This window comes from Channa argus, chromosome 20 (assembly GCF_033026475.1).
Source record: "Channa argus isolate prfri chromosome 20, Channa argus male v1.0, whole genome shotgun sequence".
In the NCBI taxonomy this organism is placed as follows: domain Eukaryota; kingdom Metazoa; phylum Chordata; class Actinopteri; order Anabantiformes; family Channidae; genus Channa; species Channa argus.
In genome coordinates, this window is record NC_090216.1 from 566 (window position 1) to 139,911 (window position 139,346).

Below are 139,346 nucleotides of genomic sequence, written 5' to 3' on the forward strand. Positions count from 1 at the left end.
GAGGCATCCGAACGTCTACCGGCTCAACACACGACTGTCTCAGGACCTCCTCTGTACTGTCTTTTAGGCCAGTCTCAAAACAAGAAAATGATCCAACTCAAACTCTATCGGATTCGAAAACAACACAGCTGTCTCAGGGCCTCCTGGGGGCTGTGTATAATGTTAATGCCAGCACAAGTTAATATAGTCAACTCCAAGTCTATTTGACTCCAAAACAGCATGGCTGTCTCAGGGCCTCCTGGGGGCTGTGCTTAATGTTAATTTCAACACAAGCTAATGTAGTTGACTAAAAAACAGCACAGCTGTCTCAGGGCCTCCTGGGGGCTGTCTTTAATGTTAATCTCAACCCCAAAAAAACTATTCAACTCAAAGTCTATCTGAATCCAAAACAACACAGCTGTCTCAGGGCCTCCTGGGGGCTGTCTTTAAACTTAGTTCCAACACAAAAAAATCCCACCAAAAATCGACTCAACTCAACTCAAAGGTAAGTGTCTCTCCATACAGCTGTCTCAGGGTCTCCTGGGGGCTGTCTTAAATCTGGAGAGTCTCATCAACGATTGGACAACTGCTCTTCAAACCCCCATTACTGACCAGCCTGCAAACATCGACTTAAGAACCAGTGAAACTTCATCAAAAACTGCATCGGAGACTTGACCCCTCCCACAAAAAACACATCAAAAAATCTACCAAAAATCAAGGACACAATGTCATCTTCTCATTAGGAAGACAGCACACAGTATCAGGGAACCAGAGTGACAAGCGTCGGCCCGTGCCATGCCTTTGACTCTCTACTCCAAACCGCCCAGTCGACGGACGAAGCGGGGAGAGTCATCGAGATAAATTCATTTCACCTAACCCTAACCCTAACCCACTCCGACCCACACTACGCCTCTTCCTCCAATGGTGACTCACACAGATGCAGGGCCCCCTCCCAAACCTCAAAGGCCTAAACGAGCCTCAACTCAACTAACAACTCCAAATCCTTGTGTGGTCACTGAAAACGACTCAATCTTAGATCTCACAATTGAGGAACTGGAGGAGCACATAGGCTCTGAGGCTGGCACACACACCTACCCGCCCGAGTTCCACAGTAGATACACCACGCTCACCCCACGCAGAATCACTAGGCTCCAGTCAGCAATACAATCGCAGCTAAAGTTGAGCGACATCCCAGCAACGACTTTGACAAACAGCCCACAAAGCCAAGCACCGAGCACATCCCAAACTCCCACACGCAGACCCACCAGACACCTTCAGACAACCAAAAAGCTGCAGGACTGGGGGCTCAGTGTGGGAAAGAAATGGCTCATTATGGGGGACTCTAATGTGAGCAGGTTCCCACCTTTTCAGGTGCCTGACCTGCAGATCGACAGTTACCCCGGGGCGACATTTAGGCACGCTGAGGTCATCTTGACCAAAGCGACTGTCTCCACCGCAGTGGAGAAGGTCATTTTGTCGTTCGGCCTCAATAACAGGGGTCAACATGTGAAGGGGACCACCATCAAACAGCTGCAATCAGCTGTCAGGGCAGCAACAAACAGATTTCCACACGCTGAAATCTGGATCCCTGAAATCAATTATGACAGAACTCTCCCTCACAGAGAGCAGAGCAATCTCCTTTCACTCAACGTACACATTGTCCAAAACTACAAATATATACCAGAACTTCCCATGGACACATTTGAAACAGAAGATGACAAAGTACACTGGACCAGAGGGACAGCTGCACGCATGCTGGGACACTGGTGCAAGTCGGTAAACTAGTCATCCCCGTAAGCCTGCGTGTACAGGAGGGGAACAAAAATGTCATCGTTTTGGCCAAAAATTTCAAACTCACAGAGCCTCAGCTTGCTCTGCTTAGCAAAGGGCTTTCATTTATCCCCACTATGGGTATTAATAAAAACCAATTGCAACAGATTAGATGGGACCTACAACAAAACCACAGAAGGTTAAAATTGGCTATACACTACAAAAACACACCAGACTCTCAACCTCTCCCTTTTACTCCAAAATCAGACTGGACTCCTCCTAACAATACACTGCCGACTGAATTAATCACACTGAAAGAACGGGACATCAAAAGCTTTCAGTCCACTTCCCGGTTCATCCAAGAGAGGCACAACCTCACCATAGACGAGGCTGCAGCCCTCCGAGAACTGAGTAGGAATAAACAGATTGTCATCAAATCGGCCGACAAAGGCAATGTAGTGGTTATCATGGACAGACAACAGTACTTGTGGGAGGGCTATAGACAACTCCATGACAAAAATTATTACTCAGTGCTAGAAAGTCCCATCTACCCCGACACCATTCCTATTGTGGAGAAAATAGTTCAGTCATTGCATGACAAAAGATTCATCAATGCCAAGCAGAAAACCTACCTCTTAGGTGACCAAGAGCCAAGGGCCAGACTCTTTTACATGCTGCCCAAAATCCATAAAGACCCTGCTAAATGGAGCAAACCATATGAGATTCCCCCCGGCAGACCCATAGTCTCCGACTGCAACAGTGAAACCTACTTCACAGCTGAATACCTGGACTACTTCCTGAACCCACTATCTGTCAGACACAACAGCTATATCAAAGACACCTATGATTTTGTGGAGAAAACAAAGCAGCTCCGCATCCCTCTGGATGCTATTTTGTTTACAATGGACATTGATAGTCTCTACACCAATATTGACATCCAAGAAGGCATACAGGCTGTCAAAAATGTCTTCCAAAAATATCCTGACAGGAGAAAACCAGATAGAGAGTTGCTTCAGCTCCTAGAAATTAATCTAAGGAGAAATGATTTTGAATTCAATGGCGAATACTTCCTACAAACCAAGGGCACTGCCATGGGCAAAAAGTTTGCCCCGGCCTATGCAAACATATTCATGGCAGAATGGGAAACGGCAGTTCTTGCCTCCTGCCCCAAGAAACCTCTACATTATTATAGATATTTGGATGACATATGGGGGGTCTGGACGCACTCTGGGTCAGACTTTTAATTGTTTTTGGCTACTCTGAATAACCACAATTCTTCTATACATTTAAAATCCACTACCAACAACAGATCAATCGACTTTCTGGACACAACCACATTTAAAGGGAAAAACTTCACACAAACCCACCAATTAGACATAAAAGTATTCTTCAAGGACACAGACACACATGCACTACTCTTCAAAACCCGTTTCCATCCAAAACACACTTTTGCCGGGCTGGTTAAATCCCAATTACTCAGATTCCACAGAATCTGCACGCAGAAAGAGGACTTTACTCAAGCCACAAAAACCTTATTCTCTGCCTTGAGGAAGAGAGGCTACGCACGATCCTTCCTCAGAAAATCATTTAAAACCTTCCTAGACCTCAAACCTAGATTAGACACCAAAATATTACCCTTGGTCACCAAATACTCTTCATTCTCAGTGAAATTCATCAGAGCAATCAAATACAATTATCAGAACCTGATTGAAGCAGCTAACCTACTACAAGGTCACAGGCTTATTGCGGCCTTCCGTAAAAATAGTAGCCTACAAGACCATTTGGTCAAGGCAAAACTACAAGCACTACACACCCCAAAGTCCAAAGGACACAAAGAATTTTTTCAGCACCAAACCTGGGTGCAAAACAAATACAACAACAGGGTTTTCTGGACCTACCAAAGAGGAAGTCCACGCACAAAAAATTGTGTTTACCTAATTACACGCAAAGAATACAGCCTACAATATGTTGGGGAAACAGGCAACACTGTGCTTATACGATTCGCACAACATAGACACAATATTTTGAAAAACAAAGCGAGTCACACTCCTTTGGTCCGACATTTTTTATTACATGGCTGGCATTCAGTTCAAGCCACAATTTTACAATGTAATCCAAGATGGACGCGCTCACAGCGACAGAAAGCAGAAAGAGCATGGATTAAGAAATTGGGAACGTTACAACCTGGTGGACTGAATGAGAGATGGTGCTGAGCTGGTTGGATGTGTTGATGGCCTGTGCATTAATTTTGCCGCTGGTTCCCAGTTGTTGATAACATTTTGCCCACCATACAAATCAGGAAGTTTCCAAACCAGAAGCCCTGGATAAACAGTCAGGTATGTCAAATGCTGCGTACTCGTTCACTTGCCTTTAGATCAGGCAATGAGACCGAGTACAAAGCTGCGAACTACAGACTGAGAAAAGCCATCACAGCAGCCAAGAGGCAGTACAGAGGGAAGCTGGACAGCTTCTACTCTACTGCTGACTGAGGGCGGATGTGGCAAGGCCTGCAGCACGTCACAAACTACAGGACTAACACCACCAACATCACCACCTAAACAGACAGCCTGCCAGACGACCTCAACACATTCTACACCCGCTTTGAGGGCCCCAGCTACACTGCAGAGAGGGGGCCCACACACACCTGGACCACTCAACCCCCCTCCCCTCCACCAACTGTCTCAATGACCCAGGTACACAAAGCTCTGAGGAAGATCAACCCCCACAAAGCAGCAGGTCCTGACAACATTCCTGGACGGGCCCTCAGAGCATGTGCCAACGAGCTGGCTGACGTTCTCACCTCCATCTTTAACCTCTCCCTCAGCCAGTGCACTGTTCTTTTGTGCTTCAAGACCACGACCATCATCCCCCTGCCTAAGAAGAGCCCACCCACCTGCCTGAATGACTACAGGCCAGTGGCACTCACTCCAATCATTATGAAGTGTTTCGAGAGAGTGGTGCTGGCCCACATTCAGAGCAGCATACCTGACACTATTGACCCCCTGCAGTATGCCTACCGGCCCAAAAGGTCCACCTCGGATGCCATTGCTGCTGCCATCCACTACTCCCTCTCTCACCTGGAAAATAAGGACTCATACCTGAGGATACTTTTCATAGATTACTGCTCCGCCTTCAACACGGTCATCCCCCCCAACTCACCCACAAACTGTCCACACTTGGTCTACACCCCACCCTCTGTGACTTGCTCCTAGACTTCCTGACTGGCAGGCCTCAGTCTGTCAGGATTGGTAACAGGACTTCAGCCAGACTCATCACAAACATTGGCACTCCACAGGGTTGTGTACTCAGCCCCATCCTCTACACCCTGTTCAGCTATGACTGTGTCGCCTCCCACAAGGACAACATCATCCTGAAGTTCGCGGACAACACCGCAGTGATAGGACGCATTGCTGGCGGTGATGAGGCAGCCTACAGGAGGGAGGTGGCCACTCTGGTGTCATGGTGTGGAGACAACAACCTCACCCTCAACACGGACAAGACGAAGGAAATGATACTGGACATGCGAAAGGAGAGGAGAACGCATCAGCCACTGTTCATCCGGGAGCTTGAAGTGGAGAGGGTGAGCAGCTTTAAATACCTGGGTGTCCACATCTCTGAGGACCTCACTTGGACACCTCACGTCACGCAGCTGGTCAAAAAGGCCCGACAGCAGCTGTATTTTTTGAGGAGGCTGAGGAAGTTTGGCATGTCGCCTAAGATCCTCAGCAAGTTCTACAGCTGCGTCATTGAGAGTGTACTGACCAACTGCATCACGGTGTGGTACGGCAGCAGTACTGCCATGGACCGTAAACTCCTGCAGAGAGTGGTGAAGACTGCGCAGAAGATCACCAGGACTCCACTGCCCTCTCTGCAGAGCATCTACCACCGCAGAGTCCACAGGAGAGCTGCGTCCATCCTCAAAGACCCCTCCCACCCCCAGCACGGACTGTTCACACTTCTACCCTCAGGATGGAGGTACAGAAGTGTGAAATGCAGGACCTCGAGACTGAAGAAGTCTTTCTTCCCCTCTGCCATCAGACTCCTAAACAGCTGACAGGAGTTTGCAACCATGAACATAACATAACATAACATAACTGTTACACGGACACAACTGTTTACATGGACACAACTGTTCACGAATCACATTTTGTATTTGCACACAAATTTATTTATTTTTTTTCAGAATTGCACTACCGCACTGAGAACGGCACTACCTCACTTTATTGCCTTACTCAGAACTGCACTACCTCACCTTTGGCCTTATTGCTCTTATTTGTTTGCTCTTATTTTTTTTTTTTTTTTTTTTTGTATTTTATTTCTATTTTTTTGTAAATTCTCATTTTACTTACTGTGTGACATTTAGAGTGGAGGACAAAGTAAGAATTTCATTGTACAGGGAAACATGCGTTCTATCTGTGCATATGACAATAAACACTTTGAATCTTGAATCTTTGAATCTTTGCTTTACAGTAATGATGAGTGATTCAGGACTATTTATGTTGACATTCAATCAAACATGGAGTTCAGTGCATCTAGAAAGTATTCACTTTAATGCTTTTTTCAAAATAGATTGTTGAATTTTGAGGAAAATATTGAATTAAACAATAACACATAATTGTCATTATGGGGAATGACATTGTAAAAGAAGTTTGTTTGAAATCTTTGCAAATTTCTTAAAAATGAAAAAACAAAATCACATGTACATAAGTATTCAAGTTCTTTGCTTAATACTTTGTTGAAGAACCTTTTGCACCAATTACAGTATGATGTTACAAGTTTGGCACATCTATTTTTGGGCAGTTTCTCCCATTCTTCTCTGCAGTACCTTTCAAGCTCCATCAGGTTGAATGGGGTGCGTCGGTGCACAGCCATTTTGAGATCTCTCTACAGATGTTCAATAGGGTTCAGGTCTGCGCTCTGGCTGGGCCTCTTAAGGACATTTACAGATTTGTCCCATAGGTTTATCATCAAGGATCTCTCTGTACATTGCTGCATTCATCTTTCCCTCAAGCCTGACTAGTCCCTCAGTTCCAGTCACTGAAAAGCATACCCACAGCATGATACATCCATCACCATGCTTTACTGTAGGAATGGTATTGGTCAGGTGGGGAGTGATGCCCGTTTTCCTCCTGACATGACGCTTGGCATCCAGGCCAAAGAGTTAAATCTTTATTTCATCAGACCAAAGAATTGTGTTTCTCATGGTGTGAGTCCTTCAGGTGTGCTCTGAGCTCTGAGTCAGGTTTAAATACACCTCAAATACAGTATAGAGATCATGTGTGTTCTCAGATTGGAAAATTGAGATAGAATTTGGTGCTGGGGCTTCCTAAAAATGCCACATACTAGACTTTAAATTGAGTATTGTTTATTGAATTAAAAACTATGCCAACATTCCCAGAACCATATCAGCATTTGCCAGGGAAACTTTGACGTGTCGTTGGGAAGAGCGGGGCGTGAGCCCCCGACCCTATGCTTGGTAGGCGGCCACGCTACAAGCTGCGGAACTGCACACTTTCTGTGTGTTATAATTTTGCAGGACCCGAAAAGGGTAAACTAAGAAAACAAACCAAGAACTTAAACAGCTGGAGAGAGGGGATTAACTAAACTATAACCACACAGGGAAGGCAAGGGAACTAAGAAACTAGAGGAAATAACACAGAAAACCCAAACAACAAAACTACGCTGAAATAAACGGATAACCAAACCTCAGACCAAAACTCAAGGAACAGGGCACGAGAGGGCAAAGTCCAAAGGGGTAATCCACAGGGGTACAGGGGAAGCAGGAGAAGACAAAGTCCAAAGAGGTAGTTCACAAGGAGAGATCTCTAGGGAAGCAGGGGAGACAATCTGGCAGTGAGCAATGGGGAAAGCTGGGTATAAATAAACTGGGGAACAGGTGAAAATAATTAGAACAAAACAAGGAAGGTAAAGATACTAAACAGACTCAAAGGAAGGGACACGGGAGGAGCAACAAAATAAAAGCCCAAAACAGGAAATCAATTTAAACAAAACTAGACCAAAACCAGGGACTGTGACAGCAGCGTCCTTTATTACAATCAGAGTAACATTGTGATAAGATAGACCTGACGAAATCAGAGTTTGATTTCATGACTCATTCTAGTTCATTTCTAAAAATGTTATTAATATTTTGCTACTTCAAGTAATTCTAGTTGAATTTTTCACCATTTCATTTATATTTTATATACCCCAGCTTCTTTTCCACATCTTTACATGTCTAACCAGGGACATCATTCATATTTGAGGGGATAATGACATTTAACTAGGTCTCATTGTGAGCTAAAAAATCTAATCTAATTAAGTTAATCTAATTCGTTTTAAATTTCATCCTTTTTTGATAAAACACTGCATATGTGAGGATTGCCTCACTGTTTGAAAATATTTCTGATCTTATTGCTTTCGTATAGCATAACCCAAATTTCCAAGGTGAGGAGTAGAACTGTGTTCTTGTTTTTCTGAAGCCTTTTCCATGATTTATTGTTGTAAGACAAACAAAACAGTTGCTTTTGGAACAACCCCTGCTCTTCCAATAACAACTGTATTCTGATTAGGTTCCATAAAGATGTCATTGTTCTATGCAAGTAAAGCACATGATACTGCACTGTAATCATATCTTTTATCTTTGGTGATGTGACTTGGAGCTGTAATGCCTAAAGTATTCTTCAGTCGAAGGGTGATTAGGATCTAGATCAAATTGTTATAATTTGTATTGTGATTTTAACATGTTGATCATAAATGTGGAATATAGATGTGTAAAATGTATCATTTTTCTGAAATGTGAATTATATTCTGCCAATGGGGATTGTAGATTGGGAATTTGAATCATGTTTTAAAAATTACGATCAAATCATTGGAATTTCAATTGCAATATTTACATGTGGATCATGACTTTACATCATAACACAAAACTTTTAAAAAAGTTTATTAGATGTGGATCACATTTTTAGAATTTGGGTGTAACCTCAAAATGTGAATCAAATACTTTTAATCTGTGTCATATTGTTTAAATCTAAATTGCGATCTTGAAGCTTTGATCATGACTTTGGAATTTAAATCGTTTACCTAAAATGTTTTTTATGAAATTGGATCGAAAATACCTTTGTTTCGAGACATTTGTATTGTAAGTTGGGAATATGAATTGTGTACTGGAAATCTGCACCATGTTGTTGAAATCTGGACTATGATCTTGGAATGTGGATGATGTTTTTGAAATGTGGATGATGTTCTTGCTTTGCTGAAATTTAGATTTAGAAATTTAGTGAACATAGATAATGACCTTTTTTTAAATGAAAAAAATAGTTTATGAAATGTACAATCAGAATCAAATTGCCGGATTTGATAGTGATTTTGGAATGTGGATCACATAATTGGATTTTGGATTGAGATCTTGAAATATGAATCACGTTTTTTCAATCTAAATCACATTGTTGGAATTTGGAGTGTGCTCTTGGAATGTGGATCAGGTTTTTGCAATCTGGATCATATTGTTCATACTTTTGTTTCCTCTCACCCCAGAACTGTCACCACTGTATGACAATAACTTTGTGTCTTCTGTCTTTTCTCTCCCATATTTGTCTTTCTCCTTCTCTGTCTCCTTCTCTCTGTCCCTTTCTGCAGGTGTCTGGCAGGTGATTTCTAGTGTGCAGCTACTGGTCTTACCAACCTGCCCAATGTTTTGTTGTTGGTTTTTGTTGCTCTTTTCTTTTCTCTCTCCACTTTCCCCTTACTCCAACCAATGGTCAATGCAGATGGCCGCCCACCATGAGCCTGGTTCTGCTGGAGGATTCTTATATTAAAGGGAGTTTTTCCTCTCCACTGTTCCCTAGTGCTTGTTCAAGGGGAAATTGGCACTATATAAATAAAGTTAAATTGAATTAAATAGAATTGTTGGAACCAGGATTGTGATCTTGGATGACACTCTATTCTAATGATACTTCTTCTTCTATACGTCTATATATTGCAAAAAGGTATCAGTTATAGACTAAACCTTCTGAAAAAGAGATGTGTGAAGTGGGTGTTCCAGTCAATAAAAAAATGGAAGGACATAATTTTCTTGGAATTCTTCCAAGTTGGGTGTTCTGGCCCATTGTAAATATTCCAAAAATGTGGTATAATCCTTGGTCTTAACCTGTCCTTCATCTCAGATCTGAACCCCTCACTCTCCTGGCTGATTTCCCCCAGCTACTGGTAATTCTCCTCTTCTCCCTGAAATCTATGTTTTCTGGCTTGAAAATGAATGGCTTACTTTCCCTAGGTCAATGGTGGTCTTGATCTATCTGATGATTTTGGATCAATACAGAGGTGTCATTACAAATGACAACGTCATTTTGTCTAATGTGGCAGTTCTGGGGTTTGATTCCATTTCTCCCTTTCCTTCACAAAATGATACACTCCCTCGGGCTGTGGCAGAAAGCGACTTGCCATACCAAGACCTTGCAAGTAAGGGAACATATGTTAGTGTTGCCCAACCAGAATTCCACATAATTACAATTAGTCTAAACTTCTCAGGTTGATTTTGACACCAAGCCAAAGTCTCACAACATCGCACTCCTATTAAGGACCCAGACTAAGAAACGTACGTATATCTGGTGAGAGAGTCATTAAGATATGAGTGTAGATAAATTCCCCTAACCAACAACTCTATAAATGGGAAGATTATTTTTGGTAAACTAATTTCATTGTACATTGATGACCTATACTCAAATAATGTTCATAGTTCATAAATTAAATTATGTTTGACACTAAATTGAAATCATTTTTAAAAATTATTTAAAGTAACCCCAGGACACACTATCTGCTACACTGCTTTGGGCCTTGTAACAACAAAGTGCCTGCTGTGATATCAAACATTCCTCCAAACACGACCCAGCTTATGATCTCTTGTCCTATTTGTGACCTCTTCAATAGCCCATCTTGGTTGACTGTTTGCTAATTATCTAACCATAGGATTAAATTTACTCTATTCCCTCACAGTAGGGTAAATTTTTTGTTGCTTTGTTTATGTAGCTGAATATTTGAGAAGCTGAAACATTACTTTCAATTGCAATGAAAAGTGTTTTAAATCATACATTATGATTTAAGAGCTGTGACAGTAAAAACATGTACATGCTGATAAAACAAATATTATACTCTTCGTGTTGCTGAAGCCGAAAAAGACCTTAAATCAACATAAGCCAAGATACGTCTCATTCTCACCTCTCTTGCTCTCTGGATATTGTCATTATTATACATATCTCACTATTATTGTCTCAATCGGTCACCTTTGTTGCTATGCTGATGGTCAGGTTTTTCATGTTACCATGGTAACCACAATAGAAAACTGTTGTGTTTCCATGGAGACAGTAAAGCAGAGGAAATGGGAGATTTTTTAAAAATTGCAGCTTGCTGACAGCTGCTACTTTTGATGATGAGGGGTTATGGGGAGTAATGGGTGTATTTTGCATCTTTATACTGACTTCAGCTTATTAAACAGCTTTCATCATCACAACATCACAACAGACACAGAGACAGATGAAGAGAGGGAAAGACAGAAAGATGAATGATAATAGAAGGTTAAAAAATACTTCACAATAATAGCCCAGCTTTTCTCGTCCTCTCTTTTTATTATTCTTTACTCTCACTCTACAGACTGAAACAGCTCAATTTCACCCCTCACTAACACTGACTGTGCGTGTTACTTTGTGCATGTGTGTGACCAGCAGTCATTTAGCACAATGACAAACAGCCAGCAGGAAGAAAGAAAGGAGAAAGTGATGAAAGATTCATACACACATTCATACAGAGTGTATGTGTATTTATAAGACATTCTCTTTGAAGATTTTATAAGAAACAAAGGTAGACCGTTGTTACACAACACAATCTGTACCAGCATATAAGGAAAATATCTTATGTGCCTATAGTACTATGAATCTGAAGGCTTTCTTCTGACCACTGACACTAAACCAAACTTTTACTGGATCAGTCTGTTTATGTCCCTGTACTTGTTTGTGAATGCTGTTCCATCTGCCTGCTCCCTGATCTGCTGTAAAACGTTATATACACACTTTTCTTGGGGTGGCTGTAGCTCAGGAGAATTAACGGTTTGTCCACCAACTACAGGATTGGGAGACCATCACGTGGGTAGGAGTTCTGCTGAGTGTTCTGTGGACAGGAGGGTCTTACAACCGCCTGAATCAACTCCAGCCTGTTTTACCAACCTGAGCCCAAAATTGAAAATTAGATGTCATCTTTTACCCATTTGAAATTAGAATGGTCTGAGAAGACTTCACACTTCCAGAACATGCGTTGTGGTTAAACATGAAACCTTAGGTCACACTATAGATTGATTAAAGCCTGCACTAAAGCACAGATAGAAATTAACATCCACCAACAGCGAATGAACGTAATTTTATGTGATGGTTAACTGAGTTAACCTAGAAGCATTTCTGTAACATAAAATGATGATACTCAAAGAAATTGTTATTTTGTAAGAGGGCCATTTTTTTCATTCCACGATGCAGATTTATTGGGGAGTGTACCTGTTTCATTTAGACAGTTTAACAAAGACACACAGGGATTACCAAGGCAATGCAATTAGCTTTATTAAAATTAACCTCTGGTTATTTTGCTTATGTCATCACTTCCCCAGGTAGACTTCTCATGGAGATTACTCTGTGTCATAAGTACAAAAGGTACAGTGGAGTGGAGAATTGGCAAAAGAAGTGAATTTTTAAAAAGACGGATTCTTCATCTTCTACCTGCCTTATTTTAAAGTTTGACTAAACAGTTACTAAGCCAAAGCGGCCTACGAGACACATTGCACTGAGACATGTGGTCCCTACACATTCACACACGACCAAAAACATTGAGGAAGCCGGATCTTATGTTGCCATATAGTTTAAATATGTGACCCATTCTTCCAAAATAAGTAAAAGGTAAAGTAAAAACAAACCACTGCATGTATTTCCAGATTTCCCCTAAATAGGTTCCTATTCATAAATGCAGTCAACGTGGCTTTAAATCAAATGGGCAAAGAGGCAAGTACTTACTTAAGAGGAAAGAAACCACAGAGGCAATGTTCATGTTTTTTTTTCTAATGTTAAGTGGAGAGAAGCAGAGAAATAGTATCATGATTGGATTTTTCTTTATTAACTAATTTGCAGTTAATTTTATAGAAAAGTGCACCAGAAGCACCACAATCTGATTAAAATTAGCTGGAGTGAAATTTAACTAAGATTTGGAATAAGGATGTGTTCTGGTTTTGTTTAATCTGCTCAGCATATCAAATGTAAATTCCATCAGCTCACAGTAAGGCGTGTGCATGGGAGAGAGATAATGTCACTGTTTCACTTAAGTTTGAACTTGTTATGATATTCTTCACATGGAGTTACAGAGTTAAAACAAAAGAATGGCTGCAGATTATAATAAAATTAAGTGGATGGTAGATTTTAAATGCTCCTGAGTGAACTGCAGTGAGCATTTTATAGTCTGGGCTGTAGGTTTGTATTGTCTGCCAGGACATGGTATGCAGACCTGCCAATGCATTATTTGTTATGCATTATTTCAACAAAGCATATGACAAGAGATCTTTGTCTCAGTCTTTGTTCTTGAAATATATTTTATACGATCAAAATTGGAATTAAAATTTGTACGATTAGATTAGTTAGGGGTTTTATGACAATCTGGTCAGGATTTAAGATTTGCTACTTTTTTTTAGGTTCTTTAGATATTTGGTTTTAGTCTCTGTGCTGGAGGATTTTTGGCTCAGTCTCACAACATATAAACATGTTTTTAACATTGTCCAGCAGTTTCTGCTGTTATTTTGTGTAATTGAATCAGTTTTAAAGCTCTCCTATGCTGTCAAACAGACAATATTTTTTTAATCTTCTCTGTCCTGGGATTAAAACTTCAGTTTAAAGATTTCACTGCATATTTGTGTTTGTTCAAGAGCTTTTATCGAAGACTTAAAGAAAAAACAATGTTTGGTTGAAACCAACATGTGTTGAACCAGATTTAAATGAATGTGAAAGGTTAACATTTGTCACAGAATATAAACATTTACATTTACATTTAGTCATTTAGCAGACGCTTTTATCCAAAGCGACTTACAAGTGAGGTACAAGGCAAGCAAAAATCTAAGTCAAGGAGAAAATATCAAAGCAAAGTCCTATCAGAAAAGTGTTCACAGTTCACGAGATACAAGTGCAAGAGAGCAAAAAAGGGTTTTTTTTATATTAAAGATTTAAGTGCATAGGAAGATGCGGAAGAGTTCAGTTTTCAGCAGTTTTTTGAATATTGGGAGAGAATCAGCTGAGCGTGCAGTGTTTGGTAGCTCGTTCCACCATCGTGGGATCATTGTGCTGAACAGTTTTGCTTGGTGTCTTCTATGCGGTGCTGGGACCACCAGACGTCGTTCGTTGGCAGATCGCAGCGGGCGAGAAGGATTGTAGACTTGAATGAGTGAGTTGAGGTAAGCGGGAGCTGTCAAGTTAACAACCCTGTAAGCAAGAGACAGAGCTTTGAACCTGATGCGAGCAGCAACAGGAAGCCAGTGTAGAGATCTAAAAAGTGGTGTGACATGGGTTTTTTTTGGCTGATTGAAAATTAGGCGAGCTATCGCATTTTGGATCATCTGCAAGGGTTTGATTGTGGATATTGGTAACCCCATCAACAAAGCGTTGCAGTAATCAAGACGAGATGTGACCAGCGCCTGTACAATGAGTTGGGTTGTATATTCTGTGATGTAGGGTCTGATCTTCCTGATGTTGTAAAGAGCAAATCTGCAAGCCCTAGAGACTGAGGAGATGTGGTCCTTAAAGCTCAGTTGGTCGTCGACATAAACAAGCTGTTGTTTGTGTTTTTATTAAACAAGCTATTGTTTGTGTTTTTATTAATACTTTAGCAATAATCAGTTGGGAGCACACTGACTGACATTTGATAAACTCAGATGAAACTTGTCTCCTGTTTGTCTGAAAGATCGAGAAGTTAACAGTTAATCTCCTGCTGTCAATATTAGCTCAGGGTGTTTACAGCCTGAAACAATTACTGAGAACAAACACACGATTTGTGTTTGTTGATGAACACACACACAATATATAATTATCCCCATAATAGAAGTGATCCAACACATACACAAACACACAATACCGACATAATCTCCTGTTGTGATACCACACTATTATTGCCAGTACTGCTCTATGAACGTGTAGTGATTTTGTTAATATATGGAGCCAAATAACATGACTGTAGAGGACAGTGTCTGATGATGTGACTTGCTGGACTTTCACGTGTTGGGCTCAGTCTCCTGCTGCAGTTTTAGTTTTCTGTAAAGACGCAAACTAAGGGTAGATGATGATCTGATTGTTCACTCCGTTTCATCTTGGGCCCCCCTTAAGGCACGTGGCTCCTCAATATAACTGGCAAAAATGTAAGAACTTCATGCATCAGCATACAATGGGAAAATGGTTGAATCTGATGAAATACAGTAAAAATTTCAGATATCACTACTTTTCTTCAAAATGAAATGCTGACATTACAAAAATGCATGGTTTTATACTGTAATGGTAGTGAGATTAATGATGGAAGGTTTTAATGGAAGTCAATTCGGTGTTTTTGGCTACAAAAGTGTCCAGAGGGGGTATCTGGCACTACATAAAAAGTACTAATGCAATCAACTCAATTTTGTTGCTAATCTTTGACATATCCAAGACTCTAATCACCACCAATTAATTATTGAAATACTTAAACTGGGATTAAAGTGTTAAAATCCTGAAAATGTTTTAAAGTTTGTTAGTTTTGAGCAAGTTTGGAGTTGTTGAAGTGATTTATGAAAAAGGCAGAATAAATGATGTGATGATTTAATAGTAGTTTTTTTGTACATGTACCTTTCTGCCATGGTGTCCAGAGGGTGCAAAATGCATCAATAGAGTTAACATGTAAGAGTAAAAGACAACATTTTAGACAAGTTATTACTTATTAGTTAGTTATAAGACAAGTTATAACTAAAAATTCATGCCACAAGCTGTAGCCAAAATGATCACCAAATCAAAAAAAGAAAAATGTTCAAAAATGCCGGAGGGTTAAATATTGCCTGTTTGTATTTTGAGTCTTTTCCGTACAATACAAATTTATGAAAATGTTTGGATGATGAGCCGGCTTTAACTGTATAATAGACGTTTATTGTAATAAACCTGAATCATGGTCAGGGTTTTCCTTAAAAAACTCACTTCTATACAAACTGTCATGCTAGCAGCACTTTAATGGCTGTTTATGTTTAGGAATTAGTCACAACATCCTCCTTACAGAAAATAGCAATCTCACTTCTGACACTTTGGCTTAACTTCAGGTTGAGTTAGTGGAATGACCCTCTGTTATGTTCAAGTCAAGTCAAGTCAAGTGGCTTTTATTGTCATTTCTACTATACACAGTGGTACACAGTACACAGTAGAAACGAGATAACGTTCCTCCAAGAACCAAGGTGCTACAAAACAATTTCAGTTTTGTGTGTTGAGGAGCCTGATAGCTTGCGGGAAAAAAACTGTTGCACAGTCTGGATGTAGCGGCCCGAATGCTTCGGAACCTCTTTCCTGATGGCAGGAGTGTGAAGAGTGTGTGTGATGGGTGTGTGGGGTCGTCCATAATGCTGTTGGCTTTGCGGATGCATCGTGTTGTGTAAATGCGCATAATAGAGGGGAGAGAGACTCCGATGATCTTCTCAGCTGTCCTCACTATCCTCTGTAGGGTCTTGCAATCCGCGATGGTGCAGTTCCCAAACCAGGCAGTGATGCAGCTGCTCAATGGTCCCTCTGTAGAACATGGTCAGGATGGGGGGAGGGAGATGGGCTTTCCTCAGCCTTCTCAGGAAGTAGAGATGCTGCTGGGCTTTCTTGGTGATGGAGCTGGTGTTGACTGACCAAGTGAGGTTGTCTGCCAGATGAACACCAAGGAATTTGGTGCTCTTGACGATCTCCACTAATGATCCATCGATAATCAGTGGAGAATGGTCGCTCTGTGCTCTCCTGAACTCCGCTACCATCTCTTTAGTTTTGTCAACGTTCAGAGATAGGTTATTTGCTCCACACCAGGCTGTTAACCGTTGCACCTCCCCTCTGTAAGCTGACTCGTCGTTCTTGCTGATTAGACCCACCACGGTCGTGTCATCGTCAAACTTGATTATGTGGTTCGGGCTGTGCATTGCTACACAGTCGTGCATCAGCAGAGTGAACAGCAGAGGCCTGAGCACACAGCCCTGAGGGGCCCCAGTGCTCAGTGTGGTGGTGCTGGAGATGTTGTTCCTGATCCGGACTGACTGAGGTCTCCCAGTCAGGAAGTCCAGAATCCAGTTACAGAGGGAGGTGTTCTGGCCCAGTATGCTCAACTTCTCGATCAGGTGGTGAGGAATTATTGTGTTGAATGCTGAGCTGAAGTCAATGAACAGCATTCGTACGTATGAGTCCTTATTGTCCAGGTGGGTGAGGGCCAAATGGAGGGTCGTGGAGATGGCATCGTCCGTGGAACGATTTGAACGATACGCAAACTGCATGGGGTCCAGGGAGGTTGGGAGTTGGGACCTAATGTGCCTCATGACGAGCCTCTCGAAGCACTTCATCACGATGGGTGTGAGCGCGACAGGACGATAGTCATTGAGGCAGGAGACGGGAACAGGAACAATGGGTATAGATGAAGATGTCTGTAAAGACATCCGCTAGCTGTTCTGTGCATTCCCTGAGCACTCTGCCAGGAATGTTATCTGGTCCAGCAGACTTCCGTGGGTTAACTCTGCATAGAGTTTTCCTCACTTCAGCTGTGGTTAGACAGAGCACCTGGTCACTGGGAGGAGTGGTGGACTTCCTCGCCTTCACATTGTTCTGTACCTTAAACCTGGCGTAGAAGTGATTCAGCGCATCTGGGAGGGAGGCGTCACGGTCACAAGCAGGTGATGTTGTCTTGTAGTTCGTGATCGCCTGGATGCCCTGCCACATGCGTCGGAGTTGATCAAATCCACAATCATTTGAACATGAAATGCACAGGTAAAACACAAAGATACCTAAATCTTGTGCTGTAAAGGGAGTTAAAATAGTAAGTAACAACGATTAGCTCCAATTTCTGACCTACAAAAATTAAGAATCTAAAATATTTTTAAAAATCCAAATTGCTATAAACTGAATACTCAGCACTAACTGACTGACTTTTTGCACGATAACATGATTATTATTATGATTCAACCAGAGTCGATTTGTTTACAGGAGTGTGGACATATGATAAATGATGGTGTGAATAAAAAGCCCAGGAAAAACATGTAGTTCGCTGCGTCATGTAGCTTTTTAATAATCTAATTTGCACTTTTATGGCAATTGTACTTTTTTTAAGCCAATTATTTATTGATTTATTATTTCGTCGGTTTAATCATGTCATCTCACTCTCTGAAACACACACACACTGTGGAGCGGCTTGATGATCTCAGACTCCATTTACCGAAGGTTTAATCGGTTTGTGTCAGACACAGGGAGACAGAGAGGTGGGAGGAGAGAGACTCCGTGACCGTAGGAGGCTCTACTGCTCGCGCACCCACAGACGTCGGATCTTTTCTCCGCCGCAAACGCGCGCGGCGTGTTCGCTGGTACCGGGACTGTGTCTTTTGCTCCGTCTGTCCGTCAGTATTTAACGTTTGCGTTATTTCTACTTGAACATTCACATGTGAGAGGATGATGTGCGGACCTTTGTGAAGACCTGAGACAGCAGCCGCTGGAGGACCAAGCCGACGTTTAGGACGTGACAGAACCGGAGGAGTCTTAGTGGTACACGAGCTGGAGAAACTCCGCAATTCGGTGGGTGACAGATATCGGGATTTAACCCTTTTTAATGAACCCATTATTAACCTATGACATCCCACCGAACTACAGACTGAAGCTACACGCTCAGATACACAGGCTTCAAGTCCAAGTGCTCCTGGTGTCACGTTAGATTCTGCAGGTTGTAGCCCATTGTCATTTATATAACACATGTGTTCACATAACACATACCATCTAAATTTACTGACTAAAGTATTTAACTAGATCTTTAATTTATAATACTGAAGATAATTATGTGTGATGTAAATATTGATTGATTAAAACACATTATATAAGTTTACCTGTTGTAGCATTTTATAATTATGAAACCCTTCTTTAAGAAGAACTCAGATAAAATAGGAGGCATTCGTGTGTGTGTGTGTGTGTGTGTGTGTGTGTGTGTGTGTTTCTATTTGTGACAAGTTTAGAGAAATAAAACGTTTTTCCCTCCTATAAGTTTTGGCCTTTTGTTGGTCCTAACAAATTGGAATGTATGTTTTAAGGTTAAGAGGTGTGGTGTGTGTGTGTGTGTGTGTGTGTGTGTGTGTGTGTGTGTGTGTGTGTGTGTGTGTATACAGAGGCAGTTTTACAAAGTTTTATCTGGGATGGCACAAGTTTAGCAAAGGGATATCTCATATGGGCCACAATTAATGTGTGCACATAACAGATTTCTTAAAATATATACATTAACGCTAAAATGTAAGTTATTGGCCACATTCACAGACATACTGTACTCTTGATAGTTGCTATTTTCCATAACCTATATTGCTGAGCAAAGTGGAACAGTAATCTTATTAATAGACAGAAGAATCCATTGTTACCGTGTCACTGCCCTTCACAGCCTAAAGCTGAAATAAGGTAAGCAATTCGCTAAGTACTTCCAGTTTTTGTAAAAAAGTTCTATTACATTCTTTATACTACACATTTCCTTTGTAATTTAGTTTAGTTTTTTAACATTTTGGTATTGTGTCTACAGACACCCAATTAATACCAATGAGGCTAGACTAAATTGCATATAGTGCATTCAGAGAGTATTGACACCGCTTAACTTTTTTCACATTTTGTTATGTTACAGCCTTATTCAAAAATGGTTAACATTCATTATTTTCCTCAAAATTCTACAAAGAACACCCCGTACTGATAACATGAAAGAATTCTTTTTGAAATATTTGCAAATGTATTAAAAATAAAAACTTTATAAAATCACAGGTAAGCATTAATTAATTAATTAATTAATGACATTTGCCATGACACTCAAAATTAAGCTCTGGTGCATCCTGTTTCTACTGATGATCCTTCAGATGTTTCTACAACTTCCTTAGAGTCCACCTGTGTGAAATTCAGACCCTGAGCACAAAGCCAAGATAACAAAGAAGTGGCTACAGGACAACTCTGTGAACGTCCTTGAGTGGCTCAGCTATTACCCAGACTTGAACCTGATTGAGTTTTGAAAATTGCTGTGCACTGATGTCCCCATCTAACCTCATGAAGTTTGAGAAGTACTGCAAAGAAGAATGGGAGAAACTACCCAAAAATAGGTGTGCTAGAAAAGGCTGTCAATGCATTTATTAGCTCCTGTTTGGATTGTTGTAATGCTTTATATAGTGGATTTACCAAATTACTAGCTCCCATGCAGCTTGTACAGAATGCTGCAGCATCTTTCCTAACAAATACTCCAATAAATGAACATATCACCCCAATTTTATCTTTTTTTCTATTGGTTACTGGTAAAATCCAGGATTTTAACTTTTGTTTTCAAGCTATGAAAGGCCTTGCTCCACCTTATTTATCAGACCTCCTTAAGCCATATAGGCAATCTAGATCTTTATGTTCACAGGGTCAGAGCCTACTGGCAGTCCCTCGCACTAAGTATAGGATATGGGGTGACCATGCCTTTTCCAGTTGTGGCACTTATTTTATAGAATGGTCTTCCACTATAACTGTGTCAAAATGCAGATACAATTTTAAATTATAACTCAAAAGACCTTTTAAGTGGGCATTTCTTTTAGTGGAGCATTAAGACACCCTATTGTGTACTTATATATTGATTGGCTTGTGTTTTCTTTTCTATCTATAGTATTTAAATTATATGTTCTGTATTTAGACTGGATAGTTTTGTTATTGTCTGTGTTTTAGTTCTTGATTATCTCACGAGTGTGTACGGGAACAGACCCAAGAGTAAACACAGCGAGACGGTGAACTTTATTCAGAAAGATCAAGGAAAAGGAATAATAACCAATTCATTCAACCTAACGAGGATAAAGCTGAATAGCTGTAGATTCAGAAAATTGAATAAAAGATGGGCACTAACTCATCAAGCTAGTAACAGCAAACCAAACAGAACACACAAAAAAGCTAACCAAGGAACATGACCACCAAACCTCAGACCAAAGGAAGGCAGGCAACAGCGTCCAAATAACACAAGTCAGGCAACCTGAAGACAGGGTTTTCCATCCAGAAAAGACAAGGATCTAGAAGGGAACTGTGGTGAGTGCTGGGTCTAAATAGGGAGGGGAACAGGTGCAAACAGAAATGATAGGGAATGAGTGGTGAAGCTAGAGCAATGAACTGGGAACAGGACATAGGTAAAAGGGCTACAAAATAAAAGTCCAGAACAGGAAGTGAAGCTGAAGGCCTGTCTGGGACAGCTGGTCAGAGGCAGGTCGGGCTAGAGGACTGGGAGGAGGCTGGGCTGGAGGCTGGTGATGACAACTGAAGCCCTCCGGGGGCCGGGTAGGAGGTCCGGCAGGAGGCCGGCATCTATGGCAGAAGCCCTCCGGGGGTCCGGCTTGGAGGCCAGCATCAGTGGCGGAAGCCCTCCGGGGGTCCAGCTTGGAGGCCGGCATCAGTGGCAGAAGCCCTCCGGGGGTCCGGCTGGGAGGCCAGCATCAGTGGCGGAAGCCCTCCGGGGGTCCAGCTTGGAGGCCGGCATCAGTGGCAGAAGCCCTCCGGGGGTCCGGCTGGGAGGCCAGTGTCTGTGGCGGAAGCCCTCCGGAGGCCAGGTAGAACAGCAGGAACCAACCAAAGGGTGATCAAAATGAGGATCAGAACCAGGACGGCTGTTGTCCGACCCAGAGGCAGGAACAGGATCAGGGGCTGGCGAAGCATTGGCGACCCTGAAGGCTGGGACAGGATCCGAGCCAGTGGTGACGTCGAATGGCTTGGAGACATCGGCCAACGCAGAAACAGGAACAAGAGAAGCATCGGCCAACCCAGAGACAGGAACGTGACCAGAATCAGGGGTGATGCCTGCAGGCCCAATGACTGGAACGAAAACTAGACGAACAGGAACTAGAAATGGACCCACCGTACGAACCGGGACAAAAACTAGATGAACAGGAACAGGACCTGGACGGACAGGAACTGGACAAGTGGCAGCTGACCTCTGCATTGGGACAGCACCGGGAGAGGCCTGAGCAGGATCCCTATAGGCTGCGTTGAATAGGACAAGCCCCCCTGGACCGTAGATTGCGTCGACCGACTCCAGAAGCTGAACCGAAGTGGCGGCGTTGACCCGCTCAGAGACAGGAACAGGGACAGGATCAAAACCGGGGGCGGCATCGACCCGCTCGGAGACAGAAATAGGAAGGAGATCTGCAAAAGAGGAACAGAGGAGGAGTCAGCCGACCCAGAAACAGGAACTGGGGAAGACAGACTGTTGCTTGACCCAGGGCCAAAGGCAGGCTCAGGGGTGCTGATAAACTCAGGGGCATGGGCAGGCAGGTTGTTAAGCAACTCAGGGTCAAAAACATGAACAGCTGAGAAGTCTTGGACTGGAGGAAGTTGTGCTCATCCAAACTAAGCCCGAGTAGTAAGTAGTAGTAAGATCTGATCTCAGTAGTAAGATCTGGACCTTATAATCTCCACCATTTGACGAGCTACCACACAGCAAACCCTGGGATCTCTGTAGGCCTACATTTTTTTAAAGACTTACCAGGATCTGATGGACTACAGGATATTACTCTTTTTGTTCTAAGCCCGACACTGTATTTGGTGTTGGAGTGAGGGGCATGGCTGGAAGTTTGAGGTCTGGAGGAACAGGTTTGGCGGGATCTCTGATGTCTTGTGGGTGATTTCCTAAGTATGGTGGTGTCGCCTTCTGTGGCTGAGGAAAAGGAACTGGCAGGTCAGGAGTACGTTGCATGGAGGCTGTGTTTTGGTGGAGGTTTCTCTTTCGTGGGGTTGAAACAGGAACTGGTGGACAGAGTAAAGGTTGGGAACTGGTGAGACTGTGGTTGGTTTAGGGCAGAGCAGGTAACAATTACACTGAACAAGAATGTGAAACAAAAACTGTAAAACTCAAACTGAACACTAGGAAAAAATGACTAGGGAAACCAAAAAGACACAGACCAAAAGTGAACACTAGGGACAAGGACTGAAGATAAAAATGTCATAAGGACCAAACACTGACTGAAAACAACAATACCATAAAGACATAAACCATAAACCAACAATACCATAAACACACACACACAATAAAAGAACAATTAGGGAACACGAATAAAAAAACACACCAAACTTCAGACCAAGATGCAGGTAACGGAAATCCACATGAAACCAGTCAAGAGTCCAAAAACCATGAGACAGGTAAAATGGGAGCCGGGCTATTGCATGAATAGTAAAGACAATGATCTGACAGAGAACCAAGGGGAGAGTTAATTTAAAGGCAGGGGAACAGGTGAAAACCATTGTGACCACAGAGTGGTAAAGGTGGAGAAACAAACAGGAAACAGGAATTGGAAAAAAAAGTGGTACAAAATAAAAGTCCAAGACAGGAAGTAAATGTGATCATGCGGGGCTTAGACAGAGCAGAGATTGAAGTGAAGGATGTTGAAAAAGGAAGAATGTGTAGCTTTCAAGGAGGAGATGAGAGAGGCTCTGGGTGGTCAGGAGGTGGTTCCAGATGGCTGGACAACTAAAGCCAATTTTATCAGGGTACTCTGTGTTTCATCGAGAAAGAGGAAAGAGGAAAAAGAGACTTGGTGGTGTCAAATCAAGCTTGACAAAGAGCATATGAGGACTCGTATGCTAGGTTGAACACTAAAGAGGGAGATGTGGATTTGTAGAGGTTGGTGAGGCAGAGAGATAGTGATGGGAAAGATGTGCAGCAGATTAGGGTGATTAGATAATGAGAGAAATGTACTGACAGGTGCCAGGAGTGTGATGGGAAGATGAAAGGAGAACTGAAGAGTTGACTGGTGACTGGTGTGGAGAAGGAAGTAGAAAAGATTAGTAAGAGTGAAGTCAGGAGTATGTTGAAGAGGAGGAAGAGTGAAAAGGAAGTTGGTCCTATGGAGGTATGGAAGTGTCTAGGAGAGGTGGCAGTAGAGTTTCTGACTAGTTTGTGTAACGAGATCTTGGAGAGTGAGAGGATGCCCCAGGCATGGAGGAGAAATGTACTTGTGCCGATTTTTAAGAACAAGGGAGATGTGCAGAGCTGCGGGAACTACAGAGGAATAAAGTTGATGAGCAATACAATGAAGCGGTGGGAAAGAGTAGTGTTAGCTAGGGTAAGGGCAGAGGTGAGCATTTGTAAGCAGCAGTTATTTCTAGGCATGGTTTCATGCCTAGAAAGAGTACAACAGATGTGTGCTGTCAGTGTGACAGAGGAGTTCAAGGTTGGTGTGTCTGCATCAATGTCGACTCTGAGCCCCCTTTTTTTTGCTCTGGTGATGTACAGCCTGACAGATGAGGTTAGACAGGAATCTCCATGGACTATGATGTTTGCAGATGATGTTGTGATCTGTAGTGAGAGCAGGGTGGAGGTAAATCTAGATAGATTGAGGTCTGATCTGGAATAAATGTTAGCCACAACAACATAGAATACATGTGTGTGAATGAGAGGGACCCAAGTGGAACGATGAGGTTAGTACTTAGTGTCAACGGTTCAGAGCAACAGAGAGTGTGGAAAAGAGGTGAAGAGGCGTGTGCAAGCAGATTGGAACAGGCGGAGAAAAATGTCAGATGTTTTGTGTGATAAAAGAGATCAGCAAGAATGAAAACAAAGGTGTTCAAGACAGTGGTGAAACCAGCAATGTTGTACGGCTTAGAGGAAGTGGCACTGAAGAAAAGACAGGAGGCAGAGCTGGAGGTAGCAGAGCTTAAGATGTTGTGGTTCTCTTTGGGAGTGACAAGGATGGACAGGATCAGGAATGAGAACATCAGAGGGACAGCTCATGTTAGATGTTTTGGAGATAAAGTCAGAGAGGCCAGATTAAGGAGGTTTGGACATGTTCAGAGGAAGGACTGTGAATATATCAGTGGAAGGATGCTGAGATTGGAGCTGCTAGGCAGGAGGTGAGGAAGACCAAAGATGAGATTTATGGATGTAGTGAAAGAGGACATGAAGTTAGTAAGTGTGAGAAAATAGTATCCAGAGGACTGGGTTAAATGGAGGCAGATGATTCCCTGAAAGGGAACAGCTGAAAGGAAAAGAAGAAAAAGAAGGGGATCTGGGGATTGAACCACTGACCCTGCAGTTGGTTAACAACTATTCTAACTCTAGATTAAGATCCCTGTGGGTAAGCAGCTGTGGCTCAAAAGACATAAGAGACAGTGAGTAGAGCAAAGGCACTAAATGCAACAGAGGCAGTAGAGACCGTAGACTATGGTAGATACAGTAAAGATAATAGAGTAAATAGATACAGGACAGACAGGTAATCATTATTAACATGAGACTGAAAGATCTGTCCTCCTTAAACTTTAGTGAAATATCATTTTCCTTTTGTCACTGAAATACTGATGAATGATTGATGTATTAAAGAGGAGTGTATATGATGCTGGCAGTGATGCAGTATTTATAATGTATTGATTTTGCTTTAACTAGTTATCGGTTCAGTATTCCCATGGCAAAGTTGTAGTATTTATTCAATATTGATGAGGCTGAATAAAACGTGATGAAGAACTTATGTAGTGTTGATACATATGATAGTCGTCTTTCTCCTTCTCTGTCTCCTTCTCTCTGTCCCTTTCTGCAGGTGTCCGGCAGGTGTTTTCTAGCGTGCAGCTACTGGTCCTACCAACCTTCCCGATATTTTGTTCTTGCTTTTTGTTGCTCTTTTCTTTTCTCTGTTCACTTTCCACTCACCCCAACTGGTCAAGGGAGATGGCCGCCCACCCTGAAAATGGTTCTGCTGGAGGATTCTTCCGTTAAAGGGAGTTTTTCCTCTCCACTGTTGCCTAGGGCTTGCTCCAGGGGGAATTGTTGGGTTCTGTATATACATATTTATAGATTTTAAAGTGTATAGTTTAAAGTGTCTTGAGATGACTTTGTTGTAAAATTGGCAGTATATAAATAAAGTTGAATTGAATTGATAGTATAGGATGATATAATAAACAAATAAACAATAAAATAAATAATTAAAAAAAACCCTGTTCAAGCTTTTTGGAGGTTTGGGGGTTGGGATTTGCTTTATCAAACTTTTGAATGGGAATGTCCTTGTGAAAAGTTTAATTTCATCCGATATTAGTAAATATAGTTTTTGACACTCTTTTACTGAATGATGATCAGTCTGTTGCTGTTGCTGTGTGTTTGATACAGACCCTGATTGGTCTTTGTGTCTGTCAGGTTGTGATTTCATTATGATGCTGCCAGTGTCCAGGTTCAAAGGTCAGCCAGTTGGTGTGGCAATGACCACTTCCCCTTGGCTTTCCATCACCTGTGACCCTTCTCCCCATTGGATGTGGTTGGCTAGCTGGATCCAGGCCACACCTCCTCTGGTCTTCTACCCCCCTACTGTGTGGGTACCCGAGTACAGACACCTGATACAGGTAACACACGTCATACGGTGAAGTTTTAGTTCTTAACGTTTGTAATTCATTGTTTTTCAGGGTGTTTTTTTTTTTTTTTTTTTTGTAGCTTAACATACCAGAATAGTTTTCACACAATCCTTAGCTGCCCACAAACTGTAGCTGCTAAACTTCCTCATTAACTAACAAAAATTGGGAATGCTGGCTTATATATAAATGTTTAATGGATAGTAATTAGGGTGTGCAGGTTAAGTGGGTTATTTCTCTTCATTTGTCTAATGTCCAGTGTAAGCTTCTTCTGTCGTCTGCAGACCGCATTAAATTTGGATACCTGAAGCCACTTATTAGCAACTTTATTTGTAATCTGTCTACTCTTGTATCAGTAAAAACGCAGTAAAGCAATGCAGATTCATCTAAAATGTTTTCTTTTTTTTCTTTTCTTTTCCTTTCGGCTGTTCCCTTTCAGGGGTCTGTAATGGGTTTAGCTAATAGGACCCAGAAGCACAGACACAAGATGAAGGTTTAAGAAAGCTTATTGATAATAAAAGTGGAAATAGATGATTCGTGATCCAAAGGCTGGGGAGTCTGATTACAGGATGCAGTTTACTGAGCGATAGAGGAGGGGAGACTGAGCATTGTAGCTGGAGACAGCAGGGGATTGAAAATATGGTGAAGTAGAGGAACAGGTGAGTGAGTGGGGAGAGCAGAAACAGGCAGAGCAGAGCTGGGCAAATTCCAGATCAGAGGTCCTGAGACAATGTGTAGACTGAGAGTTTGAGGTCCACAGAGCAGACTGGGTCAGGTGCAGGAAACAGGAACTGGACAGAAAACACTGAAGACAGGAGACAGGCTGGGGCAAAGCACAACAGGGTTAGAGCACTGAAAAGGTCCAGGTCTAAGAATCCAGTATCCAGATGATAGAGCACAAGGTCAGGTTCAGAAAACTCAGGTTGATATGCAGTAAGCCGACACCAAGCAATTAAACCAAGCAGAGTCCACAATCCAAGAAACAGAGTCAATAATGAATTCAGAGTTCTGAGCCAGGCCAGAGAGAAACACAATCCAGAATCCAAGTCAATGAAGCAGAGTTCAGATAATCAGAAAGAGTTATGTAGCCTGGGGGTCAGACAGGTACTCAGGTTCAGAATGCAGAATCCAGGTCAGCTCTCCAGTCGAAGTGGAAGATCTGCTGAAGAGAGCCATAGTTTTTGCCCCTTTAGATACCTGGCTGCAGGTGAATGGTGTTAGCTGCAAGCTTATATCGCTGGACAGTCTGTAAGAGGGCTTGACAAGCTCATCTCCAGGCAAGGTGACATTGGTGGGCAGATACTTGGTCTCTCTAGGCTTTTAAATAGAGGTGGTTGGTATCCATACAGTGTCTGGTATGGTGCTAGCCCCATATCAGATGATGGTAGAGAGTTTTGTGCATATTCAACCCGGACTACATTCTTGGACAAGGAGGAGGGATCCCGAGAACAGAGGAGACGAAGGCCATTCCCCAGATCCCGATTCAATCTCTTACACTGACCATAAGACTGGGGATGGAATCCAGAGGATAGGCTGACTGTGACCCTGAGCAACCTGTAGAACTCTCTCCAGAATCTGATGGAAAATTGGGGATCACGGTCAGAGACAATGTCATGGGGAAGGCCATGAATCCTGAAAATGTGCTGTAGGAGAAGCTGTGCTGTTTCCTTGGAAGTGGGTAACCTAGGAAGGGGAATGAAGTGAGCCATCTTGGAGAATCTGTTAACCACGGTGAGAATGGCGGTGAATCCAGAGGATGGGGGTAAATGAGTAACAAAATCCAGAGAAATGTGAGACCAAGGGCGCCAGGGAACGGGGAGTGGTTGACGAAGGCCGCTAGGGGGTTTGTTGCTGGACTTGGCTTGAGTGCATTTAGGGCAAGCAGAAACAAACTCGGCCATCAGAACCTCTGTTGAACCACAAACTTGGTGCAAGTTACTCCAGCGTGACAGAACAAGTGGGAAGAGTGACACCACTGTAAGACCCTGGACATGAGAAAATCTGGAGCAAAAAGACAATTGGAGGGACAAGAGGATGGGCCGGGTTGGTTCTGTTGAGCCTGAATGACCTCTCTCTCAATGTCTAACTCTCAATGACTGAATGAATCTGAACAGGGAGTTGGTTTCACAGGAGAGGAGCTTGATAAATAAAGGCTCTGCCTCCCATTCTACCTTTTGGAAATTTTGGGAACCACGAGTAGGCCTGCATTCTGAGATCGAAGTGGTTTACTGGGATGATATGGTGCTATGAGGTCTTCTATATATGATGGAGCCTGACCATTCAGAGCTTTATATGTAAGAAGCAGGTTTTAAAATTCTGTTCTACATTTAAAAGGAAACCAATAGAGAGAAGCTAGTGAAGGTGAAATATGATCTCTCATGCTAATTCCAGTCAGCACTCTGGCTGCAGCATTTTGGATAAATTGCAGGCTCTTTAGGCAGTTACTGGGGCATCCTGAAAGTACGGATTTACAGTAGTCCAACCTAGAAGTAACAAATGCATGGACTAGTTTTTCAACATCACTTTGAGACAGGATGCTCCTAATTTTGGCAATGTACCGTAGGTGGAAGAAAGCTGTTCTAGATATTTGTTTTGTACGTGAAGTAAAGGACAAATCCTGGTCAAAGATAACTCCAAGGTTCCTTGTAGTAGTACTGGAGGCCAGACTTATGCCATTTAGAGTAATGATATGGTCAGACATCATATTTCTGAGATTTTTAATCCCAAATACCATGACTTCCATTTTGTTTGAGGTTTGAAGTAAATAATTGTGGGACATCCATGCCTTAATGTTTTGTAGGCATGCCTGATAGGACCCGGAAGCACAGACACAAGGGAAAGGTTTAAGAAAGTTTATTGATAATTATGGAAATAGATGATTGGTGATCCAAAGGCTGGGGAGTCTGATTACACGATGCAGTTTACTGAGCGATAGAGGTGGGGAGACCGAGCATTGTAGCCGGAGACAATAAGGGGATTGAACATATGGTGCAATTGGAGGAACAGATGAGTAATTGGGGAGAGCAGAAACAAGCAGAGCAGAAATGGGCAAATTGCAGATCAGAGGTCGTCAAAAAGTGTAAAACATGCAGAGTCCACAACCATTTCACCACCAAGTCTCCTTGTTTATTGGGAAAAAGGGAAGCGGCTTTTTCCTGATAAACACCAAGTACCTTCCTACTTGTCTCCCTGATCACATTAGCTATAGTTGTCCAGTCATCTGGAAGCACTTCCTGACCACCTAAACCTGTCTCATCTTCTCCCTGAAAACTACTTAACATTCTTCCTTTTTCATCTTCCATCTCTGCCTTAGTCCTCTTCATCTTCCTCACCACCAATCATTTTACACATCGTCATCCTGTGGCTGTCTTTCCACCTGGTGTCCTTTGTGTGGACACACAGTATATACACATTATTTCTCTGCATCATGTTAGCTAACTCTCTAGCCTTCCCTTTTATAGTCCCAACATTCAAAGTCCCTACTGTCAGTCCTACACTCTTGGCTTTCCTCTTCTCTCTTTAAGCCTACGAACACGCCTTCCCCCTCTCCTTCTTCAACCAGCAATGGCCAAATTTCCACCGACTCCCTATTGGTCAACAGCACCGGTGCCGGTTGTTGTTAACCTGGGCCGTGACCTAGCCGGTATAGAAGCCTGATCAGGTGTGGAAGTCATGATTCACACATTTGAAAACCCTCTGCATTTATCCAGGCTGGGTTCTGGCACAAAAAGAAAGTTTTTGTTTCTATTTCTCAATACAAATATCTTATTTTAAGGATTACATAAAACTCAAAAAGTTGATCCTTAATTTATTTTTAAGATGTAAGTTTAGGACTCAGGTCGATTGGGGTAATTAGACAGGGTATTTGATTAGTATATTTCAATGGTTCTTTATGTTGCATGGATATTTTTGCATTCTACTGGTTGTTTTATTTTTCAGTGGGAACATCCTGCTGGTGACGTTCTCCCTCGCCTCCCTCCTCTTCTCCCTCGATTGGCTCATCAGCCTCTGCCTAAGGTGTGCCCAAACTAACACACACACACACACACACACAAATACACACACACACACACCATCATTCTATCATGCTAACATGCTAACACATTTGCAGCTAGAAGAAAGCTGGATCGCACCAGAGGAAATATCCTCACAGAGAGGAAAATTTCTCATGACCCATCGAATATGGCAGGCACCAGGTGGACATTCACGTAGGACCCGGCTCTTACTGAACCCATCTCAACTCTCAGGTGAGATGCCCCACTGATGAAGGTGGTTGAAGCAAGAGTCAGGGATTTATTTGACTATGACAGTGAAATCAACCAACCCTGGCTCTACGTGGCTAAATCAGCTGAGCTCATCAAGATTTGAAGCATAGCTGGAATCAAACCAGTTACTTTAAGAGGTTGGATCTCTTTTGGGGATGATGCCATGTTGTTGTGGGATGATTGGCCAGGTGTCATTCAATGTGAAGATAATTGGTCTATTTGAAGTCACAATCTTTTTCTTCAACAAATTAAAGAGTAACAACATGACAGGAGCAATGCTGATTTAAAAACTGAAAGCAAGAGACTAAAATTAGGTCTCTATAACTGGTCTTCTGAATTCTGAGTTGGAAATGTTTCACTCCTCGTTCAAGTAGCTTCTTCAGTCTAAGGAATATTGTCTATAGAACCCAACTATATCCTCTGGCCTGGTCTTGTGTCACTCACCTGGCTTGAATAATCCTTTCAGTTGAACAATAAAAGAGGTCAGAGTAAGGCATAGAGATATTGGGATTTAAAGATGACAACTCCTAACATCTTTCATCTGACTAGGGATCATTATGTGTGAAGTGGTCTCAATATTCCAGGGGATGGGTGAATCTCTGTTGAGAGAGGATTCTCAACCTGAACATACAGTGCATTCAGAAAGATTTCAGACCTTCCACCCCATTCAATTTTCTTATGCTGCACCCTAATACTACATTTGCTTACATTATTTTTTTCCCCATTAATACAGTTTTTTGTGAGAAAGTGAAAACTAAATTTTAAAAATGTCTGAAAATGTATAAAAACGGGAGTTAATATCATACAGTGGTGACAATTGTGGGGTTAGAGGAGAGGTCAGAGGGACAAGAGAAGAAAAGGAGCTCAGTGCATTGGCGGGTGGGTCCCCCAGTAGTTTAAGGGTATAGCAGCATGACTATAACTAACTAAGCTTTCCACAGGAAAGGAGCTTAATAGCCAAAGGCTCTGCCTTGGGTAAGACCATGGTGGGGCCTTCCGGAGGTGGGCGAGGAGGCGGGCAAGGACGGCTGAAGCCCTCTAGGGCTGGGCCGGGGGTCTGGCAGGAGGACCAGTTTTTGTTTCCAAAGGAACAATTGCTGACCCAGGAAAAGGGACAGTTGCTGCGCTGGTCAGCTGGAAAACAGGAGATGCAACCTCCAGAAGAGGGGTGGCAACCAGCTTGGAACCTGCAACATGTACAAAGTCAGCTGACTCGGAGACAGGATAGGAACCAAACTAGTAGCGGGCCCGCCTGGAGACTTCGGCCAACCCAGACATAGAACCACACGAAATTAAGCCTGACGGGCATCAGCTGACCCCAGCACCAGGACAGGACCTGGATGAACAGAGACAGGACAAAAAGGGACAGGAATTGGAACTGGGCGAGAGGCAGCCGACCTTGGCGCCGTGACAGGAACTGGACAAGCGACAGGAACTGCAACTAGACAAACATGAACTGGAACTGGACAAGCGGTCACCGACCTCAATGCCGCGACAGGAACTGGATCTCCAGAGGTTGCGTCAACCCATTCCAGAAACTGAACCGAAGTCATAGCACTGACCTGGGCAAACCCTTCAGGACCGCTGGCTGCGTCGACCGGCTTGCGAGCAGGAGCTAAGGTGGTTGAAGAGTTCGGTTCCTTTAGGGTGATAGGCCAGGGAAAATACTTCCACTTATAGAAGGACACCTCTCGGGCAAAGTCTGGATCATCCTTCCAGAAGATGGCCAGCCTGTCGAGGAATTCTAGATCTGAAAAAAAGTCTCTTGGGAGATATCAAAGTCCACCCAAGAGAAGGGCAGAGAGTTCTGAGGCTCCACCAGGCCAGAACAAGAAACAGGCAGTCTCATTTACATTTAGTCATTTAGCAGACGCTTTCAAAACACGTTTGAAACATCAAAGCAAAGTCCTATCAGAAAAGTGTTCACAGTTTACGAGATGCAAGTGCGAGTAGAAAGGATTTTTTATTTTATTTTTTTTTTTAAGAGATTTAAGTGCAGAGGAAGATGCGGAAGAATTCTGTTTTCAGCAGTTTTTTGAATGTTGGGAGTGAGTTTGCTGAGAGTGCAGAGTTTGGTAGCTCGTTCGATCATCGTGGGATCATTGCGCTAAAAAGTTTTGCTTGGTGTCTTCTGTGTGGTGCTGGGACCACCAGACGTCGTTCGTTGGCAGACCGCAGCAGGCGGGAAGGATTTTAAACTTGAATGAGTGAGTTGAGGTAAGCGGGAGCTGTCGAGTTAACTACCCTGTGAGCAATAGACACAGTTTTGAACCTGATGCAAGCAGCTACAGGAAGCTAGTGTAGAGATCTAAAGAGTGGTGTGACATGGGTCTTTTTTGGCTGATTAAAAATGAGGCGAGCTGTTGCGTTTTGGATCATCTGCAAGGGTTTTATTGTGGATATCGGTAACCCCATCAACAAAGCGTTGCAGTAATCGAGACAAGATATGACCAGCGCCTGTACAATGAGGTAGGTTGTATATTCCGTGATGTAGGGTCTGATCTTCCTGATGTTGTAGAGAGTGAATCTGCATGCCCTAGAGACTGAGGAGATGTGGTCCTTAAAGCTCAATTGGTCTTCGATGACCACCCCCAGATTTTTGGCTGACTTAGTAGGGAAAATCACTGTATATCCAATATTGATGCTTATGTGGTGTTGTGTCGAAGGTCTGGCTGGGAAGACAAGGACTTCGGTCTTGGAGAGGTTGAGTTGAAGATGTCTCTCACTCATCCAGGCTGAGATGTCTGAGAGACAGGCAGAGATGCGTGATGAAACAGTGGAGTCGTCTGGTGGAAAGGACAGGAAGAGCTGTGTGTCATCAGCAAAGCAGTGATAGGAAAGACCATGTGAGTGAATGATGGCACCTAGGGATGAAGTATAGATAGGAAAGAGGAGAGGACCAAGAACTGAGCCCTGCGGCACACCGGTAGAGAGGCTATGAGAGTTAGAAAGATGCCCCCGCCAGGATACCTTGAAGCTTTGTCCTGATAGGTAAGAACAAAGCCAGTCTAGAGCTGATCCAGAGATGCCCAAGTCAGAGAGTGTGGACAAGAGTATCTGATGGTTAACAGTGTCAAAGGCTGATGATAGATCAAGTAGAATTAAGACAGATGATTGACCTGTGGCTTTTGCAGCTCGAAGATATTCCACAACAGTCAGGAGTGCCATTTCCGTGGAATGATCCCTCTTGAAGCCAGACTGGTTGACATCGAGGAGGTTGTTCTTGGAAAGGAAGTCTGAGAGTTGGTTGAAGACTGCTCGTTCCATAGTCTTGGCCAGAAAAGGAAGGAGGGAGACAGGTCTGTAGTTCTCCACTACAGAGGGATCAAGAGAAGGCTTCTTGAGCAGTGGGGTAATCAAGGCCTGCTTGAAAGAGGTTGGAAAAATCCCTGTTTTGAGAGATGTGTTGATGACTTGTGTAATAGCTGGCATTAGTGCAGGTGCAACTGCTTGAAGAAGAGTGGAAGGGATTGGATTGAGTGTTGGTGGTCGGATGATTAGAGAGGAGGAGGGTGGATACGTCATCCTCATTCAGAATTGCAAATGATGAGAGCAATGCAGTGTTGGAAGAGGTTAAATGGATGTCATCATCTGGAGGAGAGAACTGTGAGCTGATGGCTGCCACCTTGCTGGTAAAAAAGTTGGCAAAGTTGTCAGCAGTGAGAGAGGTAGATGGCGGAGGTGAAAGTGGGTAGATGAGTGATTTGAAAGTGGAGAACAGTTTTCTGGTGTCCGTGGTGTTGCTGAGCTTCTCCTGGTAGTAATTGATCTTTGCCCTGGTGACACTGTGAGAAAAAGGTCCAAGGAGATTCTGATACTCAGCAAGGGCAGATGGAGTCTTGGATTTGCGCCACTTCCTCTCAGCACTCTTGAGCATGGTGCGTTGTTCACGGATCCCGTCAGTGAGCCACGGATTAGAAGGTGAGAGAGGGGCGGGTCTCGAAGACATAGGACAGAGACAATCCAGACATGATGAAAGTGTATTGCAAAGGCTGTCTGTGGCTGCATCTGCATCGCAGATGGAGAGGTCCTGTGTTGGGGGCAGAGTTGCGGAGACCAGCGAGGAGAATCGATCCGGGTTGAGAGACCTGAGGTTGCGCCGGAATGTTACAAGTGTGGGAGGAGATTGCGAAAGTCTAGGGATAAAGACTGAGTTGAATGAAGAAATGATCCGATACATCCAGGGGAGTGACCAAAATTTTGTCTGTGGTGCAGTTCCGGGTGAGGATGAGGTCGAGATTGTTGCCTGCTTTGTGGGTCGGAGGAGTGGAGACCAGACTCAGGTCAAATGTGTTTACAAGAGCAAACACATCAGCCGCCTATGGTTTGTCCGGGTGAATGTTCAGGTCTCCCATGACGATGAGAGGAGTGCCATCTTCTGGGAAGTGGGACAGCAACATGTCCAGTCCATCGCCGAAGTTCCCCAGCTGGCCCGGTGGTCGATATATCACAATCAGCTGGACTGCAATTGGTGCTGTGATCCTAACGGCATGATATTCCAGAGAAGACAGATTGCTGAGTGGTGCTGTCGAGGAAAACTTCCAGGTGTCATTGATGAGAAGTCCAGTCCCACCCCCCCAGCCTAATGAGCGAGGAGTGTGAGAGAATGAAAAATTGGTGGAGAGTGCAGCTGTGGTGGCTGTGTTCTGTGGTGTGATCCAGGTTTCTGTAAGTGCAAGCAGGTGAACAGCTGAGTGTGTAGCAAAAGCTGGAATGAAGTCGGCCTTGTTCACTGCAGACTGGCAGTTCCACAGGGAAAGAGAAAAGAGGCTGGTGGCAAAGTGGTCTGGGTGAGAGTGCGCAGGAGAGAAATATGTCGTCCCCTAGTAGGGCGCCATGTCCTACGTCTGCGGAGGAGAACAGGGATCTGCTGAAAACACATAGTAAAACAAAGAAAAGGCTTTTCGGAGTAGAAGGGGTTAATGTAGAGCAAAGTAGAGAAATAGAAGAAGTTTGAAATAAACTACCTAAAGTCCTCGTTCGGTGGACTCGCGCAGGTAGACTCGCTTGTCTTTACACCGTCGGTCTTCACACAAGGAGGGCTGAACAAGGGCTGACGCTCCAGCCCAACAGGTGCCTTAAATATGGTCTTAATTGGCTACAGCCGAAACCGCCCCCTCGTTGAAACCAACCTACCTCTTGTCCCTTTTTAGGTCAAAGGTGTGAACGCTTGGTGATTACTAAGCTGAAACTACCACCAACAACAGACCAAATATCCACTTCACCAGAAGAACAAAACTTTGTACCTACAGTTCTTAACTATTACAAACAAACAGACTAAATTAGCAGACTCAAGAAAAATGACAGAAACTCAGCTACCTCTGAAACCAACAAACAAATTTCAAACAGTACTTACTAGTTGAGTATATCTCCTGTCCTAGCTTGGTGCTTGTCCAGTGGTGTTGTTAGACCCTATTCCATCTAGACTGCTCAAGGAAGATTTACCCTTAATAGATACTTTCGTATTAGATATCATCAATGCATGCCTACAAGACATAAAGGCCTGGATGTCCCACAGTTTTTAACTTCTAAACTCAGACAAAATTAAAGTCATTGTATTTGGGTCCAAAAATCTCAGAAATATGATGTCCAACCATATTGTTACTCTAGATGGCATAAGTCTGGCCTCCAGTACTACTGCAAGGAACCTTGAAGTTATTTTCGACCAGGATTTGTCCTTCACCTCACATATAAAATAAATCTCTAGAACAGCCTTCTTCCACCTACGGAACATTGCCAAAATTAGGAGCATCTTGTCTTAAAGTGAAACCCGAAAAACTGGTCCATGTATTTGTTACCCTAGGTTGGACTACTGTAATTCCCTACTTTCAGGATGCCCCAGTAATTCCCTAAAGAGCCTGCAATTAATCCAAAATGCTGCAGCAAGAGTGCTGACTGGAACTAACAAGAGAGATCATATTTCACCTTCACTAGCTTTTCTCCATTGGCTTCCCATTAAATCTAGAATAGAATTTAAAACCCTGCTTCTTGCATATAAAGCTCTGAGTGGTCAGGCTGCATCATATATAGAAGACCTCATAGCACCATATCATCCCAGTAGACCACTTCGATCTCAGAATGCAGGCCTACTTGTGGTTCCCAGAATTTCCTAAGGTTGAATGGGAGGTAGAGCCTTTAGCTATCAAGCTCCTCTCCAGTGGAACCAGCTCCCAGTTCAGATTTGGGAAGCAGACACCCTCTCTACTTTTAAGTCTAGGCTTAAAACCTTCCTGTTTAATAAAGTTTATTATAGTTTATTATAGTTATGCTGCTATAGGCTTAGACTGCTGGGGGTCCCACCCCCCGATGCACTGAGCTCCTTTCCTCCTTTTGACCCTCTCTCCTCTCCTCTCACCCCACAATTGTCACAACTATGTCATTAACTATGTGTGTTTTCTCCCGTAGTTGTCTTTGTCCTTCTCTGTCCCCCTCTCTCTGTCCCTTTCTGCAGGTGTCTGGCAGGAGTTTTCTAGCGTGCAGCTACTGGTCCTACTAACCTGCACAATGTTTTGTTGTTACTTTTTGTTGCTCTGTTCTTTTCTCTCTTCACTTTCCACTCACCCCAACCGGTCAAGGCAGATGGCTGTCCACCCTGAGCCTGGTTCTGTTGGAGGTTTCTTCCGTTAAAGGGAGTTTTTCCTCTCCACTGTTGCCTATGGCTTGCTCCAAGGGAAATTGTTGGGTTCTCTCTATACATTTTTATAATGAGATGACTTTGTTGTGAATTGGCGCTATATAAATAAAGTTGAATTGAATTGAAATTGAATTGAAATTTATGCTCAGACATTTCAGATTAAATGACAACAAGCCACATTCAGCGTCCACTACCAGGATACATATTTAAGGTTTTGTTTCAGAAAACAAACAATCTTTAGTGATGTAAAGTTAGAGGAAATGAAAACACGCTTGATATCTTTCCCTAAACAATTTGTTGCCTAATCCTGTAAAATCCCACTGTCACGTCTGCAACACCGTTTTGGGCTGTCCTCTCCACATTTTCATATGTGGAGAGGACATGGTTAGTTTTTAGATTTAGAATAAGTTTTTAGTAGTTTTGAAAGATTGTTGTAGTGCTTATTTTATCAAGCTTCTACAAGGTCTAAGTAGACCACTTAGTTTTTAGCCTACAGCCAAAGCGAAGGGATTTATGACCATGTCTTAGTTTTTGAAAAGTATTTAATTAATCTACATAAATATTTATTAGGAGAAAAACTCCAGCGTTTCTTATACTCGAAAGACTTTGAAGGGGATAGCTAAGAGATTGTTGTGTTGACCAATAATACCATACTTTCATCAAAAGTACACTAGATGCTTATATTTAGAGGTCAACAGACCCATTTCAAGGTAGCTTTAAACACATGCTGCATTAAACTGTAAATGTCTGGTGAATGCTCAGATAAGCAAATATGTAATACTGGTTATTAATGTTTGCTCTGTAAATTATCTGACGAATGTTTCTCAGTGTGAGCAGAGCATCTTTTTTTTCTCATCTTTTCACAGATGTTCTTTGTTGTGATGATGCTTCTGTCAACAGATTTAGGTCAGTTTCCTGAAAGGAGCAAAAACATGTGGAGGCAGTATATTCTGCTACTGTATCAATGACACACATAAACATCATTGGAGGCTAACGGAAAAGTAACACAAACTGATTTGTGCATCTCCCTCACAATAAATAAAATTCTCAATGGAGTTGGTTTGTTCATGTTCTGAACTTGTTTTTTAATGTTTCAGTTTAAAACTTTCCTGATAGATCCTAGAAGTTGCATCAGAAATGTTTTAATAACTTTCAAGAACAGCAGCAAAATCGGCCTGCAGTGTTTCTCACAGTCACAATAAAAAGTTAAAATGATTTTCATATTTTCTGACACAACTGGTAAGAAGAGAAACTTAGCATGGCTCCTAAAGAAAGCATGGACTCATTCAGATATATATGCTACATATTGTTGGTCAACACAACTATCTCTTAGCTAACCCCTCCAAAGTCTTTCAAGTATAAAAAACGCTGGGGTTTTTCTCCTAATAAATATTTATGTAGATCAAATCCAGTCAGTTTGAACTATTCAGTTAATTTTCAGACATGCTACAGTTTAACTGCGGTACTGATGATGACCCAACATGTTTCTGTTCAGGTCTTGCTCAAAGAGACGCTGCCAAGTCCAGAGCAAACAAGAATGAAGATTCTTCATTTCGTCCCCTACTGCACGTGATCTCTGTGTCTCCTCTCCACCTGCCTCTCCTCACTGTTCATTCTCCTACAGCTGGACCTGGGTTCTGCTCCTTATCAGGTGATCTCTGCAAATAAAGAATTCAGGAATGATAACCAGTGACTTCACTCTCCATATATGTTACCTGCTCAAAATGCTGAATGTCCACTGAGCAGATAATGTAAAAAGAAATTTTTTTTCACATTTAAAAGGGGTAAGGAAATATGTACATTTCTAGTAAGTCCCAATTGTTCTATAATCAATTTCATGAGTTTTCAGTCATTGCTGAAAAACTCATCCACGTATTCTCTCTCAAAGACTATAGTACACCACCACCTAGTGAGTAGCATGATCTATTACATTTTCATCCTGCTTTTGGCAACTATCGTCTTTTAATAAACTTCTTAGACTGAGTAGTTGTGTCTGGCGCATTATTGGCTCCAAACTTGAAACCAATTCCTTACAGTATAATCTGGCCACTATGGACCCAGTTCACACCTCCTCAGCTAGTTTTTGCAGTTTTTTTGAGAAGGTATTATTAAAACATGAGCCTTGTCTAGATAAGATGGCCTCAATGCTTAAACAACTCACTAATTGGTTTGCTCCAGCTACCCAACCAACAGCACCCCACAGGCTTCTACCATAGCTTAATCTACCGCCTCTTCCCTCCACCCAGAGAGGGAGACCAAGATTCCACCTCCCGAGTGCTATGGAGGGGAGCCCAGAACCTGCCGATCCTTCCTTACACAGTGCAAGGGTCAGTTCCTCCTGGAAACCTCATCCTTCCCATCAGAGGAAGCCAATGTTGTATATGTTTTTGCTCTGCTCACTGGCCACACCCACCTCTGGGGAAATGACTCAACTCTTCATCCTATAGTCCTCAGCATCCCTTGGTTGGAACTATATAGTCCACACATTGTCTGGTGAACCGGCAAGATTCTGGGATGGAGAACCCCATGACTCACTTTATGTTTACATTCTTCTCAGACTATCATTGTCCTATTCTCAGATCCAGACACCAATTACCCTGACCCTCACAGTATCATGATCTCAAGGAAGTCAGTATCATCATCTCTAGCAAGTAACATACTACTTCATCACCCCTCACAGACCATATGACTATGCCATTGACCTGTTGCCTGGCACCACGCCCCCCAGAGGCCACCCATCCTTGAACATCAGGGCATGCAAAATTATATAACTGAGTCATTAATTCCTGGCATCATCTGCCTATCATCCTCAACAGCTGGAGGTGGATTTTTCTTTGTGGGTAAAAATGATGGTAGCCTAAAACTGCATTGATTACCAAGGCCTAAACCAGATAACAGTTAAGAACAGTTATATACTCCCAATAATTGGGTTAGAGTTAGGCTTCAGATTTTTAACTCTTTCAAGGACTCTACACCAAGCTTGACCTGCACAATGCTTATGACCTGGTGAGAATCAAGAAGGGGGATGACTGTTAAATATGCCAGCATGCCATTTTAAGTAACTTGTCATGCTGCATTGGGCTGACCAACGCCCCGGCTGTATTCCAGAATCCAGTCAATGATGTGTTGGGAGATATGCTGAACAAGTATATTGTGTATATCTTGATGACTCACTAATTTTCTCCCAATGTGAGACTGATTGGGTTCACAATGTCAGAGCAGTTCTCCCGTTCTCTTTTGGCCATGTTGTGAGTTCCATGTTTTATCCTGCAGGTAAACCTGCTCTAAAAACTCTGGTCTAATAGCACTTCCCTACTGCTTGGTATTGTCTTGACACAACTCCATAAACAATGCACACTGTTGACGGATCATAGAGGAGCATCATTACGACTGCGTTCAGTTGTTTGGTTGTCTTGAACTTTTCCCAATCTCTCCTGATTTTTTTCAGCATCTTTGGTCTTGCTGTCTTAAGCCTCTTCTGTAACCAAATTTGATTCCTTGCTGTAACAAACCATATCTTCCATTGTTCCCGTGTGTAGTGTTAAAAGGAACATCTCAGTAGCCTCATGGGATAACCAGCTACACTGAGGAGGTACAGTATCTGCTGCATAAATTGAAGTTCCTGGTACAAAAATCAAGTACACTAAAATACAGGGAAGTAAAATTCAGTAGGTACCATGTGGTGGAAATAAACTAGAAGACTCTGTCTTGGGAGTAGTCCCCTGTGGGCCCAGTTCTCTAAATTATGGGACAACAGCATGTCCAGAGGAAGTCTAGTCGAGGTTAACAGTTTTACCAGAAGTATTACAAATCTTCTTTCTTTTCTTTCGGCTGTTCCCTTTTAGGGGTCACCAAAGCGAATCATGTGCCTCCATCTAACCCTGTCCTCTGCATCCTCTTCACTCCCACCAACTAACTTCATGTCCTCTCTCACTACATCCATAAATCTCCTCTTTGGTCTTCCTCTAGACCTCCTGCCTGGCAGCTCCAACCTCAGCGTCCTTCTACTGATATATTCACAATTTCTTCTCTAAACATGTCCAAACCACCTCAATCTGGGCTCTCTAACTTTATCTCCAAAACATCTAACATGAGCTGTCCCTCTGATGTCCCATCCTCGTCACCCCCAAAGAGAACCTCAACATCTTAAGCTCTGCTACCTCCAGCTTTGCCTCCTGTCTTTTCTTCAGTGCCACAGTCTCTAAGCCGAACAACATCGCTGGTCTCACCACCGTCTTGAACACCTTTCCTTTCATTCTTGCTGATACTCTTTTGTCACGAAACACATCTGATACTTTTCTCCACCTGTTCCAACCTGCCTGCACTCATCTCTTCATCTCTTTTCCACACTCTCCATTGCTCTGAACCATTGACCCTAAGTACTTAAAGTCCTGCACCTTCTTCACCTCTGCTGCCTGTAACCTCACTGTTCCACTTGGGTCCCTCTCATTGACACACATGTATTCTGTCTTGCTGCTGCTAAGCTTCATTCCTCTGCTTTCCAGAGCAGACCTCCACCTCTCTAAACTTTCCTCCACCCTGCTCCCTGCTCTCACTACAAATCACAATGTCATCTGCAAACATCATAGTCCATGGAGATTCCTGTCTAACCTCATCTGTCAGCCTGTCCATCACCAGAGCAAATAAGAAGGGGCTCAGAGCCGATCCTTGATGCAGACCCACCTCCACCTTGAACTCCTCCGTCACACCTACAGCACACCTCACCACGGTCTTACAGCTCTCATACATGTCCTGCACCACTCTAACATACTTCTCTTCCGCTCCAGACTTCCTCATACAATACCACAGCTCCTCTCTCTGCACCCTATCATACGCTTTCTCTAAATCTACGAAGACACAATGCAACTCCCTATGACCCTCTCTGTACTTCTCCATCAGCATCCTAGAGACAAATACTGCTTCTGTTGTACTCTTTCTAGGCATAAAACCATATTGCTGCTCACAAATGTTCACCTCTGCCCTTAGCCTAGCTTCCACTACTCTTTCCCACAACTTCATTGTGTGGCTCATCAGCTTTATTCCTCTGTAGTTACCACAGCTCTGCACATCTCCCTTGTTCTTAAAAATTGGCACCAGTACACTTCTCCTTTAGTCCTCGGGCATCCGCTCACTCTCCAAGATCTTGTTAAACAAACTAGTCAGAAACTCTACTGCCACCTCTCCTAAACACTTCCATACCTCCACAGGTATGTCATCAGGACCAACTGCCTTTCCACTCTTTATCCTCTTCAACGTCCTCCTCACTTCACTCTTACTAATCTTTGCTACTTCCTGCTCCACACCAGTCACCTCTTCTACTGTTCGTTCCCTTTCATCTTCCTCATTCATCAACTCTTCAAAGTACTCCTTCTATCTTCCCATCACACTCCTGGCACCTGTCAATACATTTCCATCCTTATCTTTAATCACCCTAACCTGCTGCACATCCTTTCCATCTCTAGCTCTTTGTCTGGCCAACCTGTACAAATCCACCTCTCCCTCTTTAGTGTCCAACCTAGCATACAAGTCCTCATATGCTCTTTGTTTCTCTTTGTTTGGCCTTTGCCACCTCTACCTTCACCTCATGCTGCATCTCCCTGTACTCCTGTCTACTCTCTTCAGTCCTCTCAGTGTCTCAGTGTTCTTCTTAGCTAACCTCTTTCCCTGTAAACACTCCTGAACTTCCTCGTTCCACCACCAAGTCTCCTTGCCCACTTTCCTCTTTCCAGATGACACACCGAGTACCCTCCTACCTGTCTCCCTAATCAAATTAGCTGTAGTGGTCCAGTCATCTGGAAGCACCTCCAAACAACCCAGAGTCTGTCTCAGCTCCTCCCTGAAAACTACCCGACATTCTTCTTTTTTCAACTTCCACCTCTTAGTCCTCTGCTCTGCCTTAGTCCTCTGGGAGATGGTAATGTAGTATATTAATTAAGGATTACATTTAATCCAACAGGGAAAGCAAAATCTAATCTGTGGTCTAAAACTCTTAATTGAAATTGATTGGCTGCTTGCATTCATGTGATCTAATTTACTGCATCACTTTGGTAGATTGTCGTGTCAAGTCTTTGTTTCCATGGAAACTATGGACCTTCTTGTCTGGTCTGTGATTGGACAGCTGGTTGGGGTGGCATTGGGGAAGGGTTTAAAGGTAAAAAAACATACAGAAATAAAAAGATGGAACATGGATGAAACTTCAAACAGCAAAGACCTTTAACACATGTGCACAGATTTAATTCCCATTCAGATGAATCTGAGTCTTTTTTTAACTGAAAGTGGGCAACTGCAGATCCACACACAGACAGAAACAGACTTATACAGACACAGATTGCCTGTGGTGATGCATTTGAATGTGTTTAAATTTGTCAGTAGAAAAAGGAAGAGCAGAGATGAAAGCAGATCTGGAATTTCTTTATTTACCAGTGGAGACTTATCTGCTATAAGGGTGGAAACAATAACTTTTTTTACCCAGATGGTTCCACCTGTCCTCCAATACACACCTGCAAACTGCCTATTTAATCTAACTGGGTTGATCTCTGGCTCAGACACAGCAGCATGTGACATGTTGATAATCTAATAAAGCAGCTGGTAATCAGGAAGCATGAAACACTGAAATTTTGACGTCATCATGCAGGTGGGGCTTATGACAAATGGGCAGAGCTTCACATGGCAGTCAGCATGGGGATGTGTCCTCTCATTCTAACCAACCTAGCATGCAGAGAAGCATGGCTGGAGCCAATCATCAGCCTGGAAAGAAGATTGTCCCCACTCCTGCAGGTAAATCACTTCACAAACACAGGTAACGATTGGCACACTCTTAAGGACGAGCTAAGACTTTCAAAGGCAGCACCATCTAAGCTTTCTATTCTCCAGCAGTCTGGGAGTAGCACCCTCCCGATAACTGAGTGATGGTGGGAAGCACAATTAACAGTCTGATTTTCTAATGTAGACAAAAGTGCAAATCCTACAACAATGGAAATTGGTTCGTGTTCTTATAACATGAACATGGCAGCAACCACTAACATTTATAAAATAACTTGCACCAAAAATGAAAACAATAAAAAAGTAGTTACATCCCGAATAGAGAGATTCGGACAATGCAGACTACAGAATCTAAGGAACATTGAGGTAACATAAGTTTAACAACTTTCATCACCAGTCACTGATTGGGGTTGTGGATATCAAAGATGTTTAAACATGTATTGTAACAACAAAATAAGACAAAAATCTTTATACAGCACTTACTTAATGGTATACTTTGGTGACTGTCAGCACCAACTGAGCCAGACTAGAAGAGACCAGAGCAAATGAGTTCAGAGACCTAAAAGACACAAAGGCATGGATGTCCCGCCATTTCCTATTTTTAATTTAACTTATTGTTTATGGGGTTTACAATCACAGAAATAGGGTGTCTAACCATAAGGTTACTTTAAATGGCAAAGCTTTGACCTCCAGGACTACTGACAGTGGCTATTTTTGACCATGTTGTCCTTTACCTCAGACATAAAATAAATCTTTAGAGAAACATTCCTGGACAGGATCTGTCTGCTTTTCTCAGCTCTGCATTAACATGGGGCTTAGCATACTGGTCCACATCAGCCTGTTTACTTGTCCTTCTACAAAGTAGTTTTACATTCTACTTTGTCCCTGTCTTTCAGGTGATGGACATTCGTCCGTCATTCTTCTCTTCACAGATGTCTTCCAGATTCACCTTGCTGACACACAGTAAGAACTGTTTGTCTGTTTCTTTTTTGTCTGTGTCTGAGACATGTTTAGTGATAGTCAGGAGTAGTTGATACACACTGGTGGAGTGTCTGATTAATACTAATACCAAAGGTGAAGGCACTTTAACAAAAGAAGCCTCCAACTATATAGGCTCAGGGTGGGGGGGAGAGGGGGGCAAAGTCAGTGGAAAGTGAATAGAGAAAAGAGAATAGATGTCAGGCAGGCATGTGCTGGGAAATCTTCACTAGATTTGTTTGCTCCTGTTTGCACCAATCAGCTCTGTTTTACTGTTAGGTAAGGTTGGGGGTTACTTGGGGTTAGGTTATGGTAAGGTTATTGTCTCATCTCTGGATCAGCTCTAGTGTGGCTTCATTCTTACCTATCGGGACGAACCTTCAAGGTATCCTGGTTAATTTTTTACTCTCATAGCCTCTCTACCGGTGTGCCGCAGGGTTCAGTTCTTGGTCCTCTTCTTTTTTCCGTCTATACTACATCCATGGGTTCTTTCATTCACTCACATGGTCTTTCCTATCACTGCTATGCTGATGACACATAGCTCTACCTGTCCTTTGCCCCGGATGACTCCACTGTCTCATCACGCATTTCTGCCTGGATGAGAGAGAGACATCTTTAGCTCTACCTCTCCAAGACCCTCCTTGTCCTTGTCTTCCCAGCCAGACCCTCATTGCAACACAACATCAGCATCAACATCGGAGCTACAGTTATTTTCCCCACTAACTCGGCCAGAAGTCTGGGGGTCATCATCGAAGACCAACTAAGCTTTAAGGACCATATCTCCTCAGATTCTAGGGCATGCAGAAAGGCCCCCAACAGGCGCTGGTCATATCTCGTCTTGATTACTGCAACGCTTTGTTAATGGGGTTACCGGTATCCACAATCAAACGCTTCCAGATGATCCAAAATCCAGCTTCCAGATGAATCCAAATGCAGCAGCTCGCCTCATTTTTAATCAGCCAAAAAGGACCCATGTCACACCACTTTTTAGATCTCTCCACTGGCTTCCTGTAGCTGCTCGCATCAGGTTCAAATCTCTGTCTCTTGCTTACAAGGTGGTTAACTCAACTGCTCCTGCTTACCTCAACTCACTCATTCAAGTCTACGAGCCTTCCCACCCGCTGCGGTCTGCCAACGAACGATGTCTGGTGGTCCCCGCACCGCACAGAAGACACCAAGCAAAACTCTTCATCGCAATGATCCCACGATGGTAGAAGGAGCTACCAAACTCTGCACACTCAGCAAACTAACTGCCAATATTAAAAAAATTGCTGAAAACAGAACTCTTCCGCATATTCCTATGCACTTAAGTCTATATAAAAAAAACTTTCTGCTCTTTCTCGCACTTGCATCTCGTGAAATGTGATAGGACTTTGCTTTGATGTTTTTTCCTTGACTTGGATTCTTGCTTGCCTTGTACCTCACTTGTAAGTCGCTTTGGATAAAAGCATCTTCTAAATGTAAATGTCTTCTAAATGACTAAATGTTTTTCTGCAGGTTAAGCACAAATTATTCTGTAGTCTATTTCTGGCATTGTGGTCACATGGCCTCTCTGCTGTCACAGCATCTCATTTCCTCACTGATGATGGACTTTAGCCAGAGGAAATCTGCTCGCCTGTCACATCTCATCAGATTTTTATGTTCACACAGTAACATGAAACACAAACTGAAGAAAGGAGGTTTTCTTCTGAGTGTGAGTGTTTATTTGGATCAAAAAAAGCCATGACTGGACCTGATATTTTACAGAAAATCTCTAGTTAAACCTTTATAATAAACCAGATTGCTCTGATGATGACCACTAAGAGAGTAGGAACCGTGCTGTTCCAGTTCAGATCCAGTCATCAATCTTATGAAATGTAAATACAAGAAAATGTTAGTGAAAGCTCTGTAGGAACCAGATTTTCTGCAGGTCAAACAAACAGAGGGTCCTTTAGTTAAAGCAATTATGTGCAGGTCTTATTCACAGCTACTAGAAGTTGGTTGGAGGTCACTGCTGCCATTACAAGGGTTCACTTTTTTTTTCCACCATTACAGCGAATAGAGACATAAAAGATAATATAAAGTTTTTACTTTTCTTTGTCTGTAATTGTGAAATACATGAAGATCGCATTGCATTTTATGACCAGTTGATACAGAGGAAGGATTTACTTTTCTTTCTTCTGTATAAAATAAAAAACTGTCATGTTTAATTTTTTTTTTTTGTCAGAAAAGCGAGGGGTAGTTGGAGGTAAAGTTTCTTATAAAGGAGCATTATTGTTGAAGACAGAGACAACAGCAGACAACAAGAAACAGGTGAGTCTTTATTCACCTATGAGGCATGGGGGCCACACATCCAAGTGGGAGGCCTAAACTTTATTTAGTCTCACAGGTGGAGCAAGGTTAATCACTTAGTTTACTTTGTTAGTTTAATACAGGGGTTCCCAACTTTTGTTGTGGCCTCACATAGGGTCAGCAGATCAATGTGAAGGGATTCTTGATGTTATCATCAGTAGGTTATTGATCTGTTTCTCGTGTGTCTGTGTGTGTATATCAGTGTGTTGGTGTGTCATTACAAAAAGTAGACAATGCAGATGAAGATGAGGAGCTGGTGGAGGAGGGAGGAAGCAATGACAAACGTCCTGTCGCCTCCACCCCTGTCCCAGGGTCGCCATGGTAACTGCTGTTTCAACACACACACACACACACACACACACCCACCCACACACACCCACACACACACACACACACACACACACACAATTACTTACCATCTCTCTCTCACACTATCTCTGACCATTTTTACTGTCTCAGACTTTCTGTTGATTTGAATGATTTCTACTGTCTGACTATTTCTGCTGTGACTCCAATGCTACCACCCTCATTCTGTATTGTTACCATGGCAACAGTGAACTGATAGAGACCAACACAAATTTTGTCCTGAAACATCAGATTGTAAAAGGATGAATCCCTGTTTGTTTCTATTTTAGCAACATAAGTTATCTAAATTAATAATAAAATATTATTATTCCACAAAAGTAAAGTGCCTTGAGATGACTTTGTTGTGAATTGGCGCTATATAAATAAAGCTGAATTGAATTGAATTGAAATGTGATATTCACTTTTTAAATACTAGTGCATTATTCATCATTCATCATTCATTTAATCATCTGAATGAGTAGAAAGAGTCAAAGTATCAAGCAGACAAAGTAATCATTAGGTCATGTGATATGAACAGTAATATGATTAGTAAGTAATAACAGTAATACATTACAACAGTAATAACATTATTTCTTCTGGATAGCACTATGACTATCATACATTTATGGTGTGGGGGATGGGGTGATGAGTCCCTTAATCCTCATGTCAGCAATATGTATGTGTTCAGGTGTGTGGTGTGGACTGGGGATGACAGAGTCTTCTTTTTCAATCCAACAATCCACCTGTCTGTCTGGGAGAGACCAGGGGATCTGATTGGCCGAGATATAAGCTGCATCATTGATGACCCACCCCACAAGAGAAAGAAAAAGACACCTGTTGACAAAGATGGACTTAGAGATGAGGACAGAGATGATGATCATAAACACATGTCCAAAAGGAGCAGGTGACTCTGACCAAGCCAATCAGAGAGTTTCTTTTTGATTACATTAGAGTAAAGTGATTGATTACATGCCCTCCAATCCTTCATTCTCTCCCCAGAACAGAGGGGTCTGATTCCCCTGTCCCCCAACCAGGAGACATTCAGCTTCTTCCACTGGAGCTTCGTGTGACACATTTCAGAGAGATGATGCTGGAGAGAGGGGTAATACACACACACACTAACTGGGGGAGTTAGTCAGGTTATAAAGACAGTTGTGTGGTTTCAGGGGAACTGTAACCTCACTGGTGAGAAAAAAGGTGGAACAGGAAGTGGAGCTGTATCAACTAGATATAGTCAGGCTCTTTGTAAAATACAGTGTGGAAACTCTGGTTAATGAATGAAGGCTGTTTTAATCCAGCTTTCTGGAAGATCCTGACTCGGTTTTTGGAATGGTGGTCACCTAGGGGCTCCATACTTCTTCTTATAAGAACAACAATGGTAAAAACCTGTAGAAAGATTATGGGAGAAATGCCCATTCTGAACCTGAAAGGTGCTTTGTTGTTGGACAATCCTTCCTATTCTCTGCGCTCTGCCAGCAAATGGTGTCTGGTGGTCCAATCACCAGACAAATGATAATATAATAATAATATACTATATATAAGAGAATCTAAAATTGCCCGTAGGTGTGAGTGTGAATGGTGGTCTATCTGTTTAGGTCTCTCTGTGGCCCTGCGATAGACTGGTATTTTTAAATAATATTTATATAATATTATAATTAGTTATATAATATTAGTTAGTGGTAGTTTTGAACTGTGGGCTGTGTTTAGAAGCGCTAAGTGCCCTAATAAGCTCTCCCAAGTTCTTGAATTGGCTTTGCTTGACAATCTTCTTAATCCTTAATCTTGTTGCTTTTGCAGCTTTTCCTCCCACCTTTTACTCTTTGCATTAACATGGTTTGATACAGCACTCTGCCATCAGCCAGTCCTTACAGCCATGAACCTCTGTGGCTGACAACTTATTGTGAAGATTGTTAATGATCATCTTCTGAACAACTGTCAAGTCTGCAGTCTCTGCCCTGAATGGTGTTTTGTGCACTGAACTAGACATACAGATAAACAGTATTTATATGAATAGTAACTTACTCAAACATAACATTAATTATTCTGGTATTTTAATATTCATGAGCTGTAAGCTCTAAGCAAATATTTTACTTTGTGTAATGAGAATGTGAGTTTAAACTTTTAAATTAAATTACGAAAAAGTAACTATTTCATGATTCAAATTTACTGAGGTGCACTAGTTATGGTCAAGTCAATAAACAGAGCAATTATTATTATTATATTAAATGTAGCCTAGGAGAAACCATCTGGACCAATGAAACTAGTCTAGTACCACCACAACCTGACTGTGAACCAGAGAGAGAAAGGGATGGATGTTTAGATTTATATTTAGTCATTTGGCAGATGTTTCTAAATGGTAAATGGTCTGCACAGCGCTTTTCTACCTATTGGCACATTAAATCGCTTTATACTGCTTCTTATTCACCCATTCACACTCACAATCACACACACTCACACACCGATGTTGGAGCTGCTATGCATCTTGCCAACAAACTTTTATCCAAAATAACTTAAAACTGAGGTACAAAGCAAAAAAAAGTCTAAGTCAAGGAAAAATTGAAGCAAGTAGCTACGACTTCTGAGTATGCAGAGTTTGGGAGCTTGTTTCACTGTTGTGGGATCACTGAGCTAAAGAACTTTGTTTGCTTTTGCTGTATGGTGAGGGAACCAGCAGACACAATTTTTTGGCAGAGCACAGGGATTGAAGACCTGAAAGAGGGAGATTAGGTAGAGGTGCTGTGGAGTTGACCACTCTGTAGGTGAGAGTCAGAGCTTTGAACACAATATAGCCAGAGCAGAGATCTAAAGAGTAGTGTGATGTGTGCTTTGTGTTGCTGCATTTTTGATAATCTGGAGGGTTTGATTGTGCAGGTGGTAGCCCTGTCAACAGGGCACTGCAATAGTCAAATCAGAATATGACTATGAAGTTGTATATTCAGAAAGAAAAGCTCTACACTTTCTGATGCTGTAGAGGGTAAATCTGTTGCCTGAGAGACTCTGGTCTTGTCAGTAAAGCTCATCAATGATGACCCCCAGATTTCTGGTAGGAGTCTCAGCGAAACTCATTAATTCACTGATTTACTTGTCTTGTTTGTTTGATTCACAGTCCATGTGTCTGTTTAGTAATAAAACACTGTTAATTAAAATTAAATAATTTACTCATCTGTCTCAGGTGTCAGCGTTCTCCACCTGGGAGAAGGAGCTCCACAAAATGGTGTTTGACCCACGATACCTGCTGCTGACCTCAGATCAGAGGAAACAGGTTCAGTAGTGACTAGCATTATTAAACAGTGTTGTGATGTGACCTTTATGATGTCATGGTGATGCTACTTGCGTGCAGGTATTTGATCAGTTTGTGAAGAGCAGGATGAAGGAGGAATACAAAGAGAAGAAGAGTAAACTTCAGAAAGCCAGAGAAGAGTTCAAACTGCTGCTGGAGGAAGGGAAGATCACAACCAGGTATCACCTATTCATTATTCACCACCTTAATCTTAATTATTCAGCCGTGTTCCTCTAAAATCTGTGTCTGACCTGAGTTAACCTCCTCACTTGGACTGGCAGCTGTTTATTTACCTATCCCTGAGCTCTCTGTGGTTGTTGCCAAGCAGACTGAGATTCACATCATCAGCCTGGAGAAAAACTGACGATTGAGCAAGGGATGTTCAACCTGTTGGTTGAAAAAAATCAGGTCACCCCAAATAAACAGACATCTTAACTGGTAAAAGTGTTATCTGTGGCAGTGTCCAATCAGACACACGTTGATGTTTAGTTTATCAGAAATTTTGAATTAAACTTTGATCAACTACTGTCTAATTTGGTCAATCAGACATTAGGTTTAAAGTGTTTGATCCCACCCTCTCAACCAGCCAAAGACCTAATAAGAAAAAAGAAATAATTAAAAGAAGTAAAAGATTTTTCACACTAACATTTATAACAATAGATAACACAAGAAAAATTATTACTTCATTAAAAGGACAGTAGCTGATACCTTCATTCACCTGATATGGGACTAAGTTAGAATCTAGATTCTGGTCTTTCTCAGCATTTCTCATTATTAATATAATTAGTACATTTCATGAATGTTACTGTTTCATGCTTAGCGCTAAATGTCGTCTGCATTTTCTTTAACAGTTTACTCAAACAACACAAACACAATTACATAACAATAGAGAAAAGCCAACATTAAAAACCTCCAACCTTCATAATCAGTGGACATCCTTCCATTTACATTTATGTTCTCTTCATGTATGTTTATTGGTGTTTTACTGTTTGAATGTTGAATGAAATGATTATTGACACAGAATACAATAAACAAGAATTGCTATTAGCGACTCAGAATTTGACACTTAGAATCCAAATAATTTATAAGGAAAAGCTGTTTTTTACATTTATATTTGTTTTTCTCTACAGTTCCACTTTTAAAGGGTTCTGTGCTCATTACCGCAATGACCAGAGGTTCAGTGTCCTTAACAGCAAGAAGGAACAGGAAGTCCTGTTCAACCATTACATCTCATCCTTAAAGAAACGCGACAAGGAAAACAGAGCCAGACTCAGGAAGATGAGATGAGAACACACAGATCTACACACTTTACAGAACCATCCAGAACCTTTGTAGAACTCATCCAGAACCTCCAAAAACCTTCCAAAATCTTCCATGGCCACTAAGTAGATCCTATTTTACATTTTAGATTCAGACACTGCTGAATCTCCTGGAAAAGTCTTAACTAGAAACTGGCATCACATAACAAACTGAATCTAACTGAACTGGATCCAGGACTGGAACCAAATTTAAAAAAGAAAAACTACATTAAACTGGACTGAGCTGGACTTAAAAATGAATCACAGCACAAACCCATGTTTGTTTATGTGTCTCAGTCCATTGAGCCATTGAGTGTTAGTCCTGCCACTTTTCCCTTTCCCTTTGTGGTGTGTGTTTGGGTCAGTGAGTGAATCTGTCAGTTGTATCTGTTGTGTCATAAACCTGAATCCTCCTTTACAGAACTGGTTCATCGTCTAAGTCCTGGTCTTTTAAAATCTTCTGGCTGCATAGGACAAGGGGGTGATGTCACTGGGTTCTGGTTTCTCACCTGGACTTATGTGTCCTCATTTTGTCATTGTTGTAGATTAAACAGCTGCTGTTACAAACGGTTTCTTGTTTGTTGGTCATTGTACTATATTTGAAAACAATTTTGATGCTAATTGATGTTTACAGATCAATCATAGAGCACCCTCTGATGGACGTTGTGGCAAACTACAAAGTCTTGCTCAAAGAGAATTAACCAGCTGTATTACGTTTATAAGAGTCGTTAGAATAAGGCAGGGTCTACACATAAAGCAGGTTGACATGTCATACAACAATAGCTGTCTGCACTGCCTATGCTGATTCAAGTGTCACTTGTGCTACTTCAGGGTTAATATTTAAGCTAAAATGAAACTAATACAAAAACTTATGGCTTTGAATCATTTTAATGACCTGAAATTTAAAGCAATCACTCAGAAAACATGAAAAACAAACACTATGTCTAAACTAAATGACAAAAGAGTTGTTATTGTTCTGTATATTGCTCCATGTAGGACAGTGGACTCACGATGTACTTCCCCTCCACCACAGCTGCGATATCAGTGGTCATGATTTATACTCAAGTTTCTAATATGAGAATATTTGATTATTGTAAATGTTACTTTACTGAAACTCATACATGATAGAGAAAATATTAGTTTTTTCCATTAAATCCAAAGACAGAACTGTGAAAAGTATTTATTTTTATTTATGAACTAAAACAGTAGAAATTAGGCTTCTGTTCATTATGTTTTAACCAATTAAAAAGTAAAAGACTAAAATATTCTACCATATTTTGTGACCACCATGAAGTTATTTTCCAACAACGTCACATTGTCAATTAACAAGTATTCATATATCAGAGATGTAATCACTTTTTTGCAAGTGAGATCTCTCAAGTCTCTTGTCTCTTGTGTAATTGTAATGAGCATTGTATCATCTGCTGCCATACAGACCGCTTAGACTGCTACACTCCATCTAAGAAATTCAAGGCATGTACTGTATTATCATCATTCCTTTGTCTACTAGAGTATCAGCAATGATTACTTGTTTTAAGCTTCAGAACTGTATAATAAAAGATGTTAGGCGCACAGAGAATACACATGCTGTTCATCTGTGTTGTGCATCAATTACAAAAGAGCATCAAGTATGAAGTAAAATTTATAATTAAAAAGCAACTAGTTAACTGGGGTTGGAGTAGTAAGAGATTGTCATAGCATTATCTCAGAATCACGGTTTCACATAATATGGTATACGGTATTGATTAATATTGTGCTATTGTTTACAATCATCTTTAAAGGAATTAAAAATGTTTTTTATCACCAGTAGTGGAGGAAGTATTTACATCCTTTACCTAATAAAAATACTTTTACTTAAAAATAGCTCAGTTACAAAAAAACGTCTTGATGTCTTATCACAAAATGTTAGGGCTCGTCACGTTAATGCGATAACTTGTTATCAAAAATTTACTTTATCATCACAAGCACTAATGCAGGTGAGTAGCACGGTGGCTTAGTGCTGCCACCTCACAGCTAGAAGGTTGTTTGTTTCCTCCCACAGTCCAGACGCATGCATGTTAGGTTCATTGGCGTCTCTAAATTACCTGTAGAATGTGAATCTTTGTCTGTCTGTGTATATCTCTCTGTGTTGGCCCTGAGACAAAATGGAGACCTTTCCAGGGTGGACCCCACATCTCACCCCTTGACATCTGTGATATATAAATTATAAAATATATGAACTAGAAGTGTTTAAAGCAGAACAATATTGTACCCAAAAAACAATAATTAATATTTTCATCGCAGCATTGTTTTTCAGTGCCAGTAACAAAGAATAAGTGTTTCCTTAAGTGTGACTCGAGTCCAAGTTGTAGACTCGAATCCCCATCTCTGCTGTACATCAGGCATTTTCAGGTTCCAGGACAAACACTGTCCAACATTATCAAAAACATACACGCGCACACACACACACACACACACACACACAAACACACACACACATACAATTAAACATTTATCAATCATGCATTTTGTGTCCGTTACAAATTTTAATGGGATTAATTCCATAACAGGTCAAATTACTGTGACTCATCGTTACAACAAACAAATGTTTTACCAACAGGAACTTTAGCTCATGTGTCTCATCACTGTACATGATCTCAACATCCTTCTAGGTGTTAACATCTCAACAGAGGTTAAACACCTGTTACTCCCAACTAGTCAGTTTAAAGTGAAAGAACTAAAATCTCCTCATAAATTTAACTAAACTTTTAGTCAACCACATATTGTTAACAGGTGACAGGTACACTTCCTGTTGGATGATCTGTCACTTTGATGGTCACATGACGAAGACAGGTGCAGACACGTCTCTATGTCTAATCACGAGTTGTTGTTCTTTGGCTATTGCCATAGCAACCTCATATTATAACAGAGGAAACAATTATGGGCTATCACAAACACACACATTCACATTCATTTCTTTCCTCTCTCAATCTGGGGCGTCTCTTCCCCTCAACTGAACTGAAAGGAACTCAACACAAGGAAAGAAAATTTTCTTTGCAGCCACATTAAGACCCTGTCCTGTCTATCACAATTCTTCTGTTTGTGTAGTCTTTACTCACATTTTCTTCTCTCTGAGTGGTTGGTCTCTTCTTCTCTTTGACTAAACAGTGATGAAGACGCTTGTTTAGTCTGGACAAGTTAAAACCAGAGGTGTTAGAAGGCTCCTTTTTTTTCATTACTGTCATTAACACAGTTTCATTAGAAGCTGATAAATGTCACTGTGTATCAGATAAGAAAAGAGACATAGGATTATTGAGAGTCAGTTATGATCACAGTTAGCTCAGGCATGTGATGATCAGGAGGCTGCAGCAGAGGGAGACAGAGCTGTGATGGTGCAACTCTCTGTCATACTGAGGGATGCTGGGAGGAGGAGGAGGTGACGGCAGCAGAGGCTGCAGAGATGCTAACAGCACCGACAAACAGAAGCTAACTGCTAATTGCTAACACACGGATAAACACAGACAAAGATCTAGAGGGGTGCAGGCTAATGTGCGCGCACACACACACACACACACACACACACACACACACACACACACAGTGATCAGTGATTAACAGACTGAGCTACGGTGAAGGTAGCTGCTATTAACATGAGAAAGCTAACCCACTGACAAACACATACACACACACAAAGATGCAGTGTTGGAGAGTTCCTATTGGACGGTGAGTAATTTATGTTTGTGCATGTGTTAACTTAGAAATGTGATGATGACAGCTGGTATGATTCTATTGCCATGGAAACAGTCATGTTTTCATAATGCTTTCATCAGCTCACGTGTGCTGCATGTGACCAGTTTCAATTGAATCAGGATGTGTGTTCAGACTGCAGGAAGCTACAGAGCAAGTACTAAGGATACAGATACTACAGCATGTACTAATACTGATACTGCTAATACTACTGATGATGACACCACGGAAAACCATGTCTTCAAAGCAGTGTTGGTCTTATGTTAAAATTTGTAGTTTATTGCATTAACATTAATTATTTTTGACTGTGCTTTTGCTGTAATTAAAACAAATGTTTAAATTCCGTCCAGTTTTTAGAATTTTTGTGTTTTAGTTTTGTGTTTTTTAGTTCAACACTTTGTTTTATCTTGTAAAATATGTAAATATTTTCTAATGTATATATTTATTTTTTATAGTTTAAATCATGAACACTATGATTAAAACTGAACATCAACTTAATTTTTTATCTATGAAACTTAAACAGCAAAGGGTCAAAAACAACAACATATTACACAATTTTTAAGCTTTGAATAGTTCCAAGAGGAGTATTCACATCCAGTTTGTTTCTATGGAGAAAGAATGATTTAGTAGCAGTTGACTACTTTTGATGACTTATAAAGTCTTACAAACAAATTCTTAGTATTGTAAATCATTGGCTGATTGTTTAAAATGTTTAAGTAATGAATTATAAAATCATATACGATGTTAGTTTTTCTACATAAAATATATCACTGCTATAAATATTTATTAAACTGTTTTATGAATTCCTTATGCAAAAAAAGTTCCCTGTTTGTTAGTTAACTAGCTTATTCTTATTCCTTCAGTTCAGATGCTGGAAAATATTATATATTATTATATATTATATAATAATTCTAGTAAAATAACAATTAAAACAAATGTCACAATCCCAGCTTTTTGTAAAAATGTGTTGCCACCACATGTGTTGCAGAACTCTACAGCACTGTATTTTCTTGTTTGTAGTAGTAGTTACTACTACAAACTACTAGTTTGGAACTATTTGAAGTCCACATGGTCCACCACTTTTTAAAAAAATGAGAAGGAGAGGAATGTCATGTTTACTGTTTCTAAACCCATCCTGGGTATTACCACAGAGATATTAGAGCTGAAGCACTCCCATCGGTTGTTTAGGTGGTTATGTCACTGTATTTAACTGTGCGCAGGTGCGGATGTCATCAAACTTCAGATTGACAGCTATCTGGGGGGCAGATTCTGCAGGTGGAAGGGGTGATGTCAAAAAGAGGAGTTGGAGGGCGGGGGAAGGGTGAGAGACCAGATGCCATGGCAACCCTTCAATCAGCCAATGAGGAACTGAGAGCCAAACTGACAGAGATACAGATTGAACTACAACAGGAGAAGAATAAGGTAAGGACAGCAAACCCCAGAGAACACCTGAGAGGAGCCGGTTGCTTCCCAGCTCACCTGGGCTCTTCATCCTCAGGTGAGTCGTCTGGAGAGAGAGAAGAGCCAGGAGCTGAAGGCCGAGCACCACCGCGCAACTGTCACAGTGACAGAACTGAAGACCAAACTCCACGAGGAGAAGCAGAAGGAGCTGGCAGTTACCAGAGAGACATTACTACGGCAGCATGAGATGGAGCTAATGAGGGTCATCAAGATCAAAGATGGAGAGATTCAGCGTCTGAATGGGCTTGTCCAGAGTCTGCGAGACGGGTCCACTGACAAGGTGAAACACTTGTCTGTCTGTCTGTCTGCGCAACCACCCCATCTACTTACACTCACACAGTAATGCTGCTACATTGCTGTGGTTTGCTCAGCCCCCAAAACAGAAGCCACACATACCCATGCTTGTGGGGGGTGCTGCCCAACAACATTATGGTGGGTATCCTTAGAGTAATAGAGGATGGTTTGTCTCAGTAAGTCTTGTTGTTTAGGTGAGGAGCGCCCTGCTGGTAGAGATAGAGGAGGCAAGGAAAAGTTGGGAGGTGGAACGTTGTCGCCTCCAGCAGGAGGTGCAGGAGCTGCGAGGAGCGAAGAGGGGGGCTGAGGAGGCTCTGAGCTCAGCTCAACAGGCTTGCCAGGCTCGAGCTGCCGAACTCAGATCAGCTCACCACCAGCACCAGGAGGAGCTGAACAGGACCAAGAGAGACTGTGAGAGGGAGATTCGCCGCTTGGTAGGAGCCACAGCCCCACACACAACAGCTGATATGTAACCAGCAGCACATACCTGGTCACAGTGTTGATATGTTTGTGGTCCTGGAGTCCAGAATTTTACCACTTTAATGAAAATGAATCATAAATCTGGACACTGCCAATGAAGGCAGAATTATTGATAAAACCAAAATGATGATTGTCATTTCTTCAACTTCATTAACTTATTTTAGTTTTAAAAAATATAGTATACTACTATATTTTAGACATTTCACATCTCAAATTAAGAACTGATTACAGTTCCAAAATGAAAAGAAATTATATTTTATCAAGGCTTGTTAGAAAGAACAAACAAGATTTTAAATTAAAGTATTTAAAATTCATGCTTTAGCTAATGACCCTGATAACAATTATCATCTCATATCCTTTCTCCTCTTCTTTGTGTTATTTGTCATGAACCAAAGTACTGCTGCAGTAATAAATAGGGACAGAAAGAGAGATTTCATTCATCTGAATGTGATACTCTGAGGCTCAAGATTAATGACAATAGAGAAAAACTAAAAAAAATTATTTTGGAAGAAAAATTTTGATAAACTTTAAAAATACAATGGAAGTTTTTTTTATATAGTTTCACATTTTATTTATTACTTCAGCTGTAAATCATAGTTATGTAAAAATATTTAAGAAGTTAATACAAAAACTTTTTACTTGTATCTAAAGGGAAGTTTCAATAGATTTTTTAAGTTTTTGTTTTTTCTGTTTGTTTTTGGGACAAATAACAGTTTTTGAACTCTCCCCCAGAAAGTTGTGATGACTAAATGAACATGAAGTGAAAAAACAAACAAGAAACACATGAAAAAACAAAGAGAGTGAGATTCAGAGACTACTACAGCACAAAGAAAAGACACAAACAGAGACTGGTACAATATAAACACGCTCTGCATTTACTGACTGAGCTGTGTGTTCTGTCTGCTCCATAATAAGCCATACAATGAACTTTTGCATGTGTTATAAACTGGCCCAAAGTCACTGGCACAACAAAAATCAATAAACGAAAAAAAATACACAATGAAGAACTACAATTTTGATCTCCTCATTAAGATAATTCAAATGTTATCACCGTACATAACCTTAACAAAGCAATCCATCAGATCCTAGATGATGCAAATCTTAACAGCAGAACAAAAGGAGAAGACCGTGCATAAATAAAGATTAAATAAATATATTGTATGTAAAATAAAATCAATGTCATGTTAAACATGTCAGTCACTGATGAAGGCACAGTGTTTGAGATATATTGCATGTTTAAACAAACCTGAGCCAAACCGGTTGAGATATGAGGTTAAGCCACTAGAAGAAACTGAGGCCTCCTTTCCTCATGTCCTATCCCTATATGCTGCTCTTTGGCTCCTGAACAAGGTGACAGTTGCAGAATGTTCAACAAAAGGAGGGATCTAACTGAACTCAGAATATTTCATAACTTTATAAAATACAGTTCGTAGGGTTTCCACAGATTCATGGCTCCAGAAACTTTGTGACAGTTTCAATCAGTACTTTTCTACACTGGTGGAAGAAGGGAACTTATTTTTTTTACCAAACAGATGAAACTGGAAAAAGAAAAAAAAAGAATAGTGTTAAAGTTCTATTTTTCATTTGTACAGCACAATAAATTGTGTATGAGATCGTTATTCTGCCGTTAACCTGCTGACTGACAGATTTTTCAAATTCTGCTTCTTTCCACTGCACTCTGAGGACAGTTTGCCATTAATACACAGGTACCAGCACATAGGTTTACACAAGTAGTCAAGATTCAGATTGTAGTTGACCTGTGTGAGTTTGTTCAGCAAGAGAAAGACATGACTGATGACTTCCTATTGTTTTACAGCTGCACCTTATCTGTTTTCACTAGATTACTGGGAAAGTCTTAACACTGAGCTGCTGGTATATTCCACATGGGAACACCAAAACCCAATCAACCCTCATCCCATGATTCCTGATGTTGCTCAGGTAGTCTGTAGTTTACCTGTAGTTTTTGAAACTGCAAAAAAACACACCACCTGAGCTGCAGATTCATGTCCACCTTACATTTTATGTTTAGGACATTTTTTTTAATCTCACCTGAAAAACTAACAAAAAAAAAAAATAATAACAATGCTCGAACCCTGGCCCCTATCTGTTTGTCTACTTGTTGAACCCCAACTCTAACATGTTTGTCTCTCACCTGTCTGTCTACCTGTCTGTGTGCAGATGGATGAAATAAAGCTGAAGGACAGAGCTGTCAGTGTTTTGGACAAAGCCCTGGGGCTGCAGGCTGGCCATGCTCACCGCCTGCAGCTGCAGACTCAGGCGGCTGAGCAGCAGATCGCAGCATTGAGAGACGCACAGAGAGCCGGACTAAACACAGTTGGCTATGCCCCTAACCCCATCCCTAACTCTGCAGCTCACCTTGTAAGCCCCACCTCCTCATGCATGCTGTAACTTAACTGTTTATCCCATCGTGACATTATCAAAAATATGACATCACATAGGTGTCCTTCAATCCATCTGGTCATGTGATGAGCTGATGGATGTTTTAATAGGTGAAACTTACTAATAAAAGCAGATTGAATCTAAATTGATGAACATTTTACAAATTGCAACTTCATCAGGCAGGTGCTATGTTACTTTCATTATGTCATCTTACTCCCCATTACTACTATAAACTAATTTTCAATTCAATTCAATTCAACTTTATTTATATAGCGCCAATTTATAACAAAGTCATCTCAAGGCACTTTACAGAATAAAGTCCAGACTACACAAGTATGTAGAAGCAACCCAACAAATCCCCCTTGAGCAAGCCCTAGGCAACAGTGGAGAGGAAAAACTCCCTTTAATGGGAGAAACCTCCAGCATAACCAGGCTCAGGGTGGGCGGCCATCTGCCTTGACCGGTTGGGGTGAGTGGAAAGTGGAGAAAGAAAAGAAAAGAGCAATGAAAAGCAACAACAAAAAGCAATAACAAAACAACAAGAAAAGCAACAACAAAGCATTGTTGTAGGACACAGGTTGTAGGACACAGAATTAATGGCATACAGTGGTGACAAGTAAATGTATAGAGAAAAACTAGTTCAGGTTGAGTGAGCAGTTTTAACTATAAGCTTTATCAAAAAGGAACGTTTTAAGCCTAGTCTTAAAAGTAAAGAGTGTGTCTGCTCCCCGAATTTGGATTGGAAGCTGGTTCCACAGGAGAGGAGCTTGATAGCTAAAGGCTCTGCCTCCCATCCTACTTTTGCAAACTCTGGGAACCACAAGTAGGCCTGTATTTTGGGATCGAAGTGGTCTAATCGGGTGATACAGAACTATGAGATCTTTTAAATATGATGGAGCTTGACCATTAAGAGCTTTGTATGTAAGGAGGAGGGTTTTGAACTCTATTCTAGATTTTATGGGAAGCCAATGAAGAGAAGCTAGTGATGGTGAAATATGATCTCTCTTTCCTAATCCAGTCAGCACTCAGCATTTTGGATTAATTGAAGGCTTTTTAGAGAGTTAGGACACCCCAGAAGTAGGGAATTACAGTAGTCCAGCCTAGAAGTAACAAATGCATGGACCAGTTTTTCGGCATCACTATGAGACCAGATGCTTCTAATTTTAGCAATGTTCCGTAGGTGGAAGAAGGCTGTTCTAGAGATTTGTCTTATATGTGACGTAAACGCCAAATCCTGGTCAAAAATAACTTCAAGGTTCCTCACCGCAGTACTGGAGGCCAAAGTTATGTCATCTAAAGTAACTATATTGTTAGACAGCATATTTCTCATGTTTTTAGGCCCAAAAAGGATGATTTCAGTTTTGTCTGAATTTAGAAGTAGGAAATTGTAGGACATCCAGGTCTTTATGTCTTTTAGACATGCTTCAAGTTTGACTAATTGGTTAGTATCTTCTGGTTTCACAGATAAATAGAGCTGGGTATCATCTGCATAGCAGTGGAAGTTTATGGAATGTTTCCTAATAATTTTGCCTAAAGGTGACATATACAGATTAAAAAGTATTGGTCCTAACACAGAGCCCTGTGTAACTCCATAGCTAACTTTGGTGCATAAAGAAGAGTCATCATTAACATGAACAAGTTGGAATCTGTCTGACAGATAAGATTTAAACCAATGTAATGTGGTTCCTTTAATCCCAAATACATGTTCTAGTCTCTGTAATAAAATGTTTTGGTCAATGGTGTCAAATTCGGCACTAAGGTCTAGTAAGACAAGTATGGACACAAGTCCATTATCTGAAGCCAGGAGAAGATCATTGGAAACTTTTACCAGTGCTGTTTCTGTACTGTGATGAGCTCTAAATCCTGACTGAAAGTCTTCATACAAATTATTCCTGTAAAGGTGATCGCATAATTGTTTTGCAACTACTTTTTCAAGGATTTTAGAAATAAACGGGAGATTTGATATTGGTGTATAGTTGGCTAAATCACCTGGGTCAAGACAAGGTTTTTTAAGTAATGGTTTGATTACAGCAACTTTATAGGCCTTTGGTACATAGCTAGTTTCTAAAGATAGGTTAATCAAATCTAATATGAACGTGTCTATTAAAGGTAGAACATCTTTTTGCTTCAATCAATTTGCTTGGAACAAGGTCTAAAAGACATGTTGTTAGTTTTGAGGAGGCGATAGTTGAACTTAGCTCAGTGAGCTCTATGGGTGAAAAACAGTCTAAGATGGATTGGGGCCCTATTGAGGATTCTAGAGCTGTTGTACATGAAGATCTATCTGTAATATTTGTAGGGAGGATCTGGTGAATCTTTCCCCTCATGGCTACAATTTTATTAGTAAAGAAAGTCATAAAGTCATTGCTGCTCAAAGTTAAGGGTATACTAGGCTCAACAGAACTATGGCTCTTAGTCAGCCTGGCAACAGTGCTGAACAGAAACCGGGGGTTGTTCTTGTTTTCCTCTATTAGTGTGGAATAATATGCTGTTCTGGCATCACGGAGAGCTTTTTTGTACATTTTTAAACTGTTTTTCCAGGCTAACCGGGATTCTTCTAAATTAGTGGAACGCCACTTCCTGTCTAACTTTTGTGACGCCTGCTTTAAGCTGTGCATTTGTGAATTGTACCATGGAGGTCGGCTCCTCTGATTCACTGCCTTCTTTTTCAGAGGGGCAACTGTATCTAGTATCATACGCAGTGAGGCTGGAGAATCGTCAACTAAGTAATCAATTTGTACAAGAGAAAGATGGCTACTCACCATAGTATTGACACATAGTGGTGAAAAATATGAAGAAATAATTTCTTTTAATGTATTCACAGCATTTTCAGATAAACATCTGCTGTAGTGGAATTTTTTCCTAACTGCTGTATAGTCCATTATTGTAAATTCAAACGTTATTAGAAAATGGTCAGACAGAAGAGAATTATGAGGAAATACTATTAAATTATCAGTTTCAATGCCATATGTAAGTACAAGGTCCAAGGTGTGACTAAAACAGTGAGTGGGTTTAGTTACATTTTGGGGAAAACCAATTGAATCTAGTAATGAATTAAACACAATGCTCAGGCAGTTACTGTCAGCATCTACATGAATGTTAAAGTCACCCACTATAATGACTTTATCTGTATTAAGCACTAAATCCGATAGAAAATCAGAAAATTCTATCAAAAACTCTGAATAAGGGACTGGAGGACGGTACACGATAACAAATAATAGTGGTTTTTGAGTTTTCCAGTTTGCATGTGAAAGGCTAAGAGTAAGACTCTCAAATGAGTTATAACTATGTTTAGGTCTAGGAATTATTGATAAGCTAGAGGGAAATATTGCTGCTACTCCTCCACCTCGGCCTGTGCATCAAGGAACATGATAATTAATATGACTTGGGGGGTTGACTCATTTAAACTGACATATTCTTCCTGCTGCAACCAGGTTTCAGTGAGACAAAATAAATCAATTTGATGATCATTTATCAAGTCATTTACTAACAGAGATTTAGAAGAGAGAGATCTGATATTTAATAATCCTCATTTGAAAGTTTTGGGTTTTGGTTCAGTATGAGCAGTAGTCTTAACTTGTATTAGATTTTTATGATTAACTCCCCTTGTGTTAATTTTTGGTTTAAAAAGTTTAGGTGGTCGTGGAGCAGACATAGTCTCTATGGGGCAAAGAGCAGTGTGGTTAAGATCATAACATTCAACAAAATAATAATATTCCCTGGGTGAAAAATTAGAATCCATAAAAGCTGCATTTTGTCTGTTGGTAACGGCAGATTCTATAAATTACTATGACATAACAGGTAACCATCATGTTATCATCACATGTTACGGTTATGAAGACACCATGCTGTTTTGTATTCAAGTTTTGGCCGTGAAAGAGTAAAATTTCTGTCTTGGAGAGAATGAGTTGAAAATGTTCTTTTGTCATTCAAGCAGAGACAGGTCTGTCAGGGAGACAGGCACAAATGTGTGATGAGACAGGTGTGTCATCTGGTGGAAAGGACAGAAGGAGCTGTATGTCTGCTGCATAGTAACGATAGGAAAAACTATGGGGGTGGATGATAGAACCCAGGGATATAGTACAGATGGAAAAAGGAAGAGGGCTGAAAACTGAGCCTTGTGGTACACCAGTGGGAAGGCTGTAAAAGTTAGAAACGTGTCTCTGCCAAGATACCTTGAAGGTTCATCTTGATGCATAAGACCTGAGCCAAGCTAGAGTTGTTCCAGAGATGCCGAACTCAGAGAATGCAGAATGGTTTAGAGTGTCAAAGGCTGCAGAATCATTGATTGGGATTAGGACAGAAAACTGAGCCACATCTTTAGCAGACCACAGGGATTACACAACCGTCAGCAGTGATGTTTCTGTAGAATGACCAAAAATCAGAGATTTGATTGCAGATTGGTTGTTTAAAAGGTGTTGCCACAAAAACAAAACAAAAACAGTAATGAACATCCATACATTCATATCCACCCATACATCAATACAACATCCGTACATACATGGAGGGCCAGAATAGTGGTGGAGTAATCTGGGCATGCAGGGTGCAGGTGGTTGAAGGCAAGTGGAAGGAATGGGATCCAGAGAAGAGGTGGATGGTTTAAAGAAGGAGAGAGGATGCTTCAAGGTAAGAGATGGGCTGTTAGATCAAGTTAACAGGATGTCTCCATCTGGTGAAGAGAATGATGAAATAATGGCTGCCACCTTATAAGTGAAGAAGCTGGCCAGCAGTGAGAGAGGTGGGTGGGAGAGGCAGTCAGTAAAGGAGTTGGTTGTGGTGCTAATCCCTTTTTACCTTAGTGACCCACACAGCCTCTGACAGATGTATTTCTGTCACATTATTGTCATGTGTAACTGATACATTACTTTCACATTATTCATATAATAGTCATGCATCTTGCTGTCATATTACATCATTTTACATCACTATTCCTATGTTACTTCTACAAGTCATATCAATTTTATGGTCACATTATTCACTATACTGTCTTGTTTCAGTCAAGTTACCAGCATATGTTACCAGCAGCTGCAGTGTTGTCTTCCCATCTCAGCAGCTGTCACTTGAAGTTAACATGCAGGCTTTAGTTGGCAATGGTATGGGGGGGTTATAGCTGAATGTTAATCCTGAGCTGCAGACTTGTTTGTCATTGTGAGGAGCTGCTGCCTCTTTATCCTATGTTTTAATGTTTAATCTTATTAATGTTATTGAGAACAGAAACCTGTGACCCTGCTGGATAATTGGTAAAGAAACACTTTCTTATCTTTCTTGGTCAGCTTCAGTAAATTATGGCTTCAACATGTTGAGAAATAACAAGTAGAAACTGTGTGGAAACATCAGATCCTGAAGCTCGTAATCAGTAATTTGCTGTTAGTAAACTGCATGAAGCAGATGGTGACTGCAAGAACCTGACCTGTGTGTGTGTGTGTGTTTCTGTGCTTGTGTGTTTTTTTGTGCATGCAGTCTCAGGAGGACCGGGACACCCGCAGATTTCAGTTAAAAATCGCTGAGCTAAGTGCTGTCGTCAGGAAACTTGAGGATCGAAACGCTCTGCTGTCAGAGGAACGCAATGAGCTGGTAACACACAAAACATCCATCCACTAAAACAACTTATCCTGTTCAGGGTTGTGGGGGGGTGCAGCCTATTCCAGCTTTCACTGGGTGAGAGGTGGGGTCCACACTGGACAGGTCTTTTATTTCTCTCATGGCCACCACAGAGAGACATAAACTATTCACACCTGCAGACAATTTAGGGTCACGATTTAAGGTAAGGTAAAGTACGGTAAAGTATTAACCTAACATGCATGTGTTTGGACTGTGGGACAAAACTGGAGGAAACCCACACAAGCACAGAGAGAACATGCAAACTCCACACAGACAGACTGCAGCTGGTCAGGATTCAAACCAGTGACCTTCTAGCTGTGAAGCAGCAGCACCAACCACTCCACCACTGTGCTGCCCACATGCCTGTCATGTTTATTAATACAAGTCTTTCTTTAGAACAGGGGATCTTAATACTGGTCCTCTAAGACCCCTGCAGTGCTGTTTTTTAGACTATCCTAACCCTTCAAACCCAGAGATGGGGACTTGAGTCTGTGACCTGTACTCGAGTTGCTCCTAAGTCACACACAGAGACTTGATACTCATCCAAAAAAGGCTTGAGACTCGACTTAAACTTGTTATCCAGGACTAGTGAACAATATCTTATTTTTGATGAGCTGAAGCCAAACACTGATCTGACCTGTGCATCAGTCTGGAGCTAAACAGGCTAAAAAGCAAGGCTGATCTCACTAATCTCCATGTCTGAAAGAGAAATAAAAATCCCTAGTATAAGACTACTCTGGAAATCCCAGAAATGAACAACGGGTCGTCCTGGAGGACAGAGGTTTTCCAAAGGGGGTGCTACCAAATATTAAGTTAAGGGTACCAATAATTCTGTCCAGTGCATGTTTTGGGTTTTGTGTGAGTTAGTATCAGATTTCACTTTTCTTCTGTTTTTTGTGTTGTTCCAGTGCAAACAAAACATTGTGAATACCAAAACATTTGCAATTAGAACAATCTTCTGAGAGATGGGCTGCATTTTCTGACAGAATTGCAAGGGTGCCAATATTTTTGGCCATAATTGTGGCTAGATGGCTATATGTATAACTTAAAGGTGGAGACAGGATCAGTCTGGCTGTGCTTTTAATGATATTGGCATTGGCTCTTTAGTGCAACTATGTTGTATGTTTTTTACTCTGTCATCTCACAAGGACATATTAAGAAGGCAGTAGAATCGTAAACACTGCACTACCTCATAGCATGAGCAGCATTGCTTCTCTTTCAATTAACCATGTTTACAGGTGCACTGTGTAGAAGAGTGTTCTGTGCTCAGTGCTGCCCAATGCATTGTGGACAATAAAAAATAAATCACAAAAGGCTTGACTTAAGGATGTTGTTAGGTGACCAGGGCAAGGCATTTGTTGGATAGTATACTTATACTATATGAGATAAAATTAACAACTCTCAGGTCCGGTGTCTATATTTGACAATCTGACTCATATCACGCCAGAAGTGCCTAAACCATAAAACTATGTCTGAACCATCAAACAACACTTTGTGGTGTGTATTCTTTACAATTTTTGTATATTTAAGTCTTGTTGTCGTCTGTTGCAGCTAAAGCGACTGCGAGAGGCAGAGAGTCAGTTTCTTCCTCTCCTGGACAAAAACAAACGCCTGAGCAGGAAGAACGAGGAGCTGGCTCTGACTCTGCATCGCCTCAACAACAAGCTCCGCTTTGTCACCCAGGAGAATTTGGAGATGGTAACCTCTGGCCCTGGCGATACACTGACACAATCTGAATAATAGTTGCTCCGATCAAACCAGTAGCACAGCTCCACTTTTGATTTAAACCAGAATGATTCCCTTTTATTCAAAACACAAGACAGAGAGGTTGAATATCTGTCCCTGGTTACTATCATAACAGCTGTGTTTGTTGCCATCCACAGAGGAGACCAAGTTCATTAAATGACCTGGACCGTAGCCACTCTACTAGTTACCATGGTTACAGCCAGGAGGAGAGAGAAATTGAGTTTCTACGGTTACAGGTGATGGAGCAGCAGAACATCATTGACGACCTTTCCAAGGTACAACCACTACTGTTAGTACTACTGTTACTACTGTTGGGATCTGGAGGAGGTTGAAACATAAATGGCAAAAACACTTTACCCTCAATGGCATAAATCAGCAATTAAGTAAGAACAAACGGTCCACTCCACAAAATATGTATTATTCTTAACATTTACCATAAAGTCCCTAAATTACTTTCGTCATCCTTTGCACGTTAACTTTTTCCATGACAGTAACATAAAAATATTACAAATATTACAAAATCTGTTTTTCATGACCTTTTTCTCTACTGAATAATCTGATCACTATTTTGAATCACAGATAGATCCTGCAATAACAATGTTGATACTACAGGATCCAGTGAAGATCCTGAATCCTGAAGAAAATCCCCATTGGATTATGTGAAGTAAAAACATTCATTTCTCCTGCTGTTATACAGCAGTGTTACTAGGTGACCAATGTGAACCATCAAGTCACAGACAGATTTATCAATCACTGGTGATAGCTGAAAAGACCTGCTGTTGGAGATGTTTGTGCAGGATGAACATTGCATGGCTTCCTTTATTAAAGTTATTTTGAAGTTTGTAAACAGGAGTAGGACATAGAAATGATCTGGTTTGCCTGAAATGAAAGATTGTAGATGCTAACCATGCTGTGTTACTTGCTCTGGACAAGTGGACAAACATTAATGTTGTGCCTTGATTTTTGTTTATACATTATGCAAAGAAAAGCTGTGTTTGTTTTTCAGGCTCTGGAGACAGCTGGTTATGTGAAGAATGTGATAGTAAGTACTACTTCCACTGTCAGTACAACAAGTACTACAACTGTCAGTACATGTACTGTCATTAAAAGATTTTTGACATGCTTCATTAGAGACGCAGTGCTGAAAAACTACTGTAGAAGAAACAAACCTGATAATTTGCTGCTCCTGTTGTTGTGTTGCTCTGCAGGAAAGAGACATGTTACTGAGGTACAGACGTCAGGACTCAATGAGGAAGAAACGAACCTTCAGAGCTTGCAGAGTGAGTGTGTCTCTGTCAAACATTATCAAAATGTTACACATAGTACTACTATGTCATTATAAGTGCAAGATGGGGCAGTGTTAATGTCTTAATTGCTGTGTGTCTGTGCAGGTGATAGAGACGTTTTATGGTTATGACGAAGAAGGGTCTGTGGACTCTGATGGATCATCTTTGTCTTTTCACACAGACAGAACTCCAGATACTGAACCAGAGGAGGTAACACACTTGTAGACTTGTTCTGATCACTCATCACAACCAAAACCCAGCTGCAGACTTCACACATTGGTTTTGATACTAAATCATCTAACTGGTTGTCTGACTGTTTGTGTGTGTCAGATGTGTGTTCGTGAAGAGGCGGAGCTCCGTTATCGTCAACTGACTCAGGAGTATCAGGCACTGCAGAGAGCTTATGCTCTACTGGCAGAGACAAGTGGCGGAAACTATGACGCAGAGAAGGAGATCAAGGTGACTGGACCTCTGAACAAGGCACCAACACACTGTATGTTCTTTGTCATGAAGGATTGCACCATGCGGTTGCTGGTTCTGTTATCTGTGTTTTAGACCAGAGAGCAGCTGTTGACTGAAATCGGCCGATATCAAAGCAGAGTCACAGATCTGGAGTCGGCACTGAAACAACAAGGACTGGTAACACAGCTCTGTTCAGTAACACTGTATGATGACAGACAGAGAGAGGTGATATGATTGGTCCATTCCATAGACCAAGTGAGAATACTGTCTGCATTCTGATTGGTTCCAGGGTAGACACCTGGAGGACAGCTCTTCATGCTGATCAAAGGAGGAGAGACAGAGGCAGAACAAACGGTAGAACATAGAATGGTTATGCTCCATAAAGAGCCCAACCAAACCAGAACATGAACACTGAATTACTGTGCTGTGAACAGAAATGTGGTGGAAACTTCAACCAAATTACAATAAGCTATCACCGTTCATTTTTGGACCTCAACCATTTAGAAGAAACTCCACCCTTTAAACAGGTAGAAGAAGGGGCTTAGCAGTGACATCACCAGGTAATCCAGCATTTCAGAATCACTTGTAGGAATCTCTATGCTCGGATGTCTGGCGTGTCTTCTCCAGCAGAATCTGCTCATGTCTAAGTCTCAACACAGTCTCCTGACAGATCCTAACCAGTGGAGACATGCTGATAGACACAGGAGACATATGTTCAGTTAGGACTGTACTTATTTGCCTTCAAGTTCTAGTCCTGAAAGTCTGAAAATCTTTGGGCAGTTAGGAGAGATTTCCTGATGTGAGATGCTGGATAAATAGAGGCTCAGTTGATAGGCTGTTGGTTCTCTGTGGAACATGACTGAGCACTTCTAACTTCTATGACATAGAATGTGGAACATAGAGCAGTTAGAGTCAGACCTGAAAATACTATTTGGTTTTGAACTGGCTCTGTGTTTCTGCCTCTCTCTGTTTCTGTCTGCCTTTCTGTCTCTCAGGATGTGAAGTGGGTAGAGGAGAAGCAGGCACTGTATCAGAGGAATCAGGAGCTGATGGAGAAGGTAATTCACACATTTGTATTTAATGCTGAAAAAAAACGACTGTTCAGGTTTACTCACTGTGTTACCACATAAACCCCAGAAACTGAAGACAGGATCTGACATCCCAGGCACTGTATTGCCTGAAAAGAAACTGCATTAATATTTAGGAAAGTACATCCCAGTATTAAGCTGCAGAGCACTGTGTTTATTTGCAATTTGTACCAATTTATGGAACAGAAGTTACTCAGCTGCTGCCCCCAGTTCAAAACACTGAATCCTGACGGAGCCTAGAGCTGATCAATCATTGTTTGAAAACAGATAAGTTTCCTTATCACCTCATTATCACTGAGGGCCATCTAGAATAAACATCTGCAAACTGGAGCTGATCAGAGAATTCAGTTACTGTTAATGTGGACAACCTTTTTCTTCAAACCAAGTTTGAACAACCTTGGTTCTGTGTTTGGGATGGGTGACTTAAAAAATCCCTGTTATATACTGAATCTAACTTGATAGGACTGTTGTCCGTTGGGTTATTGTGAGGTTTTTTGTGTTTTTCTAATTTTATATGTTTTTACGTGTCTGTGATTATTTCTCCAGCTGAGGCGGATGGAAATTGAAGAGCTGCGACTAAGAAATGACATCCAGGACATCAAAGACCAGAATGAGCTTCTAGAGTTCAGGATCTTAGAGCTTGAGGTAAAAACACTCAGACACAACAACAGGTTAAAACAGACACTCTGGCATCAACAACAGCAAGTTTGTTTCTATTTAAATGCTGTTTCCTGTTCAGGAGAGAGAAAGAAGGTCACCTGCCATTAACTTTCAACAACTCCATTTCCCAGAAGGCCTCAGTCCTCTGCAGATCTACTGCGAGGCAGAGGGAGTCACAGTGAGTAACACCTAAATATAATTCTGCGCACCCACCTTAACCACCCAAGGACACCTGCAAACACACCTGTGTAATATGTGTTTATGTGACCATCTGTCAGGACATTGTGATCAGTGAGCTGATGAAGAAGCTTGACATCCTAGGAGATAACGCCGTAAGTGTATGTTGAATTTCTTTAGTTTGTATTTGTTTCTACCTGATCCCAATCATCAGATCCACAAAACTTATATGTTCCTGAATTTACAGCAGCTTCCTTAAAAAACATGATCTGGATTTAACTGTGTGACGGTGCAGTGAATCCATCTGTAACATCAGTCTGTGCTCAGGTGTTAACATGTTTAACCTGCAGTAAACATGTGGTAAATGTAGTTAATGTTTTTATATCTGGCTGATTAACTAATTTTATTTTAACGTATTGACTTAGCAAACAGCTAATAAAAATAATTAACATTTTGATCAGAAGTAAAACAACTGAAAAGCTACAGCATTTATGGTATGTGACATGTTGTTTACATTCTTTGTGGCATTAATGTTCTGAACTTTTACATGTCACTGTCACATTATTGTCATATTTACATATAAGTTTTATGTTGTCATGTAGAATCTGTCTAATGAGGAGCAGGTGGTGGTGATTCATGCCAGGACAGTGCTCACCCTGGCAGAGAAGGTAACGTACACATTTGACCTTGTTAGATGGCTTATAAGCATAATGGTAATGCAGCAAAATGTCTGAGTCAGGAAGAAAGGAATAAAAGCACCTGGAAGGAAAAGGAATCACATGTATGTGTCTTAGGCTGATCACTCTCCTCGTTTTTCACTTTGACCGAGGCCAACACATCCACCCATCTCCTCTCTAACCATCAGAACAGATGGTAGACCTGTTCTCTGGATCCCATCCCCTCCAATCTCTTTCAAGCAGCTGCACCAACACATATGTATCACAACAGGCACCTTCCCCACCTCATTTAAGCAGATCCAGATAAACCCACTTCTAAATGCTAAATGCAGCAGCATGTCTCATTTTTGCCAAAAAATGGACACACATCACACCACTGTTCAGATCTCTGCACTGGCTTCTAATAGCTGCCTACATCAAGTTCAAAGCTAAGACGCTCGCCCACAGACTGGTCAATTCAACAGCACCTGCCTGACTAAACTCCGTTATCCAGGTCTACAATCCTTCCCACCCCTGCACTCTGCCAATAAAAGGTGTCTGGTTTGCCCTTTCACCACACAGCAAAGGATTTTTAATTAAATCCCAAAAACATCGCAAACTAGATTCCTGTGCTAATCTTTGACCCTGGGGGCTCCTTATGCTAACCAGAGACTGTAACATACCCACTTTTATTTAAAAAAAAAATAAATTATTCAAATTAATTAAACGTATGCACCTGACTGTGAACTGAAACCTTAGTTCCTGTACACACCAAGTCCTGTTTTAGGTCTCCTTTAGTCATTTGAGGTCTTTTTCTCCAACTGTCTTTTTAGAAATCTGGTTGCAGCCTTTCATTAGTTTTTATTTTTGCCACATCCAGGTAGTGTAGCCACTGTTCCACATTTCCAACAGTGTCTCCAAGAACATTCAGTGCCTTCACTAGCTATCTGACAATTATTTTCATATATTTGCCATATTTCCAACATGTCACCAAACATGACACTCTACAAACTAGAAAGCTCGGAAATTTGATGTGTTCTGTCTCAAGCACACAGAGGGCATAAGGTGTGCTTGCAAATGTGTGCTTTTACTAGGGTCTCTATTCAGGGGGTTGAATAATTTTAAGACTCCATTAAACATTAAAAGTTGCATTTTCTGTTGATTTGTAAATGTTGCCAATACACCTTTTTTCAATGGGGATAATATATAATTTTGAGTGCAACTGTATATGATGTTATGGCCAACAATGAGACATGAGTGATGTCACCTCTGTCTACCTGTTACTTTCTCTCACCTGTCTGTCTGATCAGTGGTTGGAGTCCATCGAAGTGACAAAGTCAGCTGTGCAACAGAAGATGTTGGATATTGAGACTGAGAAGGTAAAAATGTATTAAAAAGATAATTACAACAATATTTGCAATTACTGGGGGTTATGCCATATCAGTGACAGTAAAGACAACGGGAATGTAACAAAGGAGTATCAAGGAGTCCAGACAGATTTGAAAAAAAACATTCTCCCTAAACTGCATGATGAGCTCCACTTGCAACAGTTTTTATTAAAACAACCCCGAAGAAGCAGGAGGTCATTGAAAGATGCCGTTTGTCGTCTTGACTTCGCCTGAATAGGTGTTTCAGATTCACTTTGGACCAGTAGCAGACACTCCGGACCAAACACTGACTTCTGGTGGTTGTTTTCTAGGAGCTTTTCATTAAACAGAAGGGTTACCTGGATGAAGAGCTGGATTACAGGAAGCAGTCAATGGATCAGGCTCATAAGGTCAGCATGATCTGCTAAAGCAATGAACACAACCACCTGCAGAAAAACAGATACAACATTCACTGTGAGCTACAGTTCTGTTTGCATTTTTACACTCAAAAGCCAAACATATTATTAGAAAATGTCTGTCCTTGATGCAGAGGATCTTGGAGCTAGAGGCCATGTTGTTTGAGACTCTAAAGCAGGAGGAGGAATCCAGCATGGAGGGATTCAAGGCGGAGGTGGGTCGTCTGTCAGAAACTCTGACTGAGGAGGAGAAAGAGGGGCTAAGGAGAGCCATGGACCAGTGGAAACGAGCTGTCATGTGTGAGCTAAGAGAAAGAGATGCCCAGATCCTCCGAGAGAGGATGGACCTGGTGCAGCTCACACAGCAGGTAAACATACACATAACACAGGTGAACCTCTGAACAACAGCTGAAGCACTAACTGATTTAGTGCCTTGACTTTGTGCTCCTCTAGAGGAACAAGGAGCTGGAGGAGTTTATAGAAGCTCAGAAACGACAAATTAAAGAGCTAGAGGAGAAGGTATGTTCGAATACTAGAAAAAAAGTCTGGTTTTGAATTAAAGTCCAGCTTTTAACAGTTATTTAATCCCCCCATGTAATGTTAAATGAAAATTCTGCTTCCTGTAACTGTCTACTATTTTCTTTGTTTTCTTTTAGTTTTTATTTCTTTTTCTATTCTTCTCATTGGCCTTTATCCTCTGGTCCTAGCAGCAACTGGTGAGTAACCACGTTACCCCAGATAGAATTTAGCCTGTCTTCTAAAACTGAAAATACTGTAGTGCAAAATAAAACTTTTAGTTGTTTAGTTGTTTTCATATCAAATCACAGCAGCATTGTATTATTTTCTGTCCAGAGTCCATAAGGTGAACAGTCAGCAAGGTGAGCTTGGGTCCAGACCAGTCTGCATCAGATGTGAGAGAAGAATTCAGGGTTTGGAACCAGCAGCATGTCGGCTTGACTGCCCCTTTGACCAGCCTTCAACTACTGTCAGCTTATCAGAGCAGTGCCCAGCTGTTGACAGCCCAGACTTGCAACATCCCAGAATTTTGCTGTGATGCCTCTGAGACCCATAGCCAAAGAGGTAGAAGAGTTGCAACAGTGAGGAGTTAAAAAAGATTGCGGTTCATATGACTTATGTAGCTTCTAATAGTTCCAAGAGGGTGATACAGATTTTTTTTAATTGAGAAAAAGAGGATTTAGCAGCAAATGACAACTTTTGATGATTTGTACAGCCTTGCAAACTAATTCTATGTATTATAAACCAATGATTGAAATATTTTTTATATCCATTATAAATATTTGTAGTTGGAAATTATTAAGTTATATAAACTTTCATTTTAGTTCTATAAAATATCATCATACAGTTGCTAAAATATTTAACAAATAATTTTAAAGACTTTGGGGAAAAGCATTATTCCTCCTATTTAAAAAAAACATTCAGTTTGTTTTCATATATGTTGGGTAGATAAGTAACTTAATGTTACACCTTTTAAATCTAATTTGCTGGACTGTAGTTCAGATGCTGTCAAATATCCTGTAATAGCTGTTGCTTAGTAAAAATTAAACCAAATACCATAACCTAGCTGATTTCAACTTATTGCCTTAGAAAATTCAGTTTAGACACACAATTGACGAGTGCCAAGGCTGTTAGCTCCCTGTCTTTGGAACTATTTGTAGCTTCCATGGTCTGCCGATTGTTCAAAAGAAACTGTCCTTAACAAGTGCAATGGCAATAGTGTCATTCTCTGTACCCACTCTGCTGATACTGAAAAGGGGATGTGAAAACCTAAAACAACAAGCTAACTTCCTGCTAATGACTCTTTACCAGGACATTGTGGGATAGAACCCAAAAAACTGGTCTCAGCAGGTTTGCTGGACCAAAGTGGTGCTAAACTTCAGTGTTTAGTTGGTCTCAGCTTGTTGGACGTTTGTCAGCTCTGGTTCAACAAGTTCACCAGTGCCAATCTAGCTGAATTCATACATTTAACATAGTCGGTTGATGCCAGGTGGTTTCTATTCAGATTTGTGTGTTCCAGCTGCGCATAGGAGACTGGTCTTTGTGGATCTAAGGTTTAACCACCACATAGTTTCAGTCTGTTTGTATCATCTCTACACAAAAAACTAAACAATGGACAGCACATCAGAGGTGTGACAAAACACATTAAAGCATGTGATTTAATATTGAATATGTTGCAGAGTTTAGACCTGATAGCAACCCAGAAATAAGGCTCACATGATTTTATTGAAAGATCCTGCAGAGTTCCAATTGATAGAAGGAAGTACAACTTCAGCCTTCACACGTGACTGACAAATGAAAGATAATTTCATAAGAAAAAAATATATTAAATAATTTATCAAAACTAGATTAAATTATGCATATTTTGTTCTGTTACTGAAGACAATCAGTTGATATATTCTTGTTTTTAAAACATTTCGTAGTTTAGATATTTAAAATGTGATTTAAAATGTTATTTTATTCCATGTCACCTTCTTGTATTTTGCTCTTTGAATTTAATTTGGTCATGCTGTCAAAGTCTGCGTTTTTATTTTAAATGTTTAACTGATTCTCTTCAGTGGCAGAGGATAAAGATTTCAAAAGCTTTGTCCGTTAATTGTCATGTGTTGAAACCTCAGAATGGATTGTATCCTGCTGCTGTACTTTTATTATTCCAGATGATATTTTTCTATCTCTGCTGTGAATCTAAACTCAGCCAACATCTGAAGAACATGCAGTTTGATGTGATTAAAGAATGGAGACAATGCTGATCATTTGCACTTTTTCACACACTGTAACTTTGTTTCATCTTTTCACAGTATCAATATTTCATCTGGCTCATTTGAGACAAACTGTGCCCAGGGCCAGGAGTTATGTTAAGAATCCACATCCACTGACCAACTATTACATCTTCAAGGCAAACAGAATTTCCAACCCCTCTGTAGCCCTAAGCACTTTTGCTATTAAACAACAAAGTCCGCCTCAAAATAATTTCAAAAGTGAACCACTTCTTCAGCCTGACAGAGAACAAGCCCCCCAAAATTTGAATGTGCATCAAACAATTCACAAACACCGGAACACAGCACAGCAAAACAAAACAACAAACCCCTCCTCTACTTTCACACATTAAAAAACATGAAGACATTAACATTAAGTATACTTACTATAAACTGATTATATCCATTTTTAACTGTCTCCCTGTAGTGTTCTTATAATCTTCGAAACACCGAACATGTGGTCCAATACCAATGATTTTATCCTCCACTCAGGCATTACCAACTCCACCCACTAAGTCTGAGGGGAAGTCTGGTTTTTATGGAATCAACTATAGCAATGATCATAATATATCCAGTATTATTTCACTGATTTTAACTATAAATATGTTTTATTCAATAGTCCAGAATCAATTTTTTGTTTTACCTCCATTGTCTTGATGGGATCATCTCTGATGTTGGGGACAAACAGCTGGTGTAATTCATTACCAACTCTAGCTCTTTGGATGTGGACAGGATCTCTTTTGGTTCTTCTCTCTCTTCCCAGCTCTTTTTGTAGATTGTCCTCTTTCTGGCTCTTCTGCTCAGGACAGTTTCTCCTGGGAGGACTTTCCTCATGCCATCTCTGCTTTTGGGGGTTACAATTACTTCTGGGAGTATCCACTGTATGCTCTTGCACCCCCCGAAGCCTAAAAAGTCTTTTCTTATGCCATCTCTTCTTCTGAGTAACTTGAAAAGATTCAAAATCTATACTTACAAAACTTTAATATTATAAAGTCCTTTGAAGAATTGATGAATTTGATTTAAATAAGAAACACTTTTTTAAATATCTGCAGATTAGCCATTTTATGTAAACCAAAATAACAAACTTACTGGACCCACAGTTCCTTACTGAAACAATGATTAATAAGGATAATTTACTTGTGAAACATTGTGTCATGTCAGCAGCCTGCAGCCCAGCTTTTGAGTGAATCACAACAGGATAACATCCACCATCATCCTATGGGACAACAAACTTAGCTCAGTAAGCTGTGTGGTACTTTTACTGCTAGTTCTGTTGTCTGTAGCATTTCTATATATGTCATATATATATAAGACAAAAGCATCTTAGAGTTAATAAGTTGTTGCTAGTTTGTCTGAATGAAACTTACATTTTATTGGATTACCTTGGATGCAAATCAATATAGAAATACATACATATAAAGGGCTTAAAAAATGAAAACATATGTATTGCAATCTAAATGTTATTGTTATCAATATTTAAGGCTAGATACAGCCCTTCATCCTTTTGTACAATCACCATGGTTTCGTCTTTCAATTCAACATAAATAAACTTTATTTATATAGCAATTCACAACAAAGTCATCTCAAGGCACTTTACAGAATAAACTCAAGACTATAAAGAGAGAACCCAACAATTCCCTCTTTAGCAATCCCTAGGCAACAGTGGAGAGGAAAAACTCCCTTTAATGTAATAAACCTCCAGCAGAACCAGGCTCAGGGTGGGCAGCCATCTGCCTTGACTAGTTGGGGTGAAAAAAAAGTAAAAGTAACAGTAACAGCTGGAAAAGTAACAGCTTCAAAGCCCGGGGACACCTGCAGAGAGCAACACAGAGAGGGAGACAGAGAAAGAGAGAGACAACTACAGGAGTAAACACACAGAGTTAATGTCATACAGTAGAGACAATTGTGGGGTGAGAGGAGAGAGGGATAAGAGGAGGGGTTTTCCCCCAGCAGTCCAAGCCTATAGCAGCATAACTATAAGTAAGTAAAAGCTTTATCAAAGAGGAAGGTTTTGAGCCTAGACTTAACAAGTAGAGATGGTGTCTGCTTCCCGAATCAGAAATGGGAGCTGGTTCTACAGGAGAGGAGTTTGATAGCTAAAGGCTCTGCCTCCCATTCTACCTTTGGAAAATCTGGGAACCACAAGTATGACTGCATTCTGAGAAGTGGTCTACTGGGATGTTATGGTGCTATGAGATCTTCTATATATGATGGAGCCTGACCATTCAGAGATTTATATGTAAGAAGCAGGGTTTTAAATTCTATTCTAACTTTAATGGGAAGCCAATGGAGAGAAGCTAGTGAAGTTGAAATATGATTTTTTGCTAATTCCAGTCAGCACTCTTGCTGCAGCATTTTGGATTAATTGCAGACTCTTTAGGGAGTTACTTGGGCATATGGAAAGTAGGGAATTACAGTAGTCCAACCTAGAAGTAACAAATGTATGGACTAGTTTTTCGGCATCACTGAGACAGGAAGCTTCTAATTTTGGCATGTTCCGTAGGTGGAAGAAGACTGTTTCTAGAGATTTCTTTTATATGTGAGGTAAAGGACAAATCCTAGTGCAAAATAACTCCAAGGTTCCTTGCAGTATTACTGGAGGCCAGTTTTGTTTGAGTTTAGAAGTAAAAAATTGTGGGACATCCAGGCCTTTATGTCTTGTAGTCATGCTTGAAGCTTAATTAACTGATTATTTTCATCTGGGTCCATAGATAGATATAGCTGGGTATCATCAGCATAGCAATGGAAATGTAGTGTTTTCTAATAATGTTGCCTAAAGGAGACATATATAAAGTAAAAAGTTTTGGTCCTAACACAGAGCCTTGTTGAACTCAATAGCTAACCGTAATGCGCATGGAGGATTCATCATTAACATGAACAAATTGAAATCTATCAGATAGATAAGATTTAAACCAAACTAATGCAGTTCCTTTAATCCCAATTTCATGTTCCAGTCTCTGTAATAAAATGTTGTGATCAATAGTATCAAATGCAGCACTAAGATCTAACAGAACAAGTATAGAGCCCATTATCTGATACCAAGAGAAGGTCGTTGGTGACTTTTACCAGTGCTGTTTCTGTACTATGATGAACTCTAAATCCTGACTGAAAGTCTTCAAATTATTCCTGTAAAGGTGGTCACATAATTGTTTTGCGACTACTTTTTCAAGGATTTTAGAAATAAAGGGAATATAGTAGTAGTGGTGGTTTAATTAGTAGTGGTTTAATTATAGCTACTTTATAGGCCTGTGGTACATATCTTGTTTCTAAAGATAGATTAATGACATCTAATACGAACATATCTATTAAGGGTAAAGCTTCCTTGAGCAGTTTAGTTGGAATAGGGTCTAGCAGACAGGTTGTTGGTTTAGATGAGATAATTGAAGTTAGCTCAGTGACATCTATGGGTAAAAAACATTCTAAGAGGGATATTGGACTTATTGATGATTCTAGCACTGTTGTACATGAAGATCTTTCGTTAATATTTGGAGGGAGGATCTGGTGAATTCTTTCTCTTATAGCTACAATTTTATTAATAAAGAAAGTCATGAAAGTCTTTTATGAATGATAAATAATATGCTGTTCTGGCATCACAGAGAGCTTTTTAGTACATTTTTAAACTATTTTTCCAGGTTAAATGAGATTCTTCTAAATTTCTGGAACGTCTCTAACTTTTGTATTGCCTGTTTGTGAACTATACCTTGTAGACCACCTCTTCTGGTTTACTGACTTCTTTTCAGAGGGGCAACACTATCGACTATTGAATGTAGTGAGGCTGCAGAATTGTCAACAAGATAATCAACTTGTGCAGGAGTAACATTAAGGTGGCTACTTTCCATTGTATTAACATATGGTGAAGCAAATGATGAAAGAATAATTTCTTTAAATTTATTTACAGCTTTTTCACTTAAGCATCTGCTTTAGTGGAATTTTTCTAACTGCTGTATAGTCCGTTATTGTAAATTCAAATGTTATTATAAAATGGTCTGACAGAAGAGAGCTGGCGTACACGTACAGAAACTGGCAACAATAACAAAAACAGATATAATAAATCAAATAGTGCATATATTCAGAGACAGGTAGAGCAAGAGCAATGAACAACAAATTAAAGTACTTAACAGAAGCTGACAGGCAGTGATTAACTAAACACCAAACACTGAATATCTAAGTAATCAACTAAAGACCACACCACAGAATAATCATAACCCAATATTGAACAGAGATGGACAGGCAGGGATACACAGACAAAACGTAAGACCAAAAAATGAGAGTCCAAAGGAGAAAGCCAGTAGAACAGGGCATAATCCTAGCCGGAAACCTCCAGGAGCACTGAGAGTGAGCACTGAAGAAACGTCTGGCAGGGGACAGGGGAGAGGGGAGAGCCAGGTCTAAATACACAAGGGAACAGGTGAAAACAATCTGGGATGTTGATGAGGGGTGAAGTTCTCAAAATCACTAGACAGGAAGTGGGACAGATGGACTACAAAATAAACGTTAGGAAACAGGAAGTAGGGCTGGCGAAAATAGGGTGAGAGAGGAAAAGAGAGTGAAGGGCAGAGATAAATAGGAATAGAGGAAGAGACAGATCAGGACAGGCTGACAGTGGGAGTGCAGGACTAAGAATTGACAGAGCGTAAGGTGTGTGAGTGGGTAGATTGTTGAAGTAAAGGCCAAAAGGTGAAGGTGAGTAGAGTCCATTGTCAGATTCCACACTGAGTGGCTGCTGTCATCAAGCACACTGCTAACCCAATTGTAAATAATCCTCCCATCCTCAGAATCAGGACTTACTTACTAAAGGTGATCTAGAACTGCTGAAGCTTTCTCCATTTCAAAATCCAGTGTTAGTTAATGGTAATGTTAGTTTATTTCTTGACTTGCTCAACATTTAAGTTTCACACTTCTGGATGTCCACACCACAGCAGTGGTGCTGGATGCCCTGCACCACTACAATTTGCTTCCATTTTATTCATTCTCAGATTTTTAACACTTTTATGAATGTGTCATGAATCTGACTTTTGAACAAATTTAAGAAAGAAACTTGAGATATTTGTGAACGAGGCCTATTGTCTTTTCAGAACCTGTAGAACTGAAAAAGTCATTGAGACTTTGGACTATAGTTGATGGGGTTGGATGGATCAATGTTGGCACAGCTAAACATCACTAAGCAAAACCTTTTGACTCACTCTATTCAATTATGGCTCACGTTTGTCTTTTTTAGACACGTGTCAAGCACTTGTCTACAAGTTGATTTTAGATGGATTAAATCTTTGGCAAGATGCCATCAGCCTCACACAGTGATATGAAAATTGGACTATTTTGTCAGAATATTTTTTCATACTCTTTATGTTACTCTCTAAAAATTACACTATTAATTTTATATCACATTTCTATCATTTAACTATATATGACCGATATTGTAATAACAAATCCCACATAAACAGTTAAAGCTGATTAGTGTTGGGTGAGAGTTCTTCTGGGGTGTAAACTAATCTTTAAAAGTTGCTTTAATCCATACTAACAGCAGACATAGAGATACCCTGTCTCGGTCTGAACAGGGTAAAGTCCAGTATTTGTTTCAGTATTTGATGAAGCTGCAGGAGGTTTGATGTTTCTATGGATGAAACATGTCAACAAACGTTTTAAGGGTAAATCTGACTCAAAGGTATGAATAAACTAGACAGCTCACTTTGTAGGGGTTTCTCTTCAGAGTTTATTCATGCAGTTTCATGACAACAATAACAACAGATGCACCATCCCCATGGTAACCCCTTTTATAAACAAATGATCAGTGTGTGTGTGTATGACACCTGACTGCTACAGAAACTGTTAAGCCTGCAGGAAAAACGATGACCATGTTGGTTTTGCCCACCGGTCTCTGGGCTAAAGTAATCTCAACTCACCTGTTACTGACCTATTTAGGTCCTATTTAGCATGATCCTCTTTAGGATCTATTTATGTCAGTAACAGGTCTCAGGTGAGAACTATCTTTGACCCACTGCATCTCACCTATTGCCCCGAGGATGGAGTAGATGCCATCATCTATTCCATGATGGCATGGAGTAGATGATGCAGATAGACCTCTTCATACACTCCTGGGTTACTAATTACTTGACAGACAGACCACAGTTTGTGTGGTGCATTCTACTTTTTAATATTTTTTTATATGTGTCTAATATAATTTGTAGGTGCATTGTCCCCTATCTACCTCATTGTGTCCTGTCATTGTCTAATGTTCTGTGTAGCAGCTGCTGCAAACACAGAATTTGCTTTTAGGATTAAAAAGTGTGTAGTTTTCATCTATAGATAGACACAGATGTCTATGGTACTCACAATCTCAACAGCTTGACACAAACATGGTTACCGTGGCTGCAGGGGAAACTGGGCATGCTACAGTTTCTGATGCTAAGCTAACGGTACAAAAAACTGTAAAAGTACAAAATGATCATGTATCAAAGGACGTTTTTACAAATCAAACAAACCTAAAACCTCTTTTTTGGGGTGAGGGGTGGGGAGGTTGCTACTTCCAGTCTTCCACTGGATTAAGTAATTATTAGCACCAGCTGATGTTTGAAGACAAAAGAAAATCTGCCAGTGTTAATTTGTCGAGTGAATCAATAACTGAAATTACATGGATCAATAACTGATAGACATGATCATGCTCAAACTTAAAAATAGTTATGGATTTTTAAGCTAGTCTTAATAGAAACTTGAATGCTTTATTTACATACATCTGATATGTATGTAAAAAAATAATTCCCCTTGGAAGTTCTAAATCATGGCTGACTTTTTTTTTTTTTTTTTTACAAAAAAGTGAAAACTAATCTCTACAAAGTAATCTAAATTAATAAAATATGAGGTTGTCTTTAACATGGTTGAGGACGACCTGATCTAGGCAAATTTACACATGTGCCATCTTCTTGCCATCTGTTAATAATAGATAATAACTATACTCCAACATATATTTAACTGCTAGGAAATGTTCTTGTATCCATCCCCTGACTTTCACAATGCAAAGTCAGGGGATGGATACACAGTTCTTTACAGAGTTGATTGGAGTGTTCCTTTGTTTTAATTTTGTAGATTTGGCTGCTATTTTCAGGATCTCTCAAGGGGAATCTGTGGAATACTTTCAACCATTCTTTGTTTTATTCAGAAAATACAGTAGATAACAACAAAGAGATCCATGCTGTGAGGAACTGAACGGAAGAAATGCTAGAATTACTCACATGCATAAATATAGTAGAAATGTAAACTGAAAGCAAGTTTGATCAAATTATCACCCTAAATTGCTCCAGCTGGTCAATATGAAATTTGCTTTCAAGTCAACTCCATTCACAATTTGTGAACAAAGCCAGTCATTAAAACAACAATTAGCTGAAGCACGACTTCCTAGCGCAGTGGCAAATAGTGTATTTTGACACACTGTCTCTTAGATAGATTCCAATTTAATTTGGCTAATGCATTCCTTAAAATTAAATGAACTGAATGAATCTCAGAAACCATATCTCTCATTTCTTATAGTGTAGTTGGGTTCCGAGTAGAAACATTCATGGAAACTGTAGGAAGCAGGAAAAGTTTTAACAAGTAAAATATGAACACCATCAGCCATAGCATCATGGCCAACTGACTCCACTAGACTTCGCTAGAACTCTCTAAATATATGCTGTCATATCTGACATAAAGTGTTCAGTAGCAGTGGGGTCTCGAAGATTGATTTGTTCTTCTGGCACATCCCTAGATGTTTGACTGGAATGAGATCAAGAGAATCTGAAGGCCAAGTCAACACCACAAACTCACTGTTGTGTCTCTCAAACCACTATTGAATCCTTTTTTCAGTTTGGCAGTTTAAATTATTCTGCTTAAAGAGGCAACTGCCATCAGGGCAGTGTACTTGGTCATCAACAATGTTCAGGTAGGTCATACATATCAAAGTAAAACGAACAGGAATGGCAAGACCCAAGCTTTCTCAGGAGTATATAGCCTAAAGCATCACAACGGTGATATCTATTCCCTAAATAAGTGATATACACGCACCCAGCCATCCACCTAATGAAAAAGAAAATGTGACTATTTAGATCAGGCCGTCTTCTTCCATTACTCAGTAGACCAGTTCTGAAGCTCTCATGTGCCCATTGTAGGTGCTTTTGGCAGCAGACACAGGTGAGCATGGTTATTCAGCTATGCAGCCCCTTGCATAATAAACTGAGCTGAGAGCTTTCTATCAGAACCACAATTAACTTTTGAGCACTTTTATCAGTTCTTCTACTGGATTGGACATCCCACAAAAGGTGCAGCTTTGGAGTTGCTCTGACCTAGTCATCTAGACATTACAAATCTGCCCATTGTCAAAGTCACTCAAATCCTTATACTTGCCCATGTTTTCTGCTTCCAACAAATCAACTTCAGGCACAGAATTTCCATTTGCTGCTTAACATGTCCCCCCACGGTTTATGTCACTTGTCAGTATCCATAATGTTATGGCTGTTCCATGTGTCTGTATGAAAATCACAGGTTCTATTGAGACCAGCTTGAACGATTCCAAACTATTTCCTTAACCTGTTCGAGTGACTTCAGACTTATCTGACCAAAAGAAACATTCAGATCCAACATCCAAGATTCAAGTGTTCTCGTGGTGAAACAGATTTTTGCTGGGTCCAGAATAGAGACAATTCCCTCTCTGATCACATGGTCTCCGTTTTAAATTATAGCACATATTGAAACTGAATAAAATTTACACTGAGCAAAAATATCTTATGCAGAAAAACGTAGCAGAAGTAGAAGAATGCGTAGTAACACAAGAAAAACATCTTAGAACATGTGTTCATAACAGGTTTCAACAGTGACCTCAGTATGAAATGTACTGATGATTTGCTAATAAAGATATGTAGCAATGAATACGTTTTATTGTTATAGGATTCAGATTATTAATAGGATAAAGTACTTGTCACAGGATAGTAATACTAATGTTGTAACATTCACTATCAGTTGAGGGTTTAAAACTAGTTGCGTCTTTATAGGTTTCAGTGATTATGGAAGAACTGTGTTAGAAATCAGTTTAAGGTTTTTGTTGGATTTGACACTAGTATAAGTACAAACATTTTAGTGTTTAGTACTACTAAACTCTAAGAAGGGATTATAACTAATTTGTTCTGTGTAGGACTATTCCACCAAAAAAAATAACGGATTTTATACCAGTGTAAAGGTTTAGTACTTCTCTGAGTACTACTGCCGTAGGGTTGTAGTAGAAGGGCACAGTAACCAGGATTTAGTAGTAGGTGTTGAGTTGTACTACAATTGTTACAAGATTTAGCACAATCTGAAGTATCACTATTTCCGAATTTAGATATACTTCAATGGTTGTCTGATTATTGTGGGTTTGATTGAAGCACAAATGTTGCATTTAGTACTGGTTTTAGGTTTTACAACTAGTTAAATAATAGTTGCATATAGTACCATTATTTTTAATTTTGTAATAGCTCTAGGGTTTAACACTGCAGTGTTGTAGTCAGTGCTATCTACTATCTTCAGTTCTACAGTTACAGTTAAACAGGTAGAAGAATCTGATATTAGCACAAGGCTGTTACAGAATTTAGTAGTAGAGGAAGTACTGCATTTGTAAAGAGTGAGGTTACTACTGTTGTATGCTTTATAAAGTTGTTTTGTGGTCTAATAAAAGTACTTTTTATGTACTAGTTGTAAGGTTGCAGGAGGATTCAGTAATTGTTAAAGTAATACTTTTATAGGGTACTAGTTGTAAGCTCGCAGTGGGGTAAGGTTTTATCTTGAAGTAAATCTACTTTTTTACTTTATACCCAGCATCAGTGTGATTTAAGACAGAGATGTTATGTTTGAGCGACCACCAGGGGGCGCCACAATCCTTTGAGCGGAGCGACGAGGGATGTGGTCATCGATCTGAGCTCCTGCAGAAGAAGAAGAAACTGATCAGGTTATTGGCCATTGGTCCTAGTAGTACTCATCTGAAGGTGTGAACACAACCTGCCAGGGTGAATCCTGATTGGTGGAGGTTTCGGGGGCCACTCTGGGTTTTTGGACATGGGGGCCCTCTGTTGGTTGGAGTAGGGGGGACTGATTTGGTCATACTGATAACATCATGGACCGGACCATCATAGTTTCCACGGGGGACGCCACGAGCTTCAGCCATCTGAGACCAGGACAAAGAAACATCTGCGTAAAACCCAATTAACCACCTCCTAATGGCCTCAAATCAAAGCTAAGCTAAGCTTTAGCTGTTGGAAAATCGCCCTCAATTTTGCCTCTACTTTATGGAGTTTATGAGCTGCTCAATGACAGCAAGGTGCCAAGGTCCTGTGGCTGCAAAACAAGCCACAGGATATTGCTCCAAAAGTTTTGTGGGTTTGTTCAGATGCAGTCATGCTTTACTGTTTTTTTAGACTCATGAGGATTTCTCCTGGCAATTTTTCCAATTTATTAGTTCGATCTTCTTTTCTGCTGCCACAAACATTTAACATCTCAGGCCTGTAGGGTCTGAGATATAGTTCTTGTTTTTTTCAGTTTTGTAGTTCTCTGAACATTATACGGTCTGACCTTGGGGTCAGTGTGCTGGACTTCTGAAAAGACTAACAACTTATCTTGAATGTTTTCCATTTGTGAATAATCCTTTTCACCGTAGGACATTGAATTCTAAATTGATTGGAAATGGTTTTATAAACCTTTCCAGCATCAACAAGTCTTTCTCTAAGACCACTGCTTATATCTTTCCCTCTTGGCATTTTGTTAGGGCACACCTGAATGCTCCAGACCAGCAAACCAAAACTGCTCTTTTGATGGTCTGCACACTTGTGATGACCAATTAATCAATAATAATGATTATTATTTATAATAATCATAATAATAATAATTAGCAATAATTACCCTCCTAAATCCTAGAAGAAGGATTAATGGAGTACATAGTTTCACCCACAGTTTTTTTGGGGGGGCTTTTTTGTAAAATATTGGCATGCTGAAAGAATGTATATGTTGCAATTCATCTGAGGTTGTATTTCTTATTTTAAGACCTGCTATGATCAGATAATTATTGTTTTTATGATAGTTTCTGCACACAAAACATTAAACATTTAAAGAGGGTTACTAACTTTTGCACATGACTGTGCACATGTGTACTGATCAGTCAGTTTACTCATCAATGTACTGATTAGTTAGTTTATTGCCACTACATGGAATCAATACACTAGTTCTTTAGTTAAATGGTTAGGTTATTACCAACTACCTAACAAAAAATTCTAATTCTAATTCTTGGGTTGCCTTACTAGGTCCTATTTGACAACAAACTGATCAACTTGTTAACCAGTAGCTGTTCAGTTAATCATCTGATCTGATAATCAGTTAGTTAGGTTAGGTTGGCTGTGTTATTGGTTGATCACATATAACTTATTTAACAAGGTATTAACTTGTTATGTTGTTAGTTAGCTAGGTAACCAAAATGTTGACAGGCTAACAAATTAACTATTACGTTTTTTGTTAACCTGTGGGTTACCTTGCTGCGGGCTCTGATCCTCTTGTACACAGTGTCAGGGAATGCTTTCCTGGGGATGAATCGCCCTGAACCTTCAGTCACATTAAGTTTTCCGTCCTCAAGAATGATACGACCTCCACTGATCACCAATGAGGCCATGCCACGGAAATCAAGACCCTCCAGAATGTTCAGCTCCACTGTCTACACAGAGAAAGGGAGTAAGTAAAGTCTGATTTTAATATCTGATTTCACGTTTTAATATCTGATTTATCAGACCCAGAAAGGTGCAGGACAAGCAAAGTAATTGGAAGGCAAAGTATAGTTTATTGAATATAAGTGTAGTGACAGGGTGGCGAGATGTTTGCTGCAGAGGAAACGGAGGAACAGGAATGGGGGATGATCTAAGGAAGAGAGAGAACGTAAGTGACAGCTTAAAACTCAGAATAGTAAATAATGATGATGGAATTCTTACGAAGGAACGAATGGTGGGTGATTCTCTGCAGCGGGGCCAGAGCACCGGGAGAAGAGGGAGCCAACACAGGTGAGTGGACGGGAAAAGAGGAGAACTAAGGGCGGCTGAAACTATCAGGGAAAAAGAAGACAACAAAGGCAACCACAAAGTAACAACTAAAATTCAAAGTAACAACCAAGATAGAAAGTAACAACTAAAAGTGTCCAAAGAGAAATAATATCAAATGAATACTTCAGTCTTCAATCTTGCGTGAAATCTGCTTCTAATAGTCCAAAGTACGCAACCAGAGCGGAGAAGAGAGATAGTGATGATTACCAGGGCAACATGGGCCAGTGTCACAGCTGTGACAGATAGCTAAGTGAATTGGTGATATGGAGTGACACATGCTGTTGTGACAACCTAAAAGACAATACTCTTACTCTGTCTAAAGACATAACTAAACGGTTACACTTTCGATAATGTCTGTTTATGTGCCATATTGTGTAAAGTCCAAACCTTATCAAAGTAACACATTACTCAGAATGCATTACTTTTGATAGAAACACTGTAGTAGACGCATTACATGTCAGGATTGCTAACTTCACTTCCTCCTTCAGGCTTTTATTGTGCAGTCACTTCCTGTTCCTGGTCCCTTCACATTCACATTAACTTCGCTTCACTAATCACCGGTATTCAGTTCCACCTGCATTCTCCTCGCGACTTTCCAGCCTTCATTTTGTTATCATATTGTTATCTACGGTTCGGACTATGCTACGTTTATTGACTTGACTCTTGCCACTCTGGTTTGTGAGTAACCGCTTCCTATTGACTCCTTGTTGCCGATCACATGAATGACGCTAACAATTATGAGTAATCTTATCTGTCCATGAAGAATCAAGAGTCACGAGCCCTTGTAACCCCGTCATTATAAGGATTTACCATGCCATGTCTATGCTTTTATCATGTCATACACATGTTTTACCAAGTCATGTGATTATCTACCTACTACTTTATACGGAGCTAAGATGAGTGTCCACCACATGTTCAGATATTTAATGGTTATCTGTGTCAGTAGTATCAAGTATATAATACCACAGAAGGATTATCATGTATGCCAATGTTGTGAACTATATTAATGTAAGGAAATTGTGGATCCCAGAACTAATGAATTTTGGAGTTATGTTATTGTGTCACTAAGAAGATTTTGGAGTTCTTTTCACGCCAGAAATTAGAGATTCACCATGGCTCGTTCCAAACACTCGCTACAAGGCCTGCCTCTGTGTTATGGATCCAGGCCAGTAAATCTTCCCCAGTGAACACACCTTCAGATGGACACCCATCATTTCCTCCCTCTCTTCAAGTTACTCCTCCTCTCTGCACCTAAGGAGTTATCTTCACTGCCAGGACCATATTCCACTCTGCTTCATAAGACCCCTGCTTCTCCTCCAGGCTCAGCTCATCTCCCCACTCACTACATTAAGTCTTGTCTCATGTTTTAGACTCCATATCTCACAGGTCATTGTTAAGTTACTCATCTGCGTATTTTCTCTCATAGACTGGGGTTCAGCACCACCTAGCGAGTCGGAGGGCTTACTACATCTCCACCCTGCTTTGCCAACTTTATTCACCTCTTCATGTTTAGTTAAAGCATGAAAAGGTGCTTTATTAGCTGCTAGCTTCTATGGTGCAGCTGCTTTATAACAAAGCTTGTTTAGCTAGAGACTGTGAGGCCTTGTGTTAGGACATATAAAGGTTTTTGTAGCTTGTGGGACAGCACTGGATGACTGTGTAAACTAGGGGCAACAAACTTAACAACTGGTCTGAAATGACTAGACATCGTAGAGATCTGCCAAGAACAGGAAATTCTCATGTGTTCCTGTGCTCAAATAAATATGGCGGCAACTGGGAACTGTTTTTTTAACTTAATTTGTTCATAAGAATAAGATGAATAACAGCAAAAAATAAAAAATAAATTATGGTTGTAAAGGCGTGGACCTTGGTTTGACTCCTGGTCCTCCTGGCTACAAGTCAAAGTATCCCTGGGCAAGACACCGAACCCCCAAGTGTCTGCTGCTTAGTTGCAAGTCGTTTTGAATAAAAGAGTCTGATTGTAAATTGCTAATTGTAAAGCCTACACAGAGAAATTAAGGTAAAATAACTTTAAAACAATACATTTGGTCTGAGATCAATTGCTGCTGTTTCTGCCCAAATATCTGGAAAAAATCATGCATTTTTCCTCATTCGAGTAAAGCTCTCGTTGAAGAAACAACCCACAACTCTCTTGTGATTTTTTTTCTCCCTATTTTCATGTATGTCTACAGTATTTGACTCTATGAAAGTGTTATTATGTATGTTTGTAGTGTCAAATGCACATTTTCGGAGTATTTGATTTGAGTTGAAGCAATAGTTTTGCTGAGTTTGTAGACTTCCCACACAATAACAAAAAACAAAACAAAAACTTTTTGGGTCAATTGCGATTACTTGTTTACTCAGAAGTTCATTGTTTGTGTACTGCTATGCATGTACGGTGTTTGTGCACTTTAGTTGAGATGTATGAGCCTTTGTGGAGCTGTAAGTTTGTTTTCCTACTTGAAGAAGAAATTTGAGAAAAATCCAAATTCTGCCAAGTAATGCTAATTAAAACATCTCAGGCAAATGGAGTTTAGGTTATTTTGGCCAAAGTAGGCAATGTATTTACTCAGGATGTGAGACTTGTAAATTGGTGTATTTTTGAAAACTCAAACAAGTAAAGCTCTTGAGGAAACATTGCACGACACTCATGATTATATCTCCCTGTGTTCAGGGGCATAACATTATTACCAAGTTGTGAGTCTTTGCAGAAACAGTTTTTGTCTCTTTTGGGTTCCACAGGACGATATCAGCATCAGATCCAACAGCGATCCGTCCTAAACACACAGAGGATAGAGAGTTCAGTCCACTGTTCCTGTCTACAGCAAGTGAAATATTTTATTGTGTTTCAACTATCATCACTGTGTGAGCATAGCTTAATGTTTTACTAAAAACCTGAACGATTTTGTGAAAATCTTATCCTGAATAATGGATCTCTGGAATAAAGTCTTCCTTATCTTAAAATACCTTTTCTCGGATAAAGGTTGAAGAGCTTTGCAGAATTGGTGCTCGTTACTGCAACAAACTCGTTCTCATCCATCTTCCCTGTTGACTGTGGAGAGACAGGAAGACAAACATGGGCAGACTGAAAGTGTCGTCTGTAACCTCATTGTGGATATTAACAAATGAAACACTGCAGGTGTGATGCTGAGTGGAATTTAGTGATCAGGAACCTGAGGCAGGAACCAAATACAGGGAAGCTTAAGGCCAAAGCTCAAAGTTTCTCACCACTGCTCGGTCCCACACAACTGACATCCTCTCTTCGACACCATTGGTTCCCTCTGGGATCAAAGTAAAGTCGTCTTTACCAATAGCTTTCTGAGCTGTAGAGAACCCAGCATGAGCGCTAGATGTCACCTGCAAGTCTCCACTGGAAAAAAAAAACACACACACACACATACAGCAACCAGCTGTCAGGTTCACCTGATAGACATGGGGGTTCAGGTAGATGGTGAGGCTGCACTAATGCTAACACAGATGCTAGCAGAAAGCCAAGGCAATGCTGACCATGCTAACAGAGAGGTCAGGTACAGTGGAGTGGTAGGGTCAGGGTTGAGGGGTGGGCTCATAACGAAGGCAGCAGCTGTGGCCCAGTCTTTGGACCAATAGTGAGAGCCGTCGGTTGCCAGACTAGCTGTGATTGGTTCTCCATACACCACCATACCTGAGGACAGAAGCAGGAAGGCATTTGACAAAAAAACTTTTGAGGGGGGGCAGATTGAATGTTTTAAATACACTAAATCAGTGGTTCTAAATCTCTAAATCCCAATCCCTGCTCTGCTTATTTTCCAACTGACCCTATCCCTACAGAAAGGTCTACAGGGACAATGAGTTGGGAACTTTGTGGTACTCTTGAACCTGATGGGATGGACTATGTGGCCAGAATCACCACCTATAGTCTGGCAGTCCAGTTTAGGGTTTACATTTTAAAACACTGAATCTAAAGCAAAGCTGTAGTCTAAAACATGATCTGAGTTAAAAGGTGTAATAGAGGAAAGGGGAGGGATGATGTCACCTTTCTTCCTGGCCTTGGCGATGACATCAGCAGCAGATTTACTCATCACCTTGGTAATGTACAGTGGGCAATTCGCCTGTTTGGCAATAGTTATGGCCCGATACACAGCCTCTGTTTCCACCTGCAATACAGGATAAGTTACTTACATTGCCATCTGCTGGTTGATTGTTTTTTCTGCAGATGTGCCAGGTGTGCCTACCTCCTCAGGATGTGATAAAATGTGTCCCTCTGGTCCAGTGATGCCGAGACCAAGAAGTTTCTTTTGTTCCTGAAACACACACCATGTGAAACACAGCAAAATAAACACACAAACTGAACTTTAGTTCATGTTTGTCTGTGTTGAATCATTTTATAGTGGGTCATAGTGGAAACGTTCTGTATAACAACCAAAAAAAACCTATCATCCTTTTGGTCGGGGTGCATTACCTCGTCAATTATGTCACCATTCTCAGCATGAACTTGTGCGATGGCTCCAAGATCCCGTAGCACACTGAACGCCTCATAGAGCTGGAACCAGAACAACAGGAATCAAAGTCAGTCATAACACAACACAACAGCAACATCAACAAAAAAACGTTTCTGTCATGTCCACCTGAGTATCGGTGCTCTGGTATTTTTCTTTATAGGCCATGAAGAAGAGAAAGGAGTTCACACCTGAAACACAAATACTGCAGTTAGTACTAGTTAGTAGATAATTAGTCTGGGTCACTCCATCTGTTCCAGTCCAGGTGAGTCTGTCAATTTCAGTCCAGGTTCCCGTCTGTTTATAAGCAGCATTAGGAGGTTCTGGTCAGGAGTTTTAACATCACTTTAAAATCTACACTAACATGTTGTTCTAATTCGTGTGTACCATAGTCCTTGTCGTTGCTGGTTATGTCTATGGTTTTCCTGAATACTGTATATGTGGCTCTTTAGTAATAATAGCGCCAAACAGAAAAGTTCACAAAACACTGGTTTGTGTGAGTAAATAATGTGAAAAACTAAAACCAGGTGTTCTATTGCTCCCACTGAATGTCATTCTCACTGCTAAGCTAATCAATCTCACTGCTAAGCTAATCAATCAGCTGATAGGTTATTCGTCTGTACCTTAAACTCGAGAAAGTAATTGGTATGGATATTCCATCTAATCTAATCTAATTTATTTACTAACTTTAACGAGGGACATCAGAGGGTCCTGTCTGACCTTTGTCTTTGACAAGGGTTTCCAGTTCTTCGTACAGTCCTTCATGCCATCGTGTGATGTCCAAGTGAAAAGTGAAATCACAGCACGCCCTCTGCTCTGCAGTCTCTTTCCACTGATCAAACGCTGAGAGTAAACTAGTTCCTGGTTCCACCAGGATATGGTCCACTGTAAGACAAAAACCTGTATTACTACATCTGGAGCATGGTGATTTAGGTTTATAAGTATCAATGAATTCCTGATGATAACTAACTGATTGTGGTTGTTCCACCCGACAGGGCAGCTCTGGTTCCCTGGTAGAAGTCATCGACTGGGTTCAGGCCTTTCTGCAGAGCGTGCAGGTTAGTGTTAGCATCGATTCCTCCGGGGATCACGAGATGACCGTATGCGTCCACCGTCCTCACCCCAGCTGGGACAATCAAGTTCTCCCCGATCTGTCTGAGGATGACAGAGAAAACAACAGTTTACAACAGGTCAAAAATCTTTTTAACAAAGGGTTTCCAGTTCTTCGTACTTAACAAAGATTTTTGGACACTGAACAGACAAAACTTTACTTATCACTGAGAAAAATTAATTACTTGATGATCCCATCTTCCACATAGACATCAGCATAGAATGACTGATCATCATTGACAATCTTTCCACCTTTGATGATCAGACGGTCACCCTAAAAACAGACAGAAACAGAGGATGCTGGATTGGTAGGTTATAGTGACATCACTCAGCTGTCAGGCAATTTTACCAAAGCTCACTTCCTGCCCAAAAGACCCTGATGTCTCCAGTTTAAATGAGCAGCTGTAAGTATTTCTGTCAAAAGTCTTAAATACAGAAATGTTTAATTTACGATTTTACAAAAAAAGTAGTTTGAGGTAATTCTTGAGTATTTCCATTTTATTCTACCTACACTTCTATTACAGTACATTTGTCTACTGTAGTTACTAGTTATATGCAGACTCTTAACACAAAATAGAATCAACCAATAAACAGTGGATAAACTGTCGATTCATTATCTCTAACCACTGTTTAGGGTCACATGGGGTCTCCAGCCTATGTGTATTATTGTCATTATTATTATTATTGATTAAGCAGTTGTCTGTCTGTCTGTCTGGAGCTAAGCGGTTAAAATCAGCTAATTCATTACCGATAACATTAGCAATGTTTACAAATTAATAATTATAATCCATAATGTATTCTTTCACTGTTGGTACTATCTAATAGATATATGAACAAATTTCTACATCTCATTGGTGGATCTCTTTCAAATAGAAATGTATGAAAATCTAAAATCTAATCACAGGTATGAGTGTGGTTCAACTAGATTTTAAACCACTAACCACACTGCCACTGCTGAGGAAATCTGACTGAACTAATTCTGACCCAAAAACTCACAGAGAGCGCCATCTGCTCTCGTCCAGAACCACAAACACACAGACCGGGCGGGGTTTTTGAAACACCACTAAACCACAGATGCGGCAGCGCAACAATTTTTGTTTCGGAACCAGATGGTTGTGGTATGTTGGACAGAACCACAGTCGATACAAACACCGAGCTTTGCTGTGTAGGTGGGGTGGGATACGGGATTGGGTCGGTCTCAGCATCGCTGCCATGTGCACCTTAGGACAACACAGAGCACATGAAGACTACAATATATAAAATATGCAACGAAAAAAAAAAACCTTCGAACCGAACAGGGCCGAGCTGTGCGGCTCGAAGTGACCAGCTCGGCCCCGGTACCCGATGATTGACAGGCAGCGCCTAATCGGGCCGCTTTTCGACCTGGATCAGTTCGTTCCGATTCGTGTGGCGTGTGACTCACCGCGGTTCTGCTTTTCTTGTTCTGGAACGACATCCTGATCGATCCGTGATCGGCTGATTGATCCGTTCTGTCACAAACTGACGGCTATTGTTGCGCCCGTTAGCTCTGATGTCACGTCACCGACAGCACGCGCACACACGTTCCTAGAAATTCCGCTGTGGGGCTTCAAAATAAAAGCCTCGTCTTATTTTAAGGTCAAATTAAAATAAAGTTTGTTTGAGTAACAGTTCTACTCTGAGTGTTCTCACCAGTTTAAACTTTGAACGCGTGTAGGATCATTATAGCACATACACCATATTATGTTTAACAGTTAGTTAATTTTACCCAGGTGAAGAGGTTCTTTAACCCAGTGACCCAATGGTGATAATTTACACAAAGACTGGATCATAACTGACTGGTACTGCAAATTCACTAGTGTCAAAATTGTGTTAGGGCATTTTAAAAGAAATGTTGAGGCTCTGGTATTGTTTTTGACAGAATGAACTGTGGGCCACTGACAGCACATAATGGTGTTAGTGTATAGTCACAGAGTGAATGGTATTCAACATCAATCTGGGCGTTTGTGCAGGTACTTGTGGAGACTTGACAGATGCCATTTTTTTCACCTCATCTTGAGGTTTGGGTACGAAAAAGTGAGTTTATTAAAAGTATTGTTCATTTTCTTATTTAAGAATGCTGATGCTTTTTCTTTTTTCACTGAAACCAGAAGTACTTAGTGAACGGATAACCCTATTTCCGCTTTACGGTGGGATATGCAGTGGCAAGTTTTCAACTTCTTTGTCACTGAATAAAATTACTGTATTTGTACAGTTACAAACATAACATTCATTAAGTAGGACATTAAGCCACATACACTACACAACTCAGAAAGTTTTATTTTAGTACAACACACACAACAGGAACAGCAACTGGACGCCACCAGCTGCAGCAGCACTCACATCATGGTGTCAGTATAAACTCCACATACTGGCTAAACCCTAGCTACACAATAGGATAACTAAAAGAACAGAAAAGAACTCCCACAATCCCTAGCACCTACAAATCTCAGTCTTAGCAACCCCTCCCCTTGAGTTGCTACATAGCCCCCATCTGATGGGTTTGTCATCCCCTACAACCCCATCATCTAACACAAAGGCCCTCAAATGTACCGGCCGACGGGCAGGCCTGTGGGAGAAATCTCCCAATTGGGCCTGAGAGTCATCACAGTCACCCTCATCACCAGCAGCCACTAGAGCATGAGGGCAGTACGGGTAAACCTGTCTCGATGCAACACCACCAGGCGGCCCCACTAGAGCATAAACGTCTGGCACACCACCTCAGACAAACGTGCTACAATCTCGGCCAGCTCCCACCAGTGATTGTAAGGTTCAGGACTCAGGACAGTACACCATACGTACACCTGGCGAGTATAGTTGTGGACCATTTTCAGACGTTCTCTAAGTCTTTGGAACAAGATCATATCGAGTCCTGGGGAGATCGTAAATCTCTGGGGAGCCCCAAACACACCCTATACTGGTGTCCAGAGCTCCTCTCCAAACATAAAGGGCAGCAGGCTGTCCAGTAGTCCTACAGTATCAGAGGCAGACGAGAGTCTCAGTCTAATTGATGTCTCATCGATGAACTTCTACCAGGCCATTACTCTGAGGTTGAAGAGGGGTGGTGCATGTCTTCTTCACACCCAGCAGCCTGCAGACCTCGCTAAAAATCCAACTCTGTCCTAGCGACCAGGGCTGGACTCAAACTTCCAGCCCTGGTTGCTATAAAGTTCGGTGGGAACCCCAAAGCGGGTGAGGAAAAGGGCCAATAATGTCCACCTCTACTCCCTCAATTGGGGCCCCACCAAGTATCACTGCAGGGGGGGATGTGAGCATTGAGCTAGTCCTATGTGGCACAAGAGTCACAGCAGTGCACGTAGCACTCAAATTCCCATCAAGAAGTGATAAACAACAACAGATGTTTGGATCAAGTTCATTTAAAGAAGGAGCCTATAGATCACACAGTACGTTGAACACTAAACAGGTCAAAATAATTTAATGTTTTATCACAGTTGCCTCCTTTTTTCGTTAGTTAACTGAAACCACTCAGCTGTTTTATGTTCGCTTTTCACTTATTTAAGCATGGGCTGCATGAAGTCAGACCAGCTCCATGGGGCTAATTATCATAAAACATCAACACATGGTTAATGTAACTTTAAATACCCAATGTATATAACAACACACTAGGTTAGCATTTATTTTTAACAAAAGCCACGATAACATACCTGTAGCATGATTAAGTCAGTCCTTGTTCTCTCCATTAATCAAATCCCTGTCGTCCCTTCCTGTCCCAGACATTAAACAGCAGTTTTTAAACACCCCGTCAGTATGTTCCACACTAGCTGCCCTACTGGTTCTTACATACGGATTAGGTAGAACCAGCCACACTAGAAACTTGTTTATGTTATCTGTAGGTACTTTCTGCTACCATCACCCATCAACCCCCTGAAATTCATTTCTCTACATTGCCTCTTTATTACTTCTTATTTATGTTTTTTTTTGGTAATTAGTTTTATATTTTGAACACAAAGTGAACCTTTTTTTTTTAAGCTGTATCATAATGCGACACAGGATAACAGCTGAGCTGGTAGTTGTTTCTGTTTTATCTAAACAACCAGCCGGATGCCCTTCATGAAGTAACCCTCCCTTCTACCGGGCTTGGTACATGCACCGCGCAGCTGAAGATTGGGAATGGGCTGTTGGGGATTCAGTGACTTACCCAGGGACACTTCGACATGTGATTGGGAAGAACGGGCCTACTGCCAGTCACTGCCACTGGCCCCGGCCACTGCCGGGGCCCTCTGTTGCACAGAACACTAACCGGCATGTACTGTTGACTGGTCAACGGTCATAGTTTCTGTGCAGAACTTGCTCATCATGAAGATGATGTGTTATGACCTGGGTCATTATTAGTGTTATTTTTATTAATGTCTAGTTTTGTTTTTTTGTTGTCTCTTTCTTTCTCTTCCTCCTTGGGTGCTTTATGTGGGTTTCTGAGGGATGGGTTACAGGTGGTGTCCATGGATTGGCCTATTTGAATTAATTGCTGCTGCCTGACTGGAAAACATTGTACCACACACTTCATATGCTTCAGATGACAGCAGCCCTCTCTCTCTCCACCTCTGCCACTCCCAACAACCCAGCACTGTGACATGGACTCTGTAAGTTGGAACAGTTAGAGAGCTTTTTGTAAAATACAGATTGTTGTGATTGAGTCTGATTTGTCTGATAAGTGTGTAAATAAGTGCAAAAACTGTTATGCCTAGGTTCCCCTAGATCAGGGGCATAACAAATGCCACAGAGAGACAGACAGATAAATAGCTGTAATTAAAAATAAATATAAATTTTGACAAACAATAAATGTTTGGCTTTGACTTTTATTTATATTTACATTAACTACATTTATATTTATACATGTATTTAATTGGCCATTATTGATTTCCTCTTCCGTCATGCTAAAGAGGAGGCTGCCACACCCCTGCCTCATGGAGTTGTTCTCATTGGTTGATCAGCTTTAATGTGTAGGTGCTCGATTACTTCTGTCGACTTGTTCTTTTCTGTTCTTTTAGTTATCCTATTGTGTAGCTAGGGTTTAGCCAGTATGTGGAGTGCTACAATGATGCACTGCACCAGTGTATAATAACGGTGAAATAGCTGAAATGAGTTGAATGCATAATTACTGTCATATATCATCCTTTATTTTCGATCATGTGTCATTTTTAGGTGTTTGTCCTTATACTGCTTATACATTTACACAATTTGAAAGCCACTAAGTGGAAGCCTACATTGAATCTTATGATATGTCGGTGGTAGAGGACCAAGCCCTAGAACTATCTGAAAATCACAATTACTCCGTTCTTAGCAGTTAAATATCAAATGTATGAAATTCAGAGTTGTGCCAACGCCTAAAATATGCACTGATAACTGCATCTGATTTCTCATATTATAAGTTTCTCTGTTGAGAAACAACTTATAACTTGCCTTCAACATTAATGTATCAATCAGCAGTTGCATGTATAATAAAAATCAATATTCAGTTGATATGACAGATTTATTTTATTGAACATTTCAGTAAATGCTGACTGTTATATCAGACTCATTATCATAAACATTTTTTTACAGCTTCACATGTATCTTATCTGTGATTCACCTGTCAGTAGAAACTAAACTTCTTCCTATCTTGAACCTATTTCACTTTTAATTAAAGCAGCAGTGATCAGACGTGTGTCATTTTTACCTCTCGTTTACCGTAGTTCTCCCGCCCCGAGGGAAACACTATGGTCTGTCCTTTGGCTGCAGGTCCTCCTTCCTCCTCTTTGGGTCGGGTTTGGGTGGCTCTGCGTCGCTGCATCTGAGGACTGAACGACTCAAAGTTCAGCGTTTTGTTCTCGAATGCTCCTTCGACACTGCAGAACATCCCTCCATACTTCATTCGAGGACGGGGGGAGTCCGAGCCGAGCCTGGACAGCAGAGAGGAGCAGTCGTCCTCCTGAGACATCATGGACTGATGCGATGCTCACAGACAAAGAGGGGAGAAGAAGAGGAGAAGGAGGGGAGGGGAGGAGAACAGCAGAGGAGAGGGGGAGGGAAAAAGGAGGTCATGGAGGAGGGAAGAACAACGCACTGTGTCTGAAAGAAATATTAGGCCAGTCCAAAGAGCTCATCAGGTTCTCTGGAGCAGACCCTGTAAACCAGCAAACCAACAGGTCCCCCACTCCTCCCTTTCTTTGCTGATGACATCTGGCTTCACCGCCTAAGCCTGAACTCCTAGGTTAAAGTTTGAAGCTCCACCAGCATCTGTGTCCATGGTTAAACTATCAACAAGACCTGCCCGAGCATGTGTCAGATAGAGCTGCCATAGAAGGTGCAGACCTGGTACATCAGGCTCCAGGTTTGGTGTCGGACCTCCATCTGACCCTTGGCCTGGCACAGTGATGCCAGCCTGATGTCACATTACCTTAACCTGTGTCCATCATTAAAGAGTGTGACATCATAGCGTCCTCCCTCTTGGATTCGTCTATTGTGTGCAGGTGAAATAGAGGGTTGGTTTTGAACACCCAGCTCAAATCATAGGGTACAACTGTGAATGTCTGAAACACGTGAAACCCACACCTGCAGGTTAAAACTCTTTCAAAAAATTCAGATTACATATGAACCCAGTCCTTTCTAATTTAAACAAACTTCCTGTTTACAGAAACTGAGTCCACCTCAAAACCAGAACTAGATCCAGAACAGTCTGAAGAATTGTAAAACTAGTTATTTATTGAGTGAATCCTGAGATTCAGTCTGAATCAGAAACATCAGATAAGCTTTCAGCTTCAGTGAACACAGTGGTAGACCCCCTAACACACACATAACCACAGGTCAGTGCTCATTACTTTTGATGGTCTGAAACTCTGTAGTGGCTTCAGTTTGAACTGGGTCTCTGCTTGTCACATTTCATCTCTCTCTCTCTCTCTCTCTCTCTCTCTCTCTCTCTCACACACACACACACACACACACACACTCAGTGGACCATGACAAAGTCCACATAAACATGAAGTGCTCATGTTTTAAAATAAAGAGTCTCTTCCTGACTGACACAGTATCTGATAGTACTTTATACAGTATAGTACAACAGTATTGATAACTGTACATGTACACAGTATACTGTATATTGTAGTAAATGTATGGGGGCAGAAGCCTGAACGCTTACAACTTGTTAAACCAGGTGAAATTTGTTTTTAATCACACTTAGTCCCTAGAGCAGGTAAGACAATGGGCCATTACACTCCTGGTTAGGAGTTCCAGGTGTTTAACCTCTATGGATTTAAGTTAATCACACCGTTAGTGTCCATATTGTACAGCATATGCTACTGTAGTACAGGCAGTTTTCTGTGATGTGGAATACGTTTCATGCAGTGAGTTAACTATAAAGGAGAACCAGCTCCTCATGACCAGACTCATCATCCATCTGAAAAAGAAGGGACACTGGTCTGAAGAGGAAAGTTCACATCACGAAGAAAGAAAACCAGTGGTTTAAAAGAGGAGAAAAAAGGGAACAAACTGGAACAAGCTTCTGTCAACATGGAAAGTGATCTACAAAACATTAATGAGCTAATCTCCCTCACCATGAAGTTTACCAGATATTCATGTGATACTAATGACACACTATTTAAATAAACTTTATCCCTGTTTAGGGTAAAGACCCTGCTCTCTACCTCTACTTGAATGGGAAGGTGTTCTGGTTCCTGAAGACTTCCCACAGCTCTTTTATTGAAAACTTGCTTATGATTGGACCGATCTGATATTACATCACAACACATATCAGCCTGTTACTCAAAAAATGTCCAAAATTTATATAATTAATTATAACTACATGTCAAAAGTAACTAGGTACATTACTCATAATACTTTTTAAGTCTGACAGACGGAGAGCAAGAGTGGACAGTGATCAACAGTGGGCATTTCATCCTTCACATGCAGTCACAAACTTCATTAGTTCTTGTTGCTTGTTGTAGCTGCTGTATATGATGAAAATCCAGATTCAGTTGTTTACCCATTGAAGGGCTACAGCCGTCCTCTCTGTCCACAGAGTATCATCTTTGTTGGGGTGTTGTATTGTTGTGCTGTGCTTCAGGACATTTAAGGTCACGTTTTTCACGTTGGAAAGAATCTCACCACTGTTAGAAAAATGCTCTTATCAGCTTAATGTGGGCAAAAATCAGTGCCTTGTGTGCAGTCTGGATATGTGTGTTGGATAGTTTCCAGAGAAAAGCTTTCACAGGGTTACATAATAGTGGTGTGGGCTACCCCGGCTTTATATAATACACATTGCCTCTGTCCTCTCACTGATGGTGAGGAAGGAGAAAAGACCTGCACAATCAGTTTTCCTCCATCAGCCAATCAGAAGTCAATGACTAAGAAGAATCTAATGTTCAGTAAATGTGTCAGTTACATGCTCTGAAGACACACAGACTTTGGAATAAGAAATCATAGTGCCACTAAAAAATACTTTCAGTTCTACTATTAATACTTTTAGAAAAATAATTTGAAAGAGCAAAAATTTAGATTTTTAACTAGATTTTCACTTATGAAATATTCAGGACAATGCAATGTTTAATTTTCCTCTCTTAAGATCAACTGTGAACAGAATCATATGGATCCAGAAAATAGTTTTCTACGCTAACTATACACAATTTTATCTTCGTGTTAATGGTGATTAGACAGATATATCTGCTGTTGCTCTTCCCCTGTTTTATTTATTATTAATTGACTGTAAGGGGCCAACAATGAATAATGACCACAGTCAACATGTTTAGAGACTTGAGATGTTAAAAAGTCAAATGAATTTTGAATTTGTCCATGAGTGGATTTAAAGCTGCTGAACTTTAAATGTTCCTGGGCAGAGTTAACGTGGCAGAGGACAGTGTTGTGTGGTTACATAACACTATAATCTGAGAAACCAAGCTAAACTAAATCATCAGCTGATTGTAGAGATAGATGAGAATCACACCAAACCGCTTATTTTCCTTCTGAAACAACATCATACTTTAACAGACAGTGTGGAGAGAGGTAAAAGTCAGAATGTTAAACCAGAATCTAATGAAGTGATTAATACTGAGCGAAGCAGCTTTCATTACATAAAATGGTGAAAATCAGCTCCACCTTTAGCAAAAGTGCTGTTTGTAGTTTATAGCACAAAAATACAAAAAGTTTGTATTTTTGCAGTTTGTATTTGTATGAGCCAACCAGGGTTCCCTTATTTTTTGTTTAAGTTGTGTACTGTGTATCGTGTACTGTATTATGTTACGTTTAGGTGTACTGATGATGTCATTAGTGACATCATATGGCTTTGATGGTTGCCTTTGTAGTTTGTTGTCCAGTGGTCAAGGGAAAAATACATAGCGAGGGTTTGGTTACAAGAGGGGCAGTTCAACTCAGCTACTCAGCTACTGAAGGGCGCAGACATGACATGGTAACTGGAGCAAAGGGACTGACTAAAAGGTAGTGGGGACCCCAACAAGGTAGAGGTCAGCCTTACTAAAAGCCACGAGTTCTGTGGTTTCAGATATACTTTGAGAAGCTTGTATGTATGAAACTGTTTGTGAACGTGTTTGTGAGATTACTGTTAATTAATGTGAAAATAAATGTTATATAAATGTTAAATAAATGTTTAATGTTGGTCATACAACGATCTCCGGAGTGAAGTACTTGCTGAACCATTAGACTCGAGTAAGATCGCCTCTACAATATTAATTTTTGTTTTGTCATCCACTTATATTTATGGAACATAAAGAAAAAGGATTTTTTTCTCGTCTGGGATGACTTTTCCACTTTTGCTCAGTTTTCATTTGCATTAATTTGTTCCTTTCTGAAAGACTCTTCATTTTATTTTTTTTTTTTACATTAATTATCTTTTAATTTTATTTGCAGGTAAAATGTGGGCTCCACAGAGCTGTCTTACATAAACAGGAGCACTTCATCAATGCACATTTACAAACTTGCTTTAAAATGTTCATGTACTACTGCCTCATCTGTAGCTTGTGTAATTGTGAATTTTTGCAAAGCAGCATAACTGGTCTCAAAGACACAATTGCTACAAAAACTCTTTCTTAATCCAAATGTGTAAACCCTGCCTTTCCCCTCACATAAGTACACAAGCACTCTCACTTTCACTTATTTTTCCTAAACTGTATTAAACATTTCACTTCGATTTCACTTTTTTCCACTTACACTTCCGTGGAAAATTTTTTTTTATACATTCATTGTTTAACATACTAGTAGCAGTCATATTATTTTGGTTATATTCAAACGAATTGGAATATAAACACTTCTCTTACAATCAATTAGCACTTTATTATCAGCTGGTTATGTAAACAGGACCATTCATCCACATCTCAGATTGGATGAACCAAGTTCAGTCTCCACACGCTTTATCCTGCAATGTTTTTTTGTAATCCAGCAGATGTCGCTATTAAGCGATACACCAGCACAGTGTCGACACTGGGTCAGCAGAGTGAGGGAAGTGTGCCATACACTACATGAGATGTCATCTGCACATCACGATTAAATACTATATTTTTTTTTTCACGAGTGACTCACGCTTAAAGTAAATTTTTTGGCATGTACTTGGTACAGGATTTGAAGTAGTGCTTCTATTTGTAGTGGATTACTTGAACCCCTAACGGCCCATTCCGCTCCCCAGCTATGCAGTGCCAGTCCAAGCCCCGTAGAAATTGGGGAGGGGTGCGTCAGGAAGGGCACCTGGCGTAAAAACTGTGCCAAATCAACAGTTGGACAATGATCCGCTGTGGCGACCTTGAACTCAGGGATAAGCCGAAAGAACAAAAACAAAAGTATAGGCAAATATGTAGTTTGACATGAGTACTGAATTTGTGAACATTTTGTGTACACCACTGGTATTGGCATAGATCCAGAAGTATTAAAAAAAAAAAAGTTTTAAAATCCATATTTAAATACTAGGAGTTGTATTACAGATACATAATAAAATGAAGGTGATATTTTACTAAAATTCCAATTCCAATCTTTTCTTTTATGGCTGTTCCTTCTCAGGGGTCGCCACAGCGAATCATGTGCCTCCATCTAACCACATCTTCTGCTTTCTCTTCTTTCATACCAACTAACTTCATGTCCTCTCTCACTACATCCATAAATCTCCTCTTCGATCTTCCTCTAGACTTCCTGCCTGGCAGCTTGAACCTCAACATCCTTCTACCAATATATTCACAGTTTCTCCTCTGAACATGTCCAAACAACCTCAATCTGGCCTCTCTGACTTTATCTCCAAAATATCTAACATGAGCTGTCCCTCTGTCCTCATTCCTGATCCTGTCGATCTTCGTCACTCTCAAAGAGAACCTCAATATCTTAAGCTCTGCTACCTCCAGCTCTGCCTCCTGTCTTTTCTTTAGTGCCACTTTGTCTAATACAACATACAACTCTCTGGTCTCACCACCATCTTGAACACCATTCCAAAATTCTGAATTATATTTTATAATTATAAAATATGATACTTGGAATTATGGGTTAGTCATTGCAAACAAGCTATAAATGTTAACAAAACACAGTGAAGGACAGAATACCATTATTGTATAAACTATTCTTTCATGGAGGCCAGGCACACACATGCACATGGCACACACTTTCATTCAATCATTCTATTCTTAATTCACTCTTATTATATTTTCCTACCAATACACTACTAAGATAACCAGCAGGCTGTCCCAACTTTCACTTTTCTACCACAGCCGTGGCTGATCTTTTATTGCTTTAACCAACTAAATGTTAATGAGAAGATACAGGCTACCTCAAGCCATGATCAAGTACTATCCTGCAGGGAACTGAGCTTTGAAGAGGGTGGAACAATACTGTGATCTCTCATTTGTGGTGCAAGTAACAAATGCATTTTTAAAAAAGTGAAGCGGCCTACACAGCAAAAATATTTCAGCCTGCAATGTAATGCAATTAAACTGATAACAATTCCAATTACTGACTAATGTGGCCGTGTTTCTTTGAGAAGAACTCTTAATCAATGTAACAAAGAAAAGTTTAAAAACAAAGTCAGAATGAGCATGTAAGATTTCCTAACCATTTAGTTCGGAGTTGCTCCTGTAACAACAAATTTGGGCGGGAAAAAAAAAAAATCTATCTTACCCGGCTTTCACACATGCACAGCCACCCTGAATTTCGCTAGACTTAACCCAGGGGAGGAGAGAGTGCAGTTTCTCCTCGTTAAAACATTTCGGAGTCAATCTCCCTTTGTTACATGTGTGGAACAATACTTCCGGACCTGATTCTCCATTCACCGTCAAGTTCATTTGGGACCAGGGCCTAATACTCTATCAAAACTCAATGCTTAATATTTTATAATACTGCAACCCAGTTTGTAATAATACAGCCCCAGGTGAAAACAGGGTTATGGTTTGATTCCTACAGCCCGAATGAGATCACACTGATCGGATATAAATGAGTCAAATTGGATTGGGTTTTACATACAGATGTGGACAAACTTTAGAATTTAAACCTTTCCTAAAACAAGTTTGAATGTGAACAATTGTGTACACCAGTTTTATTATGCTGAGAGGTGAGAACAGGATTGTTAATTATCTCTGTCTCTGCTGGTCCATTAGTTTACATCAGTGCCTGATAACTGCTGCTGTTTGAAGCCTGATCTTTACATTTTATGTCTGTGAAGCACACACCATTTGTCCTCTAATATTTCATATTGTCTTTTTCAAAAAAATTTAAATCTGATGCAAAATAATCTGAACAAATATAATACCATCTTTTATGATGTGATGTGACTGAGCTTCGTGAAGATTTTTTTAATGCACAAATAAATTTTTAAACATACTGATTATTTGAGTTTTATTGTGAAAGGACACATAAAATTGAACATTCAATCACTTTCTATTTACATAACTTCCTGCTTCAGCAGTACATCAATATTACATTGCACATTACATCACAGCTGTCGCTAATGCTAGCAGCTGGTTAGCTACCCAGGGCTACTGTGTTGACATACTAGCTAAGTGTGGCTAACGTGCTGCTTTCAGGTCACATTTTTTTGATTAATTTCACCTTCACTGGATCCTGCTATGATGAAAGGCCCATGAACCATCTCAGGGCAACAAAGTTAAAAAGGAGTTAAACTTTATTTAAAGTGTGGCGTTTACTTCTCCTCACACTGCTGCACCAGGCTTCTGGCTGGTTACTGCCAAAGGTATCACAACTGGTGTTTGTGACTTTTTGATCAAACTGCCCTCAGATCAGACAAATGCTTACCTGGTGAAATTAAACTAACAGTCTGCGACTCAATAGAAAACAAAAAGGAACTTTTAAGTAAAAAAAAAAAAAAAAAAAAATTTGTTTAAACTACTTTCAATTAAAGAGGCAGAAAAAGTTTTTTTAACCTGTACAGCCTGGGAAATCTCCTCACTTCATGAAGAGGGCAGCTTCATTAATTAGTGTCCCACCAATCTGTGACACTTTCTCCATCAACCAGCTACTTAAAACTACTAAAAACTCATAAAAACATAGCCACCTCCATAGATGTGATGTGACCTGAATGCAGCACGAGGCCTTTAAACATTTCAGCTTCACTCAGATCCACCAAAACAAACAAATGATGAGCATCAGACCGACATTACTGCTCAGACTCACTTTTAACACTTAACGTTTCCTTCAGAACAACTTTCTCTAACATGTTTTACACATTGACCACACTCAGTAAATACAGTTTGGGTCAGAGCTCAGTAAAGGCTACAGATGCTAACAGGAAACATGGGTTTACCTTTATCTTGCTCCACCTAGAGCAGTACTATGGAAGCTAAACTACAACAGGAGACAAAAGTGCATAGATACACAGTGAAGGACTTTGATTCCTTAACAAGCCTCAGAAAAACCTCTTTACCATGGATAGAATTTCTAAAACCGATCAACAGACCTGTCTAAATATAGATAATACTAGGTGTGGACTACACTATGTTGGAGTCCAAAATCTCTAGGAAAGACAAAGAAGGACAGAATGAAACCCCCATTGGACCCAGGGAAGTCAGAGAGACAAGTCCAAGTCCAAATAAGACAGATCTGAGATCCAATATCCACAAGACAGAGGTAAGCCCGAACCAGTCCATAGGCCCAGTCTGACTCTGGATACATTCAGGATATAGACAAGCTGACTGCAAGTCCAGATATTTGGACTTGGTTTCTGGTTACTTGGTCAGAGTCAAGATGTTTAAGACCCTTGTAAGGACTCTGAGGAAAACTAAGCATGGAGGTTTCAATGTTTACCACAAAGCCGGCCTTCAACAGTAGAAGAACCTGACTCCAGGGTTCACAGAGAGGTTTTCATTATGAAGTCCACTGCATATTTTTTTCATTTGTCTTAAACATGAACAGTAAAACTGGTTTTAGGAATCTTGAATGTATTGAATAATATTTCAGAATGGTTCTTGAAGATTTGAAGCCATGTTGCTGGCCTTAGAAAACAAAAAGGAAACTGAAGGAAGAGTAGAAGAAACCAATTGGACCCAAACACTAACAAATCCATCACAAATAGGACATCATTCCTCTGTGGCAATGAGAAATATGAAGGTTCAACAGATCTGTTGATTTATACAAAACAATGACAAGAAAACCACATAAAGAGCAAACAAAGCATTGCGGTGGTTTGCGAACAACACATAAGGCCTTAAATCTTTGGAAAGTTATAAGGAAGCACTTAATCTATGTAAGACTTCTGAAGCCCTACAGATCATCTAATGAGTCATTCTGAAAATTACCAAAACATGAAGCCCTTAGGAATATAGAGTGTCTTGTGATCTTTATACCGTTTGCATAGCCTTTAATTTTGGGGATGATTTTGCACACGCAAAAAAGAAAAAACAAACACTGTGTGTCTTCTCTAATGGGACCACTCCATATAACAGACGCTGGTTGTCTGCTGGCACCTGAAGACCACATATGAACCAGGACACTTTGATTCCTTATGTTATCCTTCTTCTCACCACCCACAGGTTAAAGGTGCTTAAGTGACTTAAGTAAAAGGGTCATTATTTATCATTAATCCATGTCTGGATCAGTTCCAGAGGGCACTGCAAGAATTTATGTGTTAAGTATTGAAGGTCCAGTGAATCTCTTATATCCGAGCACAACAACTTGTCCAATAGTGATTTCACCAGTAGGGGGTGCTAATCTCTACCCGACCCCAGCTCTGCCACTCAGGGAAAATCCCTACTGATGTCCTGGGGCTTCCAAATGGATCAAATTCCATCTCTTCCTTTATTTCTCCACTGCAATCTCTCAGGATCTCTAGCGGTGCAGAAGTCTCAGAGCTCTGGATTAGGCTGCCGTTTGTGTCTGCCACTCGCAGGTGGTAGTTATTTCCAAGATTGTTATCCCAGAAGATCTGTTGATGAGTCTGGTACTGAATGCAGAACTCCACTCTGCTGGATGGCTCCAGAAGATCCGGCATAGAGATGGAAAAGGAGAAAGTGTCCATGTCAGAGCAGCCATAAATGTTGTTCAGGTACTGACACTCAACATCCTGGAATGAGCTCCATGAGTCAAAGGTGATCCGAACTGAAACAGACTTCTCGAAGCACATGTTACGGACCTGAACAGTACCTGTTAGCAGGTGCTCCTGGACAGAACAGGTCTCCAGACAGACTTGCTGGGCTTTGAGTCGATTCCTCAGGTCTAGATAGTCGGCAGCTGGTGGGGTGAAGTCCAGAACCAGGCATGAACCACGGTCTGTTAAGTCTGGAAGAGGATGAGGAAGCATGGGACAGACTGTTGATTGAAAGATCAAATCTCATGGGCCCATGAGAAAAATCAATTCCCTGTAGTCACATTATGACGACAGTAAAGCCTAACTCACCTACCTCAGTAAAATAAACCTGAAATTTGTTTTAACAAATACTGAACACATGTTGCTTTAAATACTTGTTTAAAAATGCATTTAGTATCCAGTATTACTCAGTATTAGTTACTCTTTAAAATACCAGAAAACAGTAAAACTGCCAGAATTGATGTTACTCAACTTTCTTCTTACTCAAATGATACAAATCAATATATTAGATTTTCTGGTAATTATAAAGTTTTTTAAGTGTTACATAGAAAAAATATTCTCAATATTCTGGTAATAAATGTGAGTCAGATTAATCCGATAAATTTTTGTATCTCTAATAAAGTTTTCTTTCACCTCTGCTGTCTTCCAGGCGTGCTCTAGCTGCAGCACCATCTATTTCACTGAGGTGAAACTGCAGCTCACTAAGTGGGTCCTCCTGAAATTCATTGAAGATGTGCACAGTGGTGAGCGCCAAACCCTGAGAGTCAGCAAACACCACACTCTTTTTCTTTGCCCTTAACCGCGGCAGTCTGCAACTGATCTCAGTGGCTGCTGTCAAGTTTGAAGTAGTCATTGTGGTCATGGTTGTTGTGGCAGTGTCACTCCAGCGTCCCGATGACAGGCATGGTCGCAGTGGTTCACAGCGCTTCAGCAGAGCTGATGAAGAGCAGTTGTTATTGAGCAAAGAGCGGAGAGGAGGGGGGCTGGCAAGGCAAATTCTCATGGCCATGTCAACGGGCATGATGGGAGACGGGTCCCCAGGGCGAGGGTTCAGGATGTGGAGGATGCTATGGACACAGACAACATGGGGGTTTTTTTGTTATTATTTAATGTGTTTTTCAAAGAAGAACTCATGCTGTTCTAAGATCTAAGGCTGCACATGGGTCCATACTGTGCTGTGTCTTTTTTGGGGGTGCTGGATCCAAGCAAGGCTGCGTTTGAAGACCTACTGAATCACACTAGTCCAACAAGGCTGTCCCATTTGTCAGATTCCCTTACATGGAGACTCCATCAGTTGAAACCTTTAAAACTCAACATCCCAAGATTCTTTGCTAGTCAGTCTTTATTGAAGAGAGGAGTACACTTTTAAATGCATTTAAAAGTAGTAGTTTTCACTCAAATAACACCCATGTCTCTGTCTTTTAAAAAACAAGAAGCATTAGAACCATTAGAAGAATAATAGTGAAAAAAAAAACCGTAGATAACAAACATATTAATTATTTTATTTCTGTTCCTCATTCTGGTGCAGATTTGTTTATTACCTCAACCTACTTGGGTACCATCTATATTATGGGTGGCTGTAGTGAGCAAATGTGCATAAAAACAAGGAGAAAAAGGTGCTGCATGCAACACACTTGGATAAGGTACACAAAGGTGAGTTTTTTCACTTGCATTACAAGAGAAAAAACTAAGACTTTAAGAATTGAAGAATTTATTGGTTAGTTTTGCAAAAGTGTATCGAAGGTTTTAAAATTTATTTATTGGCTCATTGAACATTTTTTAGTAAAAGGTGAAAAAAATAAATTATTTAAGAGCTCTTTGTGTAAAAATTCAGTATGTTTAAAAATTGTCAGAAAAAGACTGTAAGAGACATGTCCATTATGGCCACATAAAATTAATCAGCAATAATTAGATCACAATCCTGTATTGTTGGATGCTGTATTTGAATTATTTTATTATATATATATATATATATATATATATATATAATATGTTAGTGCAATAAAATTAGGTCACCATTAGTTGCAGCCCAAAGCACACGTTTGTAGATTTTATTTTGACCAAAACAGAAAGTAAAAGGTTTTTACTGTAACAGCTTAAATAGTTTTCTCTAGAAAACAACTGTGCAACTGTAAGTGAAGAGCAGTGCAAAGTACTAATACAAAGTATAACAGTGCACGGAACTGAAAACTAGTAGAAAACTAAACTACAGGAAGTAGTGATGGCGTGTTTATTTCGCAGCCAATTCTACTGCTTAATCACAGTTTTCATTCGTGATGCATTTTGTACTTTTCACCTTTTCAGTTCTTTTCATTAACCGAAGTGAACAGGACCGGTCCCAACAGCAGAACCGTCAGCAGATTAACCTTAAGCTGCTGTTGCGCACTTTAATAACCGCCTGTCTCTTACCTGGTGCAGTTCATTGGAAACTTTCTCCCGGTAGACTCTAGGAGAGTTCAGTACAATCCAATTCAACCCGTCACGAGCCACAACAAGACGATACGTTTCTATTTCGCTTCCTATTTCAAATTTATTTTCATTTTATTTTTCAGCCATTTTAAAGAGGAAAAGCCGCTGTCGGTCGGCGCGCTGTGACACGCCTCCTGATAGAAACATAGAGCCAATCCGCGCTCAGCGGCACAATGCCTCATCCAATCAGCGCTATTCATTTGTAGCTGCTGAACTTATCAGAGACAAGCTAAAAAAAATTGCACGTCTGGCAATGACGTAACAACGTCAGAGTGAATGTTCCCCAAGCGCGGACTGACAGGTTTAAGTTTCAAACTAAGTGTCTCACGTAGACAGTTTTGTCCAGAACTCTAAGAACTAGACATCCGAACTAAAATGGCTTTTTCTCAGATTTTTATTCTGAGCAAAGAGGAGTTTCCTCAGAATGAAATCATTTCTGGACTGAAAGCTTCTAAGGAGACAAAGCATGGCTGTACCACTCTCTGTGGAAACTGGATGGGCAAAGATCAGGTTTAGATACCAACAGCAACCACAGTCAGAAGGGGATTACATGAAACTGTTCACAGAGGGCCGCAAACACAGGCAAGTGCACCCGCGTGTTCAGGTTCACTGATCTCAAGAAAAGCTGAATGAGGGACGCAACAGATGATTCAGGTCCTGAGTCCTGTCAGACAACACTGAGAGTTGATAGTGTGGGTCTGAACAGCAGGATTGAATCCTATTAAGGGGATGAGATGTAAGTCTGCTTTAAAACAGTCTGAATCATCATTAACACGAACATTTCCACTAAAAGAGACATCAGTAGATGTAGTAAATGTGGATGGGTCATTATTCTATTCATAAAACAGATCACCATTAAATGGGAAACAAACAATTGTATAAATAAAAAATGGAATGAAAACGTGTTTTATGTAAACGTTTCTCAGTTAGAAATCAGTTAGAAATAAAGGGGTCTGAATACTTTCTGAAGCAATTGAACATCATGAAGGCCGACACAGAAGTTCCTGAAAAACTTCAAAAAACTTTCATATGAGATGTTGTGATGCTCTCAACAGCAACACAAAGAGAACAGCTCACTCCTTCACTTATTAACCGTAACAATGTGTTTAATAGTTCAGGTTAATAGAACGTACATTAGACTGCTGTGGTCTGTCCCCACAGGAACTGCACTTCAACACTTTGGTTACATTGTCTGCATAGTAGCATTGTCATCAATAATACACAAGTGCTTATTAAAGTTGTGCAAAACAAAGTAATACTGTCACAATAAAAGCCCACACAGAAAAAAGATAAAACATAAACTGAATAAAGCTACTGTCAGCACAGCCTTATTTTTTTAACCCACCAACCCTGTTTCACAAACTCTGTACCATGAAAATATTCTTACAATGTGCATGACCAACAGAAACCTGCAGAGGGCGCTCTGCTGTTAAGGTGATTAAATAAAGGGGTTGTAGTGATGGGAGGTCAAAATATGTCACCCTCTGGAGGAATATGGCTTTAACTGAAAGTAAAAGTAAAGTAAGTAAAGTAATTTTTTGAAATTTATGAATCATATTCTGTAAGTGCTTTCAAGTGGATTGAACTCCGCATCCTTCTTGTGTTTTCTGAAAGCCTTTAAAAACAAACTTTAAACATGTTCTGAGTTTTGTTGCTGGTTTTAGAAGACAAATAAAAAAAAAACGAATCTGTGTAACAACAATATGCAGGAGCTTTAGAAGTTAAGAAGAATCAGATTAACGTTATTCAATCATCCATATAATATGACCTTTAGCCACTTTCATGCTCAGCACATCAAAACCAGCTGGAGTATGTAATTCTTTATAAAACCAGAATTTAACTGCAGCTTTTTCTGAATGTCTCTGAGTTATTTTTACATTAACTCTTAATACATTGTGTTTTTTGGTCCTTTTTGCTACCTGACCCATATTTTTGTGCTCTGGTTCTGTAAGTAAGACCAGGGGCAGTTAAAAAATATCATTAATGAAAAAGTAGTTCAGGAATATTTTCCTGAAGATCAAGTTCCCTTCATGTCTCCAACGCTTCGATGGCTCAGTGGATGGCTCGATGGTCAATTTGAAACCAAGCCAAGCAGCTACTCAGACCAATGCTACCACACTGAGTGATGCATGTTCTGCAGTTTGTTCACTTCAAATAAAATTTAAACTAGAAAAATTATGGCTTTAACAGTGCAAACAATCCCAACATGACCCCACCCTGAAACCTAGAACAACCCTGTGAACATTTACAGCTTTGGAGGAACCAGCAGTGCGATTCTATTAACTTCCTGCTATTTCTCCACAGCAGCACCTCATCTTCTTCATATAAGTACTAATACTAAAGCAACCTCTACCTTTGGATCTGACACATAAATTAAACAGTTTTTTTGGCACAGACTGAAAACTGAAGTTATCTCCTTCATACTGACTGGTAGGAGTCAGGAAACATCCACCATGATCAACCAGAAGACAGATTTAAACCATCCTCTGGCAGCATTCTGCTATGACACTGAATTATCACTGAACACTGATGGTGCAGGACATTCAGCAAATGAAATAACAACATCTATATTATATGAGTTCAAAGTATAAATCTTCCAACGGTCATATTAATGGGATTTCAACTTATTCTCATTAAAAATTGTATTGACAGAAGAAAAAATCTTGTTCATATCTCAATGTTTTCGCATAATTATAGAGGAAGCAGGTTTACAGCTGTGTTCTTGTCAGTTGACTGATTACTCTGGCAGCAGTTCGGAACTGTAAATCTCTTCTCACTTGATCTAAATGTGGGTGTATTGTTTGAAAGGTTCAGACAGACAAGTTTCACGTTCTGACTGTGGTGGAACAAATATTTAAACTCAGCTCTGATTAAAGTAGTTCGTCTTTGTCTACAGACAGATGTTGATTTGTTTGGCGAGCTCTCTGTCCAGGTCATGAATCAAAGTGTCAAAGTCCTTCAGGCTGAGTCGACAGTTAAACGGAGCATCAAAATCCATGAAGTCATCCATATACAGACCTCCTCCGCCAGAAGACAAAATCTTCTTCTCCTCCTCTTCATTACCACTGCCTGAAACAACAACAGGGTCAGCTCAGACCGACAGCAGGAATCAACACCGAAGGAACAAATTAAAGGAATGGTTCGGGTTTACCTGTGTCACTCTCACTTCCTGCCACCTCGTCATAGTCTGCCTCCTGTCTGGACACAAGGTCTCGTCCACAGATGCTCCAGTCTCCAGCGTACCGGTTGATTGGGGGTGGACTCTCAAGCCGTGCCGGACCATCTCGACCTCGACGTGAGACCACCATTTCTTGCTTTGGGTTCCTAAGTAGAGCCAATCTCAGAGCAGGACGCCGCTGCTGCGGAAGGCCTGTGGGGTTTTGGGTGATGGACGGGGATGGAGGAGGGGAGACCTCAACATGGTCATCTGCCGGGAACCGATGGGTCGGCACTGAGTTAAGAAACAAAGTATGGTGGTAAGGTGGTTTCCATAACAAGAGTAGGTGAAGCTCGAGGTTAATAAAGTAACCCCCACACACACACCTGGCCACAGCTGCAACAGGTAGTGCAGAGCCTCAATGTGTCGCTTGAAATCAACTGCACTTGTTATGTCTTCGGTATGACCAAACCCTTTTCCACCTTCTCTTCCTCCCCTCCCTGTACCACCTCCTCCTGCTCCCCCTCCTCTCCAGGCCTCCTGGGTCGGGGTGAGGAGCACCGGCCCAAAGCAGACAGCAAGGTTCTGGTGGGTCATTCGGTTGAATGAGCTGAAGGATGCCACCAGGCTGAGGTGGTCCAATAAGAGTGACAGGGTGGCCTGGGAAAGACAGAAAAACATTAGCAGTTAACCTTTACTTCGAACCTCTGACCTCTGAACTTCAAAACCTGTCCTCTGCCTGTTGGAACACACTGAGCAAACCAGTCCATGTTCAAAAGAATGCTTTCGGACTTTTCAAGTTACCGTACTGAGGATCCGGTGTGTATGTGACAATGGGTCTTGGTCAGTACAACTGTTCACGGCATCCATTAATTTTTTCATCCAGGATGCAACTCGACTGCAGCAAAGGACTCTTTCTTCCAAAGTTTAAGTATATATAAGATTAATTTCCCAGTTTCGGTTTCCACCATAATAAATTCTTAGTTGAAATTTAAGTGGAGGTATGTCTGGTTCATCTGTTTCCTGGCAGTTTACTACCCATCAGATATTCCAGCCTATAGTCCCACAGCAACCTCAACTGTTTGCCACAGACTAATCCCTCTCTTCAGCTGGGTTCCAACAATCCTTTGCTGGATACTTTAATCTTGTCTGCTCACTCATTCACCTGCCGCTTTGTCTTTTATTCTTTTTTCTTGGATTTGGTAGACCTCTTCATTTAGCTCGGCTGCATGTCTTCTGTTCTCACCTCCTGTAAATCTGGTTTCAGCTGCCTGAACAGCTTGTCAGCTTATTGAGTCTGACATAAAAGTCATTCTTATTCCCTCTTTCTCTTTTTGCCTCCTGCTTTATGCAAGTTGTGACACAAATATTTCCCAAAGTGATAGACAAATATGAAAACATTCCAGTGAGTTTCACAGGTTTACAAATGTTTTAAAGAGACCACTGATAGGAGACACAGTATCTTCCTACCTGAACTCCCTCAGGTCTACAATCCCTCTTTCCCACCATTTGTTCTGCGAACAAATGGTGTTTGGCGGTCCCTTCCCCACAGCAAAAGATCTCAAGCAAAACTACTCTGCTCAGTGATCTCATGATCGCTTAGTAGTTTTTGCTACTTTGTTCCTCACTTGTAAGTCAAATTAGACAAAAGCGTCCAGGAAATATTAATGTACATTTTGAGGGAAAAGTTTGATTGGTTGCCCTTTTTTCTTAACTTAGCTGGATCAGTTCAATGTAAACTTAGATTACAACTAATACAAGATGCAAGTAGCTCACAAGATGTTGTGAAGAGGTTGTAACGCTTCATGCTGCTGCACATTGTAGAACTTGATCTGATAGTAGTAGTACTAATGTACTAGTGTACTACTACTAATATACTAGTATTAGTACTGCTGCAGAATTATTGATGCAGTGGTACTCTGTGTTACCCTCTCAGGAGGTGGCAGACAGGCCAGCAGCTCCACGGTGCCCTGGGTCAGCTGGGGATCAGGGTTTGCAGAAGGTGCAGGTGGGGGTCGTAGGATCATGGCCTCCCTGACAACGTGGTACAGAGTCCTGGTGATAAGTGGAGATGGCAGCTCCCGCAGATAGTCCTTCAGTATACCTGAAAAAAACACACAGTACTGATCACATACAGAACAAGTGATTAAGGGTCAGCACAAATTTCTGCACCTGTGTCAAAGGGGTCAGGATGTGATGACAGCAGGGAGTTCACAATTAAATCGTTAATTCACATTCTCGTGAAATGTGAATACTTTTCTGATGGCACTTTGCTTTGATGTTCTCTCTTTGACTTTGCTGCCTTGTTCTGACTCAGAATTGTAGCTGATATGCATAATATGGGATTCTATACTAAGCTCTTTTTAAAGCAACTTACATAAATGATTACTGCTGCAGCTAGTTAGGAGCTACACAGTTAAACAGTGATCAGCTTTGTGGAGTGAATGTTTAAAAGAGCCAGTTATTGTTGAACAGTGATGACTTGTTACTCAAAAAATGTAATATGTTACTCAATACTCAGTACTCTGCTCACATTAATTATAATTACTCAAATTTAAAGTCATATTTTTCGCAGTAGAAAGAATGTCAACACTACCTGCACACAGTTTAAATAATTTTCTCATTAGCTTAACAAAAATAATGTTGTAACGTTGATGGTAAATGTAAAGTTGTTTTTGAAGGGAGTAACTGTTGTATTATTACTGAAAATTTATTTGTAACTTTTTACATGGCTCGTTTCCTGGGGAAGTAAATAGTAAATCTGTAAAAAAAGCATGTGGGAGACCTTGAAGTCAACTGGAAGAAGTTGCTAAGGACTGATGAGAAAAAAATTAAAGTGATGGAGAGATGAAGCCATGGTCACGTATTCAAGAGTTCTAGACATTTGAAAAAAAATGGTTTATGTGTTGATGCTTCATCATCCATATGTCATCAATGATGTCACTTTCTGCTGGCTTGAGTAAGGACACATGCTTTGAAGTTTCAGTGTTCAGCCTAGTATCATTAAAAAATGAACATTTTGATCATCAGACTAGATGCTAGGACTGTTAAAAAAGCTTGACTGCAGTTGTTGTGTGTACATTTTTCATCATTTAAGCTCCTGAAGCTTGTTCCTCCTTTAGACGAGACACAGGTGTCTTGTGGTCTCTGTCACTAGTCCCCTTTTGTAAAGTCACCCAGTTCTGCAGTTTTGCTCAAGGCAGATTTATGCATGTGCCATATTTCTTTTGGTCGTTTCGATGAATTTAAATGTACTCAAAGAGGAATTCTTGGTTTAAAAGGTAGGGAGGTTGACCAACAATTGTGAGATCAGCAGTTTAATCCCTGGTGTCAGATGTCAATTTGTCCTTGGGAGAGACACTAAGGGCCAATCATTACTACAATCATTAATACCATACACTTAACTGTGCGACTTTTAAAACCATCTGGCTGCACCACTGATGACTTAGGTCAGTTACTTTAAAGGGATAAAATCTTTATGAATCACTTATTTTCAGTTTTATTTTTAAATGATCTAGATAAGTCTTCAGGACCTTTTTTCACTTCAAACTAAAATAATCATTTTTGTATTTTTTATTGAATAAGGCTAAATTAATCTGAGCATGATTCAGTGTTATAAAAAACTAAAACGTGGAAACCTCCTGAGAATCTGTGAGGTCTGGGGACCCCACACCGTTAACATCGACTATGTGTCATTTTAGTCACCCCAGTTTTATGCATTTCAGATCTGAGTCATTTGCAAAGTTCATACTTCAGGTGCAAGGCCAGATATTTAAAGTAAGGTCCAAATAAAGAAGGCATTTGACCATCCTGACTGAACCGGTCCTGGCTCAATCACAAATTTATGACTTAAAGACTCAGACCAAAATGTTGTGTTCAGGCCTGAGTCAGCTTTTCAGGTCCAGGTCCCTGAGCCATGGTAATGACCTGTGACTACGTTGACATCAGGGTAGAGGTCCTCACTGAGGCAGACAGCCACACTGTTCCTCTCAAACCAGTCCCTGAGCTCCTTCTTCACCGCAGCTGAACCACACAGTCGGTACAGTCCCACCACCTGGTACACAAGTAGTTGACAGAGATATGCTAAGGTTAAGGACAGACAGACAGAGAGGGTCAAGACAGACGGTTGGAGGAATGAACTGATGTACTGTATTTCACTTTGTGCCCAGTGTAGGATGTACTGCCTTCGCACTTCACACTGGACTCATCTACTAATGGTTCAGCTGGTGTCATGTGGATGCTGTTTTTATTCACCTGCCAGCCACTGAACAGAACTCATAAATCTCGTGGCCCAAAATGTCCCCAAACAGAATCTGACTAACAGCTAAAACCAAAGAGACACCTTGAGTCCTCGTTGTTCTATCTCTGCCACAGTTTTCTGGATCAACAGAGGGACTGGAGTTGCAGATCCCTCTTTCTCCACCAGTTGGTGCAGTTCAACCCCAAAGACATTTGCAGCGACTGATGTATCACAGCTGGGCTGCAGACAGAAATAAATATCTAGAATTGTGAGTAGAAACATGGTTTTATTCAAATATAAAGCTATAAAACTCGTGTAAGAATGCAGAGATTTCCTATAGACGGAGCGTTTATCTGCGCTTTTAACAGTTTAACATTATTCTTTTTAGCAGTAGTTGTAGTAGTTGTTTTTGTTGTTGTGGTATTACTGTCCACCTGTGTGTCCCATTTTTCTTGTAGAGACAGTTTGAGGTAAAGAAGTCCTCTGGGCTCCAACTTGACGCACAGCTGCTGACTGCGACTTCCTAAAACAAACAAATGTGAGTCCTAATATTTGTGCCTCTACAGCAAAATTAAACACAAATACTCATGTTGTAGAACAATCACAGCTATTTGCTGCAATGGACCTTTAAATAGTGGAGGGATGGAGACTCCACCCAGACAGCAGACTCTGTTCCTGGTTGGACCACCTGAAGTCTGACTCTGATCCATCCCTTGTTTAGACTCCCCCACTGCCTGAAGGCTAACTGCAGAGACTGACCACACAGAGAAAGACTTAGTCATAGTCCTTTCAATCCTGTCACATATGTCATCATTTTTGTCACTTTACATTACATTTAAATTACAGTGTTAACATGCAGAAATACTTGGTTGGAAGTAGAAGGCATAAATGTACATATTATTTTCAATAATGTACAAAAAGAATAAAAATAAATGGTGGAAAGATTGTGACAGATCAGGAGTTACATTCAAATGTTCGTCCTGCAGACAGCAGGAGCACGATCAGAATCTCAGAGTTGTCAAGATGTTTTGCTGGTTGTGTTAATCCAGTGATCACAGCAACACTGTGTACCTATGCAGTACAATAGTAGCATTAGTAGAACTAGCAGTACCCGGTGTTAGGACCACTATGCGGAGCAGCCGGGCTCGCTCCAGCTCCAGGTGAAAGGTGTGGTTTAATGAGAGGGCAGAATCTCGCAGGGTCAGCAGAGCGGTTCTTGCTCTTGTCACCCCATCAATCTGGATCGCCAGGAACACTTCCTTACTGACCTCTGACCTGAGAGGAGACACACAGACAAGGAGAGAAAATATGTCAGCTTGTCATACTGCAGGTCCTTTGATGTCTATCAGGTGCTGCTGTGTTCAAACTCTGACTGAATATGTTTTTACCTGTTGTATTTCATCTCCTCCAGGCCCAGCAGATGGACTGTGAGTAAACCAGTGACGCGCTGGCTGCACCGCTGTGGGTCAGAGCCCACATACAGCTGGAATGATCTAAAGTCGCATGTTTCAGTCACAGATTGAGAGACGTGTTGCCGTGGCAGCAGCTCTGGGGAGTCTCCATCACTGAGATAACCTGAAAAGAAAATCTGAACATTTTATATCGTGGTAGATGGACAAGCAGGTACACAACTTTACTCCAGGACTTGTGCCACAAACTGGTTGAGAGAAAGCAGCAAGAATCCAGACCAGTCTTTACAATTTCATATGTTTGACTGAAGGATTTAAATAAAAATTTTCTTTATTTAAAATGTTGGACACAAAATTGATGTTGGCTGTTGAATTGATGTTGGATTTATGTTTTGGACACAAAAAACTTGATAAGTGGAAATGGGGCTCAGAGTCCCCAGCGCCATAGTGAAATCAAGTGTGAAAAACTTGGGTTATGAATTTGTACCAACAACATCATACCTCTGTTTTGAGAAAGGAAGCTTCATTGACCACTGTAAAAAACCAGTTACCTCCTTTGTTCGCAGATCGTCCTCTGGATGATCGTCGCAAGGGTCGGGCAGGGGGTGCAGAGCTATCCAGGTGATATCTGCTGATTACATTCTCGTTTAGCATTGCTGATGATGATGCTGAATCTTTAATGGTCGACTCATCACCGTTGCCTCTGCCGTCATTTCCCTGGCGATGAGCACGAGAGGAGGAGCGAAGGCTGAGTTTTCGTCTCAGCTCAGGAAGTTTTTTCATCTTTAGGGAGAGTTTCCTCACTGTACCAGGAGACTTCAGCATGTCCATCACACTGCTAGACCCACCCCCCTTCTTTTGGGAAGCAGGGCTGAGGTCTGTGGGGTCTGATAGGTGGGGTTCTGAGGACGAGAGTGAAACATAAACAAATCAGTGACCGGCAGATGAGAAGAAGAATTAGCAGGTGGAGTCAAAACATCTCACCTATGTTTTCTGCTGTGATGTCATCAATATGATGGCTTACACTTGGGTTAGCACCCTCCAATAGACAGTCACATGCACGATCTTGTGCTGGTCCGATCCAAACTCCCCCCAACTCTATTCTGGCCCCTCCAGACTCAGCCATCTTTATCGTTTCTGGCTCATCCCTCCTTTTCCATATTGCCTCCTCCCTGCGTAGACCTGAATCCTCCTCCTCTGGGATCGGGTTGTACCAGATGTTACTGCCAATGTCTTCCTTTTGGCTGCTGACCTCATCTGAAGCCTGGGACTTTCCAGAAGAAAGCACCCAGGCCCGGCTACTGCGGTCCAGGCTTTGCAAGTAGGCACGCTGGCCAGACAGCTTTGTGCTGATAGAGGTGGGGGGAATCCCAGGGGCTTCCTGCTGTACTGCTGTAGAACTCACAGGAACACATGAAGCATCTGTCATATCCAAGGCCAGACTGTCACTACACTCCACTGTCTGGAAGTCAAACAAGCAGGGATAATAAAATCTAAAAGAAAGGTTCAAACGATCATGAGCAGGACTAGCAGGAGGCATCAAAGTGGGGAGTGTCAAGAATGAAGCAGAAACAAAGAGACAAAGCAAAAACAAAGAAAACCAAAGATACAGGATCAGGGATTGTAACTAACAAACAAGAGAAAAAAGACAAACTACAAATAAAAGGTGGAGCCATAACAACCAGAAAATAAGGTGGCAGTAGCTCAGTTGGTAAGGCAGTCACATGAACTGTGAATCCTGACATCCTCTACCTTGTCTAATGCTAGCTTCTGGCTCCAAGCCTGCCCAGATGCTTCATGGGATACACCTGAAGGTAGACCAGAGGTTCTGGGCACAGAGCTTAAGGAAAGATAGGAAGGTGGAGCCACAGAGCCCTGTCGTGCCCACTTCTGTTTCTTAGCAACTGTGATGTGGTTCCATGGGGGTGAGGGGGGTGAGGGGTCAGCTGGTGATGGTGTTCTGCTTGATGTATTTGATGGCAATGAATGTGATAGACAGGTCTGGTTGGCAGTGTTAGGCTTCACTGGAACATCTGCAGAAAACACACAAATGGTATTTTTCCCATCATGCAACTAACAATATAAGTCACGATATTAAAAATGAGAGAGGGAAAACTGAAAACAGACTGACCTCCAACAAGAAACAGTGGGAATTCAAAAGTGACTAAATAATCTCAGGTAAAATCAACCAAATAATGATTTAAATAAACATTAAAGTCCTGTATAAACGTTTGGAGCACTAAAAGTAAAATCAAAATCACCAGGTAAACTTTATAATTAAGCATAATTTGTTCTTTTCTGCACTTTGACTTTGTTTCAGCATGTTGCAGAAAATCACACAGTTCTGTGGTGGATTTTATCTGTCTCAGGAACCCATTTCAGCCCATTTTCATTAACGAGGTGTTGAAAGGCATGTCTGGTTTACAGGGGCTAAGGTGAGTGTTGTGGGGGGACAGAGAATGGGTTTTGTCAATGACTGTCCTCATGGAGACAGAGAAACCTATATGAGTGTGTTTGTGGTCCTCGTGACTGAGCTAATGAATAAAGCGTATTTGTCAGTCTGACCTCACCAACATCACATTTGTTCACTCTAACTCCAGTAAAGTCTAAAAGTTTAAATAAATTCTGAACATGTGTCTGCATGGAATTACAGCATTCTTCCATGAACCACAGTTCTTCTTACTTTGTGTCCCCATGTCCATTATAGCCAGAGTGATTACATCACACAGGTAAGAATTACTGTTGGCGTGTGGACAAAACGTCTATACAGTCAAATGAAAAATGAGACAAAGCTGAAACCTCCCTCCCTTCTCTGTGTTTATCTCTGATTATCTGAGACTAAACCAGGAGCAGACAGGAAGTGACAGTCTCAGGAGATTGGCCCCCACTTCCTGTCATGCGAAGCCTGACAGAGGACTGAGCCTGGGAGCTAATAATAATCCATCTGGTTTATATTTCAGCAGCCTGAGAAATGATCACCAGGGTTGGGGGGAGGGGTGGGGTAAACAGCTGTGAGTGCAGATGTCAATGAAGTCTCTGTGTGTAAGACTAAACACACTGCTGCCCATTCACTATTCATCAGGGCATAAAAACACACACAGAGTGTGATGGTTGTACCAACACATTTACCAAGAAATGTCTTTCAGTAAGTTCTCAGGAGGAAACACCAGAGATTGTGTGTTCCCTCACTATGGATGATGGGAGCTGGAATGAGTCTGATTCACTGATTCATAACCAGCAGTCAGAGCTTCTTGTCTAAATCAGTGAACACAGTGATGAGCTAAGATCAGGACTGATGAAGATGGTCTTGGAATAAAGTTTGTAGCATTTGTTTTTGGATTAGTAAACATAAAAGTAAATTTAAATGTAATCCACTTATAAGTCTTATAAGGATTTACGACATTTTTAAAATAAATTTTACTATAATTAATTATTGGTAATTATTATTTGTTAAGGTCTAAAATACCTGATTTTGCAAGAGTTTGTCCAATAACATTGTGATATTTGGGTGACTGAATAATCGTTTTCCTGATGGGTGTGACTTATTCTGTTAAGAGGTGTGGGGGTGGGGGATGCACTGTAGATCATATAAAGAAGACCTAGTCCAGACCATATGGTCTAGACCATAGTACCATATCATCCCAGTAGACTACTTCGATCTCAGAATACAGGCCTACTTGTGGTTCCCAGAATTTCCAAAAGTAGAATGGAAGGCAGAGCCTTTAGCTATCAAGCTCCTCTCCTGTGGAACCAGCTTCCCAGTTCGGGAAGCAGACACCCTCTCTACTTTTAAGTCTAGGCTTAAATAAATAAAGCTTATAGTTAGTTATAGTCATGCTGCTATACCCTTAGACTGCTGGGGGACCCATCTCCCCCGATGCACTGAGCTCCTTTTCTCCTCCCCTCTCTCCTCTTACCCCACAATTGTCACCACTGTATGACTTTAACTCTGTGTGTTTTCTCCCGTAGTTGTCTTTCTCCTTCTTTGTCTCCCTCTCTCTGTCCCTTTCTGCGGTGTCTCTCTCTATACATCTTTATAATCTCGACTTTATTCTGTAAAGTGCCTTGAGATGACTGTGTTGTGACTTGGCGCTATATAAATAAAGTTGAATTGAATTGAATTGAATAGATGGGCCACCAGTATGTCTCACACAAACAGTCACAATACAGGTTATTGAAAGTTGTGTTCGGATTGCGGGGGAACCAGAGGCTGGCAAGAGGGTTCACACCCAGGACCTTTCAGCTGCAAGTAAGCACTTACTGCTGAACCATTGAGCTACCCGAAACCAAAACTAAAAACTAAAAGTGTACAAAAAGTGTAGCAACAACAGCTGTTCAGGTTTCAGTTTCTCTGGCTCAGTTACAGTTACTACACTCGGTTCTGTTACTCCACTGGAAGCTGAACAGAAAATTTTACATCTGAGATCTTCTGTCACCAACAAACAGGAAGTAAACACAACGCTCTAATGACAGGAATTGGTGAGCTGAGGCTGTTGGCAGGAAGTGGAAATTTAAACCACATGTGTAGATGAGGAGATTACAGACAAACAGGAGCACAGGGGGACAGACTGAAAAACTGGGGAACAGCAGGACAGTGTCCTGGCCCATTGTTGCTCAGTGGTCTTGTTAGGATTCATTCTCTCACCATCAGTCAAGCATAAACCGTACAGGTAAGAACTGTCACGGACGGGTCAGGAGACAATGGGTCCTGGGACAGGTGAAAGGTCTCCAACCTGCAGAACTCTACAGGATTTAGTCTTCCTGTTTCTGAGACTGAGCAGTGGTTTTCATCTCATGGTAAACCCTCAGTATTCCCTCGGGTGAAGTCTCTGACATAGAGACACATCTCAGAAATTGCTACAGTTTCCTCAATTGTTCATCAGTTTTTTCATATCAAAGAAGAAAGACTTAAATATTAACTAAGACCAGAAAAAATATTATCCAACAGTCAGAGACACACAGCTTTGACAAATTCACAATTCTGCACAGACATCACAGTATTGTCTACAAATTGAAGACAGTGATTCCTGACTGAAGCAGTCCTCCTTAGACATTATTTAAAAAATTAAATCACCAAAGTTGATTTAATGCCACAGGCACATTTCTGAATAAACTGTGCAACCACTACTGGTTTATTTGAAATGCATGCCGGGACACTACAAGTCTCCACTTCTTTAGACCAACCTACATGTTCCACACAAATGAGTGGACTCTGGTCTGCATCAAAAACCAGAGTCATATCAGGGCCCTGTTCTTTGTACATGCATTAACATGTGAGCCTGTAAAAATATTGATCACTTGACATGATCCAAGTGGATTCTTAAGTGGATTCTTCCAAGTGGTTCTTAAAAAGTTATTTTGAGGTTGTTGTTTAAGCAACAGATCCACAATCTCAGACCTACTCAGGTTTGTTCTCAGGTTTAGTCAGTGGAAACAAGACAACCTCTCAGAATTGAACCATATAGGACCAGGTAGTTAATCGAAACTTTCCTGTGATAATACAATTCATGAAATGTTAAAATGTGTCAGTTTCTACATCTGATATGTTGTTTATGTTCTGATGTGAATAAAATATGGGTTGATGAGGTTTGCAAATCATTGCATGTTTTATATTTATTTACACATCCTCCCAACTTTTTTGGAATTTGGGTTGTACACAGGCACCAGTTTTCAGTATATATTTTTACAATAACTTTACTTCACCTGAATGTTCATCATTCTAGTTGTGCTTGTACTTGCTCTGAATCTAACACACAGATTATAAACTTTCAGACACAGTTCTGTGGTGGATTTCATCTGTCCCAGTAGTCCTACAGAAACTCCATCATAGTATCCAGTGGATCTTTCCATAAGACATCTCTGTCATTTTACAATGAACTAAATGCTAAATTGCTAAAAAACAAATTTCTAAATGTGCTCACGTGTTAATTTTACACAGAAAGCTTTCTGCATTTGTTAAGCTGTGTATGAAGAAGGGACCAGTTCCACAAGTTGTAGATGAGGGTAGCAGGTGTTGTTCAGAACCTGATCAGAGTTAAAAATTGATTTTCACTAATAAATAAAACTATGACATAAGTCTTAATTTGAGCAGTTTTATCACACTTACACACATGGTCGTAATAAGCAGTTCTGAACTGTCACGTCAACCTGACAGAATCCCTGTGAAATCCTGCAGCAAACACACGTTTTTCCATCAGAATTTCAGTGTAAAGCTTTCACTTCTCACAGACAAGTTCATCAGTACTGGATTAGTCCTTTCTCATCGCGAGTTTAAGCCAGGACCTGGACTTGCGGTTCTGCAGGTATTTTATGCTACTCTCTGACAACAAACTTCTAGGCTGTGCTGAAGCTCTGCATCTGCATCATCTCCCACCCTCGTCCTGGACCAGCTGAAACCAGTAACATCACTGGTGACATTGTTTCTATGCCGACTTCTGATTGACGGTGTGTCTGTTCACCACTAACACTTAAAGACAGAAAGACTATGTTTCAGCTCAGAGTTTTTTATTTTTTACTCTGACCCTTGAGTGCTGATCCAGAACATACCAGGTCTAAAAATAGATTGGCTCACGGAAAACATACATCACATAGAAGAATCTGGTCTGCAGCGTCAGTTCCGGGATTGTGCCTCAGACCGGAAAAGTTGCTGAAACGATCCCAGTGTGAGTCCAGATGAACCATGGTTCAGTTTATGTGATAGTAAACTCAAAATGTCCCAACAACCGGTCATATGAGAACTGAGTTAACACGACTTCCAGTAAGCAGATCCAATAGTTTACATAGATCACTAAGACAGTGGCTGATCCACCAGGAGATGAAACAAGTTTGAACAGCGTTCTGTTTTTGTGAGCAGAGGACAGAGCGGCAGGTCTGTGTCCTACACACTCGGAGGTCACATTATGTAACAAACACTTCAGTGAATACAGAGGCTCAGAAAAGTGCCTGTCTTTTTGCTGGGAATGTAAACACAGATCTGACTGAGGACTCTGGAACTACACCAGATAAACTGGAACAGAGCCATGTGTCCAACAGCAGGACAGTGTCCGACTGCTTCACGTCCAAACAGGAACTGTTAACATGAATGTGAACAGATGTGAACAGGAATGAATGTCTGTACAGGAACCAAACAGGAATGTCTCACTGATCTGGTCTACATGTGACTGAGGTAAAATTGGGTAAAGGTGAATGACAAGAACTGAAGACGGTTTTCTGGTCCGATCACCTTACTGCCACTCACAGGATCTTTTAGAGGAGATCTTTGTTCTCAGTGTGGTTTTTGATGACATATGGGTTCACTTCGGTTCAGGTTTATGAAAAGACGGAGGTGCTGGTTAACACATCCTTGTGCTTAAAGTCAGCTTTGACCCACAGAGTTTGCCCAGGGAACCAGACCTGCAGTCAGCAGTCACTGTGTTGCGGTAACAAACCTAAGCGCTTTTGGATCGTGGTCAGAGGCAACAAACACAGTCCTGTTTTACTGTAATAAACCAGACCAGGATCTCAAAGCTAAACCAATACTTTTAATGACTGGGTCACTAAGTGAGGTGGAAAACTAATGAAACATGCTGTCAGTGGATACTTTATGGGCATGCTCAGTATCAACATTTTAAAGACTTGGGCTCAGACTGTGGATCTGATAATAGATGTTTTAATGCTTTGTGTGTCTCGTTACAGCCTCTGTTTTTACTGTGTGTTGCGGCTGTGTGTATATGGCTGGAAAGATGCTGTTTCAGGACCAAATAAAAGTGCATTGAACGATTTGTTGTTGGATAGAAGAATGCTATAAATGCTGTCATTAAGTTTTGTTTAGCCAGAGTTGGGAAGTTTTAAATCGTTTATTACATTTTTCTCACTGCGTCCTTAAAAGGCAGCAGAAATGTTGGTTATAGGACATAGAAATGAACATTGCTGAACTATGGCTGCTTTAGTTCGGTTCAGGATAAGAGAGCAGCAGCCAATCTCAGCTCAAACTGTATCCCGAGGACAAGCTGCTGTTTAATAAACAGGATGTGGGGACTGGACCCCATCACATCTCTGCAGCAGCAGCGTTCACCAACACTAATGTTACAAACTGTGAATCTAAAGCTGATGTGGAACGTGTGCAGCAATTTCCTCACCGCTCACTTTGGGGTCCGTCTTCCTGTGGGATCTCTCTTTGCCTCTCAGCCTGGACAGGGTCCTCTTCAGCAGGGGCTCAGCCATGGTGGACGCCCGCTCGCTCGCCCTCCTCCTCCTCCTCCTCCTCCTCCTCCTCCTCCTCCTCCTCCTCCTCAGTGTGGAGGTCCCTTAGAGGAGAACGTACACGATAATCCAGAAATCAGCGCTCCTTCTCCTTCATGTTTCAGATAAGACTGAGCCTCGACTGACTCTCAAAGCTGCAGAACAGGAAATGAATTCCACACATTCTTTCCCAAAGTCCCCCTTCTCCTCCCCCTATTTCTCCACCCACTCTCCTCCCTCCACAGGAACAAAAAGACAGAAAGAGACAGAATAGCAAACTACATTTCCCATACTCCTGGGAAATGTAGTTTATCAAAGTTGTTTTCTGTGTCCAGTCTAAGGATCTTTTTTTTCTCTTCAGCATCTTTCAGCACGTTCAATTTTCACCATTATGGTTCACACTTACAGAAACCAGGTCCTGTGAAAGCACTTATTGGTTTATACGTTACTGTTTGTACACTAACTGTAGAGTCATAATCCTCATTTTCCAACTAATAACAACTAACAGTATAAAGGTCTTCAAAAGGGAATCTCTGGTGATTCATTGGTCAGATTTGAAAACCTGCCAACTAATGTTGAAAAAATCTGGATTAAAGCAGCAACTGTTTGCAAACTAAAAAGAGAAGTAAAGATGGTGATTGGTTCAACTTGTCCAGCCTCAGCACTCACATGTAAAGTTTTGTTTGAGAGATCATCTTTTGTCTGTTCAGATCACGTAGCTGCAGAAATACTGGAAAACAATAAAAATATTCTAGAAACACTTTGTGATCTGAGTGTGTTATGGACTGATCACAGGGTCAGGGGGCCCTGGTTTATTCCTGAGGGAAAAAAAGACACAAACAACAAAGACACAGTGTACTTTTTCCAAAACAACATGAGCCGATGCATTAAAATATATATGAGAAGTTTAAAGCTCAACTCCAATAAACTACATGTACAAAATCTGCATCAGAACCTACTCAAAGGAAATTCCTCAAATTAGTGTTGTCAGAAGTGGGTTGTGATGATGAGCAGAAGTTCAGTGTTTTTCATGGGAGTTGCTGAAAGTAAAGCTCTGACCAGCAGATTATTTTTCTTCTCTGAGCTTTAACAGCAGCTGAGATACTCTATGCTGCACTACTGCCATCTTCTGGACCTAACTAGATCCCACAGTGTCTGCTGAAGGAATAAAACAGTATGGACAGTCAAAGGCTCAGCCATTGCGACTCAAAATTTTCTTTGGCTGATTTCGTTTAGATCTCAGTCAGTTTTCGTGCCATCTGAATCTGAGCCTAGGAATCTGCATCCATTGTGTAGCTTCGGTCAGCACTGAAATAATGCAATAGTATCGGTATGCTCCAAATGCTGCATAGGAGGCACAACGGTTAGCAGCTTCATTAGAACATCTTATCTGCAGAACAGCACCGCAGCTTTTTCTACAGGCAACAAGAAACAAATAAGATGCGTCCACAGGTATTTTCTGATCATCACTACATTTACTTTGTTCCTTATCATTGTGTCGGCCAGTATTATGTCGGCTAGTAAAAATCTAAGTCAAGGAGAAAACATTAAAGAGCTGTGAGAAGAAGTTTTTCCGTTTTATTAGATGTGAACAGAGAGTATACTTATTTATTGTTTTATCTCTTTTTAGGTTTAAATGCTAAGGTGTGGAAGAGTTGTGTTTTCAGCAGTGTTTTGAATATTGGCAGTGAGTTTGCTGATTGTGGAGTGTTTGGGAAGTTGTTCCACACTCGTGGGATCACTGAGTTGAAGAGTTTTGCTTTTGATTTTGTTTCTTTCTCATGTTTCTTTCTTTTTATACTTCATAATTACTTCCAACGCATCATCTGAGATTGGTCCCAGTGTCTTTCTTAAATTCTAACCTTTGTCATTGTTACCATTGTTTTCTTAATATTAAAGCTACAGTTTCCACCACCAATGCTTTTCTCATAAATTAAAATGTCTCAGAGGTTTTACACTAAAACATGCTGCTCATGTCAGAACAACTATAAAAAAGTGGTCTGACAATTAAAATCCGCAGCTGAATGAACTGGAAATTTCTGTTGTAGGCTTTACCATGAACTTGTCTTTCTAAACGCCACTTCTCCATTTCTGGTTCATGGACTTTTACAGACCATAAAGATTTGAGGTAGGATTTAATGGTTTTGATGATTGTTTATAATTCATCTAGAGTTGTTGTCATAGCAACAAGTCCTTAAAGGGGCACTTTGTTTTTGTCTCTCATGGTGAAGAGCAGAGGACCAACACAAAAACAGTTTGACTCACTAAACTCATTGATAACATATAAAATAAAAAAACTGCTCCAAGAATTGAGACACAACATGTTTGAATTATTGTGACGTTCAAATATCATTTGAACTATTGAACTGTTGACGTCCAATCAGACGTCGATCACTGCTGCTTCTGTCCTGCAGGTGGAGACAAACTCTACTCTAGTTCTTTATTTTTATCTCAACACTTTGAACATCTGTAACATGTTCAAAAATCAATATTCTATTAAGTTTTTGGTTAAATTTTTTTTTTAGTTCATTCATAATGTTTTTAAACATGTTTATTTACTTACTGTTTATATTAAGGAGGATTTGCTACTAGAACTGAAGCTTTTTACATAAAGCTGAATTGAATAAAATTGAGCAGAATATTAACTCTTTTGTTGTTTTTATTTTTACTGGATTCATTTTTATCATTTCCCTGGTGTTATTAAAATAAGGAGCACATTCAAATTTTCATTAACATTTAGTCATTTATCAGACGCTTTTATCCAAAGCGACTTACAAGTGAGGTACGAGGCAGCAAAAATCTAAGTCAGGGAGAGAACATTAAAGCCTTATAAAGTATTATCGGAAAAGTTTTTACATTTCATGAGATGCAAGTACAAGTAAGAGCAAAAACGAATTTTTTTTTGATAAAATAGATTTAAGTGCAAAGGAAGATGTGGAAGAGTTCTGTTTTCAGCAGTTTTTTGAATATTGGAAGTAATTTGCTGAGCGTGCACATATTAGCTTAGTTTGACCAAAGGAATGACAGAGAAATGTTTAACTTTGGACACAAGCTTAAAGTAACAACACATGGTTCAACTGTTGGAGATGTTTTTACATTTATTTTAAACTCAACTTTGTGAAAGAACAAAAAAAGATGGAGGTTTCTGACACTGTTTGTAGTCAATCACACTAAATTTAAACAGTAAAAAGTCCCTATGTGTGTTTCCATCCAGCAGGTGGCAGAAATGTCTCCACAGGACAAAAACTGAGGCTTCACGTCCACTTGTACTACTGTACTTTATTATTATTATTATTATTATTATTATTATTATTATTATTATTATTATTATTATTATTATTATTATTATTATTATTATTATTATTATTATTATTATTATTATTATTAATAATAATAATAATAATAATAATAATAATATTAATATTATTATTATTAGTAGTAGTAGTAGTAGTAGTAGTAGTAAAAGTAGCTTTCTCCACATAAAATATATATAATTTATTTGTTTTATTTTTGATATTTATATTAGATTAGCAGTGAAATAAATGGTCTGCACTCATTCAGCACTTTCCTTCTTTAGCTGCCTGATAAATCTATTAATAACAATGATTACAACATTATTACAATAACAACAATTGGTCAGAGAAAAGTCAAATCTTTAAAGTTAAATTAAAATATAATTGAGAGAAAAGAAACCTCGGCCTCATTATCAGGAGACAAAATTGTCAACATGATACAAATAATTTTTCTTTGTAGTGAAAAAAAAATTATAGATTTTACAATAGATTTTATTGATATTTATAATTCCATGATTAGATTATATTTTTATACACACACAGTGTGTCCTTGCAGGTCCAGTGGTCCCAATCCAGCTCTCTACTCTGTGAAGACAGTTACTTGTTGTTTGTACTTAAGAAGAATAACCAGTAAGAAACATTTCTTTTTACTATATAATTTGATATTATAAAGGTTTCCATGTGTGTATTGTTTTAGTCTTCTTCTTTTCTTTCTGTTGTAAGTTTCACTTCCACAATAAAAGTCCTGAGACTTATTCTATTTTAATGAAGAGGACAACGTTTGAGACAGTCAGAGGACCAGACAGCAGATTAAAAACAGAGGACGCACCAGTTTTGGACATCTGGAGCTGCCAGTCAAACCTGAATTCATTAACCTCCTCTGTTAATTAATTAAAGACATGCCAGGTTCAATTAGGAGCAGTTACAGAGCTGGACTCCTTTAATTGACTCTGATTGGATGTGGTGCTGTCATCACAGAGGACAGTATCAACTTGTCAAACCAAACTGAGGGCATGCCTTACCCCCAGCCTTGTTGAAGACTTACATTTACATTTACATTTAGTGATTTAGCAGACGCTTTTATCCAAAGCGACTTACAAGTGAGGTACAATGCAAGCAAAAGGTGTACAATTTCAGACATTGTGGAACAAAGTTTCAGGTATGAAAATGTGAGGGTGGTAAAAGTGGGTAGCTTCACAGCGAATATAGCTTCAGCTATGTGCCTGAACATTAGTCTGTATTTTAAGCAGGTAAAACACACGCAGCAGGAAGTGATCCAACAGCCTCTATCAGAAAGTAAAAAACAAACTCTTATTTAGATTAGCTCTCTCCTCTGATTAACCACAGGGTTAATCCCTGTCACCCTCAGGGTTGAACTGATTGATGATGGGTAAGTGCATGTGTTTGTTCATGGTTTGCCTCTCATAATGTAAAGCTTTGATTTGTTCCCCTAATCGTCATCATTATTTTTCCACTTCTTCATTAAATTATCTGCTTATATATGATATGTTTTAGGTTAAGGTATAATGTATGAAACAATCCAGACTCATTCACATTTTCTGGTTTATGATCATATTCAGTATGTGCCCACAGAAAGGTAACAGCTAAGTCCGTTGTCACATGGAAAATGTTGTCCCCCTCAAGTCTGTGATTCCTAAAGGGTGGACTGTCACCAGATCCAGGTCTCCAAAGTGTGAGTTAAAGGGTCGCAGGTCCTTTCGTCTTCTGGTTCCTTTGGGTTGTGATGAGAAAGCGCCATATACACCCTATATACTGGAACACCACCTCAGGAAAAACACAATCGACATTTTGTGAGACAAGTAAAAATTATTCATAGAGAAAACTGGCTGACAAAGATAAAATAACAAAGTCAATTACAATTTAAATGTTTCCCATTTGACTTATGTATGTAACGGTGTTACTGTTTGTAGAAATAAATACTTTCTGAATTTTCAGGTTTTAATTTTGCAGTTTTTAAAAATAATCTGAGGATTTTATGATTTGGCACAGTCACAGCTGCTTGTTTAGAAACAAATGGGGAGGAAAAACGAAGCAGCATCATCTGATGATCCTCTCTCTCTTTCCTCTTGGTGTCGCTCTTTCCTCGTTGGCCCATCTCTCTGTTGGGATGGAGGGAATTCCCTGAACTGGGACAACTGGAAATCTCTGTGCAACACACACACAGAATGTGAAAGTGTTTTTCTGTTTGGAGCTGAAGGTCGACCGCTTTGTTTCCTCTCATTTTATTCTCATTTTTTTGCCTCCTCCCTTTTCCCACAGAAGCTGCAGCAGAGTCAAACAATAGAATTGCATTAGACAAAATAAGGGAAACAAAATGGAGTTTAGAGAATGAGGCAGAATGAAGTGATAGTAGAGTAGAATCAAATACAACAAGAAAGAAGAGGACAAATGAAGAAAATGAATCCATAGAGTCAAATAAAACAAAATAGAATCAAATGAAAGAAGCAAAATGCAAAAGAAACAGAGTCAAACAATTAAAAAAAAAGAAAAAAAAGAATGAAGATGAAAAAACACTCAGCGAGCGACAGTAGAATAAAAGTAGAAGGCAGTAGAACGTGACAGTGGCTAAACTGAGTCGTCATCCAATGAAATGCAGCAAACAGTTTGATTGACAACTGACACTCAGTGAATCTGATCTGAGGTCAGAAGTGTGAAGTCATGTCTGATAGAATGGAAAAGGGACCAAAGCGACTCTGTTTAGCTGAGTTAAATGGAGCTTGGTGCTGCTCGTTTGGGTCAGGTCCACATCAGGTGCAGAACCTTCACTGAATGTGGTCTCGGTGCAGATTTTCTACTCCTTTAGCGGAGTAACTGCACATGTTATTATCATGGAGACTGGAGGTAAATGTGCAATTCAAACGCATCACTGATTAAAATAAAGTTCCTGCTGTGACTGATTCCAAACTACATGTACTTTAGTCCTGGTTTCGTACCTTTTTCAGACTGAAGGTGACTGAGCTTCGTTTCTCTGTAAAGCTCAACACTTCTCAGAGCGGGTGGCATAAAGTGACTTTTTAACAACTGGTCGTTTAGCTTTTTCCCACACTAGCTCACACTAACAGTGATTTGGGGTTCGGAATCTTGCCCAAGAACACTCGGACCTGTGTCACTCGGAACTGGTCTGACCCTGTGGAGTTTGGGTTTGAAATCCTGACACAGTGAATTCAGAGGTGATGATGAAGTTGTGGGAGAGTCTGAGTTCCAGAATCAAACGTAAAGGATTGAGGTAAAAACAGAGATAATTGAGGTGTGATGTAGGAAGTGTTTCATCTTAACCCCTCTGAGACCAGGTTTGGCTCAGTGGAGCAGAGAGATTCTGCTGAAGGTGGTGCAGATGTTTCAGAGCAGGTTATTCAGAGGTTGGGAACTGGACAGGAACCGGGTCTGTCTGATATTAACTTCTGCAAAAAAACACGAGTCAGAGTGGAAATGTGCTTACAAAGATTAGTGAACTAAGGTTTGTGCACAAAGAAAGGCGTTTAAACACATACACACAATGTGTTTAAACGCTGTCATTTAATGTGAGTCTTTTTACCGAGTCAGCCGTGTGTGTGTGTGTCTGTGTGTATGTGTGTGCACGCGACAGCTGGCCAATCTTACTTTGCCGTGACATCTGGGAAACCCACTGGTGAGCCGACGTGAACGTTGGTTGATGTCGCTATTTAAATGCAAATGTGTGTGTGTGTGGAGTGCTTGCATGGTCACACACACATACAAAAGGAAACACTTCACACCCAGTAAAGAGGAGGCCGTGTAACACACACACATACTGCAGCCGTGGATTTGTCAGTGAATCTGAAAAAATTCTGCAGAAAAACAACAATAATAATAATGATAATTTAATTACAGTAATTTCATGTGAATCTGCTTCTTTACTGTTCATTCATCATCAGTCTGTGGCTAATTTACAGATAATTTACCAGCAAGCACAGTTAAACCAAATACAAATTTCTCTTCTTTAATTAACACAAATAAAAAAACATTTGTGTTGTAAAAGTCAATAAAGACATATATAAAAAAGATGAATCCAGTTTATCAACATGATTAAGGCTTTCTCCTGCTCCAGCTCTTTTTTCCACTTTAAAGTCAAACGTCTGATTTTAACATTTGATCTTATAGCATTAATTATCTTTTGTGAAGTGACAAAATGTCAGAGTTTTGCTCTGGGGTCATTTTTTCCCATCATCACAAAAACAGTATCACAGTGAAAGATCTTGTGAATTATAATTTAGACAAAATGTTTTAATTCACAGCCTCAGGTGAGACTCATGACAGGTGGGAATTAAGTCTTTGCCTCAAACAGAATCTAACTGAAAAACCACAAAATTTTACGAACAGAGGGGAAATAAAAGCAATTCAAAACAATAAATCTGCATTCACGTGTAAAAGTGTGACGATGATTCATCGGGTTTCGTCTGTGTGAGCGTGGGCGATCGATCACCTGCAGCTGATGGATGGACTTTTAAAGAAGCAGCTGAATGTAACTGAGATTCATGTATGTAAAAGAGTAGCTGCAGCTCAATGCCGGGCCCACGAGCATCTAATCATAAGCACAGTTCTGGGTCTTCAAGCTGCAAACACTTTGAATTCAGTTTGTTGGATGAATATCAGCTTCTTGAATTTTTTACCTTTGATTTTTACATGACAAATTCCTAAATATTAAAAATCCTGCTGGTTCAGTTCTTTATATGACACTTATTAAACTGTGAGCCAATTTTGGGATTTTATTCTGAATCTTCAATTTCCTCTTGGTTTTTAACACAAGTCTGTTCGTTTGTTACACAAATTCTTTTATTTAGTGCCTGAATTTTACAATGTGAACATAGATAAATTAATGAATGAGTGGACAAATTTTAACAACAGTGTTAAAGTCGCATGCTCCTTTTCTTTTTGTCCTTTGTGCCCGTCGTCCAGTTTCTTTACACCAACACTGTACTGCAGCTTAGCGTTCTGATAGCTGAGACTAACTCAGTGAAATAAGAGTAATCATAACAGAGGATTCATCTGTTCACAATACAGTAGAAAAAAAAATAAACAAAATCAGGTATAAAGTTAAATGAAACAGCAGCTGCTTTAAATCAGACCAGGAGAGGTGTGTGCGTGTGCGTGCGTGCGTGTGTATGTGTGTGTGTGTGTGTGTCTGTCTATCTGAGGAGGGCTCGATGGGCTGACTGCCCCCCGCCCCCCCCAGAGGTCGGGGATTTGTCCTGAAAGTACGAAGCCTCATTTGGAAATCAGATTTGCACCTCATCCCCCCAAAACACACACACACACACCACCCCTCCCCCTAATACACCCTCCTTTAGACAGCTCACTTATTCGTCCATTTAAAGTCAATGATCTTTTTATTACAGACAAACCTGCAGGCTCCTGAAGATTAGCATTGTTAATTATATTAACGACTGATAATATTATTATTGTTACTAATGTAATAATTCATATTATAATAACATATATATATATAATTATATATTGACCAGGTATTGATCAATCCGTCAGATCCATCTCAGAACCTGCTGTTTAATATTTTCAGATTGAAAAAAAAAAATGAGGACATCCACTCACCGCATCTTCATCCTTTTTCTTCATCACTTTTATTTAATTAAAAAAAAAAATCTTGTTTTTCTTCAGCTTCCTTATTTCCTTTTAAATTGAAAAGATTTTAAATCTTTTCTCTTTATTTTTCTCTCCCATCATCGTTCTGCTCTTCTCTTTTCTCATTCCTTTTCTTTCCTATTGTCTTTTCTTCATACTTTTCTCTTCATCCTCTTGACTTCATCCTCAGTTTAAAAAATATTTCTTGATTTCTTTTTCTGTTCATCGCTTCATTTCTTTACCTCCTCAGATTAACATAGTTTATTCTCCTCGTCTTCTCTCTTTTCCTCTTTCCTCTTGTTGTTTTTCAGCCCAGACTCGGTCCACCCCTTGGAGCCTCAGAGGCCTCGTCCCCAGAAGACTAAAGTGCTCTTTCTCTGAAAAATCTGTCTCACTTCCAGTCTGACGGTCAGTTCGTCTTAGCCCAAGAAAACCAGGGGCCGTTTGGTTTTTGCCTGTGTTTTCTTCATGTGTCAGACATCATGGTTAAAGGGATCAGGTCTGGTTATGAAGTGGCGCTGTTTTGAGAAAAAAGATTCATCAGATGAGATATGTTCACTCTGCACGTCATGTCCATAACAAACTTTCTGGCTGAGAGACCGTAAGTTCTTTAGGTAAATCTGCAAAATAGGACTTTGTTTGTGACACAGTTTTAGTAAAAATGTGCTCCATAACATATGGGACTGCAGAGAGGACTCAGTGAAGGGCTGAGGATTCTACGGCTGCTGCCTCTGTATGTTTTGTCTCTTCGTTTGTGCTCATGTGCAGTGATCTTTGCTCATCTGGTTGCTCCTGTACCTGTTACTGTGGGCGAGTTCTCTGAGAACCACCAGAAACCACAGTTCGGTTCTTTGCTCGTCAAGACACATTCGCCATAAATGCTAATTCTGATTCTGAAGTCCAGTGATGTCCT

At 40.6% G+C, this 139,346-nt stretch overlaps 5 protein-coding genes across 21 annotated transcripts; 2 read left to right on the top strand and 3 right to left on the bottom strand.

Moving 5' to 3' along the window:
• Positions 1-18,211: 18,211 nt before the first annotated feature.
• Positions 18,212-53,942, top strand: tcerg1l (transcription elongation regulator 1 like). 5 transcript variants are annotated; one of them, XM_067488881.1, is made up of 15 exons: positions 18,212-18,572; positions 25,553-26,345; positions 26,791-28,082; positions 30,291-30,368; positions 30,463-30,598; positions 38,746-38,901; positions 43,885-44,027; positions 44,909-44,975; positions 47,197-47,282; positions 47,524-47,642; positions 48,355-48,570; positions 48,666-48,768; positions 50,839-50,928; positions 51,007-51,125; positions 52,077-53,942. In XM_067488881.1, exons 5-15 carry the CDS (start codon positions 30,520-30,522, stop codon positions 52,231-52,233), a joined length of 1,335 nt encoding a protein of 444 aa, XP_067344982.1. In that variant the 5' UTR covers positions 18,212-18,572; positions 25,553-26,345; positions 26,791-28,082; positions 30,291-30,368; positions 30,463-30,519; the 3' UTR covers positions 52,234-53,942. The 5 variants fall into 5 exon arrangements, with proteins under 5 accessions (XP_067344982.1, XP_067344980.1, XP_067344979.1 ...); XM_067488879.1 differs by lacking the exon at positions 26,791-28,082 and having other exon boundaries at positions 25,553-25,788; positions 26,143-26,345; positions 52,077-53,938; XM_067488878.1 differs by lacking the exon at positions 26,791-28,082 and having other exon boundaries at positions 18,213-18,572; positions 52,077-53,938.
• A 1,671-nt stretch (positions 53,943-55,613) lies between these two features.
• jakmip3 (Janus kinase and microtubule interacting protein 3) lies at positions 55,614-76,829 on the top strand. 8 transcript variants are annotated; one of them, XM_067488832.1, is made up of 24 exons: positions 55,614-55,946; positions 57,191-57,392; positions 57,469-57,711; positions 57,920-58,159; positions 59,894-59,911; positions 66,066-66,179; positions 67,758-67,904; positions 68,090-68,227; positions 68,959-68,994; positions 69,161-69,232; positions 69,344-69,448; positions 69,569-69,697; positions 69,794-69,877; positions 70,696-70,758; positions 71,335-71,433; positions 71,528-71,626; positions 71,727-71,786; positions 72,228-72,293; positions 73,592-73,660; positions 73,981-74,058; positions 74,199-74,432; positions 74,518-74,583; positions 74,721-74,780; positions 74,917-76,829. In XM_067488832.1, the coding sequence occupies exons 2-23, from the start codon at positions 57,258-57,260 to the stop codon at positions 74,769-74,771; spliced, it is 2,346 nt and encodes a 781-aa protein (XP_067344933.1). In that variant the 5' UTR covers positions 55,614-55,946; positions 57,191-57,257; the 3' UTR covers positions 74,772-74,780; positions 74,917-76,829. The 8 variants fall into 8 exon arrangements, with proteins under 8 accessions (XP_067344933.1, XP_067344930.1, XP_067344931.1 ...); XM_067488829.1 differs by lacking the exon at positions 59,894-59,911 and adding an exon at positions 60,384-60,584; XM_067488830.1 differs by lacking the exon at positions 59,894-59,911 and adding an exon at positions 60,384-60,584 and having other exon boundaries at positions 71,727-71,780.
• A 1,434-nt stretch (positions 76,830-78,263) lies between these two features.
• Positions 78,264-101,356, bottom strand: dpysl4 (dihydropyrimidinase like 4). 5 transcript variants are annotated; one of them, XM_067489183.1, is made up of 15 exons: positions 100,193-101,257; positions 94,683-94,771; positions 94,358-94,542; positions 94,108-94,272; positions 93,517-93,578; positions 93,351-93,431; positions 93,124-93,192; positions 92,925-93,045; positions 92,417-92,573; positions 92,138-92,279; positions 91,877-91,961; positions 91,601-91,686; positions 88,351-88,530; positions 86,832-86,997; positions 82,522-86,755 (listed from the first exon to the last, which is right to left on the bottom strand). In XM_067489183.1, exons 1-15 carry the CDS (start codon positions 100,454-100,456, stop codon positions 86,664-86,666), a joined length of 1,944 nt encoding a protein of 647 aa, XP_067345284.1. In that variant the 5' UTR covers positions 100,457-101,257; the 3' UTR covers positions 82,522-86,663. The 5 variants fall into 5 exon arrangements, with proteins under 5 accessions (XP_067345288.1, XP_067345284.1, XP_067345286.1 ...); XM_067489185.1 differs by lacking the exon at positions 100,193-101,257 and adding an exon at positions 95,921-96,079; XM_067489186.1 differs by lacking the exons at positions 82,522-86,755; positions 86,832-86,997 and adding an exon at positions 88,802-88,911 and having other exon boundaries at positions 88,383-88,530; positions 100,193-101,344.
• Positions 101,357-107,311: 5,955 nt separating this feature from the next.
• LOC137106148 (protein phosphatase 1 regulatory subunit 3C-B-like) lies at positions 107,312-112,648 on the bottom strand. The gene is made up of 3 exons (XM_067489189.1): positions 112,439-112,648; positions 110,663-111,096; positions 107,312-110,220 (listed from the first exon to the last, which is right to left on the bottom strand). The coding sequence occupies exons 1-3, from the start codon at positions 112,450-112,452 to the stop codon at positions 109,634-109,636; spliced, it is 1,035 nt and encodes a 344-aa protein (XP_067345290.1). The 5' UTR covers positions 112,453-112,648; the 3' UTR covers positions 107,312-109,633.
• A 1,496-nt stretch (positions 112,649-114,144) lies between these two features.
• Positions 114,145-129,675, bottom strand: LOC137106146 (rho GTPase-activating protein SYDE1). 2 transcript variants are annotated; one of them, XM_067489181.1, is made up of 14 exons: positions 129,422-129,675; positions 123,057-123,337; positions 122,289-122,766; positions 121,856-122,206; positions 121,284-121,470; positions 121,007-121,170; positions 120,521-120,649; positions 120,330-120,418; positions 119,998-120,135; positions 119,583-119,709; positions 117,584-117,759; positions 116,042-116,315; positions 115,650-115,949; positions 114,145-115,567 (listed from the first exon to the last, which is right to left on the bottom strand). In XM_067489181.1, the coding sequence occupies exons 1-14, from the start codon at positions 129,504-129,506 to the stop codon at positions 115,389-115,391; spliced, it is 2,958 nt and encodes a 985-aa protein (XP_067345282.1). In that variant the 5' UTR covers positions 129,507-129,675; the 3' UTR covers positions 114,145-115,388. The 2 variants fall into 2 exon arrangements, with proteins under 2 accessions (XP_067345282.1, XP_067345283.1); XM_067489182.1 differs by lacking the exon at positions 119,998-120,135.
• Positions 129,676-139,346: the final 9,671 nt, after the last annotated feature.

Coding starts and splice junctions, on each gene's coding strand:
- tcerg1l (XM_067488879.1), top strand. CDS start 26,157: ATGATGCTGCCAGTGTCCAGGTTCAAAGGTCAGCCAGTTGGTGTGGCA. Junction 30,369..30,462: donor CTCATCAGCCTCTGCCTAAG/GTGTGCCCAAAC, acceptor ACACATTTGCAG/CTAGAAGAAAGCTGGATCGC. Junction 48,769..50,838: donor AGATGATGCTGGAGAGAGGG/GTAATACACACA, acceptor CATCTGTCTCAG/GTGTCAGCGTTCTCCACCTG.
- jakmip3 (XM_067488829.1), top strand. CDS start 57,258: ATGTCAAAAAGAGGAGTTGGAGGGCGGGGGAAGGGTGAGAGACCAGAT. Junction 60,585..66,065: donor CTAACTCTGCAGCTCACCTT/GTAAGCCCCACC, acceptor TTGTGCATGCAG/TCTCAGGAGGACCGGGACAC. Junction 68,228..68,958: donor TCATTGACGACCTTTCCAAG/GTACAACCACTA, acceptor TTTGTTTTTCAG/GCTCTGGAGACAGCTGGTTA.
- dpysl4 (XM_067489183.1), bottom strand. CDS start 100,456: ATGATGTCTCAGGAGGACGACTGCTCCTCTCTGCTGTCCAGGCTCGGC. Junction 93,193..93,350: donor ATGGTGACATAATTGACGAG/GTAATGCACCCC, acceptor TGTGTGTTTCAG/GAACAAAAGAAACTTCTTGG. Junction 86,998..88,350: donor GGATCAGAGCCCGCAGCAAG/GTAACCCACAGG, acceptor TCCTGGTCTCAG/ATGGCTGAAGCTCGTGGCGT.
- LOC137106148 (XM_067489189.1), bottom strand. Junction 110,221..110,662: donor ACGCCTGGAAGACAGCAGAG/GTGAAAGAAAAC, acceptor ATCCTCTTCCAG/ACTTAACAGACCGTGGTTCA.
- LOC137106146 (XM_067489181.1), bottom strand. CDS start 129,506: ATGGCTGAGCCCCTGCTGAAGAGGACCCTGTCCAGGCTGAGAGGCAAA. Junction 117,760..119,582: donor TGATGTCAACGTAGTCACAG/GTCATTACCATG, acceptor TGTTTTTTTCAG/GTATACTGAAGGACTATCTG. Junction 116,316..117,583: donor GTCTGCCACCTCCTGAGAGG/GTAACACAGAGT, acceptor TGTCTTTCCCAG/GCCACCCTGTCACTCTTATT.